Source organism: Electrophorus electricus, chromosome 5 (genome assembly GCF_041902795.1).
Source record: "Electrophorus electricus isolate QZ-2024a chromosome 5, ASM4190279v1, whole genome shotgun sequence".
Lineage (NCBI taxonomy): Eukaryota > Metazoa > Chordata > Actinopteri > Gymnotiformes > Gymnotidae > Electrophorus > Electrophorus electricus.
In genome coordinates this window covers 5,977,501-6,117,500 of record NC_137501.1, presented here as the reverse complement: position 1 = coordinate 6,117,500, position 140,000 = coordinate 5,977,501, and the positions used below count along the sequence as shown (strand labels likewise).

At 40.6% G+C, this 140,000-nt stretch overlaps 11 protein-coding genes and 2 long non-coding RNA genes across 27 annotated transcripts; 4 read left to right on the top strand and 9 right to left on the bottom strand.

Annotated features, from left to right (window-relative positions):
- The first annotated feature begins 7,980 nt into the window (after nt 1-7,980).
- Nucleotides 7,981-9,734, top strand: hs3st1l2 (heparan sulfate (glucosamine) 3-O-sulfotransferase 1-like 2). The gene has a single exon (XM_027023150.3). It carries the CDS (start codon nt 7,981-7,983, stop codon nt 8,899-8,901), a length of 921 nt encoding a protein of 306 aa, XP_026878951.2. The 3' UTR covers nt 8,902-9,734.
- A 2,953-nt stretch (nt 9,735-12,687) lies between these two features.
- Nucleotides 12,688-15,480, bottom strand: h2az2a (H2A.Z variant histone 2a). Its single transcript, XM_027023188.3, has 5 exons — nt 15,337-15,480; nt 13,865-13,942; nt 13,561-13,674; nt 13,283-13,412; nt 12,688-13,104 (listed from the first exon to the last, which is right to left on the bottom strand). Exons 1-5 carry the CDS (start codon nt 15,337-15,339, stop codon nt 13,043-13,045), a joined length of 387 nt encoding a protein of 128 aa, XP_026878989.1. The 5' UTR covers nt 15,340-15,480; the 3' UTR covers nt 12,688-13,042.
- A 728-nt stretch (nt 15,481-16,208) lies between these two features.
- On the top strand, nt 16,209-19,081 carry purba (purine-rich element binding protein Ba). The gene has a single exon (XM_027023160.3). The coding sequence runs from the start codon at nt 16,237-16,239 to the stop codon at nt 17,158-17,160; it is 924 nt and encodes a 307-aa protein (XP_026878961.1). The 5' UTR covers nt 16,209-16,236; the 3' UTR covers nt 17,161-19,081.
- A 9,556-nt stretch (nt 19,082-28,637) lies between these two features.
- On the bottom strand, nt 28,638-31,814 carry LOC118241980 (uncharacterized). Its single transcript, XR_004776472.2, has 4 exons — nt 31,658-31,814; nt 31,266-31,418; nt 30,544-30,677; nt 28,638-30,282 (listed from the first exon to the last, which is right to left on the bottom strand). It is a non-coding gene; the product is annotated as an uncharacterized LOC118241980 (long non-coding RNA).
- Nucleotides 31,815-35,475: 3,661 nt separating this feature from the next.
- Nucleotides 35,476-49,656, bottom strand: ckap2l (cytoskeleton associated protein 2-like). 4 transcript variants are annotated; one of them, XM_081713937.1, is made up of 9 exons: nt 49,478-49,656; nt 47,886-47,952; nt 47,737-47,800; nt 46,579-47,639; nt 46,244-46,439; nt 41,617-41,772; nt 37,586-37,643; nt 37,318-37,441; nt 35,476-36,881 (listed from the first exon to the last, which is right to left on the bottom strand). In XM_081713937.1, exons 1-9 carry the CDS (start codon nt 49,524-49,526, stop codon nt 36,581-36,583), a joined length of 2,076 nt encoding a protein of 691 aa, XP_081570063.1. In that variant the 5' UTR covers nt 49,527-49,656; the 3' UTR covers nt 35,476-36,580. The 4 variants fall into 4 exon arrangements, with proteins under 4 accessions (XP_081570063.1, XP_081570062.1, XP_026878948.3 ...); XM_081713936.1 differs by having other exon boundaries at nt 35,477-36,881; nt 37,318-37,462; XM_027023147.3 differs by having other exon boundaries at nt 35,480-36,881; nt 37,318-37,462; nt 47,764-47,800.
- Nucleotides 49,657-51,718: 2,062 nt separating this feature from the next.
- cnnm4b (cyclin and CBS domain divalent metal cation transport mediator 4b) lies at nt 51,719-70,726 on the bottom strand. 3 transcript variants are annotated; one of them, XM_027023173.3, is made up of 8 exons: nt 68,881-70,722; nt 61,476-61,619; nt 61,031-61,165; nt 60,268-60,437; nt 55,387-55,483; nt 54,818-54,880; nt 53,130-53,305; nt 51,719-52,904 (listed from the first exon to the last, which is right to left on the bottom strand). In XM_027023173.3, exons 1-8 carry the CDS (start codon nt 70,274-70,276, stop codon nt 52,638-52,640), a joined length of 2,448 nt encoding a protein of 815 aa, XP_026878974.2. In that variant the 5' UTR covers nt 70,277-70,722; the 3' UTR covers nt 51,719-52,637. The 3 variants fall into 3 exon arrangements, with proteins under 3 accessions (XP_026878974.2, XP_026878975.2, XP_081570061.1); XM_027023174.3 differs by lacking the exon at nt 54,818-54,880 and having other exon boundaries at nt 68,881-70,721; XM_081713935.1 differs by lacking the exons at nt 61,031-61,165; nt 61,476-61,619 and having other exon boundaries at nt 68,881-70,726.
- Nucleotides 70,727-71,014: 288 nt separating this feature from the next.
- Nucleotides 71,015-84,160, bottom strand: sec14l8 (SEC14-like lipid binding 8). 2 transcript variants are annotated; one of them, XM_027023156.3, is made up of 12 exons: nt 83,952-84,160; nt 83,269-83,344; nt 81,117-81,160; nt 79,467-79,529; nt 78,401-78,589; nt 77,873-77,968; nt 77,606-77,666; nt 77,283-77,366; nt 76,271-76,377; nt 73,107-73,246; nt 72,754-72,923; nt 71,015-72,621 (listed from the first exon to the last, which is right to left on the bottom strand). In XM_027023156.3, the coding sequence occupies exons 1-12, from the start codon at nt 84,003-84,005 to the stop codon at nt 72,476-72,478; spliced, it is 1,230 nt and encodes a 409-aa protein (XP_026878957.3). In that variant the 5' UTR covers nt 84,006-84,160; the 3' UTR covers nt 71,015-72,475. The 2 variants fall into 2 exon arrangements, with proteins under 2 accessions (XP_026878957.3, XP_026878958.3); XM_027023157.3 differs by lacking the exon at nt 77,283-77,366.
- Nucleotides 84,161-84,189: 29 nt separating this feature from the next.
- On the bottom strand, nt 84,190-92,528 carry tctn2 (tectonic family member 2). Of its 6 annotated transcripts, none has more exons than XM_027023152.3 (18): nt 92,391-92,522; nt 91,007-91,120; nt 90,834-90,907; nt 90,002-90,194; nt 89,814-89,914; nt 89,396-89,595; nt 89,114-89,234; nt 88,869-89,007; nt 88,481-88,561; nt 88,230-88,370; nt 87,987-88,061; nt 87,780-87,869; nt 87,374-87,491; nt 87,024-87,127; nt 86,468-86,615; nt 85,911-86,054; nt 85,136-85,224; nt 84,190-84,849 (listed from the first exon to the last, which is right to left on the bottom strand). In XM_027023152.3, exons 1-18 carry the CDS (start codon nt 92,482-92,484, stop codon nt 84,728-84,730), a joined length of 2,148 nt encoding a protein of 715 aa, XP_026878953.2. In that variant the 5' UTR covers nt 92,485-92,522; the 3' UTR covers nt 84,190-84,727. The 6 variants fall into 6 exon arrangements, with proteins under 6 accessions (XP_026878953.2, XP_026878954.2, XP_026878955.2 ...); XM_027023153.3 differs by having other exon boundaries at nt 88,230-88,367; XM_027023154.3 differs by having other exon boundaries at nt 91,007-91,083.
- A 167-nt stretch (nt 92,529-92,695) lies between these two features.
- On the bottom strand, nt 92,696-96,357 carry ccl19a.1 (chemokine (C-C motif) ligand 19a, tandem duplicate 1). Of its 2 annotated transcripts, XM_027023159.3 has the most exons (5): nt 96,172-96,357; nt 94,591-94,714; nt 94,201-94,309; nt 93,820-93,885; nt 92,696-93,352 (listed from the first exon to the last, which is right to left on the bottom strand). In XM_027023159.3, the coding sequence occupies exons 1-4, from the start codon at nt 96,248-96,250 to the stop codon at nt 93,847-93,849; spliced, it is 351 nt and encodes a 116-aa protein (XP_026878960.1). In that variant the 5' UTR covers nt 96,251-96,357; the 3' UTR covers nt 92,696-93,352; nt 93,820-93,846. The 2 variants fall into 2 exon arrangements, with proteins under 2 accessions (XP_026878960.1, XP_026878959.1); XM_027023158.3 differs by having other exon boundaries at nt 92,696-93,885.
- Nucleotides 96,358-106,874: 10,517 nt separating this feature from the next.
- Nucleotides 106,875-111,998, top strand: ube2l3b (ubiquitin-conjugating enzyme E2L 3b). Of its 2 annotated transcripts, XM_027023166.3 has the most exons (6): nt 106,875-106,981; nt 107,813-107,875; nt 109,408-109,503; nt 110,084-110,270; nt 110,620-110,787; nt 111,443-111,998. In XM_027023166.3, exons 2-5 carry the CDS (start codon nt 107,849-107,851, stop codon nt 110,772-110,774), a joined length of 465 nt encoding a protein of 154 aa, XP_026878967.1. In that variant the 5' UTR covers nt 106,875-106,981; nt 107,813-107,848; the 3' UTR covers nt 110,775-110,787; nt 111,443-111,998. The 2 variants fall into 2 exon arrangements, with proteins under 2 accessions (XP_026878967.1, XP_035385889.1); XM_035529996.2 differs by lacking the exon at nt 106,875-106,981 and having other exon boundaries at nt 107,796-107,875.
- A 1,089-nt stretch (nt 111,999-113,087) lies between these two features.
- Nucleotides 113,088-117,290, bottom strand: ydjc (YdjC chitooligosaccharide deacetylase homolog). Of its 2 annotated transcripts, none has more exons than XM_035529995.2 (6): nt 117,138-117,290; nt 116,357-116,535; nt 115,872-116,028; nt 115,019-115,118; nt 114,608-114,785; nt 113,088-114,065 (listed from the first exon to the last, which is right to left on the bottom strand). In XM_035529995.2, exons 2-6 carry the CDS (start codon nt 116,518-116,520, stop codon nt 113,729-113,731), a joined length of 936 nt encoding a protein of 311 aa, XP_035385888.1. In that variant the 5' UTR covers nt 116,521-116,535; nt 117,138-117,290; the 3' UTR covers nt 113,088-113,728. The 2 variants fall into 2 exon arrangements, with proteins under 2 accessions (XP_035385888.1, XP_026878969.2); XM_027023168.3 differs by having other exon boundaries at nt 116,357-116,538; nt 117,138-117,279.
- A 1,641-nt stretch (nt 117,291-118,931) lies between these two features.
- On the top strand, nt 118,932-121,491 carry sdf2l1 (stromal cell-derived factor 2-like 1). The gene is made up of 3 exons (XM_027023169.2): nt 118,932-119,190; nt 119,958-120,154; nt 120,739-121,491. Exons 1-3 carry the CDS (start codon nt 119,013-119,015, stop codon nt 121,015-121,017), a joined length of 654 nt encoding a protein of 217 aa, XP_026878970.1. The 5' UTR covers nt 118,932-119,012; the 3' UTR covers nt 121,018-121,491.
- A 2,034-nt stretch (nt 121,492-123,525) lies between these two features.
- Nucleotides 123,526-131,345, bottom strand: LOC145657839 (uncharacterized). Its single transcript, XR_014123713.1, has 2 exons — nt 131,135-131,345; nt 123,526-123,578 (listed from the first exon to the last, which is right to left on the bottom strand). It is a non-coding gene; the product is annotated as an uncharacterized LOC145657839 (long non-coding RNA).
- Between the last annotated feature and the right edge of the window lie 8,655 nt (nt 131,346-140,000).

The window sequence follows — 140,000 nt, the reverse complement described above, 5'->3', positions numbered from 1 at the left end:
TTAATGTCCCAATACAGCTCTATTGATGATGAGGGTAGTGGCTTTGGGGCGGGACAGAGGAGGCACGCCAGGGCACTGTGGTCATTATACTCGTCACAGGAGTATTTATGACAAATGACAGCTTCTGAAAAAAAAACCTGAACAAAAACAGAAACTCCCAAGGACCAAAACTGGACCTGTGGGTCCAGTACGTGTGTGTGTGTGTGCATGTTTGCATGTGTGTGGTAGTTTGTTGGGAGGTGCTTTTGCATTATTCAGTACAATAAACATGCAAATGTATGTTTCAGCCTGGCTGTGTGTGTGTGTGCGTGTGCGTGTGTGTGTGTGTAACAGGCTCATCTTTGGGGTCATTAGTGTTGAAAGTCTCAGTCTGTGGCTCTGGTCTCCTATAGACATGTATCCAGGCACAGCACAGCATGTCACACATTTACACAACAGAGCATAACATAACATGACTACACAGCACGGCACAGCAGAACAACACAACAAAGCATGACACATCATAGTACAACATATGCCTAACATAACACAAAAGCAGTGCAGCACCACACAATACAAAATCAGTCTAATCAGACAGAGTACAGAACAATATAAATCAGACTAATCAGACACAGTACAGAAAAATACAAAATCAGACTAATCAGACACAATACATCAAATTACAGAGCAGATTCTCTCTCAGAATAATACAATCTAATGCAAAAGCCCCTATAGCATACAGTAGTACAAAACAAAAGTCAAAGTAGAATACAGTACAAAGTGATACACACTAACACATATTACAACACAAAATCATAAAAGCACACCATAACACTGACCACACAACCCGCAGAGCAGACCACACTGCACAGACAACATAACACAACTACCAACTCTCACATCTAGCTGCCGTGAAACAAAACAGCATTACACTGCAACAGCACACACTTTAACTCACAAAGCCCCACTCAACAAGACATACAGCATTGACTGAGTCAGACAGTGGTTTGCTGGTGAGATAACAAAGCACTTCTGTATGTCATTTTGGACAAAGGCACCTAGATGCTAGATGCTGTAAATGCTAAACGTACATGTTCCTGAATGGCTGAGGAATTTAGCACTGCATCATCTTCATTTCAGACTGAAGAAAGCAAACAGACATGAATGACAACCTCAGCTAGTGCTTTTTTAAAGGCTAAGAAGCCAGTAAGTCATTTTTTTTCCTATTGTCAAACAATGACAAATATCAAAGGCAGACACCAAGCAAGGAAAACACGGAGCCAGAAAGTGTAACCAAAGACGGTACCTCAAAGATTACAAAGCTACTGAGAGACACTCACACAGACAGACGTGGGTGGGCAAACACACACCCACACCCCCTCCCCCTCACACACACACACACACAATGCATGGCACCTGCTCCCAGACTGACAGCAGTATTCATTTCTCTTGTAGACAACTCTTTCTCTCCTCACCACTAATTGGCAGGAGGAGGCTGTGATGTGCCCGCTTGCTGTCCGGCTTCTCTCCCCAGCCAACTGTTGTCTTCATCAGATCAGTTTTACTCCTGTCTGTTTATTTTGTGTCTAAGATCTTCAGCAGGGAAGAGGAGCAGAAGAAAACCTTACTCATTTGTTTTTGTAAAAGATTACAAAGATAGATTTTTTTTTATTATTATTATTTTTTTACTATTTTCTACATTTTAAAAAATAGGGAAGGCATTAAAACAAAGAAATAACACGTGTGCCTAACAAAGAACAAACAAAGAACCAAATTAATTAAGCATAATTCATTCTATTAAAATACCTTTATTACTATTAAAAAAAAATATTCATTCAGTCAGGTGTATCAAAACATTTGACTGATACTGTATACACACAGGCACACACACACACACACACACACACACACACTGTTCTGTAGTTTAGTGAACATTTTAGTTCCACAGCTGAATAAGGACCTCTGTCTGAAGCATCCTACATTTTACATTTCCACCCTGGTTCTACATATTTCTTTAAAAAAAAAAACACAACAACAAGAAAGCAAACCAGCCAAGAACCAGCTTTAGTGGTTGTCTGCTTTCTCTGCCAAACTCTGCACAGTTATCAGTCTTGCTGTCCAGCACGTCATCACATGCTGGAAACGCACGCCAGAAATGCATACAGGCATAACACATACTACCTGGAGTATTTTCCACACATTGCAAAGTGTTTCACTTCCATGTGTGCTGGCATGGCTGATACTGACAGACTCTGCAATCACCCTCACCCCAGCTTTCCTTGGTTGTAATGCAGCACAAATTGTGACATCGTCTGCAGATACGTTGTTCCGAGAAGATTTACATCATCTCTGTGGAAACAGCCTGAACTCTGCATTCTTTTAATGAATGGTCACAAAACATGTTCTAGAATGGCAACGGCTAACTGATTAACTTAAACAGAACAGTTAGAGTGAGCGGTATATTCTCAAGGGTTAATTAACATTCTATAGCGATACTGAATTATAGGGAACACGTAGATTCTGTATTCCAGTTCCACATCTTACGAAACAACAAATCAATTCTTGATAATAATTCCAAGCCAAACAACATTCCATTTGGGTTCTTTTCACTTCAGTGTTCTGTGAAACTTCAGAGAACTGTGAAAGAGCCATATCTGTCCAAAACAAAAAGCTAGCTTTACATATTCCAAGTTCCTCACAATCCAACACCTTGGCAATGGCCAGAATTCTCTCTAGAATCCAGGCACTGTATCAACAAGTCCTAATGTTGCCACCCTTGTATTTCCTTCTCCAAGCAGCAAGCAGCTATTCCCTAAAGACCAGAAACTCAGATCTTGTTCCTTGTTTGGTTCCTGTACATTTTCCACCTTCTCTTTACCCAGGAGTCAAAATAGAGAAGTGGCACTGCGGCAAATGACTACTGTCTGAATTTACTGCTCGGTGCTTGCAGAATCCTGTATGGGATTTGGATTTAAGGGACGGGGTTGAGTATTGACACCTTACAGCACACTGTATATCAGGTCACCATTCACCTCTCTTGAGCTTACAGCAGTGAGTCAGAGGGACTCAGTATTGCCTGGTCATACCAACTAGATCAGCCTAACCTACGTGATCTGGGACCTCTACCACGAGGCAGATTACAACAGAATATCTACTCTGTAGATGTCTACTCTCATCTACACAGTGTTGAAACTGCCCTCCTGGCACAGTTCCATAGACCCACTCACACTACCCATTCTGGAATTAAAAAAAAAAAAAAAAAGACTCGAGTTCATGCACACAAACACAGGGCTAAATATACTCTTGCACACTCCATCACTCTAATATTCTTTGTCTCTCTCTCTCTCTCTCTCTCTCTCTCTCTCTCTCTCTCTCTCTCTCTCTCTCTCTCTCTCTCTCGCTCTCTCTCTCTCTCTCTCTCACACACACACACACACACACACAAAAACACACACAAGTAAGCAAAAGGAAAAACCACAGACAAAGTACTTGGAACCAAAAGTGCTCCCTGTACTTGCTACCAAATTGCAATGACTGGTGTGTTTCCAGGTGTGAAAAAGACAGTTTGATAGCCGCAGGCTCTTTGGCTGTCTGCGGTGATCCTGGAGTGGGGTGAAAGTATGCAGCAGTGTGACGGATGGTGACGTCGGCTTTCTGAGTTCAGCCTTGGTCGAAGAGACTGTAAAACACATGCACACACGCACATCCTTTTGGTCATGGACTAAACTCCTTCATGCCAGATAGAACGAATAATGCAATTGGCCCAAAACGCACGACAGACAAATCCAAGCTCAGTCCACAGGAGCCAAGAAAGAGAAAGATTAGGTGGAGGGGGGCTAGGATGAATAAAATGACCATCTCTGTCACACTCACTCACTCATTCTCACACTCACTCACTCATTCTCACACTCATCGCTCCCACACTTTACACTATTTGTCCTTCTTCTCTCTCTCTCTCTCTCTCTCTCTCTCTCTGTCTCTCTATTTGTCTCCTCCTAAATCAGCTCATTAAGTGGACACTGAGTGGCTGATAACACGCACCAGACAGACAGGCATGTTCACAAGATGCAGGAAGCTTTTGCCAACAGTACCACCATGCTCTTCATGCCAACAACCACATTAATTAGAGCATACCCCCAACACACATTCACTCTCACACACACACATACACCCACCCATGCACACACACACACACATACACACACACAATCCCCTGCCACCAGATACTCCTCCCCCAAGCCTAATGTACTCCAGACGCTCAGACAACCCACCCCATAAATACACGCATGCATACATACATTTCTCATTACCAGTGCAAGGAACATCCAAAGGGGATTTCTGAGCACTTGATACAATTGACCCAGATCTTTAAGAGTGAGTGAACAAGAGAATGAGGGAGACAGGCAGAGAGAGAGATAGAGTAAATAAAGAGAGATGGGTAGAGAGGTGTGGGAGGGGCGACATGATAAAGGGAGAGAGAGGAAGAGTAAGAGAAAGAGAGGGAGAAGTGAGTGGCACTTCATACAGAGACCAATTTGAAACCCAGCTGGATGTCCTTGTGTAAAAGGCCACACAGATCCGGCCCCGGTCAGCATCTGCGACTGAAGGAGACCTTTCAGAGGCCGTAAGAGAGGAGACATCGCCACCTCCCTAGCCTCCTTCTCCCTTTCTCTTCTCTTCGCTTCTCTCTGCATCTACCCCTCGCTGTTTCAGTCATAAAACAGTGATATGGGAACACCAACTTTAAGAACAAGGAATCAGATCCTCGCACATCCGCCACGATCCATTCATTCGGCGCTAGCTCTCCAGGACAGGAGAAGGCGTTAGGCTTGGTGATAGAGTCTTGGATGTGTGTCAGTGTTTCTGTGTGTGTGTGTGTGTGTGTGTGTGTGTGTGTGTGTGTGTGCAGGTGTGTGGGTTTTAGTTCAGCTCTCTAGGGAGATGGAGGAGGCTTATCATCTTACGAGCTCCAGCATTAATAAACACATGCATCCACAATTATGTTCCCCCAAGTGTTGATCTGAGGCCAGCGCATAATGCCATTATTCAAATCTGAAATGTACAGAACCAACTGCTCTCAAGTAATTCTGCTGTACTTCTCTGGATATGCTGAGACTAGTTGCCTAGTCTCAATGGCATAAATACAAGAGGATTTTTTGGAATAAGAGTCTAACAAATCAAAACCACTTTAGGTTTTCTGGATTTCTTCTCTTGTGCCCAATTTTGCAACAAGAAAGGAAAAAATACTAAATATTATATATTATATATTTGTACACACACACGCTCTCTCTATAGTTACTGGACAGAGGAGATGCATAGTCCACAGCAGAGCGGCTGGAGTGTTGACTATGTTTATGTGTGCATGTGTGAGTGTGTGATCACAGTTCTTTCAGTAAGCAGTGGTATTCATTGAAGAGGATTAAGCTACACAGTGTGAGATGGTAGTATATCAGAATACACTTTGTGTCCTTGGCAGGGAAGTGTGTGTGTGTGTGTGTGTGTGTGTGTGTGTGTGTGTGTGTGTGTGTGTGTGTGTGTGTAAAACATAAAAATCTGACATTGTGGGGACATCTGTCTGGAATCTTTGTGTCTTTCTTCTAGTCAAAAAAATGCAACTTTTACTTTAAAAAAGACAAAAGTCAAAGGATTTCTGATGTTACAGTTTAGGTGTATGTATAGTATTATTCTATAACACTTCTATACGTGTTAGTGAATATATGCAATAAAGATAATATAAGTAATATAAGTGTGGTTGGCGGAGTACCTGTGTATGTGTGTGTGTGTGTGTGTGTGTGTATGTGTGTGTGTGTGTGTTTGGAATTCACTAACACTAGGATTGTGGGTATCTGATAAAGCCAAAGACACACACACACCCACCATATATAAACCCACCCCCCATGATACACAGGGAGCAACCAACACAGAATGAAAGAAACTAGAGGATTTACAAACAGAGACAAAGCACAAATCGACTCTTTCATTTTGTAACAACTCTAACGCAACGCAGCGGTGCCTCTGACGAGTTCCACCTTCTGTGCAGCATAAGGGCCAATATGGCAAGTGCATGCGTCACTGACGGCCTCTGGTTTTGTATGATTCACTGTTGATTTTTTTCAAGCTTATTAAGCTCCCTGGCAGACCGAAGCCCTCAGAGATGCTCTGGCAGGAAAAGGGGAAAAAGTCTGCCACATTCCTTTCAAGGTTCATTTACCAGAGGAGCTGAGCTTTCTTCCATCTGCAAACCATTAAACCCATTCAGAACGTTTACGACTTTAATACAATTATAGAGGCAATCGGCTTTTTGTTTCACGCCGGAGGATGAAGGCGAGGGCCTTTTCTGTTTACTTGTTTAGACAGACAGCGTAATCCAGCTGCGTAGCCTGAAGGACCCTTAGGCTTTTAGAAGATGATGCAAATTGACTGGTGTCATGTGTCAGTGGGAGTCAAGTAAGGGGAGTTACTGTACATGTTAATGAGGGAAAAGGGTAAGGATGAGGAAATATGCTGTCATAGCAAAAGCCGCATGGGAATCACCTGCACCACACTTAACACACGCACACACACACACGCAAACAACAGCAGGCTTATGCCTTATGCACAGCCTAGTTTTCTGCTGTCAAGGCTGAGGAACATCACACATAGTGGTAGTCTATTTTCATCTTTTTGGTTGTTTAATCCTTTATCCTTCTTAAGGACCGTGAGAGGGACATGGTGATTTAAGAGCACACCGCAACCTTCACACATCCTTAACATCTCCCCCTCCAGTTCTCTCCACCCAGTTCTCACCCATTACAGCAGAAATATTCTGTCGCTACGTGTCACATAGACCGAAATCCACCGTGCGTCACAAACGGCTTTAACCGCCGATCAAGAGTGCGAAACGATGCTCCCGACGTCTCCAGTCACTGCGCGACGTACACAGAGGCCAGGCTCATGGCCTGTAATGTCGTGTGATAACAGCTGTCTGACTGGGGAATAAAGTGAGGCATTATGTGGACACTTGGATGGTAATGGAGTTGATGATGCTTGTACTGGTAATGATGATGATGAGTTTCGGGCACCATAGGATTAGTGGACTGAGCGTGTGGGTGTCGTGAGGCTGTGGGGCTTAACACTGACTCCCAAAGGTGCAATTAGACAGCACGTGTAGGAACAGCAGCGCTTGTTTACATGGGTCTTCAGCTCCAAACCGGCAGACGAGCAAATTAATAACCCCGACTCAACAGGGAGGCAAGTATACTATCATGCATGAAAAGATTTTTAAATATTACTTTTTATGCTGGACACCGCTCTGACAGTGAAAACATGTATGACAATGTATGTGTAAAGCCTGTGTTGGATCAATGTGTCAACACAGGTAAGGCGTCCACGGTAGTTTTATTATTTACCACTAGTGGGCGACAAAGGTTCGAGCGACCGGTCCCGTGCCGTTGGGATTTCTGCATTTGCAATTGTCGCTTCAGCATGAATGTTTAATGCGCTTCCATTGGCGTGCGTTTTAATAAAAGCATTAATTAAATCACACAAAGAGAACCACACAGACATATTTCTCTTAGCAATTATAATGTTTGGCGTATAATATAATAAAGCATAATATCAATTATAAAGCAAAACGGGAGTCATTTGCTGCGAACATATCTTAGTCCTCAGCGCGTTTATCAGTACTTCTCTTAACAAACTTTACAAATTCCACCGTAAATCTTTAATCTATTATGACACTCAGATTCAATAACACTTCAAAAAATGATCTGAAATATGCTATATATTTTATCACATAAGAAGCATATAATTAATTTTAAAGATTTGCCTATTCAAAACCTTTTCCTGGTTATTTTTTCTCTACAGATATTTGGAGGAAGGACCTGAAGCAGGGACGATCGACAGCTGTTGTTTTTCAGCGTGTGCTTGCCCACTAGCTGGGTTCGTGTCCTTTCCCTGCTGTGTGTGCTTTTGCGTTTACGTGTCTTTGCTACCCTTGACCTGACTGACTGAAGTATCACCATGTTGTGGACTCTTCTGTTGGCTCTTGTCCTGTTGCTGGTACTGCAGACACAGTTATGTGTCTGCCTGCAAGAGCTCAGATCCTCCACAACCTCCGGGAGCTCCGGGAGCTCCGCGACCCCTGCTCAGATCCCGGACGCTGCCGTCTCTCGACGCCTGCCAGGGGCCATCATCATCGGGGTACGCAAGGGTGGCACCAGGGCCCTCCTGGAGATGCTCAATCTCCACCCAGAAGTGGAGGTGGCCAAGGCTGAGATCCATTACTTCAACCTGGATGAAAACTTCCGCAGGGGATTGGACTGGTACCGCGCCCAGATGCCACTCACCCTCCCCGGGCAGGTGACCGTCGAGAAGACCCCTGGCTACTTCACGGCACCACTGGCTCCAACCAGGATGTGGTCGGCAAATCCCGCAGTGAAGCTCCTCCTGATTGTCCGCGACCCCGCCGAGAGACTCGTGTCAGACTACACACAAGTCCTGCACAACCGCCTGCAGCAGAACAAGCCATACCAGCCACTGGTGGAGCTGCTCTTGCATCGAGGCCGCATTAACCCAAGCTACAAGGCTCTCCAAAGGAGCCTCTACCATCACCACCTGGCTAGGTGGCTGGAACTTTTCCCCAGGGAGCAAATCCACATCGTGGATGGAGAGGCACTGATCCAGGATCCATTCCCCGAGCTCCAGAAAGCAGAGAGGTTCCTGGAGCTTCCGCCACGGATAACACCAGAAAACTTCTACTTCAACACAACTAAAGGGTTTTACTGCTTGCTGACAGCAGGGCATGACAAGTGTTTGGATGACTCAAAAGGGAGACCCCATGCTCCCCTCAGTAACAAGGCATTCCAGAAGCTCTGTAAATACCTCAGGGAGCCCAATCAGATCTTCTTTAACATGGTTGGCCAGACCTTTGATTGGTGCTAATGAAAGGTGATCTGCTGCGGAAGGTCTTGTCTGTTCAAAATTCTGCACACTATTTGCCGTTTGACTGAAGTAACATCTACACGGTGGTATGCTTTTCAAATCTTTTAAAAATCGTGAGCTGAACTGAAAAAGTGCAAGAGCGCTAATATGAGCAACTGAATGTCATTCTGGACCAGGGCTCCCTCTGGTGCTGGTTGTGTGAAACTGCAAAAGACTGATTTGTAGATTCAGATGCAGTGCTGGGCACATGCTGTTGATTGCAAGTTTGAAATGTAAATAGAAGTAGCTATAGAACACAGGATGCAAATGTACTTCCTGCTGCTCTTTGTAAAAAAAAAGTTGTAAAAAGTATGACTGTAAATCATGATCATTAAAGTTCAATTGTTTTTCATCTTTCCTATTCATAACGCTAATAATGTGTAATAATTTGAAAAGTTCTTTGAATCATTTTAATAGAAACTTTTCTATATTTTCTATATTTTTCTTAATTGTCTCCTACAATGGATATTTTATGATGACTGTATGCACTATAGAAGTTTTTTTTTATCCATAAATGAATGTACACAAACCTCCAACAAAATATTAAGAAACGCAAAATTTCAAATGCCGTCAAATATTCTCACTGTGACATTGGTCAATAAATCTGTGGAGAGAATATTACATCAAAACATGTAAGTGTAAATCAGAATGCAATTTACCATGCTTAAACTATAACAAACAGCCTACCGTTTAAACAATGGAAGAACCAATGTGCTTTGCATTTCAATACAGATACTTTTTAAACTGCAACTCTTCCTGACTCATAACAGTCAGGTCACCTCTCTTTCCCAACCCCCCCCCCCCCCCCCCCCCCCCCCCCAGATATCTAGGTGACCTGGCAACGTGAAAAAGGAGCGTTTATATGCTATGCACAGCCGATGACGGATCTCTGTCCGAAACGTCCTGTTACTCTGGAAACCTTGTGTAGTTCACTACAATTTTAAGTATCTTTACACCTCTTACTTCAGCACACTGCAGTTACTCACCTTGGATCGTCTTCGTTCAGCGGTTCAACAGTCCTCTTATTCTAAAGGACTAAGAACTAGCAAAGATGTGGAGGGTGAAAGCACGAGGGGCTGTAACCCGCAGATTGTACATTTGGATGCTATGAGATAGATGTTCGCTCTGGGGCCAAAGCCGTGCTGTGCCGAATTCGACACCCCCACGCTATTTTGGGCGATCTTAGTGCCGAACATCCAGTGCGCGCGTGTTTTGGAACGTCCCACGCGGACTACAATAGGACCTGATGTGGGCTGTTCTGCAGTTCGAAAAAATAACCAAACGAACAGTAACTTGTTACAGGTCGTCAGATATACCTAATAGCCACTTCAGAAGGGAATACTACTCCTGATCCTTACCCACGCCACTCACTTTAGTTCTTATGCAGAAGACACATTATCTGTACTCTTTACACTATAATCTGCTTAAGACACCTTGAAACATCTAACTTTATATTAAAAACAGCGTTCTTTCATCTTTATGTTTATTGTCCTGCATAGCTTGTTTGAATAATGTATTGCGTAATTTGGTGTATCGCCTGTACTGAATCATTGGGTCATTTACCGTTCCATATTCACTTCAAAGCCCTGTAATTCAGTGTACAGTCGATATCGCGTATACAGACGTCATTGCGTGTACAGGCGAAATTACTGCAGGGGTTACATCAATTTCTACATAAGTCATGAAAACTGCTTCATCGAAATCGACACCTTAATACACCTGTTCGAATGTTAATCGCAAAATTTTTACCTGCGTCCTTAGTGTCGATGTGCGTATTCCAGTTTGTTAACGGTGCTCTTAAGTCACCTTTATCCTCTAAAGTATAACATTCCTTTAAAAAAAAAAAAAAAAAAAAAAAAAAAAAAAAAAAGATTATCCTCTCTCAGACATTTTGGCACAAAGTTACCTTTATACATCATCATGCAGAAAATATACATTTTGTGGGGTTTTTTGTTTGTTTGTTTCTCTTGACAGCTGGGCAATTGGACAGTTCTTTTGTATGCTAACATGGTCAGACTGATCTGTAACGCTGAGCTAACTGAGTAAAAGTTAACAAGTTTTTTAAAAATGTGTTGGTTTTTTTTCTGATTTGCTAACTTTTTTTGAACAGTTTACTTCCACGTCATTGATAGTTTTCAGCATAGATTTATGAGCTATTAAAAGCATTCACAAACATAAGTGACCTATAACATGTTTCCATTTCTCTGCTGCTCTCTGACAATCAGCCAGCCAGCACGCAACAGTTGATGCGTAAACCTTCGTTTCAGCTTACTGCATAGTGATACAATGTTATTCACTACTCCCAGCACAGTTTGAAGCTCAAATCAAATAAAATCACGTTTTGTTGTCACACCGTATACAGACAGGTTCAAGGTTTGGGGTCGATTATGATCCTCAGACAGCATTTGGTGTACAGCTCCAGGAGTGATGTGAGTTCAACCCCGATGTAGGGCTGTCCTCCTAAAATTAATGTCTGATGTTGACTGAGCAGCGTGCTAAAGTTGTAATGTACCAGGATAGTTAACGTTAGCTATCTCGTTAAAAGTAACAAAAAGTGCTAAAGCGTTAAGCTTCGTCAGAGGATCAGTTCTGCCTGAAGGTAAACTGTAAGGGATCCACGGTTGCAGCAAGTGAGGTTCTCTAACAAGCCTTTTAAAGCACTTGCTTTGAGGGTGTAAGTCACTCAGAAAAAATGGTGTCTATAGCGTTTATCTTGCAACACTTTGGAACCACAGACGGAGGAAAGATTGAAAATGTCAGTAAATACTCTTAACTGATCTGTGCACTCTTTAAGCACACATCTGCGAACGCCATATGGTGGCTTTGCATGTGCTTAAAGGAGCTGTGCACATCAGCCTTCAGCATAATCAACCCCAATACATGTGGAAAAGGTGTTTAGCTCCTCCAGCAGTGATATGGTGGTGGTAGTCATGTGGTGCATTTTTCCACAAGAAACCTTCTTTCTGAACATGTCCATTCACTGTGGTTTGGAACCTTCCTTAAAATGGACTAATTCTTTAAGGGTTGAAATAGTTTTAAAGTAGCAATAATTTTCCAGTGATTCTTCATATTATGAAACAGTCATTACACCGTCATCTAGTGGCCTGCAAATTTTAGTGATTCTCAGCAGGATCTGTTTTATCAACCCCCTTAGAAGGTTCATTTGTGCAGATACTGCTGACCCATGATAAACTAGCAACTCATCCTATGCAGTAATTGCATCATACAAACGATCTGTTGTTTAGTGTATTTTCTTCTAATATCCTTTTAGAGAGTCTGCATCTTTACTGAATTAATATCATTTTGCAAACTAATTTAAAAAAGACAGTATAGTAGTTTATGATGTGTACTAGAACATTTAGCTGATAAGACCTTTTCTGCATAGAAATTAGACTAGATTATCTGGTTAATATTTTGTCTTAGAAGTATGATTCATATGGGGCAAAAGAAATTCAGAATTGTAGTAGTATAAGAGATTTCGTCTCTATATGCTGCTACAAAGTACAGAAACTTAAAAATTGTAACTTTTACTTTCAGACCTAAATATTCACATCTTAACGGCTACTGACTGTAGGTTGCCCTTCTTCAGGCAGCACCTTAGAATGTATTGTGCCAAATACATTATGCTGCCAATCATGGATGAGGTCATTGCAATCAGTAAACACACTACTGAATTGAGCCCATCAATACTGCTGCCATACTGATAAGTGAGACTTTCATTGCACAGAGAAATCAAGTGTGGAGAAATTTTTTTTAAAAAAATGTTTGTTTTTTTAATCGATTCCATTTTTCAGTATAAAACACTTCCATAACTCTGGCCAATCAAGCAAACAAATTCACTTTCACAACAGGACAAAAATCACAAATCCTGCACGTCTCTCTAAAATAGCTTTTTTGGGGGGGTGGGGGTGGGGCTCTTTTTAAACTAATTTTGGTAGATAACACCACAACCTAACAAATCACTTGTGTTAGCTAATACAACATTAACATTAATTTAAAATAAAAGGAAAAATAAAAATAAAACGGATAAACAAATGAACGCAAGCAATCTGGTGGTCACAGTCCAAGCGTGAGTGAGTCCAGGTTACCACAGCAACAATGATTACGCAGTCTTCTGTTGGCCCTTCTTTCCAATCAGGGACTTGTGGATATGGGGGATAACACCTGCAAAAAAGAACATATGTCCACAGTCATATTTGGCCCATGCGAAAACTAGCCACTCTCTTACACATCAATCAAGACACCACCAGTTCTAAAATCATAAAAAGTACGATTTTTTCAGTCCAAACCAAACATGTTCAGCATAATGTCAGAAACAAGCAGTTAAAAGGTGTCAACTCACCTCCACCAGCAATGGTGGCCTTGATGAGAGAGTCCAACTCCTCATCTCCACGGATGGCCAGCTGTAGATGGCGGGGGGTGATACGCTTCACCTTCAGGTCTTTGGAGGCATTTCCTGCTAACTCCAGCACCTAAAATGAGCCAGCCACTGATTCATTTGGAAAAACGTGCAGCACAGCAATTTGGGCCTCATCATTAACAATTCTACTGCTTTATGTCTATTGAGAGGCAAAAGGACATCGCAATCTAATGTTCTTTGTGGATTGAGAAAGTGTTTACCTCAGCTGTGAGATATTCGAGAATGGCAGCGCTGTACACAGCCGCTGTAGCTCCCACGCGGCCATGGCTAGTGGTGCGGGTCTTCAAGTGCCTGTGGATACGACCCACAGGGAACTACAAACGATTGAAAAGAGACAAATGAATTAGCTACTGCTGTGCAAAATCCAGAGCTACTGAATCTAACTAATGACAATTTCAAGTTCAAAACTACACTGCTGGAAATGGATATGGTGAATACACAATTGTTGTAAAGGAGAACAATGTTATTTTTCCCTGGTACTTTTAAATGAATATTAAATCTTACCTGAAGCCCAGCCCTTTGTGAGCGAGACACTGCTTTCGCCTTGGCTTTTCCACTATCTTTTCCAGCCTTTCCACCGGCCTGGTATACAGATTGAATATTCTCAAGTCAAAACCACACAATTTTAACACCAGAGTGATCAATAAGCAATTTTAAAAATGTACTTGCACTACTCACAAATGCGCCTAATTAGTATAAACTGACACCACTGGGTCAGATAAAGGATAACTTGGATAGCTGATTTGGACAAAGATAGATCACCCCCATCTACGCTCCTGTCAGTCAGGCAAGTTAAGAGCCAGCTAGCTAAATCAAACGCCGCCTGCAGCGAAAAGTTGGCAGCAACAGCATGTCATATCTTCTTTACCAGCTAGCTAGTTATCATAAAAGTCCCAACGCGCCAGTAAGACAATCCAACTGCATCTCATGTTATGTTTAAATAAACGCCTTATTATTATTATTATTATTGTAAGCAAAGTTCAGACAGCTTCAGCTTACTCATAACATTTCCCCCCAGGTTTCTCAGGGATCACCGTTTCCCGCCGAGCGAATTTCGACCAGCTAGCTAACGTTAGCTAGCTACCTGGACAACCGCATCTTATAACTAGCTAGCTAGTTAGCCATCTAGCTAACGTTAACTATATGGCTAGCTATAGCAGTTTACATGTTTGAACCGCCAGCTACAAATTTGTTTCCTTTATATCAGGTACACTGCATGCATACTGTTTAACATGTATACAAAACTAGATTAAAATCCAATCAGATAACTAGCCTCCCAGATCCTAAGGAATGAAATGACTAGCTAGCTAGGTTATCTTGCTCGCTAGCAAAACGTCCAACTCCCGCTCATAAAGCTAACTAACTAGTATTTCAAACACCCTAAACGAAAGGAAAGTTTAAATGGCTTGTATTATTCGCTAACAAGTCTTAGCAAACCGATGTTATGCTTAAAAAAACTCCAATAGCAACCATCACGATAACCTGGTGAACCACAAAGCAAGATTTATGCATGTGTAGCTCGTTACAAAAATGACATCTAGAACTCGCTAGCTGTAACGCTACAGCGGCCAAGGAAGCTAGCGTTAGCTAGCCAGCTAACAAGACAAGCTAATCTTACGCAGTGGCAATCAGTTTCGCTACTTTAGCGAACTAACCTAGCTAACTAACCACAAGATTAATTCAACCTGGTTGTTTGGCTCATTCATTACTACATAAGGACGATCGACAATGAATAGGTTTTGCAAAAAGTTGCAAGCCACCTAAAAACTACTCAAATAACCAAACTGTGTTTTCCGTAGCTGTTAGCGCGCGGGTAGACAGCGATGAATTTAGCAGTGATAGGACTAGCAAGCTAGCTAACCGACTCATTCAAACATCTAATAACACAGAAAATATCCACAAAGAAATAGAACATTCGATGAACTACAAGAAAAGTAGATAAATGCGAAAAACAAACTGGGGGGGAAAAAACGCACCATTTCAACGGTTGCTTGTTTTAGACGTGAAAACGAGCGGTCTTGGTAAATGAATTTCGCCTCAAACACAGAGGAACAATAAACCCTCTTTAGGAGAGAACACTCAAGGCATACCGAGCAGGGGCATTAACCAACGACAACTGATGTTGTTGGTTCGAGCAAGGGCATTAACCAATCACAATTGATGTTATTGGTTCGAATTTTCTGGGGACCAATTAAATTACACATTGGAAACGCTCGTTACCATCCCCCACCGTTGAATGGCATCTGCACAAAAACAGCACGTAGGCGGGTCATTGTACAACTACCAAATGTACTCAAAACTACAAAAACTTATTTTGGGCGTGCAATAACCATATCTATATTCAGTGCATTACCATAACACCTGGAATCTATATTCGTTCTGCAGTCAAATATCTGTGCTATAACTGTGTAGGTTCTTTTTCCACCGTGGACCACTAAAACTATGAATGCATTTCCTAAGTTTCAATGCATTCATAAACAAGCACCAACGCTTGGTCAAGTAGCGCGATGTTCAATTCCAGGATTTATAACGCATTATAGTGTTCAGTTAGCTAGCTAGCTGTGTTCTGCAATGACGACTTTTACGTTACCAGAACCCACCCTTTACTATAATTACATTTAAACTTGTTGTCACAGCATTTTACATCAGTATCGACAGAATGGCAAGCCAATCGCCTTGTCAACAAATTTGATACTACAGTAAGGCGGGACTAATAGGCTGATCGGCATTACAAATACACCAATGAGGGGTAAGTTTTCTATTTACTCTCTTAACAGACAGCTGCTGATCCAATGGAATATTGGGAATCTGTTCTCACTTGCGTCCGCGAAGGGGAGAGCGCTAAAGCTACGCAGGACGTAGAGCAGCTCCTGGTGATGGTGAAGATGGCGGATGGGGACAGTGGGAGTGAGCGCGGTGGAAGCAGCGGTGGTGGAGGGGGTGGAGGCAGTGGATTCCAGCATTTCCAGAGAGATCAAGAGACCCAGGAGCTGGCTTCCAAACGCCTCGACATACAAAACAAGCGATTCTATTTGGATGTAAAGCAGAACTCGAAGGGCAGGTTCATCAAGATCGCCGAGGTCGGGGCTGGTGGCTCCAAAAGTCGGCTTACACTTTCTATGTCAGTCGCCGCGGAGTTTCGTGACTACCTGGGAGATTTCATAGAGCACTATGCCCAACTCGGGCCCAGTACCCCGGAGCAAATCGCCCAGTCCTCGGGCGGTGATGACGGTGGGCCTAGACGGGCCTTGAAGAGCGAGTTCCTGGTGAGGGAAAATAGAAAATACTACCTCGATCTGAAGGAGAATCAGCGGGGGAGGTTCCTCCGGATTCGTCAGACCGTCAACCGTGGGCCCGGGTTCGGGGTTGGAGGAGGAGGTGTTCCCGGCGGAGGTATGCAGTCTGGACAAACAATTGCCCTTCCTGCTCAGGGACTAATAGAGTTCCGCGATGCATTGGCCAAGTTGATAGATGATTATGGCGGTGATGATGAAGAGTTGGTCGGGGGTGGTTGCGCCGGGGGCTATGGGGAACTTCCAGAGGGCACGTCGATTACGGTGGACTCCAAACGCTTCTTCTTCGACGTCGGATCTAACAAGTACGGAGTGTTTCTGAGAGTGAGCGAGGTGAAACCCAGCTACAGAAACTCGATTACTATACCGTTTAAGGCCTGGAGCAAGTTTGGCGGCGCTTTCTGCCGCTATGCCGAAGAGATGAAAGAGATACAAGAAAAGCAAAGAGATAAAATGTTTGAAAGGAGAGGGGAAGAGTCGGAGGGGGACGACGTTGACGATGACTGACCCAGTCAGGTGGTCTGTTTGACAGCTTCGCGAGGCAAGATAGAAAGATTAAAATGTGCATGACGAATCGAACTTTAATGCTAAAACTATGGTGAATAAAGTTGTATGACTGAGAAACACTGTCGTAAATAAAAGAATATTGTTTAAAGCAGTATAGATGATATAGCTAGCTAAATAACTTCTAGCTAGCTGCAGTAGGCCTAGTTATCTGGAAGTTCCTTTTGGTGCAACCCGGTTTTAAATGTCATGGAAAAAAGAAACTCCCTTTCCCATTAAGCCTAAAAACTGTTCTTGGTGTGCTTAAGAGCTCACATGTGCGCGCAGTATTACGTTTAAAAGGATGAGCGATTATTCACTGTAGCCTATTTGTGCTTGTGGTGCATTACCATAATGGACAGAAAACCAGCATCGATTTAATGACATGTGAATTCCATAGCAGGCTTATTCGGGAAGTTTGTTCTGCTATTCTATTTGTCACCTCTGGATCAAATTACTGAATTCGAAGTTGTAAATTCAACTCCTGGGCGCAGTTCAAACAGCATTCATACAACAAACATGAAGGTGCTATGAAACATCACTTCTCTTAAGCATCAGCAGTTTTATGTTATTTTATTTCATTTTATTTTCTTGTCAGGAAAGAACAAGTAAAATATAAAACTCGTTAATAGGATGACTGTACATACTAAATTATTCCAGAATGTGCTTATGAAAATGGAGGGGGGTTGACAAAGCACACAACCTGCAGGTGGGCTACAGCCTATGCTGATTTGAAAGACACTGATACCACTTTGCTCCTAAATGGCAAGGTTTAGTATGGATATTAGGTGTCATTGTGTTAAAAGACAAAGACATCAGCCTGATTTGGATCAGTGCTTTGGGTATTTACACACAAAACACTGATCGTTCAATATCAGTCTGAGTACTTGTCAAATCAGACATTTATGAATTGAATATACTGAGGGCTTTCTTGCATTAACTGGAAAAGTGATGAGATTAAACGTAAAACCACCCAGCAGAAGTAAAGACTTATTTTTAAAAAATGATATACAGAAATTACAAATATATATATATATATATATATATATATATATATATATATATATATATATATATATATATATAAAAAATATATATATCTATATCTAAATATATTTATATATAGGAATTATAGAACCAATTATAAATGCTTCCTGAACAGGCTTATTTAAACAAATCTCGGATGCAATTCTATGGTAGGATGTTTCTTGCTATCTTTTTCCCTGTCTTTCCTTAACTTTTACTATGTTCCTTAAGGATGGAAGACCATAAGATAAACAGCAAATTATAGAAACCTAATTTAATATGCTTTCATTTTATTTTGTTTCTAGTATCTTGCAGTCAGATTAACTTCACACAAACATACTTTTTAAAAAAAAATTCCCTCCATATTTCTTTTCTTGTTTCACAAACAGCCAGAAGATGCTTCTGACCTCCCAGAACAGCCCTTTATCATCAAACCACTGCTCTTTTCCATGATATTTTAAAGTGCATGCCTGTTACAGTTTATAACCCCCTCTTTTCCTTTTATACCTGATTAATGTACAATGTGTTATCAAATGTTTTACGTTCTCAAGAGAAAAAGGAACGAAGTGTTACCTGATTTTCAAATTGTGACATTTGTTGCACTTGTCAGACTTGATGTGTGAACCCTTCCTATTTCTTTTGGTTTTTGGTTTTAAGCCCTTGAAACAGCAAAGAGTTTGTCATACTACACACCACCTGGGAGCAATAGTAATTTTCTACATTTAAAATCTGTTTGAGTTTTGACTTATGACTTTTCTGTACTGTGTCCTGTGACAAAGGCAGCTGTTCAGTCGAGATTGTTCTGCTGTAATTCTCCACAGACTTCCTTTCAACAATAAAAAATTCTTTGCTGAGGAAATGGCTTTCATTTGGAAGGGAGTGGGGGCTAAATACATTTTCAAGTAACGTTGGAAGAACAGTAGCTCTGTCAGTTTTGTTCTGTGCATAGATCTGCACTATATTTTATAGCAGCATTTTATTTCTTTTTAAATGAAGGTCAACTGAATCCCTAATTAACAAATGTGACACAATCATCTCCGTGATTATTATTAGTACAATAATGTGACAAAGTATATAGTTAAACTCAGTAATTTGGATCAACATAATGTAAAACAGCTTTAGATGGACAGCATTTAGGTTGCCATGCTACTGAATACCCAAATGGTATCAGTTGTCATAGCATTAGTGCACCCATCCCTGTGGAGATGACACAAAGCCTGGAATATTACCTGTAATGACACTCACTGTTAGCTGGGAGTAATTAATCTCTATGCTGTTTTACACACTAAACAAATATAAAGCAAATGTACTGTTAAATAGAAGGAAACAGTATTTAATCTGAGCTGAAAACCTGGCCAAATAAGAACATTTTTAATTTGGATTTAAAAACATCTAGTGTCAGTACTCTTCTAATATTGTCTGACAGTTGCTTCCATTTAAAAGCAGCATAATGGCTCTCAATGCCTAAATTCTGCCTCTCTATACTTAGTGTTCACCTTAGATAGGACTAACTGAGTTGTTCCTAATGATCTGAGAATAGCATATCTATTTCAGAACTTTCAGATCATTAGGATCTGATATGGGAATATTCTTGGAACAAAATCTGTAATAACATTTGTAATAACATCCATAAAAAAGTGGGAAAAAACAAGCAAAAAATGAATAAAACAGTTTGTGGTCAATATGTCTGAGCAGCACCACTGGCACAGGAGTTGCAAGTGATACAATTTCTCACCTATGACCCTTTTGTTTGTCCATTAAGAGCTAATTAATCTGTAGTACATTTGTTTTTCCAGTTAAAAAATACATACTGAATTTAACCTATTAGTACCGTTTCTAATAAGGAAGCCACCATTTTTTGAACTCTTCCTTTGAGTTAACAGAAATGGACAAGATCATCTCAGACTAGCAGTTTTCTGGAATATTGACATTTTGCATATAGATAATATCTAATCTACTATACAAATCTAATCTAACATTAAATATCTAATCTATATCAGTCTCAGGAACATTTTAATTAGGTTGTGGCTTGAGAAAAAAAAAGTCTACTACTGGTTCTGGAAATAGGTTAAAGGACACAACAAATAATCCAGTTAATTCAGAAGCCACACTAGTGTCTTGTTCTTTGGTTATTGTGATTGTCAAGGGATCATGCACTTTGATTTTACTTCACTTCTGTGCCTGCTTAACCTTGTAAATCACTACTTGCTAATATAAGGGCATTTAAGAATTTGACTTCACCGTGCACATGGTCTCAGAATGACAATGAAAAATGTAATTGGAGCAAAGGCTCAGGGCACCAACCACACCCAGTCTCGAACATGTGCTCTGACTACCATACCAAAGAGCATCTCTCTGGCACAGCAGCAAAAACATGTTTTACCTTCCTGAGGGGAAGGTCTACATCACATTACCTTCTCTTTCAGGGTGATGGTCTCCATCACATTGACCTATAATGTGAAGTGAATATACAGTCTCCTCCACAATTGTTGGTAAAAATTAGTAAAAGGGGTTATAAGAAATTTACCTTACAGTGAAGTATCTTAATCTCACTTTAACTGAAGGTAAGTTATTCTTAGAAGAAATTCCTCATCAGGAAATAATTTTTACAAAACCACAGGATTATCGGTACTCTTGCATTTAATACTTTACACAACCTCCCTTTGCCAATAAAACAGCACTTAGTCTTCTCCTATAGTATCCTATAAAAACACAGAGCAGGGAATTGTAGACCGTTCCTCTATACAGAATCTCTCCACATTGTCCAGGGTCCTCGGTCCTCTCTTGTGCACTTTCATCTTCAACTCACCCCACAGATATTCTATGGGGTTTAGATCAAAGGACTGAGATGGCCATGGCTGATTGTGTTCAGTAAATCATTCTTGTGCTGTACTATATATATATAAGAGACCACTCCAATTTTTTCTTAAATCAGCATCTCCACATGTACAGCAGCCATTCCATTCAAGTGTTGAATTCCTTTACAGACACACCTCATTCTTCTTAATGAGATGCTGAATAGGTGATCACCTTAACAAAATCCTATTCTAACGAGCAACAGTATAAATACCACTGCTGCTGTCATCACTATTCTCTTGTTATAGAACCAGTTGGATGGAAAAAAACAGTGCTAGGACTACCCAAAAAGTAAGTGTAGTCAAAATACATCTACAGACCCTGCCAAAAGAGTTGAAAATAAAGGTTCAATTGTAGCTTTACTGGCAGAGGGATACAGTGAGCATCAGGTTGCTTCCATCTTGAAAATTTCAAAAACTGCGGTTCTTAAGAACAAGGTCAAGCAGCAAACACATGGGACAACAGCTACAGACTGGCCGAGGTCGAAAACGACTCTCTACTGACCGTGATGTTCGCCATCTCATTCGAATGTCAAAAGTTTGCGAAAGACCATAAGGTTTGGACTATAGAGGACTGGATTAAGGTCATCTTCTCTGATGAGTGTAATTTTCAGCTTTGTCCAACACCTGGTCATGTAATGGTTAAATGGAGACCTGGAGAGGCCTACAAGCCAGAGTGTCTCGCACCCAATGTGAAATATTTGTTTTGTTTGTTTTTTGTTTTTTTTCTGGAAGATTGAACCACATTGATCTTCTGGAAGATCCAGTGACAACCTATTATTAAAACAGCATTTTCACAGAACCTCCGAGCCTCAGGTTCTTTTCAGTATAATCATCCTGCATCAAAACCAGATACATGAAATCTTGGGTCAGGGTTTATGCCTCATCCTAATACAGATACAGCACTGATTAAAGTAGTTAATGTCTTCCTACCAGGGTTATGTCTCTCTGTTTATATTGCTTAGTGCAGCATTTGACTCCATAAATCACAACATTTTCCTAGATAGACTGGAAAATGTTGTTGGTATTAGGAGAACCATTTCCTGGTTTAAATCTTACTTAGTTCTGGAATTACCAGTCTGCTGTTCAGAAGGCTGATTTCATCTCATCTCACCCACCCCACTCACTTCCTGGCTCTGACAGAGGCTTGGATCACCCTTGAGTCAGCAACTCCAGATGACCTGTCCTCTGCCTTTAAATTGCTACATTCTCTGTGGTGTCTTAGCAGGGGTGGTGGAACAAGTTTACTGTCTTAAAAGTGGCGTTTCACTCCACTTTTCTACTCTGCTGTTTCAATCTGTTCTTTCAAATTTTATGCTATTGCATTGTCTTTCCCCACTAAACATCACATCATTGTCATCTACTGCCCTCCAAGTTCCATTGATAACTTCATCGATGATCTTGACACCCTCTTGAGTCAATTCCCCATCAAAAGAAAGACTTCAACCTTCCATCAGATAAAATGCATTATTCCTACATCTTATCACTTTTGGCATTTCACCTCACCCTCAACCAGTTTCCTCTGACTCACAGAACAAGCAATCTTCTGAACCTGATTTTCACCACTACCGCACCACCCATTATACTCACCCCTCTCCATATCTCAGACCATAAAATTCTAACCTTCTCTCTCTTCCTTCCTACTCTTTCTCCTTCTTATGTCACAATGTCCTCCATCACTCCCTTGCTCCTATTATATTATATTATTCCTCACTCTGACTCTCCTTCTTCTGTCTTCCTTGATACAGTTACTAATACTTTCTTTTTTACCTTCTTTGAGGAGAAAGTTCCAGCAATCTTCAACTCCTGACTTCCTGCAATCCAACTACATGCCACTGGGTTCCATTCCTTCCACTCTGTCCCAGATCATTTCGAGAGATTTGCTTCTAGTCATCTCTGCCATCATCAACTCATTATCCTCTGGAGATGTACCTACTGCAGTCGAGACTGCCAATCATAAAGAAGGCCACACTCAACAGCTCCAACATAATCGATTACAGATCAGATTCACTTCCTTATTCCTCTCAAAAGTTGGTGAAAGAGCAGTTTACAATCAAATAATTCTTTTCCTTACCCAGAACGAGTTCCACAATCCCAATCAGTCTGGTCACAAACCAGACAGAAACAACCCTCGAAGTGGTGTCAGAGAAACTTCCTGCTGCAAAAGCTGCCAAAAGAGCTGTCTTGATTCTTCTGGACCTTTCTGCAGCCTAGTAAATCATAGTAAGCAACCTCCTCCTCTCTGTTTTCTCCAGCCTCATTGTGACTGGCACCATATAGAAATGGTTACAGTCCTACCTGGAAAGCTGGTCCTATCAGGGAACATGGAGAGGATACACATCCAATCCATGTAGAGTCTCCACTGGTGTCTTCCAGTTTATTTCAAGAACTCTCTGGTATCACCATCTGAACCTGCTTGTTACCTAGGCATAACTTTGGGCAATCAGTTGTCGTTCTCAACTCTTGTTCAAACCTGACCCAGTCTTGCAGATTTCTCCTTTGTAACATACAAAGGATTTGGCCCTTTCTCTCACAGGAAGCTACCCAGGTGCTTGTGCAGTCACTTTTATCTCTAAGACTACTGCAACGCTATGCAACCTGCTGGACTTCCTCTATGGGCCATCAGACCTCTACAACTGATCCAGAATGAAGCAACTGTATTACTGAGTCGGCACCACCAAACCTAAACTTTATAAATGTCTCTCAAACCAGTGGGAAAGGTTCAGTTGCTCTATTTAATAGATCATTCTATTGCAAGCAGTTATCATTTGGTTACTTTGCATCCTGAGTATCTGTGTGCAGTTCTGACAGGGATGCAAAATATAACTAGTAATGTTGTATAGGCCTCCAAAGTACGATGCAGATTTTACCGAAGAATTAACAGATATGCTGGGGATTTTAACATACACACTGACAATTCCAAGGACAGTTATGATAAGGAACTCTGAACTATTTTTTGTGTCTCTCAGCATGTGACTGGGAGTACACATTGTCATGGTCACACTCTGGATTTGGTTATTGCAGAAGCTCTCAGCATATCAGCCTCTGTTAAGGATATAGCTTTATTAGATCATTACTGTGTGTTCCATGATATGTGGGCTTCACCAGAACACAAGACCCAACATGCCAGTTTTAAGATTTATAAATGACCAGCACTGCTATACTTTTTATTAGGAAAATGAGCATGGCGCCATACAAACCATTCAGGTCTGTTGATGCCTTGTTTACCAGCTTCAACTGAAAAATTGTTAGTGTTATGGAAGAAATTGCTCCAGTTAAAGCTAAAACTATTTCAGGTAAACAGTTTACCTGAAATAGTTTTAGCTTTAACTACTGCTACTGCAGTTCTAAGTCAGAAGAGAATGGTGGAAAACAATACTTCAGGTTTGCAAAGAGATCTACAAATTTTATGCAAAACAAGACCAACCATTTTTACAAGCATTATCAACAAGAACATTAACAATAACAAATTACTCTTCACAATGGTGAACAAATTAACACATTTGCAAACAAAAATGGCCCCTGAATTAATATCAACAGAATTATGTAATGAATTTGCATCCTTTTTTAATACTAAAACAAGATATTGGTGTATCTCTAGTCACCAGCAAGCCTGTGACTGGGCCATCATCATGTAAAATTACCATGAAAATGTCCCAATTTAGCAACACAAACATTTACAATTTATTCAACACAGTGAGGCACTTTAAATCATCTACATGCAGTCTTGACACCTTACCTACCAGCTTTTTAAAGAATGTGTTTCACTCAAAAGCCGACAACATGCCAGATAGAAAACACCTCAGTGTTATCGGGTGTTTTTCCTAATGCACTAAAAACTGCAGTGCTGAAGCTTGAAGACAAATTTCAGTCGGGATTTCATCCTACTCCCAGTACTGAAACAGCTTTAATCAAGGTAAAAAAATGGCATTCATTTAAACACAGATTCAGGGAAGCTCTACTTCTGCTTGATCTTAGTGCAGCCTTTGATATTGTAGTCCATAACATTCTTAAAGGTAGACTTGAGAAGTTCACCTGTCACTCCACCTGTCACCTGTCACTCAATTCTTTTTACTGGCTTCCGGTAGCTGCCGTCATCAGATTTAAAACCCTGATGCTTGTCTACAAAGCCAAAAGCTGATGAGCTGATCCCTACCTGATGACAATGGTCAAAGCCCAATCCATCTGTCTCAGGTGCTGTGTCCTCCCACCACCCCCTAATGCCCCCCTGCTGTGGTCCCCTACCCAGCCATCCACTTTTCCAACACCAGGAACCACTTGTGCCAGATGGATTTCAGACACACATACAATCATCCAATCCAGACTAGGACGTCTAGAAACCCGGAGTAGACTTCCATTGTTTATTTGCTCTCATTAGTTATTTTGTCTTTTGTTTATTTTGGTGCTATTGTGCTCTGGAGTTGACCAGAAGAGGATGGTCCCTCACTTTGAGTCTTGGTTCCTCTCAAGGTTTCTTCCTTGTGCTCTAAGGGAGTTTTTCCTTGCCACTGTCGCCTTTGACTTGTCCACTGGGGGCTTGGACTTGGACATCTCTAAAGCTGCTTTGTGACAACATTTTTTGTAAAAAAACCAAACACTATACAAATAAATTTGCATTGACTTTAGTCATCCTTCTTTTTATGCCAAACTCACCTTGAGTGTTTGTTGCCAAGATGCTCAATTTTCATTTCATCTGACTATAGAACGTGATGAAAGTCCCATTAGTGCTTAACAAACTCTAGGTGATTATTTTTGTGGATTGATGGCAGGAAAGGCTTTTTTTTTCCTTTTTATGTTAAAAATAATTATTTCATGATGAGGGAAATTATTTCATGATTTTTTTGAACACAGTGACACGTTGATTTACACACATAACACAACAAAGACAGTACACAGGCTAACATACGGTCAAACACCTACAACTAAATAAGACCTTATATACACGCACAGTAATGACATAAAACGAGCAACAGGTGTGACACACAGGGAGGGAGTGGCCATATAAATTAACACACACACACACACACACAGGGATAAGTCTAGGAGGAGGGGGCCGTACTGTAACGAATAAATTTACTTCAGTTGGATCTTTCTCATTTATTCAGTGTAAAATTAAGCTTGACCAAAAGGTGTATTTCTTATAACCCTTTTTACTCATCTGTTACTACTTTTACTCATTGTGGAGGGGACTGTTTTATAGATAACTGATATTTAACCAAATAACGGGAACATTCAAAAGGCAGAATTCTACACACAAAAATATTGTGTAATCCTCTCTTCTGATATGCTCTTGTGCTCAGAGGAGGTTGTGCATACACCCACACAAAGCACGCCACCTCCTCTGCCGTAGAGGCTATAGGGGAGAGGACAGACACCGAGCCAGGCACGGTGCCAATAGGGGCAGATTATTTCACATTCTATGGCCTCCTGCTTAGATGAGGATAAGACACTGTCCATCACTGCTGTCACTCATGCTTTCATTCAGTGATAGAAACAGATGTTTACACTGTACAGAGTCCCTACAACTGTCCCTAGACCACAGGCTTATGTTATTCTGTGGTGGTCCTGTACTGACCCAAGATCAGATTTATGTGCCCAAACCGTAAACATTGTATCGACAATTTAAAACTAACCTGCTGTTCATTATCTATATGCTGGCCCTTGGGGAGATTATCCACAAGCATGGGCTTCATTTCCATTGTTATGCTGATGACACTCAGATCTATATTAACACCAACGCTAACACCACCCTACCACCTCCTGTTTTACTCTCCTGTATGCAAGATCTCTAGCAATGCATGAGCATAACTTCTTAAAACTAAACTCTGATAAAACAGAATTTCTACTTATTGGCCCGAAGTCCAAAATCTCAAATTCTCCAATTTTAAATTAAATCTGGACGGTGTCTTGATCAGTTCCTCATCCACGGTTAGGAACCTTGGAGTAGTTTTTGACTCCTCACTTTCTTTTGAACCCCACGTCCAGTCACTGGTCAAAAATGCCTTTTTTTCACCTAATATCTCAATATCCCATGCTCTCCAAACACGACGTTGAGACCCTGGTTCACACCTTCGTCACCTCCCGTCTTGACTACTGTAACTTTCTCTTCACTGGCATCCCAAACAAAACCATCCGCTCACTTCAATATGTCCAAAACTCAGCCGTGAGAATCCTCCTTCCTATAAGGAAATCAGCCCACATCACCCCTAATCTACATCAGCTACACTAATCCCTGTGTGTATTCCCTGAATGCATTCGGTTTTAAATTCTCCTCCTTACATTCAAAGCTCTGCACGGTCTGCCACCTCCCTACCTGGCTGAACTCCTACATTCCTCCAGCCCTGCCTGTACACGTCAGTGCTCTGATGCAGATCTCCTCTCCATCCCCAAGTTTAGACTGGTCTCTGTAGGAGGCAAATCCTTTCCTGTCATGGCCCCAAAATTATGGAACACTACCTCAATCCCTTTGTCTCTGCTCTTCACTTTCCTCTTTCAAATCACAACTTAAAACACACCTCTTTTCTCAACACTTCTCATAACTTCTCTTCCTATTCAAATTTGTTAATTAATGTGTTGGTTGTGTCAATTAATTTCTTTTTTTCTCTCCATCTTTGTCATTGTAAAGCAACCTTAAATCTGTGAAAGGTGTTATATGAATTAAACTGATTATTATTATTATTAGTGCAAAAATAATATCTAAACTAAGCTGGAATACATGTGCCCTCTGGCAGATTTCACAACCTTCAGATGATCTATAATATAGGGGTGTAATGTATTTAGTCATGTGTTAATCAGATTTTAAAGTCAGTTTTAATTACATTTTAATTTGATACTATTGGGACAATTTGATACATGTACTGAATATGTACTATTATGGACTGACTGCTATGATGTTAAAATGTTTCTCAGCATCAGTGAAACAAGACAGAATCAGGGATACATAAACCAGGGATACTTGTTTCTTGTTGCTTCTCACAGGTTGCACAGCTCAGTGACATAATCTGACATGTGCTGTCAATTTGTTGATGTGTGTATGTTCCTCCAAATTACAGCACCTACATTAATAAATCTACATTCTGGCCCAAATGAGAGAGAGAGAGAGAGAGAGAGAGAGAGAGAGAGAGAGAGAGAAAGAGAGCAAGATTATAAGGACTGAGAAAAACACATGTGGCTCAAGAATAGTTGGCCGTGACAAATTAGAGCAAAGGAGAGGCAAGTAAAGCGTGTAAAACAGTAACAGCGAGAGGGTGAGATAATGAATGAGGGGACGCTAGAGGGTGATTTGCACTGCAGACAGCTCTGATTCATAGCAAAGGGAGTCTTCTGTGTGCTCTGGGTTTCCAGCTTTAGTGCTGCCATGAGATGCTAAAGACGGCCTCGAGCATTCATAGGACGGAGTAAGAAGTCGACAGAATACACTGCAACTGTTTAAATAAATGGACAAAATCACAAGAAAAGAGTATGTGCGTGTACATTCACAAGAGCATTTATAAAGCACACGTAGACTAACCAGTGTATCAGCAAGTCATGCAACTAAGAACTTCAAAAATACATTCCTCATTGCCATATTTAAAATAACCTTTATTTCACTATACACATGAATGCAGAAAGGCATCTTAGAGTACCCTCTTTGCCTTGCTTATATGTAATAAAAATACATTCCCTAACATAAGTTTTTTTAAGTTAGTAATGGCAAGTCAGGAACCACAGGAGTTTTTCATACATTCCATACCCATGACAAGCCCATCATTCCAAGTAGTGCCTACACATTTATTCAGTGAAGTAACACAACCTTTGACAAACAAAAGGTCAATTAGACTGTACAACCTGCTGCAATTACAGAACACACAGTTTGCCAAACCTTGTCATAAATTGTACATAGAATTTTTTTTTATTTTTTATCAAAGTTTGAGAAAATTAAGCCTCTTCTGGGAATTTCAATAAATTGAAGTGAACTGGTTTAGTACTCATGGACTTCTGAATATTTTTAAATTATTTCTTTAAATCTATTTTCCAATTGTCTTTCCAGTAGTTCAGTTTTACACAGCTCTCATAGTAGCACAGGTCTCTTCACTAATGGTACAAGAGACTTTAAAAGACACTGCAGAGCCCATTATACAACTATCCTGCTGTATATGAAGAGTGCCACTGTATTTTCTCAAGTGAAAGTTCACTACAGAGCATTTCCCTAGTAGGTGTGGTTGGTGGACTTGCTATGAACTCAGGCACTATCACAGCTGGGCTTAGTCACATCCTGAATACATCAAGAACCAAATATGGGGCACTGAATATATGAGAGCAGAAAACATCAGAAGCAGTCCTGGCAATGAAGACTACAGAGATTTACTTCCTGGCTTTAAATTGTCATTCTCAAGGTCACCTATTTAATAGCACAAATAATTGAATATGTACATATGGATTATATTAATAAAGAAAATATTGCTATATGACTTAAATTGTATAAGGTATCAGTATTGACAAGGTTAGACAACTGTTGCTTGACAAAATATGTAATACAAAGTAAAATGAGTGTATACTATGTAATACAAATAAAGTATTTGGTTAAGGGCTAGTCTACTAATGAGTTACACTGTATTAAAAGAAAACAGCAGTGTAGGAATATGAAAAGTGCCTTCACAGAGATTCACCTGCCGTGGCTGATGATAAACAAACTAAGACATCAGAAGCATTATTTTGCTGCATACTGCTCTTAGTGATTAAGTCAATGAATAAAGCAAAGTATCCCATCTAGTCTGGTTTGGCTCCAGTGGCCATGCATAACTTTATTTTATACATTGGCATGGCCATATAATAGTTATTAGGGCAAAGTTGCATTTGCAGAGTATGATTTTTTTTACCTATAAAATAATGGGTATATAATACAGAGAAGCTTAATACTCTGAACAATGAAAAACTGCTTACTTCAAGAATGTCTAAATATTGGGATGTTAACCTTATCTATAGAGCATCTACATGGATGAAAAATTAATCTAGTTCACAATATTGGGAAGTCATGCTGTGGGATTATTCGGAAACAACTGTGTGGTTTGGAACTGAGGACTACCCGGTTGCCAGACACACTCAAGTATTTACTGGGTTCTGCCACAGAGACCAGAGTTCCCCAGGCGTCATTCCCCCCTCCCCACTTAAAAAGGTACATGTCGTCGAAAACAATTTCGGATGGTTCGCCACTTATCTTCCGGACCTGTTGAAGTGGAGGGGAAATGAGGCATGTACATTTAGAACCAAAACATTTCTTTTATAAGACGGAACGAGCAATATATTAGTGACTAGAAAGTATTCATAAATCTAATAGACTCTTCCGTTGAATTTATTGTTCAACTGTCTATACAGATGCAAAGAGGCTCTGCAATATTAGCATTTTCACTTATTCAGACGTTCTACACCTCAGTAAAGGTATTTTCATGTGCATATCTAAAAAGCAATACAGACACAGCTATATTACCTGAAATTGAATCTCTTCCTTATTTGATTTGTCCTTTGCCCTTTGTACGACAGGAAAATACTTCGCATTACTCCGTTCAAAGCAGAGCGCAAAGGAGACGCTGTTATCGTCTAGCATCCTCGAATAGACAGTAACTGCGTCGAAAATGTTACATTTAAATCTCATTGAAATCAGAACTGCAGGTTAAAACATCAGTTATGTATTATACATGCACATGGCAAGCCCCTTAAATCACAATAACGTTTTAGTGCGGTATTTAATCGATATAACGGTGGATATTCGCTAGACATTCGTCAACACTGAATTTTAATTGGTCCCGAAAGGTCGTCCTGCTTACATATAATGACTTATGATTTATTGTCCGTACTGTCATCGTTTAGAATTCGCTGAGTTTAATGCTTTATGTGTGCTGCTTTCGCGACTTCGGTATCATCGCAGAAACGCACAGAAACCTGTGCTGACCTGCATATTCTTTTAAAATTATGGGAAATAAACAATGTGCGTTGCTCTTCTTCCTATTATTTTCATTCTATTAAAACGTAGGTAAGCAGACCGACCAGTTAAGGAGGAGGAGCTATTTAAGTTCAACGTTGGCATATATTTAGCGAATATCAAATGTCAAACATCAAGCTTAATTTAGCTATATTTAATATTAGTTCCAAGTTAACAGATATTAGACACGTTTACAGAAACGGAAAAAAATAGATTAACGGTTTCCTTACCATTTCGCTTTGTCTTCTGCAACAGTTTGAAAACTATTTGGTGTGTCTCGGACCTGCCTCTCCATATCTCGACTGTGGCGCACTTACCACCACTGATTTCCAGTCGAGCCCCGAGCTTCGGTTCTGTATATGTTGCCGACATGTTTCAGTGAGCTGCACGCACACACGCGCACACACACAAACGCGCACACGACGTAAATGACACAGCAGGATTGTCTTTCTCGGTCAATTTGTTAATACAATTGTTAAAAGCAATTTTAAGGAGTCAGCGTGCAGGCTTTTAGCAAATTCATCAGCTGTTTATCAACTTTATCAACTTTAGCGCGTCTGCAGAATCTAGGCTATTTAGTAGTCGAAATGCACTAAATGAATACCCAGTAAGGCAGACTGACCTGATTACTCTTTCACAGCGTAGCTGCAACGCCAAAGAACGTGACTGCAGATGCTAATAGGTGAGAGGCCAATGGAATGAAAGAGCGAAGCGACAACCCCAGTTAGGCCTTAAATACCCCCGGATAGCCTATAATGTGGGTCAGCTTTTCGTCAACTTCACATCAGTTTGTCACACACCCACTCACAAAAAAAAAAAAAAAAAGGTTCTTGTAAAAATGACTTATTTTGTTCTGCGCGTTATGAATTTATGTGGTAATTCTTTGATCACATTTTGATCACGTTGATTACTTACATTTTTTGCTTCTACTTAAAAAATCCCTTAGTTTAGAAGTTTAAATATCAGCAGAATTGGTACATACAGTGTCCGTGAATTTGTAGCTCAGCTGGAAGCATGCATGTTTGAGCATACACTCTATTAGAGGACATTCATAAGTGCTGATGTTTTTAGGTACATCTACATTACAGCTGTACTGTGTCCTGTGACAAAGGCAGCTGTTCAGTCGAGATTGTTCTGCTGTAATTCTCCACAGACTTCCTTTCAACAATAAATAAAAATTCTTTGCTGAGGAAATGGCTTTCATTTGGAAGGGAGTGGGGGCTAAATACATTTTCAAGTAACGTTGGAAGAACAGTAGCTCTGTCAGTTTTGTTCTGTGCATAGATCTGCACTATATTTTATAGCAGCATTTTATTTCTTTTTAAATGAAGGTCAACTGAATCCCTAATTAACAAATGTGACACAATCATCTCCGTGATTATTATTAGTACAATAATGTGACAAAGTATATAGTTAAACTCAGTAATTTGGATCAACATAATTGAAAACAGCTTTAGATGGACAGCATTTAGGTTGCCATGCTACTGAATACCCAAATGGTATCAGTTGTCATAGCATTAGTGCACCCATCCCTGTGGAGATGACACAAAGCCTGGAATATTACCTGTAATGACACTCACTGTTAGCTGGGAGTAATTAATCTCTATGCTGTTTTACACACTAAACAAGTATAAAGCAAATGTACTGTTAAATAGAAGGAAACAGTATTTAATCTGAGCTGAAAACCTGGCCAAATAAGAACATTTTTAATTTGGATTTAAAAACATCTAGTGTCAGTACTCTTCTAATATTGTCTGACAGTTGCTTCCATTTAAAAGCAGCATAATAGCTCTCAATGCCTAAATTCTGCCTCTCTATACTTAGTGTTCACCTTAGATAGGACTAACTGAGTTGTTCCTAATGATCTGAGAATAGCATATCTATTTCAGAACTTTCAGATCATTAGGATCTGATATGGGAATATTCTTGGAACAAAATCTGTAATAACATTTGTAATAACATCCATAAAAAAGTGGGAAAAAACAAGCAAAAAATGAATAAAACAGTTTGTGGTCAATATGTCTGAGCAGCACCACTGGCACAGGAGTTGCAAGTGATACAATTTCTCACCTATGACCATTTTGTTTGTCCATTAAGAGCTAATTAATCTGTGGTACATTTGTTTTTACAGTTAAAAAATACATACTGAATTTAACCTATTAGTACCGTTTCTAATAAGGAAGCCACGATTTTTTGAAGTCTTCCTTTAAGTTAACAGAAATGGACAAGATCATCTCAGACTAGCGGTTTTCTGGAATATGGACATTTTGCACATAGATAATATCTAATCTACTATACAAATCTAATCTAACATTAAATATCTAATCTATATCAGTCTCAGGAACATTTTAATTAGGTTGTGGCTTGAGGGAAAAAAAAAAGTCTACTACTGGTTCTGGAAATAGGTTAAAGGACACAACAAATAATCCACTTAATTCAGAAGGCACACTAGTGTCTTGTTCTTTGGTTATTGTGATTGTCAAGGGATCATGCACTTTGATTTTACTTCACTTCTGTGCCTGCTTAACCTTGTAAATCACTACTTGCTAATATAAGGGCATTTAAGAATTTGACTTCACTGTGCATATGGTCTCAGAATGACAATGAAAAATGTAATTGGAGCAAAGGCTCAGGGCACCAACCACACCCAGTCTCGAACATGTGCTCTGACTACCATACCAAAGAGCATCTCTCTGGCACAGCAGCAAAAACATGTTTTACCTTCCTGAGGGGAAGGTCTACATCACATTACCTTCTCTTTCAGGGTGATGGTCTCCATCACATTGACCTATATGTGAAGTGAATATACAGTCTCCTCCACAATTGTTGGTAAAAATTAGCAAAAGAGGTTATAAGAAATTTACCTTACAGTGAAGTATGTTAATCTCACTTTAACTGAAGGCAAGTTATTCTTAGAAGAAATTCTTCATCAGGAAATAATTTTTACAAAACCACAGGATTGTCGGCACTCTTGCACACAACCTCCATTTGCCAATAAAACAGCACTTAGTCTTCTCCTATCGCATCCTATAAAAACACAGAGCAGGGAATTGTAGACCGTTCCTCTATACAGAATCTCTCCACATTGTCCAGGGTCCTCGGTCCTTTATTGTGCACTTTCATCTTCAACTCACCCCACAGATATTCTAAGGGGTTTAGATCAGGGGGCTGAGAGGGCCATGGCCCTGCCAGTTTTTAATGGGTTATTGATCTGTATTTAATACTCAGGTAAGGACGTCACCACAATATCCAGATATGCTCAAAATGTCCTCCCCAATACACCGAGGGGAAAAAAAAAACTAAACAAAAAAATTCTGCTCACTAGTTTTGCACAATATTAGAACCCATCAGTGCTCTCATCTGTTGTTGAGACACTTATTATTTCAACACCCACCTCTGCTGACTAGGTAACCTCTCTGATTTGCAGGGAGAAGTAACATGAACGTCAATACATCATTTTGCGCAGAAACTGTAATTGCAGATATAAATAGTATTTTTTTTTTAAAGTGTTAGTAATTGTGGTGAAAACGGGCCAATTTGCGAATGTAACTCAATCAACAAATCTCTACTGACGTTAGCTAGCAACCAAAGCTAAGTTCTAGGAAAGCTAATTAGCCACACATTCATGTAGCATCCAACAATTATGTCGGGCATATTCAGCTCACGTTAATGTCTTTATATTTCGTTATATTTGTTAGAAATCCCACATGAAGCCTCAGTAAAATGTCGATCATTTTAGTGATACATGTGTACATGTAGAGAGTAGCACCTTTAATGTGTTTATTGCATATTTGTGTAGTGCCCCATGTAGCTGTACTTGCTAATGTCATGTTATGCATTAGTGTTTGATTAAAGTTAAAAGTTTTTTATTAGTCACCTTTCATTCACAGTCATAAGCAATGGGAAGGGTAGCAATGACATTCAGCACCTTTCTTGAGTGTTTCCTGAAACAATAATTACCAGTCGTGACATATGCTGATAATAAGAAATACCAATTGTTTACTGATATTTTTCATGTTAAATCTGGTTCATTCAGAGAGAGGGAGAGCATGAGGATGCTGATAGGTCAGGGAGAGCAGGTGACGGAGTGAGCGAGAAAAGGAGCAAATGTTGATAATGAAGACAATAATAAAGCCAACCCACATTGTCATCCTAATGTAGACTCCCGATAGCCTTCATATATACTTCTCGCTGTTATGCCTATATAAACATCAACATCATAGAGAGAAGTTGAGAGGTGAAAATGAGAGCAGAGCAGATGTACTGATATCTACTTGTAAATAAATTTAAAAATCTATTTCCTCTAACAATGACATCTCAGGAGTTAGTGAATTTCCTGTGCCCTGGGTAGATCCCCCCCCCCCCCACTTCTGTTCATAGCTATGGCCTTGTACTCAGGTTATTGGGAATGAGGAAGGTGCAAGGGGTGTGGACCTTAGGCTGGGTGCCTGGCGGACCATGACAATAAGTTAACAGTCAACTAACTTGTGGCTATATAGGATTGATTTTAAAAGCCTTGACAGCCTATTATGTACAGCTGTAACGTAGGTGTACCTAATATCATTCAGTATCACAAATTCAAACCTATTGCAATAGGATGAATACCTACATTTGTCCATTTACAGACTAGGGTCCAACCCTCCATATATTTGAAACTGGGATTACTTAGACATTTTAAACAAGTAAAGAAGAAATGTAGAATTTACCTTAGGACTTTTTTTGTTTAATGAAATAGATATACTGCTCTGCTAAACAGCCTTAAACATATGTTTCTTGGGTTGCATAAGACCTTTACATAGTACTGTATAGTCACGAGATATCCAGACATCACCTGCCGTTTTAAAAAATTGTCTGGTGCGGCTGTACAAAGAACCATCGGTGCACTCTAATACATAAAACTGACCAGGAAAGGATCAGTACCCTCCAAGCACATCTATAGGGAAGGTGTATCTCAAAGTGATCACTCATTTTATTGCATTTATTAAACATTATTGAATAACTGATACAAAATACCATCTGGTTTTCTCAAACAATACAATTACCACAAATAATGTATTTATCTTACTGTCCAAATATCCCTTGCTCTTCACACACAGAGCAGTCAATGGGACCCAAAATGTGGGCTACATTTTTGGTCTTACCTAGCTCCCAGTATGCTTGTATTAGGTGTTCAGTGCTCTTATGGGCTTGTGGAAAGCGTGCTGAGAGTTGGGACAGAGCAAAATGTGGACCACCTTGGGGTACCAAGCACTTACATGAAAACACTGTACAGAATTGGAGTCATTCCTAAATCAATGTTCTCTGATATCAGAATAGCTGCTCCCATGAAAAGTAAAAAAAAAAATAAAAATTTCTTATTCCATTGTTTGCATTTGACAGTCCAGATAATAGTTACACTGGATAAGTTGTGACAAATCCCCATGACCTTTCTGTTATGTGACATAAATATGAGTTACTTCCAGTAAAGGTTATGAAAGTTGATGCTTGAGACACAATGTTGGGTAAAAATAACCTCCCCCTGATAATGTTCTGTTTAGTTTAGTTGTCAGGCTACTGCCTCATCATAAGTCAACCTGACATGCACTTGCTCCTTCAGGGCCTCATTTTCTCTGTACACATACAAGGGAGAATCTCCTGCTTCTGTCAGATGGGTGCTATCGCCCTCACTTTCTCCCTGTGTCAGAAGCTCTCGGAGAGATGTTACGCAGGGGTCGTGCTCCTGTAGGGCTGCTGGGAAGTGGGGCGCTGTTCTCTCAATGCGTAGCGAGCGGCGTACCGGAGTGAAGAAACGGATTTCGTGGCCACCGATTTGACCCGGTTTCACCTTCTTCTGACCGATTTTCCCACTGAATGACAAGCAGCGGATTAGACATGCGTGGAGATGCACTCCTAATATGATTGAGATTATTTATACTATTAATACTGAAATCAGGATCAGTAGGTTCTTAACCCCTATATCATATATGAAAGTGTTTACATCAGTGTTCAATAATTCTCTTAGCAAGATCAACTGAACCAAAACATAAATGCCAAATAGGATGATGGAAATAAGTCACTACACACATCATGAAATATGTTGCTATATTGTTGAACATATCTAAGGGAGGTAGAAAAAATATTCTGTTTATATGCCATTTTTGGATTTTGCTAAATGTTTATGCATATCTTATGCACAACATATGCCACACTGATAAAATGTCCCTGAAAGTAGCATCATTTTTAAATCTAGGGCTACAACAGGAGGGCTTAATTAAGCATCAAGTAAAAATGTAAGGAATATACCTTGGTGTAGCTGTGATTTTATATTTTATTACAGATGACTCTCCCTTTTCCCCATGAATCCACACAGCAACAGGTTTTGGGGTGCACAGGGAATTATAATGTTCCTCCTTTTCACCTTCTTCATCTATCTGAATGGAAGACGAGCCTGAAATGAAGTGTTACTGAGGCTGTAACGTGGTAGGAATAGCTAACGTTTTTTTAACATTTCAGCTTTTAAGTAAGAAACTACAGCCATGTCTTGAAGGTATCCTTTTCACAACCTCTTTACCTTTTGCTTCTTTTCTTTTCAGGATCTCAAAAACCACAGAGCGCAGTTCATCCACAGACTGTAAAAGAAAGTAATTATTCATGAATTCAATAACACTTCATTTCTAGGGATGCACAGAATAAAAAGCAAGGCCATCTATGTACAAATTAAGAGCTTTTAAAATCCAAGAGTAGGCACCAAAGGTGACTGCCACACACATCTACTCTAAGTGTTTGCACTTGTGTAGCATGTCGTCTGTTGCACTGTTGTTTTTATGTTGCACCATGGTCCTGGAGGAACATTGTCTTGTTTTTGTTGTGTACTTGTATATAGCTGAAATGACGATAAAACCTCTTGAACTTGAAAGAAACAAATACCATACGACTGATTTCAGTGCTTTGGTATAATGTGAAAGCATTACATTTCATTTGTTGTTTTAATAAATTTCCCCTTAAAATGTAGCTGTTTATGGACATCAACTATATGGACTGCACAAGCCACTGGGCTGATTCATGGACAAACGTCATTGTGACATTACACAGAAATGTGACTAATTGACTGCCTTTCTTTGGTTCATTTCTGCTGCTTTTTTTTTGTATTTAACTCACTGTGCCAAATGCTTATGCACATTTGTGGCATTAAAGCAATATTCCAGTGGTAAACCTCAATTTTTAATATATATATAATAATATATATATTATATATACACACACACACACACATTTTTTTTAAACACATTTAAGGTAATTTAAATGGGATAACAGTGAAAATGACCTCCCACAGACTTTCAAAAAGCCAAAACTTCAGGATCGCAAAATATTTTTAGAAACCCTTATAGTAGCATTATATGAATGACAATATAAGAGGATATTACTCATGTAATACACTTTATTAGTGCTCATATTTAATATGTGTTAAGTATTACGGTGAGTTCATGCACTGGCCGTGTATGGAAGGGCTTCGGTTCCAGCCTTTGCAAGCAGAAACTCCCCAATATGATTCAGTGACTGTCGCTATGCTTAGTGTTCTTGTGGCTCACCTAGTAGAGCAGGTAGAGCAAGGTGCTAGCAACAAGGTCATGGTGTTTCAACATAGATCTTATTATGCTTTTAAGAGCACCTGGGGTCACTGGGTGTTTTCACCCACCAGACATCCTTGCTCATGTGACCCAACGAGAGTTGATCAAATACCCAAGCAGCTTGTCACAGATGGACCCTAGGCATTTGTGAGGTCCAGCCACAGCAATTCCGGGTCTCATTTCCATTCACATGCTTCTCTTATCAGATATGTTAATAGCCCTGTGTTCCACACACCAAGGTACGCCTGGTATTCATCTGTTTTGTACCAAGGTGTCAATGTACTTGTTCTTAAGATGATACTCTGTTAGGCAATGACACTAAAAAATATCTTGCTTTCAACGTTTAGCAGTGTGATGCTTTTCCTCCGCTCATCCAGGTAACCCTTAGGTTCTATAGACGGTGCAGGAGCTTGGGACACCTCTTGTACACAGAGTACAGGGCTCCACTAGGACCAGAGGCTAAGCTAGATTTAGCAGCTCTGATGACTTGTTTCTCCTGCCAATTTGGCTCTCAGATGTTAAAGATGACAATGGGGCTTGGCAGATCAATCAAGGATTGGAACTGGCCCAGATTACAATCTCTTGACAGGTAACCATAGGTATTACTGTAGGAGATACTGGTAAATCTGTTCTCTAGAGCAAGAGGGCTGGCCTCTACATTTCTGTCCTAGCCGTTTCTTGACAAGGGTTTTGCAATGAAGGCAGCCCATTTCTTGGCTCTTTCCTTCTCTGCGGCTCTTCTGAACTGCTCAGTAACTGCCCTACAGATCTTATTGTAGGCAAGCTTTGTAGATGTCCTTGTCATAGTTCCAAGCCTCTGCTGCCAGGCTGGTGGTGGTGATCGTCATTAAGGAGATGCAGACATGATGCTCCACATGCCGGATACTGTCCACATTTACGGCATTTGCCAGATACTCACATCCACAGCAACTTAAAAGTGCTTTGTCATTTACTCGTAGAATGTAGCCTAGACAGTACAGTATGTTAGAGTTCAAGATACTATTGAACTAGAATAGGTGTTGAAATACAGGGATCAATGCTGATGCCTAAAAGTGCAAAAACATAAGATCCATCTGGGACAACAATAAGTGCAATAAACAATACCCTACAATAAGCATTAGAGTTTCAGTTTCTTGACATAGGTGCAGGATCAATGGTCATTTAAACATTCCACAAATAGGTGTCTTCAGTCTGCATTTGAAGACTGCAAAGAACTCTACTGTTTGGACAGCCAGGGGAAGTTGTTCCACCATCTGGGAGCCAGTACAGAGAATAGCTTCGATGTTTATCTTCCATGAGACTTGAAAAATGGTGTTTCAAGCTGAGCCGTACTTGAGCCAGATATAGATCTAGAGCGTTGGATGTGGGAGAATGAGAGATTGGAACAGGAATAGGATTGGTGGATTGCTGCAACCTTAGCAAAGAAGGTTATGAAATCCTCAGGAGTGAGAGATGCGGGAGAAGGAGAAAGAGTTCAAATGTTGCCAGATCGTATCCTTATTGGCTGGAGGCAACTTGAGCTGGCACTGCTCTGATGTCTTGCTTGGGGCTGGAACATGTAGGTTCTGGGAACTGTGGGGTGACTTTAGGCCTGGGTTCCTGGGCACTGTTCAATAGGCTCATTCAACAAACAATTCATTCTTGTCTGATGCATCATGATACTTGTTCTTACAGATCTTGACACACAAACATTGCTCACTCTTCACTGATGTCCAGCTGTCCACTTCACATCCCTCCTTTGGGCACCCAAGGTGGTGGTGTTCCGATTACGCACTGTGGTAGTGAGACTTATATTGTTCTACTCATATATTACACTTTCTTTGCATTCATGCTTTGGGTGTGGGCGTGTGTATGGGTAGGGACACATCAAACTGACACTAAAGAACTAATAGCACCTGCAAGAAACTGATGTTCGGCTTCCTTCTGCTCACCATCACCCCTTGTCATCTGCCTGTATTTACACTCGAACACATCAGAAAGACTACAGCTGGACAACAAATCTTAAATTTCACTAAGACTTTGTCTTTTAAACTAGATCAAGGCTAAAAGAACACTAATATCCACTACATTCTCTGCGACTCTCTGTAGCTTGGTTGGGTTTTTCCTCTCAGATTTAAACTGCGTTGCTAGATAGCCCTGCCCTGTTTGCCATCTGTCTGAGATGTCTAGTTGTCTCCACCCTACTATCTGACTACTCAGATATAAGGTTCCCTGGAACACAGTTAGAAAAATATCCCTTACTGGATCATTTGTGCAATAATGACCTCTAAAAATTCACATTAAGATGCAGCAGATGTCTGAAACAGAGCCCCTCACTTATTTATTATTTCCCTAAAACAGGGAAATAACATCTTCTAAAAGTTAAAATAAGCCACAGGATTTACATCATCCACACTGTACTTTTCTAATTAAACTTCTGAATGACAAAATTTGCAATAGATGTCAGGTTGGTCTTGTAGATATTCATATTTTGGCCATGTTCATTTGTGAATACTGGGGTTGTATGTGGTATGTCAACATATTGATCCATCAACATTCCCTTATCCCCAAGCTTACTTGGGGATAGCCAGGTGCCAAAATGCCAAGACAGCAATAATTCTTTTTTTACCCTCCTTTTGTGAAACATTAATAAAGATTATTAGCAAATAAATCAATGAAATAAAAAAAGAAGAGATATTTATTGCAACACTTTGTTTACTGCTGATTTACAAATTTGCTCAGCATGTGAAGTACACCCAGCTCCAAGATGTTGTACAGCTGTTTTTATTTATTTGTAATTCTGAGCGGAAGAAGGGTAGAGGGCTATTACCGAAAGTCTTATGCTAAAGTGAGTTGGTTAAAGGTTCAGATGTTAAAACATTAATGATGTGCATGTGAGAGGGGCTGTTTGTGACATACACACACGAGAAAGGGGGGGAGAGAGAGAGAGAGAGAGAGAGAGAGAGAACATAAAAGGAAATGAAAGACCATTTACCTCTCTGACAATACGAACAGCTTCCTCAAATGTGGGCAGGACATCAAAGTTTCCCTCTCTCTCCATTAGTCTGACTTGGCAAATCCAGTACTTGGCAAATTTCTCTGCCATTGGCACCCGAGACAGAACATCTCTTACTTGGTCTACTGGGCAGCCCTGTTGTAAAGGAGGAAGTAAGACACACAGAAAAAAGTTCTAACAGTGTAAAGAAACTGTTATATTGTACATTACATTATTTTACCAAAATGTTGTTACACAGTGTACCATATTGAAGTTTAAATGAACCTGAATATTTTTGTTATGCCAGTGCACTTAATTTAATTGTGTCTTCACATTCTGCAGCAATAATCGTAGTTTTCTGCTTCAGGGATGATTGGGTCAAGCACGCACGCACACAAAAACAACAAGAAGCCAAAATAATTTTGGTAATATTGGAAGGGTTTCAAATACAAGTGCCTTTGGGCATGTACTTGCACACAAATGCTTGCATTTTTAATGTGCAATAAAAAAGGATACAATCAGTAAACAAGCAGGGAGAAAAATAAATGGAATTTTGAAGAGCTTTTATAAACTTTTCATCTCACTCGAACTTTTCAACTCAGTTGAAATTCACTGAGTGAACTTCAGCTTGGCCAAATAAGTCAAAGAAATATATACTAGGCAAAGACCTACATGGTTATTCTTCAACAGAAAATCATTTACAATACAATAGGTGCCAAAGATACTGGCTTCCATGAACCCTTGTATGAACATTGTCTATTCCAAGCAAATTCTGTTCATTCTGTAGGCATGTGAGTTCATGTTGATCAAACAACCTTCCCATATTCAGCATGAGCAGCTTTAGATTTGCAGTTTCTGTTAATAAATATCACTGTTAATATCACTGTTAATAAATGCAAATAAAAAAAGACCAACAAGCAGTGACGATGATGTTGGACAGGGTCCGACAAGGGAGGCGAGGCAGGATGCAGGGACAAACTGTGTTGCACACACAGAGGTTTATTTGTAACATTTGTAACAAAATGAGCACAACGAAGCACACAGCTTACGTGGGGTCGATCACCGACAAACACCAATGGCTAAACAGGACTTTATATACATACATGGTAACATAAAACATGGAATAGGTACACAGGAAAGGTGTAGCCATGCATACGAACACAGACACACAGAGGCACACAGGGAGGCGTCTCAGAGGAGGCGGCCGTGCCGTGACACAGTAGACATGGCTTCTAGTTACTTCTAATAATTTTCATATCTTGACATTAAAAATATAGAGTAATAACAGCACCGAGACTTTGAACTATCCATGCATCAATCCTGCTTTTCAGGTGTGTTTTATTAACCATAGATAGTGATTTATCTTAGACTGTAACAACCTTTGCTGTTAACTCATCAGACAACGCATTGCATTATTTTAATGGTTGCACAATTAATGTAAACATACAGATAAAGGTGTGATATAAAGTTGGAATTATTTGTATTGTCAGAGCCAAATAGATTCAGTACTTAGTACATAGCTAGATACATTTCAATCAGGATTGCTTAATAGTGTAGAGATAGCATATCTATCTGATATGATGAAGCACTATGCGCCATTCAGAACACTCAGATCATTAGGAACTAGTTAGTTAGTCCTGCTCAAGGTTAAAAACTAGGGATAGAGAGGCCGCGTTTAGCCATTATGCTGTTTTTAAATGGAACCAGCTATCAAATGATATTAGAAGAGCCAGGACACTACACAAAAACAAACAAACAGTCTTTATTTGGCTTTCAGCTCAGGGAAAACACTGTTCCCTCAAATCACTTTTAACTTTTAAGCACTACAGCCATTTTTTTTGGTTTTACTTCTTAGTCTATACTTTATATGTTTCATTTGATTTTATGCACTTTTTATTCTTCATATTTTTATTAATCATATTTCTTTAAATTTAGGTTTTATCTATTTAATCTTTAATTTATTTCAATTGAATGTAGTCCAATTTAACTTTGTGAAGCACTTTGAAGGGCTAATGTGCATGAAACGTGCTATACAAATAAACCTGCCTTGCCTTGTATAGAGCTTTTTGATTTGTTGTCCACTTTCTGCATAGCAAATGCTTTTTCCTGATTTTTCCTCAAAGGAAACGAAAGGTGGAATGCTCAGAACATTCATATGCATGCATACACACTAACAAACAGTACTTTGTATTGCTACTGGTTGTCAGTAAATTGGCACTGCATAGATGCAGCATACCAACTACCTAGCAAGACCATAGCAACTACCTAGCAATACCAACTGGCACTCCATAATCAGAATTTCCTACAATGCAGCTTCCTTTTCTGTTAACAGTCTATCCTTTAACCAGTAGCTACAATCATCAAATAGGGAATTTTTCAATACACACAGCAACCGGTTAGTAACCACCTAGTAAAAGCATAGCAACCAACTAGCAAGAACAACATAGCAACCACTTAGTACCACTTTAGCATCAACAAGTTGTGATCTTATACTGAATATCAACCGTGTGTGACCCGAAGAGTAATTTGAAGGCCGGATACATTTTGGGGTCATGTCTTTCAAACATCCTAGATTGCAGGGCAAGTTGGACAAGCCTCTTAAATTGTTGAGACCAGATGGAGCACAGTCATTGATACTTTGGATTGTGTGTAACAGTAGAATGATCACTTTATATCTGTACTCACTACCACCAACATGACAAGTGTGGAAGGATCAGTACCAGTATACAACAGTCAAACTAGTCACTAGTTTTGAGACTAGCACAAATTTTGGTTTTCACAAAGTTTGCTGCTTCAGTTTTTATGGTGGCAATTTGCATTAACTCTAGATTGTGAAGAGTGATCAGATGAATCGCAATTAAATGCAAAGTCATTCCTTGCCATGAAAATTAACTTAATCACAAAATTCTAGCCCTGCCAAAAAATGGCCTGCTAACATCATATCAGTGATCTTGTTAGCTCAGGAGAAAGTGTTATTGAGCACAAGGCAGCTGATATCACTCTGTCATGCTGATTAGAAGAGCAGACTGGTTGCTTTAAAAGGGTGGCGGCGGATGAAGTTTTCTCTGTTAACCATGGTTACCTCCAAGGAAACATGACTGCACATCATTGCGTTGCATCAAAAGGGCTTCACATGCAAGGACATTGCTGCTGGTAAGATATCACCTAAATCAACTATTTATTGAATCATCAAGAACTTCAAGGAGAGAGGTTCAATTGCCGTGAAGAAGGCTTCAGGGCGCCCAAGAAAGCACCAGGAGCCTCTCCTAAAGAGGATGCAGCTACAGGATCAGGTCACCCCAGTGCAGAGCTTGCTCATGAATGGCAGAACGCAGGTGTGAGTGCATCTGCACATACAGTGAAGCAAAGGATTTTGGAGGATGGCTTGGTGTCAAAAAGGGCAGCAAAGAAGCCACTTTTCTACAAGAAAAACATGAAGGACAGACTGACATTCTGCAGGAGGTATAGGGATTGGACTGCAGAGGACTGGAGTAAAGTTATTTTCTTTAATGAAACCCCCTTCAACCTGTTTGGGACATCTGGACAAATGATTGTCCAGAGAAGAAATGGGGAGCGCTACCATCAGTCCTGTGTCATGCCAACAGTGAGGCATCCCGAGACCATTCATGTGTGGGGTTGCTTCTCATCCAAGGCAGTGGGTTTGCTTAATTTTGCCTAAGAGCACTGCCATGAATAAGAAATGGTATCAAAACATCCTCGATGAGCAGCACTAGTTTGCTCTTGGGAGAAGTTGAACAATGCTTTTTCTAGCATGACGGCGCACCACGTCACAAGGCAAAAGTGCTAACGAAGTGAACAAAACACTGAAATCTTGGGTCCATGGCCAGGAAACTCAGCAAATCTCAATACAATTGAGAACCTGTGGTCAATCCTCAAAAAGAGGGTGGACAAACAAAAACACACTGGGGTCAACTCCAAGCACTGAATGGGCATGAATGGGTTGCCATTAGTCAAGATTTTGCCCAGAAGCTGATATCCAGCATGCCAAGGCGAATTGCAGAAGTCTTAAAAAAGGGTCAATACTGTAAATATTGTCTTTTCTTAAACTGGACGTCAATAAAAAGTAAAGTGTAAAAAACAACAACAAAAAAAACCTTATGAAATGCTTATAATTGTACTTCACTTTACCATACAAACATCTATTAAAAGAATCTTTAAAAAAAATGAGGCAATAAACTTTTTTGAAAACCAAAATTTGCATCAGTCTCAACTTTTGGCCACAACTGTACACTTCCTGGTGTTATTTCTTATTATTTTAATAAAATATAACTAACATGTGAAACAGGGTTTACCCCATTATTAGTTTTGCCCTAGTTCATAAAGCCTATGAGACACTGCTCAGCAGTGTCACTAGAGCCAGAGCTGTTGCAGCTGTATTTCCCACAGAGGAAGTTGTGTCAACAATTAGTAATTCCCTCCCAGTTAATTCAGATGTTCTACAGGGTGACAATATCATAAGTCAATATAAAAGTTTGAAAAGGCAAAAACCAAGCTAGTGCAGATGTTTATTTTGAGCCTGATAAATGCAAACACTAAGGCCAACTCTTGGTATGAGTCATTGGACTTCTGCAGCTGCAGCCAAAGTTTTAATGTTTTAAAGTGTTACCTGCTGTATAAGTTTGATGCAATCATTCAGTGACTGGTCCACAGCACAAACAAAGCCATGGACCTCATCTTCCTGTTCCATAGTAGTCCAGTAATTCTGAGGAGGAGCGGAAGTCCTTTTCCTCACTGACTGAACAGGCATTGGAGGGCGTTTGTACGTGATGCCTTTTGCCTCTCGCCACTCCTGGAGTTTACGCCTGTTCAAGACAGTTGAGATTTATGTCATGTTCTTACATGCAGCATTATTGTTTGGTAAAATACATGTGCATAAAAATCCACACAGAAAAGTGAAACTATTGCTTGGTTCAAAACTCTGCACAATAGTGATAAACTCACAGTCTCTCCTCCTGAGCAGCTGTCAGTTTATTCCTGCCATCCTGGGGGACAGTCCTGACACCCTGAGTCCCAGAATTAAATGCAGATTTGGGGGTCTTTGGTGGCATTGTGCCCCTGGCCTGGCTGGAGCTCTTGGAGTTGCATGGAGCAGTGTGTGGCACTGCAGCTTGGACAGTAGGATTAGTGGAGAGTTGAACTGTGGTTCGCTGCTGCTGGGGGACTGCATTTTTAACACCTGCCACCCTCACAGTTGTTGGTCTGGTAACCTTTGTAGTTTTAGAGGAAGCTGAAGAAAGAGTGGGGTTTGTCTTGTCTGAGCTATAAGCTGCTTGCGTAGTAGGACCTGGCTTATTTAATTGTGTCCCTTGCAAAAGAGACTTATTCCGAAAAAGTTGGGTTCTGACTGGTTTTGCCTGCGATTTACACATCAAAGGTTCCTTGAACTGAACAGAGCCACTGGATCTTTTGCCCTGACCATGACTAACTCTGGGCTTTTGTCCTGGTCTTGTTACACTAGCCTTAGTGCCATTCTGTGCAAGTCTGATTTGTGTCCTAGTAAATTGTTTGGCTTCAACATTCTTTTGGACAGTATTTGATGGCTGCTTTGCTACTGTGTAACATTTGAGCAACGATATGGATGTTGTGTTATGTAATGCAGATTCCTTTCCTTTTCTTGAGAAATTTGTCTCGGCACCATTTCCATGTGCTTTGAGAGAAGAGGACCCAAATGGGGTGCGTGTATGAATCTTAGCAGTGTTAGACTGTTGAACCCCGACACATTTTTGGGGAGCAACTTTAGATGGTAACTGTTTGAGAGAGGCATTTCTAGCAAAGGTTGTTCCATTCATATTCTGTGTTCCATAATACTGGCGGGCAGTCTGAGACATACTTGGTTTGAAGTGCAGAGGTATGCTAATGGCAGAAGGGGCCTTGGATATGGTTCTCAACTCCAATTTTGAAGTGGTGAAGTTTTTGTTCTTCGTAAATGTTTTTTCAGTCTTTGCATCTTTTTTTGCACCCATAGCACTGGGGAGGACATGGTTCTCCTTTCCTTCACCTGACTAAAAATAAATAAATAAATAAAATCAAAAGGTCAGACAAACAAACAATCTACCTGTATATGAATCAAAACAAGAAAGAACAAGTCTATAAACTTACAACCAGAGACATCTGGCTAGCACTTACATTCTTCTTTAGAACTGCACTGTCCTTGAGGTAAGGTCTTTAAGAAAAAATGACATGCAATAATTAGTGTTTTGCCACCTTCACGTCAAAATGTCACAAAAGGTTTTAAATTAGGGACCTACTTGGGGTTTGGTGGCTTCAATCTGCCTTTCATTGCCAAATACTCTGCAAGTTTCTGCTTACGCAGTTCTGTAAATTAAAAGGCAATTTGCTCATGCATCATGTCAGTTGGCCCTGCCAGTGTAATTAATAATTGTAAAAGTTCCACAAAGTGCATCACAGTCCAGTCTAAACAAAAATGACACTGAAGAAGAAATGAGTGGTGATGAATAATGGTTAACAATATGCTTGTTGAGCAATGAACAACAATGAGGAATGGGCATGCATTCGCTACTTAATAGCATTACTGTTCAAAAACAGTAATGTACTAAAACAAAGATCATCTTTTTGACAAGAGACAGTGTGTAGGACCAGTCAGGTGTGAGAGAAATGTGGGGTTTTAGAACATCAATCTATGCTAAGCTTTTTAGAATGCCCCCATCATTTATTTACTGATACTGGGCCACATCATACCACATTTTGCAGTGCGATATTAACAAGCCCACTGGGTATAAATCTGTGGTGCTATAGTGTAAACCAGCAAGTAATATTACATTTTGTTATTCCTTATTGTGAATTATGATGATGTGTCCTCAACCACATACTGCCAATATTACACGTCAGGTCTTCATTTTCTAAAGCTTAAAACATCACAAGCTAACACAGAGAAATTAAACATGGCTTGAACTGAGAAGGCTGATTTGTTACAGTTCTGTTTTTTTGTGCCAGTGTTTAAGATTGAGTCAGGAATGCACAAAATTTTGTGTTTTTAAGTTTGTAAGGCTTTTAGAAAACCTGTATTTAACTACACATTTTAACATGCTTTAAGCATTATCTGATATGTGAAAAACATCACGAATAGTTTCGTATGTTTGTTTAGATAATATAGTTCTACTCCCAGTACCATGTAAAGTAATATGTTATTTCAATGAGGAGACCAAAGAATTGAAACTTCAGTATAACTTCGTGGTCATAGTAGCGATAGGGTGAGCAAAGGGAACCAGCCTCTGGTCCTACCTTCTGCATCCAGCACGTGAAACGTTAGTTAACACAAATGTTCTGTTTACAAGAACACGCCAAAGCCTCGCTGTTTTGCACCTAGCGCACCAATGAATGAGTGACTGCAACATTTCACCAATCGTCAACCTGGCATATGTCATGGCAGTAGAAGCCATCAAATAGCCTACGCCAATCTCCATTTCCTAAATAAAGTTGAACCTTTCTTCATATATATTGGTGGCATTTCCATTGGAAGCTAGGTAGCTAACGTTTCTAAGTCAAAACCCGCATATTTCACGTTGAAAAGCATCAGCAGACCAAATTAGATTATAGCATTGAGCGATACTCGAATTTCCAGTGTTATCTTTATCCAGCATGACATCACCTAGGGCAGCTAGCTAGCTACCAAACATAACGGTATCGATTTTCTCGAAAATGGTGTTAGCTAAATTGATGTCTTCTAACAGATGGCTATCTAAGTAAATGTCGTAATCTGGTCTACTAAGCACAGTGAATATCTTATCTTACTAGGAGACTAGGTTATCAACTTAGAGACTCCACAAAATAAACGACTTAGTTAGCCAGCTAGCTATATTGACCCTTTAAGTTATGTTACCTGTTCTGGATAGTTTAGACATATCTTCATCTCTTAATGTTTCCATCATTCTATTGAGTTCTCTGTGGTTGTAGTTTTAATCTTTTAAACCATCCACATATTGAACTTCCTCGCCAGCTAAGCTAGCTCGTAGGTTAACATTCAGGAGCCCAAAACAGGACCCACGACACTTGAACACTGCGAGTTTAACGTCCCCTTCTCCCTCATTGGTCCGTTCAAACATTTGAAAAAAACAGTCGTTTCCGTCAACGGCTAGTGACGCCACGACGTACCTACGCCTTTATAATAAAGCAGGTTTTTAAAGTAATTTTAAGTTTGAATTTGGTGACACTGAATATTAGGCGATTTGAGTAATTCTTTTTACGTTACATCTGACAAATACTGAACCCTACAGATTTTGTGTCACTGTGAACATATGGGCTGTCTGAAAATTTTAATGTCATTTCATAAAATGGGTCAATTAACTTCTGGTTTTACATTTTTTTGCATATTTTTTTTGCACATTTTAACTAACGTTTTGCACATTTCCAAGCAAAGCTATTGACCTTATAAAAGAACAGCAGGGGAAAGACGTTCTGCCTGTACTGTAATAAATTAGGCATACCATGGATAGGGACCAGATAGGATTTTAGAGATGTACCTGATGACCATTTACAATAATAAAAATAGATCCATATCAAAATAACACACACACACACACACACACTCTCACTCAGTCACTCACTCACTCACTCACTCACTCACTCTCTCTCTCTCTCTCTCTCTCTCTCTCTCTCTCTCTCTCTCTCTCTCTCTCTCTCTCTCTCTCTCTCTCTCATACACACACAGAGAGAGGGAGAGATGTTATGATGTGATTCTTCTTCACATTATGAAACAGCCATAGTACTGACATCAAGTGGCCTGGATGTTGATGAGATTTTGTAGTAAATCCATTTTAAACATGGTCAACTCCATGTGGGTGCCAGTGGTTTATTTGAGGAGTACAAAACAATTTGGATTCCTCATCTCATGTGCACCTAACTTTTTTATTTATCTATTTGTATATTTACATTTCTTCTATAATCGCTTTCATAAATATTTCTTGCTACCTTTTGGTGGGATAAATGGCTTATAATTCCTTTAAGTCCTTTAATTCCTTGATTTTTTTTTTATTAAGAATGTAGATCCAATAATTTAATGGACCCCACCCCCAAAGAGATATCCAATAAAAATCAACCAAGACAAAACCCAAAACCCTAGCAACATTTCTCTCCATAAATTTATTTCTCTCGTGCTCATGCACAGACACACCACCCTCACTTTCTTTTAAACTTTTAAGGTAAACTTATCTTTTCTAACAGACATTACAGATTACATAAAAGGGACTTCCCATTGCTTATTTGGCTAAACCTGCAATATGGCTGACTTAAAAAGAGTTTTGGTGTGGGTGGGTGTGCTCATTGAAACACTTTTCAGCTGCATACTGTTTGTTTTCCAGATTTGGTATAAAGCAAAATAAAAACCTCACAGTGAAAACAGCAGAGAAAACACAGCACTATTAAACAATTTAAATCCTTCCAGGACTCCATAATGCAGTTCACAGGACCCCAAACCCTACTTTACATAAGTAAAGATTTTTGGCTTTGATGAAACTACAGATTGTCTTCAAGATGGAGTAGATATTTACGCATACATTAATCAGTACCAAGACAGTGCTTAAATTCTCTGAACAAAGCTTTAACCATGAAACATAAGAAATTATAAAACAGATTAAAAAGTTAATTTTGGGATAAAAACAAGACAAAACAAAAATATACACATAGAATCTTATGCAAAATAAATACACCTATATATATATTTTATATATATATATATATATATATATATATATATATATATATATATATATATGTATATGTGTGTGTGTATATGTGTGTGTGTGTGTATTCTTATATATTCTTCTGGTTTGTTCGCTGCAAGTCCAAAACATCTTTGAACCATAAAAAAGTTTTAAAGCTCGTTCACGCACAAGCAAACATCATCTTCCAGAGCAGAGTGTTCCACTTCCACAGAGCCTGACTCACTGGAAAAGTTTTTTCAGTTTGGGATAAAAAAAAGTAAACTAAAATAAAAGTCCCTATGTAACAATAGCTACACATACATAGACACCGATTCAAACGAGCAGGACAGATGATCAAAATCCATCAGTTAGTTGACTTGCAATAATACATGGAATCAACATGCGACATTTCTCAGTGTCTCTATAGTTGAAAATTAGCATAAACTGTACAACAACATGCTTATGGGTTTTTTTTGGGGGGGGGGAGATATTGGATCAAGTTGTATGTTTATAAACAGAGAAAGGTCAAAGGTCATTTTTAACATGTTTGTTGTATGTGGTGCTTAGTCACTCCCTGAGATGCTTCATGGTGTTAAGGACTAGATGCAACTAATGTGTTGATTAGTTGAGCCCATGTTTCTTAATTTTATTACCTGTGCTTTCTTTCTCACTTACCCTCAATTGCCTCAATTTTGTCTCACTACCCCCCCCAACATACATGTACACACACAAATACACACAAATGTTACTACACAAGTAAAGTGTAGATTAAGAGAACTAAAATGACTCCCATATCTCAGCCTGTCTCAGTGATTCACAGTATTCACACCGACACTGTGAGCAGGCGTCCTTTAAAATAAGAAAATAAAATAATCTTTGTTTAGTTTATTATTAAGACTTCCTTCCCTCCCAGACACCATGACCCTGTGTACAATCTTTAAAATGCCTCTTAGTGTTATGTTTGGAGAGGGCACTCTCTAATTCCAGAAAAACACTGGCTGCTCCAGGGGTAATCGAGAAAACAGAATCCAGAAGACTCCTCCATAAATTTACTCACACACCCCCCAAACACACAAAGACACATCTCCACATAGTTGTAGACAACTGTTTTGACAGATTTAAGGTTTATGATGATAGCCATGACTATATGATTATAAAATCAGAGTGTTAATTGTGCTGTGGGGCGTGTGTATGCATGCCTTTATGTCAGACATCCTGGATCCTCCTGGATTTATTTGTCAGGTTGCAGACAGTGTGTGTGTGTGTGTGTGAATGTCAGCTAATGGTGTTAATGGTGGTTTCTATGAGTCTGTTCCAAACAGGTATATGCATGAGTGGGCGTCAGAATGCGCTCTCGCCGTGTGTGCTGTGATTGGTGTGGCGAGTGTTGTTGCAGTTCTGCTCGTTGAGGAGGGAGGTGTGCTCGTCTGGCGGAGTGTCTGTGAGGGGCAGTGTGAGCGTGTTTTCTGAGGGAGATGGGGGTACTGCCGGCGTGGTGTTCTCCACAAACGTCTTCTGGTCAGCACGCGTGTGCCCGCTGTCTGGAGACTGGGGTGAGCTGTCCAACCGAGATGCCATGAGACCATTCTGATACTGTGATCGAGTGATCTGAGAGACAGTGAAGTAGGAACAGTTTATCAGATTGAACCGTTATGATTTTTGCAACTGTACCTCAGTTCCAACAAAAGTCTGTACACGTCAAACTTTTTTAGGAGCTTGAAATGAAAATCAGACATCCAGGTTTTAGGAAATTAGTGTCTTTTATGACAGGAATCACTAAACAAAAGTTTTTATTTGCATTGTGTGGGCCAAACAACAATGCTATGATCTCACCTTGACAATCTGGAGGTCTGTCAGTGCACGAACATTGAAGTCAGGGATGTACTGTGGCAAGGGGGCACTGTTGAGATGCATGTTACTGCCACTGATTGACTGAGACTCAACACGATCTGTGTGGCTCAGAGACGCTGAACGGTTCAAACCACTGAGGTGAGATGGAGAGCGGAACTCTAACGGACATGTGCACACAGACACACGCACACACATGCGCGCAAACACATGCACCCAAGAGCAGGACTATGTGAGGCAGGAATACACAAAAGCTACATACAGAAATTCACATTTTAGTCTGATATCCACACACATCGCAAGCTCAACAAACATGATATGCACTGAAGTATGAGTGCATAGGATATGCATACTCCTTTAAAACACACAAACCTAAAAATACCAAGCCATGTCAAAACTTTAAAAGAGTCTGAAAGAGACACAGACACAGAGACTGGAAAAGAAACAAAATCTTTACTTCACTTTCTAATCTTAGGAATGAGGGTCAAAGATATCAGTTAAAACTACACAATACAGAAATAACATAAAACAGAAATAAATAGAAACCCTTCAAAAACTAAATCTGGAAAGTTACAAAAAGCAGGCAAAACGTTGTTGTTGCATATATATGTTTGGAACTTGTGTATAGCAACAGATGAAGAGCTGAAAATAAAATAATGCCTTCGGTGTACATGCAGAGCAATACTGAGACAGAACAGAGCAAATGCCTCCAAACACAGGTGTACTTTTAGCCACCAGAAGTACTGGGTACAATCGTGTAGATAATTGGAGTGTGGCCAGGGTTGGTTAAAGTTTATAAATGATAACCTACAGCTGGGCATAATGCAGTTCTACACATTCAGTCGCTTGTAAATTGTAACTGCTGACTCCACTGTTGTACTCTGTTGACTGAGTGTACTGTAATCTGTGCAAGTTGCATCAACTTTAATGAGTAACAAGCTTTGACCAAACAGTGGATTTACACTGGTCATTCATGAAAGAGGCCATTGGAAACATCGCTGAACTGTGCCGAGAAGAAAACAAGCTGCCATCAGTCTGGTAACTTCTTGTAGCTCTTTTGGTAGCCAAAAGATACCAACAATTTATGCGTTTTGTGACCCTGACACTCCAGTAATCAAGTAGCTCCCCCTATTGGCAGAATAGGGGGAAACAAGCATCTGCTGCCAGCTAAGGCTTCATCTGACCAAAACAAAAATATAATTAATAGGGGATCAGCAGGGGTGTGTGTGTGGCATTTAGACGAGATGGACCGTTCCATTGTAATAGGGGAGTAAGGTTCAAACATTTCCCTCCAATCTATAGTTACAGTGGCCTCTCCAGCTTCTCCTCACCCCAGGAGTATAACAAATAAAGGAGAGGACGTTCTAAAAATAAAATCACTTCTCAAATAAACACAAGCTGAAAAAAAAAAAAAAAAAAAGAAGCAAGTCTGGTAGAAGCCAGACTTTACATGAATATATCAATACGTAGTGCAATCTTAGTAGTGGAGTCATTCTACATTTTAATTTGCCTGAATTCACTGCTGATCTAAGATCAGCTTCATCAACCTTGCTTCTAACTTTAGACATCAGGGCAACACTACTGCAGTTAATGCAAGTGTCATTTCTCCCAACAGTACAGTTAATGTGTCCATCCTGGCTTGGGTTAGAGCAGCCCGACATGCCAACAGTTACCTGAGCAACGGGAGAAGAGAGAACGCCTCTTTAGAGAGGTGTGTCTGGGGCGAGACGCGCTCACTGAGAGGTTAGGGGGAGAGGGAGAGAATTAACATGAGAAACAGAGGAACTGAAAGAAAAGGTTTGGGTGTGACAGAGGACTAAAGGGAAGAAGACAGAGAGAGAACAGCAGAAAACACTGCAGAACAACAAGAACAACAGACCTGCATCTGAAGAAAGAATGGATAATAGGTTGTAATGCTCAACTACAACCACTAGGTTGCAGTAATATAACACGCAAGAATCACAAATGTTTCCAGTGCCATTGTTTCTTCCCATGGTTGTAAGATGGGTGGCCCTTTGAATGGATTACACATGGATTACGACATGAAATTACTGTTGTAGGTTTTTCTTGGTGGTACCATCATGGGCTTTATCGCCTACATAAAAAAAATATATATATATATATATAAAAAAAAAAAAATCCCCTTCTGATGTTCTCTTAGTTGCTGAAAATTGAGTGTTGCGTGGGTTCACAGCCCTGTTAATTACTGATGGGGATGTGTACGTGCGTCTGTTGGTCTTACCTAGCGTGGGAGCAGTAAGCGCCATAACACCATAGAAAGAAAAGGGCCCAGTCTCGAACTTCATATTCTCGTTGCCAGCCTCCACCTCCACGCGACCCTGTGGACCACACGCACCACACACGCGCACGCAGCAAACCACAGAATTATATCTCAACATTTTAAGTGCTGGGCTATGATATAATAAAGAGGAAAACATCCTAAAAACATCTTTTTAAAAAGGTCATTTTTTCCCCCAGTGTAAATATGGGGACAAAAGGACAGGATGTGCGTGTTGGATTCAGTCCGTTATGCGTGCACGTGCGTGTTGGATTCAGTCCGTTATGCGTGCACGTGCGTGTTGGATTCAGTCCGTTATGCGAGCACGTGCGTGTTGGATTCAGTCCGTTATGCGTGCACGTGCGTGTTGGATTCAGTCCGTTATGCGAGCACGTGCGTGTTGGATTCAGTCCGTTATGCGAGCACGTGCGTGTTGGATTCAGTCCGTTATGCGAGCACGTGCGTGTTGGATTCAGTCCGTTATGCGAGCACGTGCGTGTTGGATTCAGTCCGTTATGCGAGCACGTGCGTGTTGGATTCAGTCCGTTATGCGTGCACGTGCGTGTTGGATTCAGTCCGTTATGCGAGCACGTGCGTGTTGGATTCAGTCCGTTATGCGAGCACGTGCGTGTTGGATTCAGTCCGTTATGCGAGCACGTGCGTGTTGGATTCAGTCCGTTATGCGAGCACGTGCGTGTTGGATTCAGTCCGTTATGCGTGCACGTGCGTGTTGGATTCAGTCCGTTATGCGAGCACGTGCGTGTTGGATTCAGTCCGTTATGCGAGCACGTGCGTGTTGGATTCAGTCCGTTATGCGAGCACGTGCGTGTTGGATTCAGTCCGTTATGCGAGCACGTGCGTGTTGGATTCAGTCCGTTATGCGAGCACGTGCGTGTTGGATTCAGTCCGTTATGCGAGCACGTGCGTGTTGGATTCAGTCCGTTATGCGAGCACGTGCGTGTTGGATTCAGTCCGTTATGCGAGCACGTGCGTGTTGGATTCAGTCCGTTATGCGAGCACGTGCGTGTTGGATTCAGTCCGTTATGCGTGCACGTGCGTGTTGGATTCAGTCCGTTATGTGAGCACGTGCGTGTTGGATTCAGTCCGTTATGCGTGTATGTGTGTGTTGGATTCAGTCCGTTATGCGTGTATGTGTGTGTTGGATTCAGTGAGAAGGGAATGTGAGAACTGCAGCATTAACATAGCAGAGTTAATCTTTACTGAGACAACACTGAAAGCGCGTGCGCGCACACACACACCCACACACACACCCACCCACAAACATGCCCGCACACACGTGCACAAACCCATGCACTCACAGAGAAAGTTAGAATTTACAGAAGATGTGAAATACTGAAATAGAAAAAAAAAAAACTGACTAAGAGAAAACGATTTAGATTTCTTAAAAAAATGGTACAACTTTTGTTGAACAGGTGAACAAATAACAGGTACAACTCTTATCTCTTTCAAAACAAAAGCACACACAAAAACAGTCACACTTGCAGCACACTCGCTGTATAGCAGAAGGCCAAAGATCATTCTTGTCAATGATAAGCATACAAAGTAATATACTTACAAATAGTTAAACACATACTAACTGACCTGCCTTTCATTCACTCCATTACACACACAGAGCAACTGCTCAACAATGCTGAAGAAGTACAAAACCACTTCAACTGAAAGCTGAAGTACAATCCAGTTTGTGTGTACATGTGTGTGCAGGTGTGTGTCCCCTTCTGATCTTTGGCACGTCACCTCAGTCAGTGTGCCCCAAAGTTACAACATGACATCAGCAAGACATACAACTGGGGAACACACCAGTGCTGGAGATGCACAGGGCACGTGCGCTTCTTGTTTTTAACACTACACAAGCTTTTATATAAAAGTAGCATATCTATGATATTACTGCATTAATTGGCCGATAAGCGCAACCTGTAGAGCTGGTGTAAGAGTCTCTCCCTCTCTCTACCACCCCCTCATCTCTCTCTCTCCCTGAATGCCAGTAAAGGTCAGTGGGAGATGTTATTAAAACTTGTGAGAAGTGCTGCTGTGAGCTACTGTTGCTAAGCTCCTCAACTCTCCACTACTTCCTCCTGCTCTCCCTCTCCTTTCATCCTGCACCTCCCCCGCTCCCCCCCCCCCCCGTTCATGAGGTCATTCTTCCATTTTTTTTTTGGTCTCCCCTCACACCTTCATTTGGTCGCCCACTGCTATTATCTCACTCGCAATTTAAAATTAGGTAACCCGTCTGTTACGTTCCCCTTAACATAATCCGAGCCAAGCGGCTCAGGGGCAGGGCAGGGGAGTATGCTTCAGAAAAGTGATTCAGGACAGGGGTATCGCTGCCGCGTCCGTCTGTGGGATTTGTCCAGGCGCACGTTCTCCTTCAGCGCAGAGCGAAGGCGTTGGGCGTAGGGAGGGTTAAACCAGTGCAGCCCAAAATAATCGTCGCCAGGATCGATCCCCACCCCCACAAAAAAAACAACCCACTATAAATCCCGTCTGCCTGCGGGTAGGGGGCTCGGGGGACGCGGCGTGGCCAGAGCATGGTTGGAAACCGGGCGATACGAGCGCCACGCTTCGCCAGGGGCACGGCTCGTAAACGCCAGCCGCTCTGTGATGGCTTCCGAAGAGGGATTGACGTAGCTCTGCTTCAGCTTCGAAAACATCTCCAAACCCGGATTAATCTTTCATGAAGGTCACTCTGCTCTCAGCAAGAAAACAGCAAGTGGGCTCGCTAATTGTCCTCCTCCAAGCCCCCTGAGAGAAGAAAATCGTACACGAATACATAACAGGAATTACAATAATTATGCCAATAGCTATATGAAGCCATTACTCAAATAAGTCTCAACGAGAGCTGTCACCACTCAGCACGCCTATTAAGTCTATTTATGCAGTACGTAATGCCAAACTTGTTATTGTACCCCTGAAGAGAGGAGCGACAGGGGGAGAATCGAGAGTCACATTGGGGTGTCATCTTCTAGCTCAACAATGGCTTCATTCTGAAGAGTACATAGTCACCATGGAGCAGAAGCTCAAGGTAGACATTAACTGGGACATCTGGACCATCAACAGTGAAGCTCTCATTTGGCGTAGGAGTTCGTCAGCCTTTAGGGCAGCTATACCTCATGATTTCTGGCTCTTTTGTTACGTCACACGACTTCATACTTCTGCTAAGGTCACCATGGTATTTTTCTGATGTGGGGCAGGTCCGGATTGCGTTTACATGTAAATAACTCAGTTAGCACGGACCACTCCGTGTGTGAGCGCTATAATTTGCCCCAAGCTAAGATGAGACCACTAAGACCACTTGGGGGAGGATGGGGTATTTCTGGCTAATAACTATTTATAGACTAGTATTGACATAACAACAGATGGTAGAATGTTTCTTTGTTTGTTTGTGTGTATGCACAAGAGAAAGAAAGAGACAAGGTGAAGTGAGGGGTTTACATTAGGCTGAAAGCTCATATTCACACACGTACACACAAGATACAAGGAAACGCGCACGCACGCATGCACATTATAGCCGCCATTCTGAACTTGGTATAAACTTGACCAGCTGCAGTTTGCAGGACCAAATGAGAGAAACAATCATTCCAATCTTTGATGTAGGGCGGGACTTAACCGTACAACCACTGTTAATTGACAGCAGAGAGAGCCACTGCGTGAGAGGGCTTAATCGTGAAGGCACAGTGGTCATAGGCAATGATGAAATTGCTCTGCAATCAACTCTTGTAGGCCACATCTGCTCCACGCCTAGCAAGGGGCACTAGATGAGGAAATGCCCTCCTGTGCACTGCCCATACAGTGTGGGGCTCAGGAAGAGAGCGCAACACAGACCAGCCCGTCCCTCCAGCATCTGCATGTGCACTAATTATTTTTGTAAGGGTCATCTATTTGGATTTGGACTTAAGTGAAGCTCAGCCTCCACTGCCCCCAAAGCCAACCCACAAACAAATAAACAGGAGAGGGCAGGCTTGAACCTCGTAACAGAGCCAAACGTAATTACAGACGGCAGGTCCAAAGAACTGCAGCAGGGAAACTCAATCTACACTGTTTCATCTATAGGACAATCTGCTGCTTAAGAGGAGGTTAAGTGCCCAGGCCTTCCCTCTGATGTCTGAGCTCAACGGTCTTGTTAACCCTTTTTAATTGGCTCCAGGCCTGCTTCCTAAACCCGCCTGATTGGCTCCGAGAGCCCTTCAACCTCCACCTTCGCGAGCTTTTTACCTGACGCTATGGCGACTATTCGTCATGGAGGGATTGCATAAATTCAGAGGGAAAAAAACGTCCTTGATTGTATTCTATAAGTCTATATTTACAACTCTGGCATGTAGAGTTCTTTGGTCATCCTGCATGCATTTGTCACCAGTTTTGGCTACAGGACCACTGCCAATATTATTTTGGAGACTAACCATTCACCACACAGCATTAACGCTGACATATCAGGGGTGTGGATGTGTGGGTGTTGAGTCGCTACAGGTTTACCAGACACTATCACATCAGCAGTTGGGTTCTTACACAGATTGTTGCGCGTGTTGGGTTGAGAGTTGTCCACCACCTTGAAATAACCATCTAGCTGCAGTTATGAGGTCAGATACGGATCTAGAGGTTCTAGATAGATAAAGCAAACTGTGCATGGCAGCAGATGGGTGATATTAGCTAAGAGAACACCTACAAGGTGACTGGTAAGTGCACATATCAGCCCAGTTGCTCATAAAAACTATCGTGGGTCCAGCCAGCCATTGCAAACCCTGAAACTGATCCGATCACGGAGATCCATCCAAAGTAGATAGGGGCTGAGCCAGGAGCACGCGAGCATAGCATGTGCGTGTGAACGGTTACCTGCAATATGAGGACGAAATAGTCGACAGCTTTGCCGCGCTGGTAGATGTAGTGCAAGGGTGAACGCTTGTCGTTCTCGTTGAATTTGATCTCCTGGATCACGTAGGGGTATTTGAGGATCCGCAGTAGGATCTTATCTGAAATCTGTGATGGACTGAACAAATTCACCTCTGCAGAGAGAGAGAGAGAGAGAGAGAGAGAGATGCATGTGGGAAAATTAACGTTGGCATGATCACGAGTTATCAGTCTCAGACATGTACACACTGATATAACAGACATACTTGCACATTCTCTCCCGCACACACACACACAGATTTGCGCTTTTTATGAATAATGTCCTGTGCTTTCCCTGTGCTATGTGAGAGACGATGACTTCACCCTCCAGACTACAGTGAGCCTCCCACCTGCCCCAATCCAAAAACAGAAGGGTTTGTTACCACCAGCAACCCACAAACTAGCCAGCCCTCAGCAGGAGGACAGCACTGCATGGGATCTCATAAGCAGGGGCCATAAACACCATGCAAACACCACAGCACCACTGAGTTTAAGTGGCTACCTCTGAGCTCCCATATTTCCCCCAGTTGCCAAAATGCTCATTTGCTCCATAAATGGCTCTAAAATGCACTTCCCTGTGGAGATTAAGATTCTTTAACATATTATTTTCTGGAAACAGATAAGACTCCGAGACTCCTCAAAACCCACCCCCTGCTTCCAATATCTGTGGTGTCCAAGTTGTTCAAATGAGACGCAATCGGCTGCGCACCTGTGGCAAGGAAGCGGTGGGCAGCCAATAGCAGCTGAGGAGAGATCTTCACTTTCGATTCGCTCTCATGTTTGAATGCGGAGAAGTCACGCTTGTTCTTATTGTGGGCCACCCTCTTCCTGTTACGGTTGTCAGCTGGAATGACATATGAGCAGGAAATATCACTAAAAACTGATATTGCCAACCAACAATAAATAGAGACATAAACAGCACTGTAAACTAACAGTACCCAGTAACAAAGTGAATGAATAGGCATTTGTTTCAGGATATCAAAATTAACAGCTATTGGTCATTCTGTGGGACTGGTCATGTGCAAGTAGTAATAGTTCATGACTAAGTAAATCAAAAAGCGTGTTACTCTGCCTCACAAGCTAATGTGCGAGTAAAACTGGTTGTGCGTTTTGGTGTCTGCACATCTGATCATTGGTTCTCAACAGTTACTCACTGTAAAGGTCAGACTCATCCAGAATCTCCGATTTGATGATCTCTTCAATGACATCCTCTAAGGTGACCAATCCCAACACCTCGTAGAATGGATCCCCCTCCCCTTCGTTGTTCACTTTCTGCACAATGGCCAGGTGAGACTTCCCTGTGTGAAAACAATTCGGTCAAACAGATCGACAGATGTAGGGTTCCCCCAGTGGACCACAGTGCAGAAGCCCCTCCTCCAACTAAGAGGTTCCAGCTTGCTATTAAACTGAAAATAGTGCTCACGTGAAGTATTAGTACTTAGGTAGTTGACTGGGGCGGCTAAGCCACACCCAACTATTACTCATTACTGAAAGTTCTGTAATGATGTTTGGGCACCGTATAGTGCAGGTTTGCCAACTTTCTTTAAAGTCCCTTTGATGCATGTTGTGTGACATCAATAAGCATTTAGATACAATTACAGAAACCTTTGGTTACTTGAACGTGTTTGGTAGTTATAGCAATGTTTGTGGTTTATCGAGGACCATGAACACCATGAAAATGTGCAAGGAAGAAACAGGAATGTTTTTTTTAAAAGAGGAAAAAACAGGAACTTAATATGACACCTTGACTAGTGTTTATTTAACCATGCACAGCGATTTTTCAAAGACATTTATACCATAGTCATCGTCTTCATCTCATGTGATGTCTGATGCACAGACGGGACCAATGCATGTGCACATGCTCACAAATGTATACATGTGCGCGCACACGCACACACACACACAATTCTGTCTCTTATGTAGGTCAGAAAAAGACAAGAGTATCCTCTTTCTAAAATTAGAATGGGGAAAAAGGTAGAAATAGACCCCTCGCACTGGCAGGCCTTTTCGTATTGTTAACACTCTGGGAAGGTGGTCGGTGTTGCTTCCATCTTTGAGAGGACAACTCGTGTAAGCAAAAAGAAGAACTCAAACCAGAGGGACCAAGGAGATGACTATTAACAGGAGACAGAAAGACAGAAGAGAAAACGTGGCATCGTTAAGAGCAGGGCAAGGTTTGCAGTTCATTTACCAAATGACTGATTGCTCCTTGAACAAGTCCTTTGGTCCACAACATATTAAAATATTAACAAGAGGACAGGTGTCACTACTAGTCTAATTCTACTGCATACTAATGTGTAGTCACTGCTCTATTAGTCTGACACTACAATAGTTACTTCTGTATTAGTGTAATACTGCAGCTGATTAAGGTGTATATTTACTGTATTAGTCTAGTATGCTAGTGTGTATAGTTACTGCTGTATTAATATAGTACTACACCACACAAACATGTAGTTACTTCTGTATTAGTGTAATAACTCATCAGATTAATGTGTGTAGTTACTGCTGTATTAGTCTAGTATTACAGCAGGTTAATGTATAGTTAATGTATGAGATCAGATACCCTTGAGTATATTCTTACTCAGTTTCAAAACACCAGGCACTTGAAAATCATGACAGCAGTCAAGTCCACAAGGAAAATATGAATTCGTCTGACAGTTGAAAATAAAGTTTAATTACCCAAATTCATGTTGTTATGAGATATGGACAAAATGACAAGATGCAATGATCATATATGCCTTTGATGTAATATTTTTATTCTATACGTTAAAACATCTAATTCTGATTCCTCAGGTCATAGGACACTTTTCCACTTCACCTCAGTCTGCCCTAAATGAGCTCTGGCCCAGAGCAGATGGTAGCATTTGTGGATCTTGTTTATATATGGTTTCTTCTTTGCATGGTAGTGTTTTAACTTGTATTTATGGATGCAGTGATGAACTGGGTTCACAGGAGTTGCTGAGCCCATGCGGAGATTTCCCCACACAGAATCGGCTCTGTTTTTACTGCAATGCCAACTGAGGGCCCAAAGATCACACTCCTCCAATATTGACTTTCAGCCTTGTTCCTTACACACAGAGAGGTTTCCCTGATTCTCTGAATCTTTTAATTATATGTACCATAGATGATTAAAAGACAATTTAAACATAATGTTCCTCAATGTAAAATTTTCTAAGAATATGGGGTCTTATAGAGAGGAGGTCACCACATCACCTTCTGAAAGACTCCTTCTCTCTGGTTTGTTCTTTTATACCAATCACATTACTGAGCTGTTGTCAATTAACCTTGTAATGGTCACCCATTATATAAACGTTTATGAATTGCTAAGAATTGTTAGCATTATAAATCTTTTGTGGCCCTGTTAACTTTCTTGAAGCGTGTTGCTAGCATCAAATCCAAAATGGCCATATACTTCTTAGTTTCAAAATCTGATATGTTGTCTTTGTAGCATTTTAAATTAAATATATGGTGAAAATTATTTCCACATCATTGCTTTTTTTTTTTTTTAATTTATTTATTTACATTTATTTATTTACACAGCCTTCCAAACATTTTTGGGAACAGGGTTCTTTCTGTTTCTATATATTTGCAGTTCTGACATATGCAACAATTAGGCCATGCCATCACAAGCCTTGTACTTACATGCCTACTTGATAGAATAAGAGTACAGACAGACAGACAGACAGACAGAGAGAGACAGAGACAGACAGACAGAGAGAGAGAGAGACAGAGAGGTATGAAGAGTCAGAAACAAACAGAATAAAGAGAGCAATTAAATCTACACCCCACATGCCTTATATGTGGAACATCAGGGATCTGATCATTGATTGTAGAACACATTTGAATTCTAGATTTGTGAAAACTGCCCCAGGCCGACTGCATGCTACATGACTCTGAACGAGGCAATGGCAGCGAAGCACTGCTGACACGCACAGTATCCCTGCCTTTAGCCGCTGCACACCGAAATCAGTCTCTTGAGGGCATAATTCATCTGAGCAGCACTTCTGTAGAACGGGTAAGACTCTGCCTTCTACAAGACATGGCAGATATGGTCTGATGTGAAGACGTGCATTCTCTCTCTCTCTCTCTCTCACACACACACACACACACACACACACACACACACACACACACACACACACACCAGTTCTCGCTGACTCATTGGTCCCTCTGGTTAATATAAATGTTGCTCTTTCCTCCTCGCTCCCTCCTTCCCAACATACTTCTGTCCCCTCGAGCCCTAAAGCCATTTGTACTGCACCCTAACTGCACACCACCACACCAGCACCAAGGACCGTATTAAGTTCATTTGGTCAAACGTCCTCCACCACAACTGCGGCAGCTAAATTCCTCCCACACAGACAAAACCCAAACAGGTTTGAGACTAAAGGTGAAGTAAAAATCTGTGTGTGGGACAATCCCCCTACCCCAGGAACTGTTTTAGCACCTCAACGTGTAAGCAAATGGATTTCTCTCGACAAAGAGGATCCAATACGCAAACACAACATGCAACACCTAATTTGACTGTAAACAGATGGGTTAAAGTTTTGCCAGCAAAGAGCTTGAGGTAGGGAGTTCAACTGCCGGACCTGCTGATCCGGTTTCCTAGCAGCCGCGACGGCAGAACAAATCACTGCAATTTAGCGTCAGTAAATAAAAAGGTAGCGTTACATAAAGATACACCACCAAGCAGGTTACTACCAAAATAACAGGGGATCAAATATTCCTTGTGAATATTTTTATGGTTTTATTTTTACACAAAATCAGACTAAATTATTAAAACGGGACTGAGTAACTTAATTTAAAGGTTCACACAGTATCAGCAGACTCTCCAAATTACATTGCAGTCATTTTCTAATTACTTTTATTTAAAAATCACATATTAAAATTTAATACCGAGAGGGCTAGAGAGCTAGAGAGGGGCCTAAAATTCATTCTGACAAAAACAATTCTTAATCAAGCTCTTCCTACCACTGCTTTTAATGACCAATGTTTTCTTGTATATAAAAAAGTGCAGGCTTGTGCAAGGAAGAAGGGTTCATTGGGCAAGAAACTGTTTGTGGGGAACAGGAAGGGCTGAGGAACAGGAAGCGCCCTCCGGTGTTGTGACAGGCCACGTGGAAGCACACGTGATCTGCAGTATCAGTTAAACATGACTTATGAGCGAAGGGGCAAAAACATTACTTATGGACCTTTAATACTCTATACCGCCGTCTCTGTGCTGCTTTAATGAGACGACGCAAGCCATTCACAGCAGCGACATAAATGCAACGCTAATAAGTAGCTTAAAGTGGTTAACAAACAGCATGTTAATCCAACAAAGCCTTCATAATTCTTCCTACTAAAGTCCAGTATCGGGTCATTAGTATGTTCTTTGCTCTTTTACTAAGATTGCTTATGTATTACAGACAGTGGAAAGATGAGTGGCATACCGCAAATCACGCGCGTCTGTTGTCAGCATGCTAACAAGTGTGCGCGCGTGTGTGTGTGTGTGTGTGTGTGTGGGGGGGGGGGGGGGGGGGGGGATAGACGAAACAGCGAGAAGGCATACAGAGACCACGCCTGGGCTTTCCCTGTGCTCTGTCGTTAGAAACCTCTCCATCATTACACCTCTTCCTCTGTCCATCCATCCATCTGTCTCTCCCTCCCTCTGAACATGCACACTCAGCACAGGAAGAGAGAAAAAGGAAGAGCACGTTTAAGAGGACAGTGCCATTGGACTGATACTAAACTCACACAGAAACACTTGCAGACAAAGGGACACACAGCATGTTGATCTTGAATGTGGTGCAGGAGGAATCGACTTAGCACAACCAAAACAATCAACCAAACGACGTTTTGGCTAGAGCAGTGAGCCCTTCCATCTGCCAGAGAGCACCAACCGCCTGTCTGCTAGCTGCAGCCACTGAAACAGGCCTGTTTGCCTGGCTTCCCACAGAAGACGCCACAGTGACGTGAAAATGGGTTGTTTCTGATGACAAACACAAAAATGACCCAAATATCATGGGAACAAATTTAAAGGATGATCCTATAAAAAAAGAAAAACAGCCTGAACGCACAAAGAAAGATGTTTTGACATGCACTCTAATCTTGGCCCAAATATGATAAAAAAAACATTTCCTGATTTACATGTCTAACTCCAATACCCTCAAGTATACACATATTTGCACACTCTTTTTCCTTCACTCACACTCACACACACACAGTAGCAGTAAGTGTCACTCAACCCATTCCTGGGCGTGGGCGACAACCTGCCATGGGCAGGTAAGATAGGGCCGAAAGAGCAAAGGTGAAAGGGTATCGGAAAAAGGAAGCAGCAGATAATGGAGGCATTGCAGGGTAGGGACAGGAGGCCTACAGCTCAGAGACATTCAAAACCTACAAGGAGCATCAGGACTTTGGATGGCTTCTCTTCAGGGGGCTGCAATCAAGTTTTACATCCAAGGAAGAGAGCTGACCTGGGATCAGATTTCTCCTCATAATCAGTGTGCCGCTAAAGACAAGAAACTAACCCAGAAACAGCCCTTCAGTTCAAAAGATACTTTCCGAGCTTGTGGCGGGCTAAAAGGTGTAAAGTGACAGTACAGATTGTAGATCAGATAGAGCAGTCAAGTGTAGTGCTTTCACAAAGCAAACAGATCCCAAAGGGACAGAAATCATACCCATATGACCTCATGCTACAAATGTTAAATGTGGTGTTTATGTCCACAGAGATTTTATCATCATCATCATCAGATTTTAGCATTTATCAGATAACAGAAAGACTCTTCTCAGGCATTAACCTTACAGCAGGGTGATGGTCACGTCTCCACTGCCTTAAACACTTGCAAATACTCAGATTTTGCTAGTCACTGTGCATTATTTGGCAGATGATCTACAAGGAGAGGAAAAAGGAGCTGAACTCTTACGCAACACAAACACGCGCACAGACAGAGGGATGAGAAACGTGCCAAAGCAGCAATCTGAGATGGGCAAGCTCACAATAGCCTACACACAGCACAAGACAATCACGCAAATGATGAACAGGATAAACATGTTTGAACACTGATGCTGCAGAGAGCCTCCAACCACGACCGAAAGTGCCATTCGAACGGCTGACCACTGCGTCTACCGTTAGGGCAGTAGCGGTAATCCGTGACGGCCGAGAGGTTCAGCTATAACAATCTGGCCTTAAAGTTGTTTAAAACAATGACAAAGAACCCGACCTGGTTAAGGGCACCGTCAGGCGGGCTCGCAACCCCGGCGACATCCTGCCCAGCCTGACAAACACAGGACTGCACACCGCTCTGCCTGCCCCAGACTCCGGTTAATGCACCAAGGTCACCTTAGTCACCAAAAGCCAATAGACTCTGGCTGGGATGGGAACAGGGCGGCCAGATGCTGTGCGTGCAACCCCATGGAACGTATAAATGTAAACGTAAACCAGCCAAAACAGAGAGAAGTTAGTGATGCAGGCATACAATGCTGCTATACTGTGCAACAGTAGGTCTATATGAGTCAGTTATGTGCTAAATCAGAACTATATATCAGACATCTCAGGGCTGAGAATCGAGTGACGGACACCACCACCCCCCCACCCCCGAGCCTGCATTATGTATGGTTACGTACATTAACAACAGAAGCAATAGCAACAGTGAAGGTCCACGCCTTTTGAAATGGATTCAAACCTGCTTGCATTTGCCACAGCAGCCGTAATCACATGCTGACTGCAGTCTCGCGTCTTATTTACATCACTAATGCATCAGAAAATAAGAGCTAAATACAGATGGACGAGGGCACGAACTAAGCGAGCTAAAAGCATTCAGTGCAATATTTAAAAGGGATGAAGACCACAGATACTTAGGAGAGAGGGGCGATGCTGTTTATAGCCAACCTTGAGAGAGGTGAGACACAGAGCCAGCAGGTGAGTGTGTGTGTGTGTGTGTGTGTGTGTGTGTGTGTGTGTGTGTGGTTCAGCAATCAGCAAGAAGGGCAATAAGAATTAAATTAACAGATGGTTGTACAGAATAACTAAGCTACTTAAAACCAGCTGCAAGGTCATAGGTTTCTAGTTCATAGTTAGAAAGAAGGAAGGTGTGACTCTTGGACCATCACTGAAGAGCTCTGGCTGCTCTGATGGATGTCCACATGCTGTAATCTTGCAGGATTGTTTGTGTGAGTTAGGAAGAGGGAGCAGTCCAGGAGAGAAGGAGTGTTACTGACTATCACAAAGATCCACAAGTGTGAAGCATGCAAACTGATTTTAACTTCCTCAGCACGGACTCAGTATAAATATTTATATTTACTCACTCGTGCATATAAACGTTAAATGTTCAAATTCTAACACCCATGCAAGCTGTGCTTAAGAGAGCACCAGGTCTCAAAAGCTTCATGATAAGACCTCACACCTTCTCTCCATGATCCAGGAAAGTAAAAGACAGGCATCACCTACCTGAGGCATGTGTGTGAACACGCCTTGAATAGCCTCTCTGCTCGATGCCCAGATTAGAGAGAGCGTGTGAACGGTCACCCAATGCCGCCGGCTGACCAACCTGCGTGTACTCTGCGAAGCCAACTGACCTTTCTTAAACTCCTCCAACATGGAATCCAGCTTGGTGTCGTGGAAAACGAAGTGCACTGGGTGGTTGTAGAACTTGGTGATGGTCTTCAGCGTCGTACAGTCGTCTGGGTCCACGAAGGCGAGGTCTTTCACGAAGAGAACGTCAACAATGTTTGTGCGCTCGTCCTCGAACACAGGGATGCGCGTGTAGCCGCTCTCCATTATCTCGGACATGGTGTTGAAGTCCAAGACGGCGTCGCTGTGAATCATGAAGCAATTGCTCAGCGGCGTCATCACGTCCTCGACCGTCTTGGTCCTGAGTTCCAGTGCTCCCTGAATCATGTTCAGCTCCTCCTTCACCAAGTCGTTATACGGCTCGGTCACTTTTAGCATCTCCACGAGCTTCTCCCGGTTGTAAACCGTACCAATCTCCTGGCCTAAGATGCAGTCCAACAGTCGGCTGATGGGATAGGACAGGGGTAAGGTGAGCAACATGAAGAATTTTGTGAGCAGGATAGTATTGGCCCCCACAGCCAATCCATGGCGAGAACACAGAGCTTGAGGCACGATCTCGCCAAATATAACAATCCCGATAGTGGAAGCGACTACGGCACCCACACCTGACCCTATCAGATCATCTAGCAGAATAGTAAGAGTCGTGTTGACTAATACGTTGCCGAGAAGAAGCGAGCACAACAAGTAGTTTCCTTCCCTGCGGATAGGCTCGATTTTACGAGCATACTTTTTCTCCTTGTCCGTGCCGCAACTCTGCACGATGCGCAATTCCATGGGGTCCAAGGCCATGAGACCGAGATTGAGTCCACTGAACATACCTGACAGCAAGAGGAGACAAGAGATCAGGATCACCTGAAGCCACAGGGGAAGCAGGGACTTCTTCTCCTCAACGACACGTAAACTGCCGTCGTTCTCCCCTAATAGGTACCACTTGCCATCCTGGTCATTCCTGACGCACAAGCCATAATCCCTGTGCGTCTCGCTCTTTCGGAGAAGTTTGATTTTTAACCTCAGAACCCCGGAGGTGCCTTTGTTACTGACGGTCATGCCCGCCATAATAAATATGTCTTTGGTGAAATCAGCACAAGTCCTGTTAAACCTCCCACCGATGTGAGCGTCGCCATGGTCGTCCCCCAGTTCCACGAACTTGATCTGCGACCAGGTGTCATTGCTGATATGCAGCCCGTAGAACCTCAGGAAGATGTTGCTCTCTTCGGTTACCTGTATGACCCCGTCCTCGGTAGTCGTGGCGGGCTTGTCGCTTCCCTCCAGCCGCATCCCGAGGATACGGCTCTCGCTGCCGATCTCGACCACGGTTTCCGGCGCACTTGCACAAACCCCAGTCCAAAGGAAAAAGAAAAAAGCCAGCGTATTCCCCTGTCCACACCATCCTGTCGCCATGTTTGTTACACTCTCTGCGAGATGAGAGTTGACGTCAGCTACTCATTTCGCACTGCCCGCCCGTTACTAACATGACACCAATGAAACCCCTGGCTGCATACGAAACGTCATCTAATCAAATAAAGCGAGCCCCCTTCGCCGTGCGCTTTTAAGGAAGGTTGAGCCTGGTGTGTTTTTTAAGGTGGACTGTGGTCGTTCTGTCAAGTCACGGATTCAGGCGCCACGTTAACGTCTCTGGACAGGTGCAAGAGCCCGTTTAGCCAAGCGCGTTAATGCTACAGCATTGCCAGTTTGTATTCTTCTGTTTATATTTCAGCACATCTAAATGCCTTACTATATTTCTAGCTCGTATTCATTTCTTCACATATTGCACACTCGAAGATGTATTCACAGCTGTTAGTTGGCTTTTCAGTGCGACACTGCGTGCTCTATGTATAGTCAGAATATCGATATCCAGTCCGGATGTGGATACGGGGAAACAGTTCGCACCCTCTAGTGGTTCGCTCTGAGTAACGAAGGTCTACCTGTATTTGAGCTACATAGTCGCTAGGTGGCGACATCGGATAAGCAATTAAAACTGATACATCTTTTCCAACATTTTTCAAATCCTAACCTAAACACTGCACAATAAACAGCTAAACTGCTTTGTAAACAGCTCAGGCTATGCCTTATTATAACAACTTTTGTTTTTGTGAAAGATTAATGACAATGAAAAATGTAAAATAAATATACAGGCCCTTATTGGTTCATATCAGTTTAATTATTGAAGTAGTTGAAAATTAAGGCAATTTATGCATTACAAGAACACAACAATATGCACACCGGGCAGATTCCATCGCAGGCCACAGTCAGAGGTATACCAATTTTGCCTTAAAGGACAAGGAAGCACCTTGTGCACTTAATCATTAATAGAAAAAAAAAACAGCATGTAATGATAAGAACAGACACTTGGTGTCAAAGAAAACATGCCAACTTGAAATAGTCTCATCAACCAACAGAACAGTAATATTACAGTATGATGTACATAGCTGACAAACAAAGCACTGTTTTAAGAGAGGTCATTTTTAGTGCCACTCACGACTTGGACGGTAACACAATGGAAAGAAAAAAAAACAAGAAATTTGCTGTGGAACACACAGGATTATTAAGTTATTTGGCTTAGTTCCTCTCAAATTTGGAGCTTATGAATCAATGCTGATCAGACAAAAAGAAAATTACTTGCAGGCTATGCTAAACTTTGGTTTTAGTACACTGCTGTTATAATTGGCTACATGATTAAGTAATCTTTTTTAAAAGCTCATTCGACCACGCTGTGGTATTGTTCCAGGGCAAAGCTACTGAACACGAGGAGCAAGACTGGCTTCAGGAAACATCTCACTCTCGTCATTGAGTCAGGCTTCTTAATATTTCTCACAACTCCAGAAAAGCTGAAGACAAACAGCCTGGTTTTGTACATGCCAACAGTTATGTTATTATTCAGGCAACACTGTTTTATGTGCAGAGCTAAAACCTTTATAAGCTGGCACTTTTTGATACAGTAGTGCATATAAATTATTTGAAGAAAAGTTTAGTATTTTTAAGATAAATTACACTCATGAGCTCTACCATAGGTACCACATTAAAGTCTTATCCAGACTCCAGCATTCAGTCTCTGTTAAATGAGCGAGTACAGTCACAATGTACTATAGGAAATACCAAGAATGACTACAACGGTCAAGTGCTATTTAAAAGACTCTGTGTCTCTCTACTTATATTACCCTCAAAAAGTAATGTTTTTGTGTTTCTTTACATTCATTGATGTAGGTGAAGTAAACTCTCTTCTGGCCTGGACACTAAAATAAGCAGCTAATACAAGCACAGCTCCTATTAGCCCAGCTGTACAGAAAGGTCTCTAGCCAGAAGAAACATATAAAAACCTACGTTATCTGGAATGCATCGGTTGAAAACTGCTGCCATGTTTTGCAAGATGCTAAAGCACAAAAGTGCAAATATTTTTTTTCAAACAGGGTAATGAAGAAGTTACTCACTAAATTGACATACTTTCTTCCTGAGAGCAGCAGTTTTACTTCTTCATCCATTTGTCCACATTATAGCTTCACAACTTTCTGGAAAATACAGTGTACATAGATAAGCTACATAGGTAAGTGCTGGATTGCTCTCCAGGGACTGCCTCTAAATGGCCAGCTCCATAGTCGCATCCTATTGGCTGATGGGGGCCTTGTGGTTTGACGTTCTGCTCGTCTCAGGATGTGACTGACTGTCCCTACTGGGCAGGAGCACTTCCACTGAGAAGCTCACCCTTTTGGACTGGAAGATACTGTATGTGTTGTCAAATCGCAGCACATCTGGCAGCAAAAAAAAAGTCATATATGATCATAAATGTTTTTAAATGAAAACACCAAATTGAATTCTATTATGATAAGTTTTATTCTAAAATCCTTATCCATTTTTCTGTGCGCTTTCCTCGCTGCACTCACACACTCCTGCTTCTGTACAGGTGAGGGAACCATCCTCAGGCACCAGGTGGGCGTTGTAGCGCTGACTGGGCAGCACCTCCAGCATCTGTCCCGCCTTCATCCACTCACCCCGGTTCTTCTTTATGAAGATGCCGAACCCCACATCCCCACCCTCAGAGGTGAACTGCCACCTGACAAGTAAAGGGGGAGGAGGAGCGTGAAAGAGAGAGTATGTGTGCGAGAGAATCAGAGAAAATAGCAGGAAAATAGGGGTTGTGAAGTTGGGAAAAAAAGGTTTAATTTTCACTCATTTAAAAGAAGACACAGCCCGCTTTAAATATGACTCTGCAGTTGGTAGGTTTCGGTTGCCTCACCCGAGCACACAGCCCGGCACCAGGATCTCATACTCCAGCTGGTGGGAGGAGCCTCGTCCCACAGACACACACTGGTCATACTGGACCTTAATGAAGTCCCGTGCATAGTACCTCTTGGGCACCTGCCCGCCCTGGTTAATCTGTGTAGAGGTGGACAGGTTGGAACATTAACATGAGGATGCTCGGGCTCAGTGTAGGCCAAGATGACTCAGAGTGAATGCAAAGATGAAGAGAGAATGGAACTTACGCAGACGCCTGGGCAGTTAGGGGTTTGGTTAGTGTGATTGGGTTAAAAATCTCAGTTTATTTTTTACACAAACAGAAACACATTCATTACTAGGAATTAACTACACTACACAGAAGCCAGTAATTTTGCATAAAACATTTATGGCATTTAGCTGGCACTTTTATCCAAAGCGATTTACAATTATGTCTGAGTACAACTTGAGCAAATGAGGGTTAAGGTCTTGCTCAGGGGCCCAACAGTGGCAACTTGGCCATGGTGGGTCTTGAATTGCCAACCTTCCAATAATAAGTTGAGTATCTTAACCACTGAGCTTCCCCTGCCCTGGTAGCAACGCCTTCATACCAACTTACACATAACAGAATTTTATTTCTGTGATAAACACAATAAAAAACAAACAAAAATATAGACACCGTAACACAGGTTGAACACACAGGGCTCCAGTGGGCCTTGGGTTTACACTCCTACTGGCTAAATAGCATTCCTCTACAGTCAGCTCTACAGCTTCCACTACCATGGAAACCATTATGCACAAGTATTTCATTCTGAAATGTTTTAAAAGAGGAATTCTCTCACTTTGTACTATTTTAAGATAAGAAATGTAATTACATGTCAATGAAGTTGAAAGAGCTGAAAGCTTTTCTGAGGAAAACAGAAGGCACAATTAAATGCTTACCCACAAGTTAATTTGAAGCTGTTCTCAGGATTATGACCGATTTCCACAATATGCAAAATTATACAATATTACTAATTTATTTATTCATGCTAATTTTCTTATGTATATATTGGCACCCCCCCCCCACCCACACACACACACTTATAAAAAAAAAAAAAAAAAACCTGACCCTGCTGATTTCATACAAATATACAATAATATTTTATTATTATAAATCAAAACTAGGTTAGGCTGCATCTTATCAAGTTGTTAATAATATTTTTACATAAACAACTATTTAAAAGAAAAGTAATATCACAACATAAGGTTGTGCTGGTACACTCCCATCACGTGCATGCCAGTAATCCGAGCTCTCTAACACTAATTAATACAGCAGATGACAGGAGCTGCTGCCCTAAGCCCAAGACAGTGAGTCAACAGTGAATTCACATGTGGCTCACTCATGCCCAAGGCCAGTGTTTATGGCCAGGGGACACACAAACATCCTGTAGGTCTCATGCTCAGTTACACACCCCGAAAGAGAGGGCTTCCATTCTATAGCTCTCACAAAGCTAAACACACAATGTCCACAAAATGCTCACACCTAACACTCCCCCCCCCGCCCCCCAGCACATGCACAACCATTCTTATAGATGTTGAATTTTAAGTTTAAACATTCACTGTAAAAGCCAAATATGTCTTCACTAACTACAACAAACATTGGTGGTCTGTCTTATCTAACTTCCAACAGCCTGTGGCCATGACAGACATACAGAAGACTCTGTTGAAGATTGTCGGATTACTGGCTGATCAGCCATGGAAACATTCAATATCTTGTACAAATAAAAAGAGGCTCACAGAAAGACATGGTATCACTTGTTTCTGTCCATTCATACTACACATCCATTCATACTATACGGTTTACTCTGAGAAATTGGAGAGAAGAAACCTGAATCTACAACCAACAGGTTAGAAATATCTACAGCACTTTGCAGATGTGCTTGTTTGTAACTTGTCCAAAAAGAGTTTGATACTCCATTAAATCATCCCCTGAAACCTCAGTTCAGTCCAAACTGGTAATTCCAAAAAGCGGTGTGTCAGGCTGGGCTTCACACAGACCACTCCTCCAGTCCTGAAGGGGTCCGCATCTTTACCTACGCAGCTATATACAAACAACAGGTCACATCAGATTAAATCTGTTCAGATCTAGGCCATAAAAGGGTGCTACTTTTCTAATGCCGCGGCATGGCATAGCTAATAAGATGCACTACTGGCTACTGCAGAAAGCTTCAGAAGCCACACAGAAGCTACGACCGTCTGTAACCTTTCTCTTGAGCAAGTTTGTGCAAGCACCTACAAATCTGTTGGCACAAAACACAGATAATAAAGGAGATTAACCTCACAGGGGCTAGATGATCCAATCCCATGTCAACTTTTTGTGCCTCCATAAGACATTCAAATAAGCAACCTGTGTAATCCAATCAAAGCTCTTGATCAGGCTGAAAGTGAAATGGGGTTGTATTACACTGGCCACTGCTTCACGATCATTGCGCATCCTCTAAATGTGCTAACGTGCTTACATATTTACTCAGTCACCACCTATTAAAATGCCCCACCCTTTTCTATCCAACACAACAATCTGGATACAACCAGAAAATGTGCTCAGAAAAGCCTAGAACACTTAATGACATTAAATGCGTCACACAGAGGCTGGGGAGAGAATCAGACATGCCCAGAAGACAAAGCTATGACTGTCAACACTAATACCTGAAAAAATATGCTTTATGGCTGCAGTGCATCAGTGCAAACCATAACGTGTAAAACAGGATTTGTTCCCAAAGCCGCCACAATGTTTTAAATCTCACTGCCTCTATCCAGATAAGAACCTTGTGCAATAAAACAAATCACAATATTCCTGGATGCTGTTAGTGGTGTGCGTGTAAATCAGCTCGTCTGGGAAACACATGTGTGCTACTGAGCTGCTGTACAGTATAGCAACTAGCAATGACCTCTGAATGACTAAGCATTATTACATTTGCCAGGGGAGAGGTCTGCGTGGAGGATGTGTCTAGCTTAGTTTTACTAAAACAACCCAGGCCGAAAGCAGAGCATCCCTTCAACCCGTCCAAATTTAAAAACATGACATCACTAGTTTCTTCTTTTTAATCTAGGTCACAGGGAACTGGGGGTGTTTAGCATGTACTCGTGACAGCATGACTACATCTCTATGTATTAGCTCACAGCAGCGCTTTGACCTCCACTCACCCTGGTCCTGCAGCAGGGGTCACCGTCAGGGTCGGTCAGCTCCCCCCCGTAAACGGCTGGGAGATGCTCGGGGTCGATGTGGTTTCGGAGCACTTCCTGCCAATTCGCTGCAAAGGTAGAAACAGACAAAATCAAGCAGAAATTTTGAAAAATCACATTCCATGCTCAAACCGTGTGCAGACTTTAGCAATGGAACTTGCGGAGGTTCCAGACATAGTTGAGAACAGTGTGGCTCCGTGTACTGCTCTGACACATCTAACTAAGCCTTCAGTTTATTTATGCATTGAGACTCTGATGAGCATACCAGGGTGTGTTGGAGCATGAGACACTGAACATGTCAGTGAGTCTTCAGCCCTCTCAAGAGGCACAACCGGGCAAGCTATGGAGCTAATGACCTCCTGACCACGGCCATCGTAGGCAGAGAGCACATGTCTGGCCCTGCTCTCTGCCTGGGAGGCATGGGTCTGTTTCTCTCTGTCCACTATGATGTCAGCCAATTGTAGGCATCCTTTATAGGTCAAAGTTACCACTTGGCTCCAAGTGAAGTCAGTTGCTGGTTCAAGCCCCACCACTGCCAAGTTACCACTGTTGGGCCCCTGAGCAAGGCCCTTAACCTTCAATTGCACAAGTTGTACTCAGTCATAATTGTAGGTAGCTTTGGATAAAAGCATCAGCTAAATGCCATAAATGTAAATCATCTGTCCTACAGCGCTAAGTGGCACCTTGAAAACACATGGTCTTGGAATGTGTGTATTAATCTTCATTCACCAAGCCCCCACCCCAACCACCTCTTGGGTGCTGTCACGTGACAGGGAAGCTTAACTGTCAACTGAGTAAACCCACGCCCCTCCCCAAAAAAAGTCTTCAATGTTCTGATCATAAACAGCCTACTTTAACATGTTTCTATAAAACCGAAGATAATTCAATTATGTTTGCATACTTGCATAATTCTGCTTACTAAAGGGGGTTATTTGTTAGCCGGGGAGGGCAGTGTGTGTTTTTTACATCTTACACCCCAGAACCATGATCTTGCGCCGAGTGTCTTCACTCAGAAAGTGCTTCACCAGATTATAGGCTACAGGAAACAGTTTTGGTGCTGCAAGAAAACAAAAAAACAAACAAAAAAAAACACCAAACATTGCAGAGTCTTATCTGTGGTGTCATCAAGACACAAACTCTATTAATAGTTGCAGCCCAAAGTGTGCTTATGGTATTTATTCATTTGTTTTTAGTAATAAACGTGATGTGTCGGTGTTTATGTTTTATACAATAGCTACGTGTGATGTTCCAATTTTCAAGTTTTATTTAATTTTACTGAATTAAAGTCCAACTCACCTTTTATCACAAATAATCGCTTGAGTCCTTCAGGATAATTGTCTTCAAACATAGTCAGGACCTAGAAGAGCACAAGCCAGCCAATTCTGCTTTCTAAATGTCTTTATTCTTTTTTTCTTTTTTTATAAGCCATACTGAACGAGGGGTCCTGTCATGTTACTATTTACATATTTCAGTTGTCAATAGAAGCTTTTCCAATGCAAAGCAAAGGGAGAGGCTACACAGTGTAAACACAGGGCAGTTGAACATAACTGATGAAAGCCTTACCTCTCCATACGTTTCTATCGCCGGCTTCCACAGATGCTTCAGGCCCAAACCTTCGCAGTCGTAGATCATTGTGATGGACTCCACATGTTTACCCAGCTGAAACAAGAGAGGGAACGAGAGAGAACATAAAGAGAAAAGGGCAGAGGGAAAGGGAGACAGAAGAAAGTAATAGATACCTTCTCAGTTTGTGCCCAAGAAATCCGTACACATGGACCTCTGTTCTATATTTGTTGCGCTAAACCAATTCACACACTCACAAGCACTAGCACATGCTTGTGTTCATGTCCAACTCTGCTCACTATCACACTGATGATTGCTTATACAACATGCTTATACATGTTGTATACTTATACAAAGGCCTTCATGGAAAACATGACCTCCTAACAGCACTAGCAAAAGAGGCTATAAGACTCTACCTGCTCTGGGCAGTCGGCCACACCCGCAATAGTCAGCCACACCCCTGAACCTCCGGGTCACACCCCCAGGACCTCCAGGCCACACCCCTGAGTCAGCAACTTGCCCACGTACCCGTTGGCTCTGTAGGTCACACTCTTTCTGCAGCATCTCACAATCGCGAACTTTGCACTTGACGAAGTCCTGCTTGGAGGCGGACAGCAGGAGGCCTTTGGGATCCACGGGCCCAATGACGTCGTACCATACGGGGCTGCCCTCACGGTCATATCCGCACATGCCCCCCGGGAGGTACATCTCCAGAACCTGGCCAAAGGAACACAATGACAATGAGTGGCAGGAAAGGACTACAGGTCCACATTTCAACTAAACCTACAGTCATAAAAATCGCTCTAGTTTTGCTTAAAAAATGCAAAGAAACACAGGCTGCTCATTAGTATTTTGTAGCTCACATTGTGCTGATATTATTTCACATTTGTCTTTAATTGTCAAAAGGTTCTACTCCACATGCACTGTACACCTCTCCTCGCTTTATTTCTCCTCTTCATACTCCTCTATATGCAACCAACTACAACTGCAATTTCTTTTTCGGACAACGCAGAGATTTTTAACACTGATCTTTTGAGCCTTAATTTTAGGATCTGAACCCAGTTTGTTACAGGTCTTACGCTTCCACTAAACCATGAATCAGTTTTCACACACCAACACTGCACATAGACTAACACCTGGATGTCCCCACCACAGTGTGGACTTCAGAAACTTAATCAATTCTCAGTCCTCATAAAGCTGACGAGTTGCAACGGGTGGAATCGAGACCCGAAGCCAGACTAGCTTTCTGCAGAGCAGACTGGAGATAACAGCTACCAAGCACATTGCTCCGATGCAATCAACAGTCTCTAGCAAACAAACTGCTAACAAATAGAGGGAGTGAACCAATCAAAAAGTGCATCTGAGCAATCCTTTTGTGACTGCCAGTGTATGAGATTACCTGTAAAATGAGTAGATCTAATCTCAGCTCTCAGGAGTGGTAGTGGACCACAAACAGTACCTGTCTTTTTCTCAATAATTAAACAAGCATCTCTGTGAAGCATAAATGTATAGGTTGTTATCCTTATTTTCACAGTGCCTGTGCATATGTGTGTGTGTGTGTGTGTGTGTGTGTGTGTGTGTGTGTGTGTGGTACCTCAGGGGGCTTCCAATCTGTTGCAATAGTGTCAGCTTTCATGTGTTTCCGGAACTCCAAATGCTAAAAAGTAAAGGAGATGACTTAGAAGATCTATTTCTCAGGAATCAGTACTCAGGAGTTCAGCAGTTCTGCAGCTTTGCTGTGGTGGTGCATGAAACATTCATCATCAGGACTAAGTAGCATTTCCATTTCCATTAAAGTTTATGTAAAGAGAAGAGAAAAAGGAAAATGTCACTGTCTTGGACTAGTCATCTTACATTTTGAAAAATACATCTATTTTCTGCAGTGCTTGGATAGACGCTATTCCTATGACAAACCATGGGACCAGCTAGATAACATCTATCAGCACAATAAAAGCATAGATTTTCCTAGCAAAAAGGCCCTTTGGTTTAGCAATACTGCTCCAATCAGTATTCAATTTCAATTGTGTATAATTAGCTATAATTATCTTACCCTCTGAGCTACACTCAGTAGAAAATAGTTGAAAAAGGACTAAATGGTATGTATGTCATACTCTTCCTTTTAATCTGTCTAGAATGTTTATTAAAATTTTGTTTTTTATGGCTGTCCTGTGTGCATTTATTCTGTCGAGACGTTTGCAAACACGGGTATCACCAACGCTAATGGCTTCAGATCGTTCTTCGTAGTTTTAGTCATAGTCAGCCAATACTCATTCTCATGTAAAGAAAGTCTCTCATGATCCACCAGACTTTTTTCATGAGATTGGTGAGGCGGCTGCGTCAGTCTGACTGATATCAAAAGAAGAGAGAACTAAAAGAGGTGACAATATCTAGAGATTATTACACCCAACAATCTTAGACACATCAGATATTCTTTAGTCATCAGAGTTCAGTCAGGAAGAGGGTTAAGAGTGCTGCTGAGTTGACTGATGATTGGCTGACTCATTCCTGACTCATCAGACTAAGCAGGCTGCATGAATCTCAACCCACATTTTAGTTCTCACCCCACCTCAATGTCATATACTACAAGAGGTATTCATACCACTCAGACAAAGACCTAAAGGGCCAGTCAGATTTTTCTGTATACTGTTCTTACCAATTAATTCAGAGCAGCTAAGAAAACAGCTAATTTTTGACAAATATCTAATGTATGAATTATTTATGTAAACAAATAAAAGTTATTAATATTTCAGCAACCATCCAACAATAACCATTGGTCTTCTGGTTAGTAATATTTTATTACTATGGAACTGAGGCAAGTAGTAAAGTATAATTTCACCACCAACAATAAGCCTAAGAATCTTCAAAATCTGTTGCAAAGGCTAATCACAATAATATTCCACAGGCAGATATACCATTTAACTGTTGGAGGGGCCAATGAACCAAAAGACCTCTCAAGAGCAAAAGGAGTTCTAAAGGAGCTCCTAAAAACCACTGTGAGGCATATGGGGAGGGGGGGAGGGGGTCCAATCTTTCAAAACTGAAAAATGAACTGTTTTGCATCTATTATTTGCACAAATTCCTTCAATGCATATTACTATATAATTAAAATGAATATAGTTATGTTCACAATGAAATATTGGAAAGAACAACAATGTTTTTCCTGGGTGGGGGGAAGTCTTTGCTTGTATAAGGGAAGCTGTTGGTGAGCATGAAACAGGAAATGAAAGTGACAAAGGGAAGGTACCTTTCGCAGCATTGCTTCAGCTTTCTGCACGCTGAAATTTCTGGCTAAAAAGAAGAATGAAAAATGAGCTGGGCAGTGATACAGTGCACGTCAAACCCAAAAATATGTCAAAACTTGACGTCTTATCTCCGACACAGCTGATGCCTTGAGTTACTAGAGCAACATCAGCACCATACAATGGGAAGGCTAAAGGTGAAGTCATTCAGCGATGCTTTCAGTAACACATTAACCTGCCATTTGCACTGAGCTGGAGAGTTGACTCAATCCCTGCATGAGTGCAGAACCAATAAGAAAGTTGTACAATAACTGTTGATCTTATGACAGCAAAAGCTTGGCACGAATATCACCATACTCTTTTGGTGTCACTGATACTGCATGAAATCACTGACATTAGGGTCAGTGCTGCACATTTATCCCAGAACAGTCTGCCTTCTCAGTTAGATCGCTGCAGTTCTGATGAGTGAACTATTCTGAAGTAGTGTCTGACTGAAATGCTTGAGGTTGTAAGGAGTGTGACTTGTCACAGGCTCTCAAAACATGTGCAATAGCAGTAACATGGCTAAGCCTACCTTTGGCAAATGCTAAAGCGAAGTTTAAAGGGCCTTCTCGTTACCAGCATCAGCTGCACTGGGTCTCAGTTTCTGCACCTGTTTCACCCAGTGTCATACGTGACACACAGTCACCATGTTATATGTAATTCTTGTAAAGGGGTTTATATGTTTACAGCGCTCTCCAGTTTAGAACAAACACCTGCCTTCTTCTAATCTGTGTCTCACAGGGTCCCAGGACATGCCTACAGAGGAGCAGTTCATACAGCCAGGCTGGACTAGTTCTCTTTCTGGAAGAACTGTCCAATCCATACAGCTGGAGTGGACTAGTTCTTTTTTATTTTAAATTATCATTGGTTTAAATGTTTAAATGCTTTGGTGCTTTGAATGTCATTCCAAAGGAGAGAAAATCTGCAACAAAAACAGACCACAAAATTGGCATCAAATGTTCACTAACAAGCTTGGTCATGTCTTCAACAGGGAGACCAGTTGATCCATAATAACCCAAAGATGTCATATCTTAGCAACCCTGGGCAGGGTTCCCATAATGTGAAGATAATCTTAACTATCAGAATATTTTAAGATTTGAAGATGTGTTATTTGCCTAGGTGAATATGGCTTATGTCATATCAAGAGAAGCGTTTGGTGAGTGTTCATGTATAAAATTAATACTCTCACATGTGACCTGATTTCCAGTTTTTTCTCATTAGTTACCTTCCCATTTTAGGGAGAGTATATAAAACTAGCACATATGATTCAAGTTATCCAGGTAACCATCTAATCAATATTTTCCAATAATTGTAACTGCATACACCCTTTCTGAACTTTGGTCTATTGCATACAATTACAACAGAAGATCTTTGGAATAATCCGTGCCATGCAATTCAGATATAGTCTGAGATCATGTTAACTTTGCTCTCCCGTAACAGCAGAACATAATTAGAGCCTTTCAGGGCCACTGGCCCCGAACACAAACGGGCTTTGTCATCTATCCAAGCCCTCTGTGTTTTGTTTTTTGGTTTGGTTTTTTTTTAATGAAAATAACCAAACTGCCTTTGCATAAACAATCCCCGCCCCAACCAAATTCACTTGACGTGGAACTAAACTAATCTAGCGAAAGTTTATTTCTGATCAAATTTGGGCACAATTTTAGCCATTACGTAAGAAACTGCAACGCCTGACAGGAGGACTAATAACGAATTGCAGTTCTGACAGCCATACTGGAGATGTACTTGATGCACTGATATGATACGATTTGTTTTACAGTTCTAATCGGATTACAGATGAGATTAAGAAAGTTCTTTGTACTTGCTGCGTTGTCAGGACTGAACAACATTTCAATTGCCGGAATTTCACTGTAGGAGTGGATGTGAAAATGGGCTTCAGTTATGCGAAGTTTAACACCGTGACTATGTTACGACTCCACGTTTGCAATATTAGTCAGTGTTGTAGCATATTAATACAACATTGGTCACGACACTATTATCTTCCACCCAAGGAGCTAGCTAGCCAAGTTACTTCAAGTTGTATCCCATTATTTTATTTAACGCTATGAATACGAATAATACCATAGTCAGCTAATAATTTAAATGCCCAATTTTCACCTCTAAGCCAGCGCAGCAGGAAGTGGTCGCTCTGAGATGGAAACTGAGGTAGAACATCTTCGACCTTCTCGCGAAACTGTCAAATGAAAAAGTAAACAAAGACAGGTTAGCTAAGATAGCTAGCTAGTTAGTTAACGGTCCCCAAGAAAACAACTTTCCAGAGTTGATAGCGGAATGAAAAAATGCTTCAAACACTGATGCTAGCTAACCTAGGTTATAAAACTATCCATGACATGCTCTATTTTGACAGCAGCTTGAACCCATCAGGCTAGCTGGCTACGTCCACCTGCGTGAAGATGTAGGGACAGTTGTTAGCTGTTAAGTAAAATTGCAATTAATTTCAGGCTCAACGGTAGCCGTCACTGAATAGCAAACCCCTAAAAGGCCACTATATACACAAAGTCTGAATTCAGTTTGACCTTTTCTACAGAACAGAGGAAAACAGTGGTGTAATACGGAGCCGATGGCTAGTCTGCAAATTTAACTCCAGCTAAGCTAACGGCTACATATCCTTACGATTTAATATGAATTCTGCGCAAGGCGATGGAGAAGTCCGATGTACACTTTAAACTAACATGGGAACGGCAGCCTAAGATACTCTGATGTACAGCCAGCTTCTACAAGACATGAAAGCCTGCATTCATAAACATCATACTGAAAAACTAAAATAATAACAGACTCACCTGAGACAAAGCCTCGGCTTGTTTCGGGCTAAGATCTCCGAGTCTACCGCTCATCTCGCCTAAACGCTCTCCGGATAACAGACTGAAATAAACGGGAGTCGGAGATAGCGACCCAAGGAACGAATGTTTGCTTCTCCCACCCACTAGTTGCGTGGCAGCAGGGTTGTCCTCTCACCAGAGGCTGTCTGTCCAAAGTTACACGGTATCTAATAAACACTGAACTTACACAGCCAGTCCGTAAGATTTAAGTAAAAATGTATTGCGTAACAATTAAAAAGAAAAAGTCACAATAAATAATATTAACATACAACTATCTATTATGTCTCATACCATCCAAATAAGTTTTAAAAAGTAAAAAAAAAAATCCGTTTAAAAAAAAAAATTAAACACGATTATTCCATACAGCTGACAGATTGGTTCAAACATTACAGTTTATAGGAAGCCAGGTAGCAGCTAACACTGTAATCGAAACACATTCGAAGAGAAAATAATCTCAATTTGTACTGTGCACTTTGCACTGTGAAATACAGCAAGTCGATGCGATCAATCATTTAAGACAAGTAGATTAGTGAGCTGGTTCAGACGACAATTTTTTTTTTTTTTTTTAAATCCCACTCTCACCCACACTCACACTTAGTCATCATTCACAAAGACAGTTTAAGTACATTCTCGCTAAAACTTTTTATACACACACAATTACAGCACATTCTCACAAAAAACCTAATGTCTATTTCTCTCTGTCTTCTCTCCCTCACACACACACACACACAAAGCTGTCAGAGTTGGATGCTGCCCCATGCTTGTCTGATTTGTCTCCACGGCGTTCCGAGCACAGAGGCGGCGATGAAGAAGAACACAAGGATGAGTCCTTTAGCCAGAGCCTGGGAGTGAGGCTCGCCTGCCGACACATGCAGATGCTCTGTTCATCAGCCAATCCACTCTTTTATATAACCCATCTATTGAGCTAATTAAACTTTAATCCAAAGTAAATATATTTCAAGGTATACATTCTACTACACTACTGCATTACTTGTTTCATAAATATTTTAATAGAAGTTAAAAATGGCACACAATACTTAGCAGTTACCCCCCCCCCCCCCAAAAAAAGTGTCCAGTCTCATATAGATCTGATTCTCTCTCTTTCTCCCTTTTTGCATACACAGCTCAGAAGCATGTGGTGTCACCTTTGTAGTAGGTTGTGAGAGGGAACACAAGCTCAGGCCAGCACACATCATTCCTCTCACAGTCAAACTCTGTGAAGTTAATGCGGAATCTGCAAACAGTGCAAAAAACAACAAAGTACAGATTTGCAGGACGTCTGCTGTGTATATCATGATTAATACTGGGAAATTATTTGCTATTGTCTCTTAACCTGAACGCATTCCCCAAAGTGAGAAATTATAGCAAAGTTACTTAAGAAGGTTTGGCCAGGTCATATTGAGAAGTTATATAAAGAATAAAATATTTGATGTAGGTTCCTCGGTGTAGTAGAATGATTGTGATGTACATTTTATGGCATTTAGCTGACGCTTTTATGCAAAGTGACTTACAATTATGTCTAAGTACAACTTCAGCAACTGAGGGTTAAGGGTCTTGCTCAGGGGCCCAACAGTGGCAACTTAGCAGTGGTGGGGCTTGTACAGACAACCTTCTGATTACTAGTCGAGTACCTTAACCACTGAGCTACCACTGCTCTTTGTGCAGACTGATTGTGAGGTAGACTCTGTGCCAAACTGTGGCTGTGGCAGTGTGCGGCTAATGCTTCAACAACAACAAATACACACACAGGGAACAATTTAAAGTCAGTTCAGGCTGCAGAAATTCCATGTATTGACATAAACCAGTAAGCAGTTTCTCAGTTATGGGTAACTGTAACCAGTTTATTTGAGGGAAATCTATTAAACCCCAGCAAGTGTAGGAAAGGACGATGTTAATGGCCCACTTGGTGTTTGGGCTCACCTGGTCTTAGGGACTTCCAAGCTGATGGGTGCCACAGTAAAGGTCACAGAAGAGGTTATAGAGAAAGACTGCATCAAGTCAGGAGTCACACAGGGGTTACTCCCAGATGTATCACACTCTACACTCCATGTAGTCTCTTTAAAACTGAAAGTGTCAAAGGGAAAAAAAAAAAAAAAATGCATTCATGGTTTTGTAATAGGAGCACAAAAACACAATTTTGTTTGTTACCATAGATAAATAGGCTCTATCTATGGCAGTGGTAGCTCAGTGGTTAAGGTACTCGACCTGTAATCGGAAGGTTGCTGGTTCAAGCCTCAAGTTGCAACTGTTGGGCCCCTGAGTAAGACCCTTAACTTTCAACTGCTTAAGTTGTACTCAGTCATAATTGTAAATCGCTTTGCATAAAAGTGTGAACTAAATGCCATAAATGATCTGTACTCATATTCAGAGATTCTTTATGTATACTGATGCATTAGAATTAATATTTCATACATGTTGTTGAACGGGAGATAAAACAATTAAGATAACGTAAAGAATAACGTTAACGTAGGTGCTACCTTAACTCTACTGCCTCGATCATGTTCTGTGGCACACCTTCCACCGTTCCCATGATGGCACTCCTGATGTGAATGTGCAGATGAGTTGGAACTCCAGAACATACACCACTGCTGACCCCTGCTGGCTGACTGGAGTTCTGCACCACAGCTATGAGGAAAAGGGACAAATCATAGTTATATATAGAGGGGGAAAAAAAAGTGATCTACATTCTTGTAACTTTAGAACCCCATGGACACACACACATATATATATAAAGACGTGCATGTTATGTCGATTGGGTCTCTAAATTGGCTTAGCATGGAAGTGTGTGTATGTTAGTTACCGCCTTGCACTGTATGTTGCTAGAACAGGTATCAGCTCTTCGTGACGCCTGAACTAGAATTATGCAGTTTAGAATATGAATGATTGAATTTTAAGATATGTTCCTGCATGATGTTCAACTATTTTGCACTTGCATTCGGGCCAAGTAGAGAAGAATTTAACACCTATGACTCGAAAAAGAGCTGTTTGAGAATAGTCCTGCTATGTGGTGCGAGTTTTGGATAGATTACTCACTGGTAACACGAGTCCAGTTGGCCAGTGTGGAAAAGTCTGGCTTTCCTGTCCTGGACACCAATGTAGCAGGAACCAATGCAGCCAAAGCTGTCCAGACTGTTTCTCTATGACAAAACATGATTAGGCCACAGCATGATTAAGTCACAATAACAAGTAACAGTACCGTATGCACAAAGCACCATAACTTACTGAGTTTTCAAAGCTTACTACAGTCAAACTGGTGTGAGAGATATAGTGCATTTCAACCAGCCTGTTTCTACCATGAATATCCTTAACCGAAGATGTTCCTGCAGGCCATTTCATAATGCATTACTGGTATTTAAGGACAATGTGTAGCAAGCGGTCCTCACCTGAACTGGCTGCACTGCGTGAGGTTCAGCAGGCTTACGGACACCAGACAGCCTGATGTGGAGTTCAACCCATAAAGGACTGGTCTCAGGTCAGCAGTCGAGCACTGGCCATTTCCCACTAAATAGAGGTACAATAGGGTATATAAATGTCCACATCTGAAGCTGCAGAAGACATAGGTGCTTTTTGGGAATGTATGCAGAGCAAGACTGAGGCTACAGCGATTTGCTTCTGCCATGTAACTGAATTTTGATTTTCACTACCTAGGTACTTATCTGTAGGGAACAAGGAGTAGAAACAATTCTTCTGCAGATTTGGAGCAGATACACAGACATGCTTGATCCTCTTGACATACATGGATGCAATGTTATGCCATTACTGTGACAACTGCGTTGATTAGACACTTACCTGCTTGCCAGAGGCTGATTGGAGCTCTTCGTATAGCTCCAGTTGTAGAATCCAAAAATCCACCAATCACAGGCCTTCCTACCTGATAACCTTAAAAGAACCCAGCAGATCAGTAAAAGGGGATTTCATATGGGCATCTAATTAATGGTGGCTGCTGCACCATGTGCAAGATGTAATATGACACAATATGTTCATATGTGGTCAGACCTGGGTTACCCGAGTTGTGCTGAGCGGTTACATTTCCATTCACAAACAGTGCAGAGTATCTGTTGGTTAGAGACACTAAGAAACAGAATGGAGAAAAGAGTGTCAATTATGCAGTGAAATAGTAACTGCAAGTGAAAGAGAAATGAATGAGAGAGAATGCCATTTTAATTGTCTATTAAAATCTTTCTTGGTGTTATACCAAGAGAAGCAGACAGACAGAGCGTGTGCTACACGCCAGCTCACCTCCGGGGTTGAAAGTGACGTTTCCAATGCGGCGGGTAACACTGATGGCAGAGAGACCATTGCTCTTCCAGTACATGGTGTAGCTCAATGCAAGAACCACACTGACGCACAGCTGTTTCCCAGATGCCTGCGCTGGGCCTGCTAAGCCAGCAAACACACATGGCGTAGTCAACACAAAAGGGAGCAAATGTTACGCCAAGAGGAAACACTGAGGTTAAACAGGATGAAATGTTGGTTTGAAATTTGCTGACCAGAATCAACTTTTGCAGGATTTGAAAGGAATGAGCTGGGGTCTGTGATCACTTCATCCACAACACTGACTGTGACGACTCCTAGAATGCATGTGCCAACACAAACACACCCCCACATGAGCGCAAACATACACATACAAAAACTTAAAATATTATTTGAAAATTACAATTTGAATAAACTATTTATTTATTTATTTAATATTTGGCTACTGCTAGATATCCATTGCTTTTTTCCTTTCCTTGAAAGGCTCAGAAACGTTCTTTGAAAATCGGAAATACATCCGTTAATGCATTACACCCATCGCATTCTGTGTGTGTGTGTGTGTGTGTGTGTGTGTCTGTGTGCGCGTGTGTCTGTGTGAGCAGCAGTAGCCCCATAGGAACCCACCTCCCAGCCCGTCTCTCACTGCCACGCCCAGCTCAGCTGCCGGTCCTGGGCACTCCTGCAGGACACTCACACACGCGGCCTCAAAGTCCTGCAGGAAGGCCACCGGGGCCTTCTCCAAACACCGCCCCAGCACGGCCATCTGTACCCGGAGACGCGGGACACAGGCAGGACACAGCAACTGTCAAGCAGCATGCCACAAGGAGGAGAGCGGGGTAAGAGCTTTAACAGCCTCGGTGCAGTAGAACCTGTGGGATGGTGAAGTACTGGTCGTCCATCCTGAAGATGGGGTCCCCCTGGCGGTAGCTTGTGGGAGGTGCAGGAGGCGTTACCTGCTTAGTCTGAAAAGATGGAGCAGGCTTTGGGGTACTGGAGGAACATTTGGAGACAGAGAGGTATTCAGCACAGATTCAAAAATAATAAACCAGTCTTTTTTTTTTTACGGTAAACATAAATGTATATATATATTACATATAAAAAAAATAAAATGCTGGGGAAAAAAATATTAGAATATTAACATAGGGACTTACACTGTCTTCCCCTGGTAGAAGAGTCCTAGTAAAGGGTTGTTTTCAGAGGGAGAGGTCACGCAGAGAAAAGGGAACCAATCAGGAGCATTTTCAGCAGACTGGGCGGAGCAGCTGTAGTCTGGAGCAGGAGTGACATGCCCTCCAAATGGTCCAGGAAGACACTGACCAGCAAAAAGCGACAGCAGTTCTGGAGTACAGTCCTGTAGAAATGAAAACACACATGCACAAACACACACAACCGCACAAACGATTATTCCATACAGCTGACCGACTGGTTCAAATTTTGCATACATATAAAATAATAATCCATTTAAAAGATTTATTTTCAATAAAATAAAAAGCACTAAATACTGAATCAGTGTGGCCACTAGCAAAGTTAGTGGAAATAAGTGTGGACGTTTTGTGACATTAAATGTACTTGGTCACAGCAGCACCGTATGTCACATTCTCCTGGCAACAGGTCACATGGGCAACGTCCCAGGGGCTGGAACACCTGGTTAGGGATCACCGTCTTATTTCCTACAGGACAGAGAGGATCAAAATGTAGTCTACACTGTTGCTGAAATCAATAAAAGGAATAGCTTACAGCAACTGGAGGATGCTGACCTGACACATGGCCAGCAGAGGGCAGAAGAGCATAGATCTCAGCCTGCACAGTGAGAGATGTTAGGAGAGTGTTGCCTTGACATGCAGACACTCGCAAGGTCTCCCTGACACACAGTGGCCGAGCACAGCACTCCGTCTCATTCCCACACAGCTGCAGGCTCCGGTTAAGACTGACACGCACCAGGAGGCCACTCTGAGACAAGACCAAATATGTTGCTTAATACAGTAACAGGGCTCTAATGACAGGGCAGTCTTTAATACAGTTACTGGACCCTAATGACAGAGGCCATTTTTTAATACCACCTATAGGCCTTAATGACAGAAGCCGGGTTTTAATATGGTCACCGTATCCTAACGGCAGAAGCCAGTCTTTAATATAGTCGCTGTAACCTATAAACAGAGGCCAGTCTTTAATATAGTCACTGCAGCCTGAAGGTAGAAGTCACTCTCTAATGCAGTTACTGAGGCCCTGAAGGCAGACGTTGCTCCTTAATGAACTCAATGTACCATATAGGAAAGCCTGCTCTTTTACAAAGGCAGAGGCAGGAAGTCAGTCACAAATTGTGGAGGCACTGTCATGCCAGCATAGTATAACGGAGGGCAATAGTTCTGTCCCAAGCAGTTTACAAACCGTATGCACACTTTTTTTATTTTCAGAAAGTTCTGAAGACAGAAAAGCTGACAAGCTCAACTCAGGGGGAAAACATTGAGTGCTCTCACGCCACATGCTAAGTTTTAAGAGTGATGCAGCAACACATCAGCACACGCTGATGTAGATGTTGAGCGCAGTGTGTGCAGCCCTGACCAGGCCTTAGCAGGAGCAGGTACTCACCCTTCCCATAAGCTCCTGAGACAGAGTCCACTGAACAGAAGAGGATGGAGCACAGGAGGGTGGAGGGAGGCCTCCTATTAAACAAAGAAGCAATTAAAGCATCACTGAAGCCTTTTAAAAGCTGATAAGGACAGTAAGGAAGAAGTGTGTACGACACAATCTGCTGGTCATACCTGTGGTGTTGGAGGGCGAGACATTGCTGATGGTCAGAGATATGTCCGACACATTCCCGACCAAAAAGGCAGATGCACTTGGGCCAGACACAACAAGAGATGATGGTTGAAAAACTGAAATTTCCCAAAGAGGTCCAAGGTTAAGGGGTCTTGCTCGCAAGCTGAACCACAAGCAGGTGTCAGGCAAGTTAATCCAATCCCTCACGAGCTGCATATCATGTTTACACTAAAACAGCCCAACCAGGCAAAGGCTTAGAACACATTTTGTTGCGACCCAACTTTCATCAAAGCTAAATACCTCTATTATAAAGAGATCTATTGAAACTCACAGTAAAGCTCTGAAATTAACATGTCGTCTGTGCTGTATGCCTTACGTGTGCCGCTATGAACTTGGACCACCTTGATATCAGTTATTAAGTCTTAACATCCCAGCTGTCTGAAGTACTGAGAACATGTTGGGATATGCTGCATGTGGCTGACAGAACTATAATCTTTCATTAATCCTAAAATAAACATGAAATCTTCCCCAAAGCAGCTGAGCTCTGGTGTAAAGATCCACAGTGAGCTGAATTCTGGAAAAGTGGTTATTGAAAAGGCTGTGTTTAGGTTTTTGGGCTGTGATTGTTGTTTTTGACAGGTGTCAAACAGCAGCATATTTCTTTTTTTCTTTTTTTTTGCCACTTCAAAGGGGTTGTCTTGATGCCAACTTCTTTTAAGGACTTTTTAAACCTTTGACAGCCACTATATCTGCGGGGCATGCTGACTTTTGGAAGAAAGTGATGACTGATGAATCAAAGGAATAGCCTGCTTGTTAGGGTTTTCAAATGAGAAGAACATGATTCATAGGACAAATCTATTAATTTATCCATCTACTATCCCAAACAACGAATTTGACCAATTAATAACTATAAACGAACATGGGTTTTAATAGATTGTCATAACTGTTTATTATGATTTCATTATTTCCAAAGACATTAAATGGTGTTCACTCTGCTGGTGGGATGTCTCTTATCCTGCTATGCACTGGTAATTCACAATCTAGCAGCTGCTGCCTTCTGCTTAACGGCTGTTCTTTACATTCAGATCACTGCTTTTATTGAATCGGCTAAAGCACCGTCGTTCGTTTGGCATCAAAGTTAAAGGTGACGTGAAACAAGAGCAATCTAAACAAAAAAGAACATATGTTTAACTGCAATAAAGAAAATAAAGTAGCTAGATACCGATAAAGCTGAAGACTAGCAAAGACTTCCAGCGTTCCTAAGCAACGAGAGATATTTGCTATTAGCTCGCTAGCGTTAGCTATCCAGCCAGCAATAATCCTCACAAAAAAATAAGTGCTATTCTAATCACATAGATTTCCCTTCAGCCTAATAAAATAGCTTACCAACACTGCATGTAGCATCTTCTTTCAAAAGCATCACAACTAGCAACATCTGAGACACAAGATTCAAACAGACATCTGATGGCGTTTTTGGCATTGTTAGCTAAATGAAGCTGTTTGGTGGTTTTCCTTCCTCTTCGGAAACGTCGAAAGCAGATGACATAACCACTGCTGCATTACCGCCACCTTGTGGTTCATATTAACACAACCCTGATCGTAGAAATTGGATATTTATGCTATTTAAATGAGGTGACTAAGACAATTAAAGTTAAAACCAAGTAGTTAAAGAAAAAATCAGAACACAGAGAAACTGTGATCTGCCCTTTAATTTAATCATTTACTAATTTGCATAATTTTACGTCACAAAAAACAATAGTAACAGGAGACCTTTGGGATGAAAACAAAACATTTTAAATCATGAAAACTGAATGGTATATCAAAGTGGTCTAGTTAAAAAATGTTGGTTTGTAGTATATAAATTTTAAATGTAATGAAATATTAAATACATTTTAGCAGAGCACAAAACATTTTTAAAAGCATATCACTAAAGAAAAGACTCAAGGAAACTTTACATATGAGAGAAAATGAAAACATGACAGGAGTTATGAGAAGAGAATAACACAGTAAAACACAAGAATAATAAAATTACAATGCCATCAGGAAATAAAGGAAAACCAAATTACAGACATAGTAGGTGTTACAGTAAGAGAATGGCGGGACAAAACACAACTATGATGAAATAAAAAGCCACGAGGCAATAAGAAGAAAAGCGGTCTAAAAGAGAATCATTTTTAAAGCTTTTTGAAGGTGGACAGTGATGGGCAGAGATGGAGACGTGAGGGGAAGGAGTTCCACAGCTTTGGGCTGCAACACTAAAAGCTCCATCACAACAAATGTGTCATTTGACAGGTGGAACAGCGAGCAAATGAGCATCGGCAGACCAGAGCCAGCATGAGGGATTGTGTCTGGATGACAGAGCAGAAAGGGTATCAGGAGCTAAACCGTGTAAAGATTTAAAAACCAGGAGTAAGATTTTACACTGTGTGCAATAATTAACCAGGATCCAGTATTGGTTTTCTAACTTGGTGCTTGTGTATTCCCGTGATCTGGTGTGAGTGAGAATTCTTTCTGCCAAATTCTGCACATATCTTGAGTAGACTAGCAGGGAGCCAGACCTGAACTCTGAGTTGCAGTAATCCAGTCTGGATGTAATTAAAGCATGAATTAGAGTTTCAGTAACAGAATCAGGGAGTGAGGGACACAGTCTGGTGGTATTTTTAATGTGGAAGGAGTGAATTTTGGTGATGTTATTAATCTAGGCCTCAAGAGCTTGTCCATGATAGCACTGAGGTTACGGACCTCAGTCACAGAGGAGTTGATCATTTAGTTGTATAGCTGCCATAATCCCTAGAGTATTAACCTCTAGTATTACCCTCTGCTTGCAGGCATGTGCGTTCTCTCAAGCAGACTTGGGTTTCATGCGTTGACAATGTTTCTTCTGCAAAAAGAATTAGAAGAGAATGAGTGATTGACAGAAATGTTATGGTTTGTGGTCTGTGGTTTACAGTTGAAGTGTACACTGATTTCTGTGTGAAAGATGGTGACTTAGATTAAAACCAAGGGAAAAATAGACAATTCAGAAAAACACAATGTAGCAATTGATTATCTGAACTCTAGACATCAGAACTCTGAGGAAGTATGTTATTGTCTGTGTTTTTCTCGACTAATTAATTTTACAACAATCATAAAAATGTATTATCACAATCTTAAAATAAAATAAAAAAGAATGGGAAAAGGAAAGTGTTTATTTAACCTTGTTCTTAAGGCATCTCTTCGATCTTACATCCAAAAAAACCTTCAGTTCCTTGGCCCAGTCATCTTGAGGTGGAGCACACAGATGTATGCCTCTCTTGGTTTGGAACCTAGGGAGTGCAGACAATCACACATTACTGCCATGTCTGACTGCACATGGAGTAGCACTCAGATTAAAGATGCCAACAAACACAAAACCACAAAACAAGTACAAAACAAAGGTCCTTGAGTATCTGCTGCCTTTGATTTTAGGGCTATTTTCTGCTCACTACAATCTTGATTATGTTAGTTAGCGTCATAGATTATGTCATAGATTGTCATATTATGTCATAGATTTGACTTTGCAGCAAAGATGGTAATTATTGGATATATTCTGCTCCACGATACTCACACAATGGCATTGATTGAGCATCCATCATCTTTCAGTTGCTCACGGTAACTGGAGACAATTGCTTTTGGAATTGGTTTAGGGTTAACCGTCAAACAGCAGTCGAGTGCATGGTTTCCAAGGGATACTGAGACACACACAGAAAGAAGGAGAGGGAGAGAGGGAGAGAGAGAGAGAATTTAACTTTGAGATTTAGAGAGCACTTTGGATCAGGCTCTAAAAATCTTTCTGTTTAGTCTTGGCGAGTTGAAGATGTTGGCTGTGATTGTTAAGCCTGAAGGTAAGACACCCTGTCCAAAAACAAAAATAATTAGCTTTCTTTCCACTGGCTTCTGAAATCCTGAGGAGGTGTAGGTGTGTGTGTGTGTGTGTGTGTGTGTGTGTGTGTGTGTGTGTGTGTGTGTGTGTGTGTGTGTGTGTGTGTTAATTAAACATAGTGCTGACTCATGACTTCTCTGTGCCATTAGAACATTGCAGCTCTTTCAGGAGAAGTGACCAGACTGCACCAGAAGTGTTACGTCTACAGTGCATAATGGATCACTATCAGCCAGCATGATTAAACAGCATCTTCCATGACTTCCAGTACTTCTACATTCACACAGAAAACCTGTTTATGTTTGACCAAATATAACACTCACTACTCCAATATAATTGGATTTCCTCCGTAGTGTTTCAGACAGCAAAGTGCTTTGCAGTTTAAGATGATGTGAACAAAATAGTTTTTCTAGAGAATATTTTCCAAACACAAGTTAAGTCCAGTCTAAACTGTACTATCAGGGGAGACATGACAAAAATATTTTCTTGCCTAGAACTGCGCAATAGAGTGTTTGTAATTACATAAATTATGTAATAATGTCAGAAACTGACACTGAAACCAATACATGAAGTAACAATTATAGAGAGGAAATTAACATAATTATTTTTATTTGGACTGTCTATATATAACATTGAAACTGAGGATGCACCTTTTTCATAGGGCAGTTCTTTTTAACACTGTATTAGCTTGTCAGAATTATATCCCTAAAATACCCAGTTACTTCTATTGGCTGTAAATTCTCTTATGGCTAGCTACTTCCCAAATGCTTACTTGAATAATCCTGTAACAAACTCTTTAAAGGGATCTCGTGTAAATGCTGCAAATCGCTCTTTAATGCTTTCGGCACCATGATTCTTAACTTTGTTGCTCCCGTTAAAACCAGCCAAAGTGGGTTTCAGTTCCAGCCTTGGCTCAGTTCAGGCTGTTAGACAGGAGAGCACAGTCGAGCTGAACGAAAATGCAGAAAAAAGACCAATGACTGGTTTCTTTTTGATACCTTAAAAAATCATCCAGCTGATTTCCACAATGTACAAGTTGTTAGGTAGTGATACTTCTCCGGACTCTAAAAATCACCATTCACTATAGACATTTCATTCATTCATTCATTCAATATAATCCACTCAGTACTAACTGCACCTGTCCCGCTAGTCTTGTTGCATTACCTAAAATTTACGAGTATTCTTGCTTTTTTTTGGCACACCATACTGAAGTGTTGGGACAAACTCCACATGGGTGTTACGACACATTACTCCCTACAATGAACTCACCTTCCAGGTTAGAGCTGAGAAGCAGAGCAGCCAGCCAGAGAGCCACACCACGGCAGGGAGTCCATTGCAGGCAGTCCATTGCAGGCAGGGACGGAGGGAGGAGATTCTGGGTCAGTGTTCAGATGCACTTGAGATGTGAGTGGTGCAGTCTCCTTCACACAAGGGCTGAGATTTCCCTCTCTATTGACCCTTTCCCTTTTATATGAGCACCGTAAGTTTCGTTTCAAGCTGTCCTGTATTTCAGTCTGAAATGTTTCACATGGCTCTTTCATGAGAATATTTAGTGGAAATCCCCAGTTCAGCTGGAATAAAGGTTAAGTGTTTAAGATGCTGTGTCACCCAAGTGCATGTGTGCAAATACACATGTGTGCAAATACACATGTGGACACAAACAACCATATTGCACACACACACACACACACACAATCAATGTTAACAGTGAACAATGCTCTAGATTAGTCACTATGTTAAGAAATGCAGAGTTGCGTTCAAGTATCCAAGCACAGTGATAAGCCAAGCAAATATAACTGATGCCAATGTATAACCTAAAACAAAATCAAAGGTTTTTTTCTTCAGTTTCTGGCTTGTTCAATTTTCCAGTTTCTTGCAAGTTTCAAATGTAATCATGTCCAGAGCTACTGGTGATGGGACAACGTGTGCATTTTAACATAATGGTCATGTTGCGCAAACACTGTACAAACAGCACATTTTCTTCAGCCTCTTAAGATAATTGAATATAAAGAACACTTTCGATTTCTCCTAAATGACTCCTACAGCGCTGGAGACCATTGTGCAGATATTGAGTTCCTGTCTGCAATAACCAGTTCCAGGCTTGATGTCAGTGTAGGTTTAGGGCAACTACATAATCTGGCACCTCTTATTTCTGGCAACTTATATAATTAATGTTACATCATTCACTTTGATGGAATTTGATTTGCTTTGTTTATTTGATTTCATGCATGTTTTACATTGTCATATATAATTCATAAAAAACTAATAATCACAATTCATCAGCAGCACTAAGATATATAGAAAAGTTAACATATACATTTCTGTGTTTACAGTAAGGATGCTTGTATCATTTCTAAAATGCACTGAAAGAAAATCTGGAAATTGAAAAACCATTTTGGCAAATGTCTTTTTCTATAATACAAATTTTGAAATGATGTAGATTCACATATGGCCCAGAGAAGAGAAACTGGAGACAGTGGTCTGAAAGTCTTTAGCTGGCTCACTTGCATTCATCATCCCATGTTTACTGCGGTAAAGCTACAACAAAAACAGACACTGTCAAATTCACCTTTGTGATCATCAACATGACTGATTGAACAGACATAGTTATAGAGATTCTTAGAGATATTTAGAGCTTTTAGCTTGCAGCTTTGCTGTGATATTGTGTTTGTCTCCATTTTTACCATTAAGATTGTCCAGGTGTGTGATAAGTTTCTTCACCCAGGGATATCGTGCATCCTCTAAGGGAGGAGAACAGATTTTCTTGTTCTTCCTTGTGATGAAGCTAAACAGGAGAGGCAGGTAGACAGCGAGAAGGTGAGTAGTGGTATGCTAATGAGAGTGGCGAGTGGGTGTGGATGGAGGTGTGGCTGAAGGCATCCCAGCCGGTGCACTGGCCGCAAACACTTACACAGTCGCCGGAATGCGGCAAGCACTCTTCTCTTGCATTGTGTATGACACTGCAATGTGCCGAGGAAGGAATTGTCCTGTGGTGGTCAGACAGCAGTCAATGGCATGATCAGTGAAACCTAGAGAGGAGAGAGATAATAACGTAGCATAAATGATCAAGATACTGGCATCAGTGAAGGTATATGTGATGCAGTTCCTTTGCTGTTTTAAACTGATCAAAAATGAACAAATGAGGTAAAACTCATGATTTGATGAATGCAACCCTGCAGTAGAGACATTTGCTTCCTGTTGCTTCTTGGAGGTCAGCACTATGTGGGTGACTTACAGGAAATCAAACAGAAAGGCCCACAGATAGCCCCCTGAGAACTCAGCCAAGGTCATGACATAGCAGTGCCATTGACCTTAATAGCCGACATAGATGCATTGTGCAAAGTTCATACTGTGCACAATAGTACTTCAGTACAAAACCCAGCAGTGAGCAGCTAGCCACTTGTGCAGGGTCCTTCGAACCAAGATGGTCTCAACTTCAACAATTAGCATCCCAATTCCCTACCACTAGTCACAGCGAAGTAGGAATGGCCTACCAGCTTCTTTTCAGTGTTTTCAAGTGTGTGTGTGTATGTGTGTGTTTGCATTTGCATGCGCGCGTGTGTGCACGTATATGCTGATCTTACCGTCCGCGCTGCACCAGAACAGTGCCGTAGAGAGGATAAAAGCAGTGCTAGCAGTCAGCATGTCTGTCTGTGATCCGCAAGTCTCTGACTATCAGACGTTAAGTGTGAGGTGCAGGACGATGCCGATGCCCAGGTACGCGCCAGTCCGTTCTATTTATACACCTGCAGTGCCTCTTTATGGCATTTCCGATTTGGCTTTCCTTATCTCGGATAGGCATCAGCTCTGGAGGCATCTTCACACTCCACCTCTCCAGTAGCACACTTCCCGTCACATCTCCTCCCCTCTATCCCATCCTTTGGATGCGGTCCCATCTCATTGGAGGTTGTCATTACTGGGCATGAACTTGTCTTTTCATAAGCACCTCAAAGAAAAGGTTTTAAAAAAATGCTTATGGCAGGTTAAGTGCTACAGTACAAAGGCATGCCTTGTCATGGCTGTTCGCACTACCACTAAGACAAAAAAAAACCAAAACAAAACACATTTCCAACTCTAGCAAACATATTTCAAACTCTAGTATGATATAAAGCATTGCTTTTTTAATCCCACTGATGTCATGCAATGGGCCTGTTCAACTTAATAGAGCCTTCTGGTCTCTATAATTATTCATTCTCAAAGGCTCATCTGCCTGCTGCACCATTAACGGGCCTAAACATGAGAACAAGAACCATCATGTTCTAAGGAAGCAGCAGTCCGTTCCTGAGAATCTCAGCCATGTTCCTGTTCCATTCTGCACTACTAAGCACAGCAGCAATTTTTTCATTTTCTTTCACATGTTAGAACTTCCAACTTCTTGTTATCTGTTTGTCTGCTCTGTGTCAGTTGTGTGATACCAGAACTAGGTTTCTATTTCTAAGGAATACAAATGGCATGCCTGCTAATGGACCTGAGGATGTGCTCTCCTGAAAAACAAATTCTTCTCAGTACTTTGACAATGAGCAAGCCCGGGGATCAGTTAAGGGGTGTGTGTTTCTATGAGCATTGTTCTAGAAGTCCAAGATGGCCCTTTTTATAAACAAAAATGATGTCCCTTTTTGGGACATCATTTGAGCATTGACTGCCCATTTCACAAATAGACGTATATCGAACTACTGTTACTCTCATATAGCTCTTTTAATCAAGTAGAGACCGAGTAACCAGTGAACAGCTAACTACACATACAATCATTAAAACTGATTTTAGTGTATTGTATGGTAGTTTGTTTGTGTGTGTGTGTGTGTGTGTGTGTGTGTGTGTGTGTGTGCGTGCGCAAGGTGCAGTGCCTGCAATTACTGTAACTCAGTTGTACAAACAACATTTAATATTTCAAACTGCTGCATGTTTACTTTGGCAGGAGTGGCCTGGTCTTATTTATCTGTCATTTACACTAATAAACTGAGAACAAAAGAAAGAATACTTTAGAATGAGAACTGGTTCTGAAAGCACTTGTTTTCAGCTGGTCTCCACAGAAGTGGACAGAAGAGGAACTAGAAAAACCCCCTTTACATTCAGTTCGGTGAAACCCCTTAGTCTCAAAAGATCACAAGTAGTATTTTTACTGCATTAAGCACATAACCAAAACATGGGGTACTGAAATTTAAACTGCTATATTGTGTGTACACACAATGCAGCAAAGGAACAAAGGCAGAGGTTTGGCTGGCAAGGCCCTGGACAGTTTTGATGACACAGCAGTTCGTTTTAGAGGTGAACCCTAACCGGTCTTATCAGTTCCGTTACTCTACCTGGAACTGTAGGTGACTTGAACTTGGGTCAAATGGAGAATTGAAAATACATTTGGTTGCGCTTTTCCGTCAGTGTACCTGCGATGGACTAAACAAAGGAATCAAAAGCCACAGTGAAGCAGAGACCTGCACAAGAGGTCTGCATCTGGGGTTATGAGCAGGTAATGTGGTAAATCTGCAATGCAGTCATCACACTGACATTACCGTATTAACCTCCAATTGAAGGCATTATGCCATATCGGTGACATGGGATAAGCATTATGTGGAAAGTGTTGGTGAAAAAACACCCCCTGGGGGGATAACAAAACACAGTTGGCTGTAGATAGACTAAGCAGATGCCAAACGTTGGCCTGAGTTATTCTGTCCATTCCGTCTCGGCTGGTCTACGCAGTGGAGAACTGTAAAACCTCATTGCTTCATGGGAGATGATTCTGTCTCGTTTTGAGCTGCCGTTAATGTATTTACCAAAAATGTACTGGGCTGTGGCCATATCTAGGAAAAGGCAGCTGTCAGGAATGATGTATGCATTGGTAAATGTTCAACACATGATTACATTTTATTCCAGAAACAAGGAGCATTGTTTATTTATCGCCTCAAATGATTATGCAATACTGGTCTCATGTTAGCAAGCTGCTTTTTCTTTTGCCAACTGAAAACACTAAGAATCCTATCCAGGGAGGCAGGGTTTCACTCCCTTTCTGTTATGATTACTGTAAGTCTTAGTGTGGGGACTTTCACTGCAGAGTTGAATTTCTTGTTCTGAGTATCAGGGCAGCTGTGGTAAACCAATAAATAAGAGCTGTGGCCTTTGGCATTGGTTCTAATAGAAAAGATGGAGGTTCCTGGAAGGGTGATGTGGGTCCAAAGACACATTATTTGTTGGATCCAACAAATTTGTTGGATTGTGCAGAAATTGCATAAGTGAAAGCACTCAAAGAGACATTTGAGGCAAGTATAATTTATTCCACCATATGCAACTGAGTTTATATTACAAGAGATTAAGCATACAAAGTCCTCATACATAGCTGAAGACAAAAAAGATATTAATTAGCAATGACAAAAATGTTAGAGTCTCTGTGGTTCTCTAACTTGGGTCACTTGTGAATTGTTTATATCAGTGTAACCAAAGGCTATATACAGGAGAAGGAAGATGGTTTATATGGAACGAATAACGTTCCTCTCACCAGGAAACACATACAGATGTGCACATGCACAGCTGGAGCAAAATCAGCCATTCGAAACTTAATCACAAATTCCCAAAGTCTCTGAATCAGAAACTTTCTAGTCAGTCTGCACCAAGATATGCACGTTCATGTAGTTATGCTGGTGTGCAGGTGTACTGGTGTAATGCACAGTTTGACATGCCATGCATACAGGGGTAGAGTCATGTTATAATTTGTACTTCATGGTATGAGAGAAAGAGCCAAACCCTCACGCATAGCAAAATGAAGCCATTCTGCAATGGACACTTAACATGCAGGTATACTGACCATAAATCAGCTAGACACATTGGATGGGCATGATTTAAGATTTATGATTTAAGGTTCCTATAGGCTAAATACCTCGGCTATGGACTGCACCCATTTTTTTTCAATACTTTAATCACTGTGAATTTCTTTTTAAAACACTGACTATATAACTGTTGTGCATTTATTTCTTTTTTGCTGTTGTTGCTTTTGCATTTTATTGATTTATTATTTTGTTGTTCTTTGTTCCTTTATTCTGCTGTATTTGAAGCACTTTGAATTACCTTTGCAGATTAAATGTGTTTTGCACATAAACCCACCCTGCCAGCGCTCTCTGTACTTACAGTTATGTGCAAAATAATAGCAGTGTGTTTAAAAAACTGAGAAAAAGCTCAGTCCTCATAATACCATTTATTTCCATATACACAAAGGCACTGGGGGCACTGCACATTCAATTCCAAATGAAAACATGAACGAAATATCAATTTTAAACTGAAAATGAAGAAAAAAGAATAACGGGCTGTTCAAAAATAGCAGTGTCTTCATTTTCATTTACAAACTCGAATATTTACGGTATAAACTGAAAGTTGCTTACAGATTTAGCTTTTCTGTTGATCACTGAACTAATATTTAGTTGTATAACCTTTATTTCTGATAAATGCTTTACATCTGTGTGGCATGGAGTCAACCAACATCTGACATCTGCGAACAGATATTCCAGCCCAAGATGACCGGTCTGCATTCCATAGTTCTTCTGCATTCTTTTTGCATCAAAAACAGCATTTTTGATGTCACTCCGCAAATTCTCTATCAGATTGAGGTCTGGGGATTGGCCTGGCCACTTCATAACATCAGTCTTGTTATTCAGGAATCAGGATGTTGCCCGCTTGCTGGTGTGTTTGGGGTCATTGTCCTTCTGAAACACCCATTTCAAGGGCATTTCTTCTTCAGCATAAGGCAACACGGCCTCTTCCAGTATTCTGATATATTCAAACTGGTGCCTGGTATGCGATAAACAGGACCAACTCCAAATATGAGAAACATCCCCAAACCATTATGCTTGCACCTCCATGTTTTACAATCTTCACAGTGTACTGTGGCTTGAATTCAATGTTTATGGATCATCTCACAAACTGTCTTTGGCCTTTAGACCCAATAAGAACAATCTTGCTCTCATCTGTTCATAGAATGTTGCATCTTCTCTTTAGGCCAGGCAGTGTGTTCTTTGGCACACTGTAACCTTTTCAATACTTCTTTTTTTCAGCAATGGTACTTTACGAGGGTTTCTTGCAAATAGAAGGCATCTTCTGATTGTTGCAGTACTCACAGGTAACTGAAGATCTTCTTTGATTTCCCTGGAGCTGATCATTGGATGCTTCTTTGCCATTCTTGTTATTCTAAGAGCTACGTGGATGGTAGTATTTCTTTTCCTACCATGTGTTTCGGGTTTTGTTTGCCATTTTAAAGCATTTGAGATAATTTTAGTTGAGCAGCCAATTATTTTTTGCACTTCTTTGTGTTTTCTCCTCTCCAATCAACTGCTTGATCAAAGTTCTTTCTCCTTCAGTACAATGTCTGGAATGACCCATTTTACTCAATGAGCAAGGGCTAAAACCAGCAGGTACAACATTTGCTGCCCTCCTTCTTTAAATAAGTGCCATAATTGACACCTGTTTCTTCACAGAATGAATGAGCTCACTAATTGAACTCCACACTGCTATTAATTTGAACAATGAATAAATTACACCCAATTAGCAGCGTGCATGTCACGACTGTTTATTCTGTTGGTTGCCCATTACTCAGCTACACCTAGTCATGAATTTTTCCCCATGTTGTATTATCTTTTCTGCCAAAATCAGTAATTAAATACATTAGTGATGTTAAGAGTGCTATTATTTTGCACATAGCTATATATAAATTTTTCAGGCATTCTAGCAGCCTGGCCTATCTGACAAATTCATCAAAGTATGCAGTAGTTTATTCTGAATCAAATATCACTGAAATATCATGAAACTGCCATGATCATGTGGGCTCATACACTTGCTTGCAAGAGGTCCAGCTTGCATTACCAACAATTAGTGTAGGAGGTGAGGAACAGAGTGCTCCTCCTCTCTCCTGCAAGGACATACTTGATTGTCATTGTCAAAGCTTAAATGGATGAGGTAAGGACAATGTTTTACAGTCTGATAATTGCAGGAATCTGAACCTGCAGATGAGTTCCTTTCCTCAGTGATGCAGAAGAAGCCTGTATCTCAGTGAACTCTGTATGTTTAATGTCTGGTGTGGGTGGGACTGTCCATGATGACTAACAGCCCGAGCAGTAGTGTCCTCTCCACAACCTTCTCAGACAGGATCCCATGCCTCAGTATGTCTTGCCACGGAACTGAAAAACACAGGCCTCTTGCAGTAGCACTTGTTATTAACCCTTGAGCACCCCCTGATGATTCTAACCTATGAAATCAGTCTGGCTCTGATGTAAAGGACTTCTTGTAACACAGCCCTGAAGAGATCAACTGTAGTCTTGTGTGGCCTTGGGCTCAGTGTGAGGCATTGCTCTGTGTGGGAACGAAACATTTCACAGGCCTGTTCTGAGTTTTATTGATGGGGGTTTCCCCCAAGTACAGGAATGCACACTATAAGCCATAATCCTGCAGCAGCACACAATGATGGGCTCCACATCTGGACTGAGACCAAGCACTAGAACTAAGGCACTATAGTAGTTATTACTTACAGTACAGTAACTAGTAGAAACTTACAGTTAGTTATCCATCAGACACTAGAGATCCTAGCTCACAAATCCACCTTAGCAGAAATCATGTGAGGACCTTACATTATAAGGTATGATATACAGTGTATGTACATCATACATAATAGCAGGTACTCACAAACGTATAGGATACTGTGGTGTAGTGGTGGGTAGTGAGCAGTTAAAGAGGTGCATGGTTCACTACACGTGGACTTCAGACAGGAAACCAGACATCCTCACAGATACAGCTGATGCCATTACTCTGTGCAAAATTAGAATTAGAATTAGAATTAGTCACTGTGCACTTGCACATGCACAAAAACAAACAAACAAACAAAAACCTTAATTGCCCCCTCTAGTTTGTTTTTTCCTGCTTAAGTTATGATTTTAGCCTGGTAGCATTCTTGATAGCTAGCATGAGGATATGTTTTGGACTACAAAGCACTTCTGTAAGTCGCTATGGACAAGGGAATCTTTCAAATGCTAAAGACCTAAGTGTTTATCACACTGAATATGTCTTCAATGACTATAAGGCTGCAGAACCTAGCCAGTACTGACCTCTGAGGACTGATTTCCTCTATGCTTAACTACAATTTGGACCAAAATTATACCCAATGATTTGAATTGTGCCTAAGCAAAGGGAAACCTGTGAATGCATAAACATCCTTTGACTGGAACTGTTATTATATCCGATTAACTTAAGGAAATCGATGTTAAAAAAAATCATTGCATTCCATGTGCCTACACACACAATTATGCCATTCTATTGCCTACGCATGCATGTGCACACATGCATGCACACACACAAACTCACACACATACACACAAAACCTTAGAACAAAATTTGTATGAAATAATCTGCTTGCTTATTGTTGCAAAACTTGATTTTTCAATTGTTAACTTTTTTTATAATATATTTTCTAACTCAGGATGGCTTAATATATATATTTTTATTTGAAAAAACTTTAACAAATAAGCTTTTAACAAATATACTTTTGCCATTATTTACTTAACCAAATAATTGTATTTAAACAAAATTTAAGTGCAATAAACTGCTCCTGGTTTAGTAATCACTTGTGGTTCACCATTATTGTAGAGAAAATTAGTTCAAATCACAGCCCTTGAGGTCCAAGAACTAGTGATTTATCAGTAAAATCAGTTACATTAACTGATCACTTATTTAATAGTGATTTATCAGTTATATCAGTTACATTAACTGATCACTTATTTAATAGTAATTTATCAGTTACATTAACTGTTCACTTAAGTACCAGTGATTACAAAATTCAGATCAAGATCTAATAATTTTAATCCTTAAAATAAATAAAATGTAATGGATTTAGCAAAATGTTAAATCAGCTATTTACATAAAGGCAGGAATATTTTTAAATGGTATAGAGGCATTGAAATGCTGTAACATAATCAGCAAAAACACTGAGCAATTTCCATCCAATAAATTTGTAGCACAATACCTAGAAGAAGAGTGTATGCGAGTCTATTCATGTTGTTTCAGTCACAAGGTTTAAGGGAAAACTGAAAGTTAGTGAGTGTGAGTTTCAGAGAAAGAGAGAGAGAACATTTTTCTGTGTGTGTGTGTGTGTGTGTGTGTGTGTGTGTGTGTGTGTGTGTGTGTGTGTGTGTGTGTGTGTAAGAGGCACAATAAATACAGGGAGAATCATGCATGCATATTCAAATAATCTTCTACATATCTCTCTGCAGATCCTTGTATGAGCAGGTTTCTGTTTCATCACTACTGACACAAGATGATACTGTTATCATCTAGATAACTAGATGCTTATCCTTCCAGGGTAGCCTAGCACAGTTCATACATTTTGTCTAAAGAATGCAAATGGTGGTGGGAAATGACAGTCAGGTATGATGGACAGTGGATAAAATGCAGCATATGGCAATACCAATATTTTGTATTCACTATTAGGGTTACAGATACAAAAAAAAAAAGACTTCTGTAATTTTGCTATGAAATTAACAGAACACAAAACAATTGTTCTGTGAAAAGTAATAGTTTTACTGAATTAAAGGGTCAATAGATTAAATATATCTATTAAAGAGTTTAATACTAATTTTCTGAAAAAAATTTGCTTCAAGTAAAAGTACTGAAAAAAATCTGCAGTCACAATCATGTTCTCATAACTGATTGCAACTTTGCTAACTTGGTTAATCTCATATAAATCACCTTTTAAGATGAATAAGGATTCATGCTAAATTCATCTCTTTGTTTGAAAGATTTGAAAGGGTTGGGATATCTTCTGGGTTGACTGATTCCTCTCTGTGGTTTGGATGAAAGGGTTACTGCTTTCGGCTCGTCTAATAAGGATTTGTTTCTGACACTGGAGTGACATCTTTTGGTCACACAATAGAACAACTCAGATTACTGTAGCCAACAAAAAAAACCCAGGACGGTGCTATGACACTACACACAAAATGAAAACCAATAACTGAGCTAACAGCTGACCAAGTCGACCTAGAAATCTGTAATATAAAGTAATGCTTTACCAAACATAGCACCCATTTGCAGCATTTAAGTCTAACACGGTATACAGAAGGTAAGAAATGAATCTTTCCCACTATTGTAAAGGAAACCATATGCTGACCACTAAAAACTGAAGTCGTTTTTCTTTCTGGTATTTACACACCGTTGCAAACGTACTGACTTTCTGCGGTTGGCGGGTAGGTAAGGTACAAGTCGATCTATTAAAACCAGTGAAATACAAGGTATTTGCTTTGACGCGTATGTCACCCAGTGTAACGCTATAATAATACTGCTTAATGGAAAGTAACTATCAGTTCATTTCAGAAGGATGACATAGGTATCCGTCCAGGAGAACAGGGAGCTGAAAACCCGTACTGTCCGGCCTAAAGCCAGACGTCTGTCCAACCTAACTCAGCTCTAATACGTTATAGAGTCAATGAGAGCTATTCCAAGGTCGAAGCGTCCATTTTTTGCTAAAACTGCTATATAACAAAACTGTTGTAAAACTTTCAGTGAGGTTTAGCAAATGGTTTATATCGTATTAACACCTGTGGTGTAGGATAGGTACTTGCGGTATACTACGCCTACAGCCTTCAATTTTATGATGTAGATCTTTGCTTATGGGTCATCAGAGGTGTTCATACCACGATATCACAATTGCTTTTTTATATAACTAAATACTGTTCGATGAATAACAAACTCTTGTGGAGAGTCGATAGCCAAATTATCTTAAACAAATAGCAAGGATTACATTTTTTATCCCATTCGTAATGGAAAGTACCCACGATGGCATACCTGGGATCAGGCTTCCACATCCCAGGTTCGCGTCTTGCAGTTCTTCGAGATAATAAAATCTGATCTCAGTTCAGTTTTTACTCACCAAACAGTTTGAGTTGCCTTTCAGCCGCTGTGTACTCTGGGAACAGTTGAACGATTCAAGATGGCGGCGAGCAGGCGACTGCACAAGGTAGAATTCTTTACCTTGTTCTTTCTATGTCACTAATTGTAATTAAGGACAATGTACGCTTTCGTATTACATCAAATATGAGCTCAACTTAATCAGCCAACGGATAATTAATTCGTTTGTTGTTTACTGCCGTTCAAAGTAATGTTTCGTTCAGACGGCGACTCTCGGTTAGCTTTGTAAGCTAACGTTAAACAGTTGCAAACAGAGGAAGAGAGAGAGGCACCGGCAGAGGCCGGGGAAAGAAGCCGGGTGTGGGGTGAACAGGCACGAAACATGTCACACAACAAACGGGTTTTCCCGTGCTTGGTGTGTTAAGAACTGGGGAGATAACTAGCTAATAAACTTATACTATAACTAGGGGACTGTAGGTTAAGTCTCCTTAGATGATGACCGTCGCCCGGGTGTAACCTTAAACGCTGCTCGTTGGTACGCAGAGGGCCAAAAGACGCTTCATCTTCCCCTACTTAACTTAACGCCACTGCTCGTAACGTTAGCTAGTTAACCCACTAGTTGGTAATAGTTTGAAGGAATTAAATCTCCAGTGTTTTATTATCGGGAAAATGCGGATGTGATGGTTCAGAATCGAAAGCGAGCAAAGCAACAGTTAACCTAGCTATGGTCAATCGTAGCGACAATTAAAAATGTCATCGCAGCCAGCTAGCTGGTTAACTTGGTGGCTGTTTAGTTTAAAAAAAAAAACCATCCTTGTACTGGGAGTGAAATATCTTAGCAAGACAGTTTTGTTATATAGCTAGTTAGCTTTAGCAAGGTGTCTATCTACGCCCTTAAGAAAAACGAAACTGTTCTTGGTCAAAAAGGTTTCGTTTTATAATCATAGAGCATATGTGATTTTCATTCGTCAGCCACCCACAGCCACTAGAGCTGTCAGTCTGGGTTCGCAAATGATTCATTCATTCGTCAAACGTAAAAATGTCCGCCGGGCAGAGTAGATATTATTGGTGATCATACGAACGGCGTTTTGTCCAGACTCGACAGAATCGGCGTAGACGAAATGAGCTGATTAAACTGTTTTCCGTGGTTACCTCGGCACACGGTGTCTCAAAATGGGCTTGCAATGAAAACACTTCCTCATCTGATAAGAGAAGCTTCAACTGCTCAGTTAGCCTAGGTCCCTGTAGAGGATTTTTTTAATCCCAAAAAGTAACCTTGTAGGAAGATATATAATGAGCGAGAGAGATAGAGACACGACATATTCAATACTATTGTTCTTTTTACATTTTTAATGAATGACTCGCGGATGTGCAAATATCGTATCTAAATTTGGATTGACGGTGTAGTTAACAAGTTGGAATATTTCTGGAAATGATTTGAGTCTAGTTTGAGGGAGTTCTCAGATAAAAAAAAAAATCCTTTTGATCTGACTGGAAATCCCCATATGAAATGCGTTCATTGTATATTAAAATCTTTGTTTAGGTTTATATTGTAATCCAGAAAATGAACCATAAAGGGCTATCATAAAATGGCAAAAGCGGTACCCTGTTAAAAACCTTTATACCTGTTCACCTTCTTAGGAGCTTGAAGAAATCCGCAAGTCTGGGATGAAAAATTTCCGTAACATTCAAGTTGACGAATCTAATATATTGACATGGCAGGGCCTCATCGTCCCAGTAAGTAACTTCCATGTGCTGAATCATATTGCTTGTTGTGCTTTTCATTTTGTACATTACTGACAGTTATATATATGCTGCTCGGTATGTTTGCACATACATTTTGTGGTTTTGAGTTTCATATTCAGTCAGTTACGTACTAAGACACTGAGTTATTGTTAGTGAGGTTTTACTTTTCTCCTCTCTTGCTGCACTTCTCAATGTTTTTTAAACATTGATATTAAACATTGATATTTACGCCATCTTGTTCCCATCAGCCATATAGATGCTTGCAGGTTTTCACTACATCTTTTTACAAAGAATGCATCAATGGCATTTTGTACTATTATGTAGAAATTTTTTTTGAATAATTTTTAAAGTCCATAATACTGGCCATTATACATATGCACCACCCTATCTATATGTACAGTGTATTGCATATCTTATACTTACCCATGCATGCATCATTTTGTTATTTAACTCACAAATATTGATTCATTTCTGTTATTTTATTGCGTTGTGTGCCTGTATCGTGCTGCTGTACCACCAAAATGTCTTGCAAAGATTTAATAGTGTTCTCGACCCTGACCCTGTTCCCTAGGATAACCCTCCATATGATAAAGGGGCATTCAGGATTGAGATCATCTTCCCTGCAGAATACCCCTTTAAACCTCCTAAGATCACATTCAAGACAAAAATCTACCACCCCAACATTGACGAGAAGGGACAGGTCTGCCTGCCCGTCATTAGTGCAGAGAACTGGAAACCAGCCACCAAAACCGACCAAGGTGAGTGCGCATGCATCGGGTCAGGTGCGGCGCTAAAGACACGCTGGGCGTAGTTGTGGTTTTCATGCCAGTGAAGTGTTGTATCAAGGCAGTCAGATGCAGTGTTATGCTTTGTCAAGCAAGTGTTGTGTCAAAGTAATGGAATTCAGTGTTATCTCTTTCGTGTGATTTGTTTTATTTGTTAGTGTGAAATACGATTACAAGCTGGAAAACTGACAAACCACTTACACAATGTGTACTATAGATCAACAGACACCTTTTTTTAAAGCGGAAATTAAGCTGAAACTGGCTCCAGGCATATTTGTAACGCTCCTGTCTGAAGTTGTGGTTTTGGCTGCTTGTTTTTCAGTCATTCAGTCCCTCATCGCCCTGGTGAATGACCCACAGCCAGAACACCCCCTGAGGGCCGATCTAGCCGAAGAATACTCAAAGGACCGTAAAAAATTCTTTAAGAATGCAGAAGAGTTTACAAAGAAACACGGTGAAAAGCGGCCAGTGGACTAATGACACCTGACAAGTGTGTAGCCCCTCTCCTCCTCCCAACCATAACTGCTCCTCTGCTGTCCTCGACTCCTCTCCCCCCCTGACTCCCCCCTCCCCCTTCCCTGCTCCCCTGTACACACATCATTGTAGTTGAGCTGGAGAATTGCGCCACAACTGCAACCTCCTGTTTTAAAGCAGGACTTTGTCTGGATATCTCACCAGTTTCTCTGCCTGGTGTTAGCTTGAGGCCCTTACTAACTTTCTACTGTTTTATGGTTTGTTTGTTTTTTGGTGTTTGTTTGTTTGTTTGTCTTTTGTTGTTTGTTTTTAGTTTAAAATGGCAGAAGAATTGAATGGGGAAAATTTAAGACTGGAAAGCTGGTAAAACAATTAGAAATCGTGTTAGGGTATATCTGTTGAGTGCTGTCTGACTCTGTTATTAGTGAAATCATCACTGCATCAGTATGCACTTGTTTTGATTTAGGAAGAATGGAAAGAAAATGTAATTTATCATGTATAATACTTTTTTGCTCCATATTTTCACATTTATTCTCTGTAATTTCAAAGAGAGAGGAAAAAAAAATGTTTGATGATTGCATGTGGATGAGGTGATGGTGGCTGCACATCTTGATACTGGCGGAATAAGTAATTGGCAGTAATTTTTCCATGTGATCTTTTTACTTTCACAGCGCTTTTGATGCACTGTATTCTGTGGGAAGGGCTTGGCTCTGCCCCTCCCCTCCTCCGGAACGTTGGATTGGCAGATTCACTGAGTAGTCAACAGCAGAGACAGCCTAGGAACCAATATTGTTACTAAATACTTTGTGTCGCAAAGGGGGGGGGAGGATGAACACAATCTTTGCGTGAGTGAACGTGCTTTTATGGTGATGATTACTAATTTTAAAAACACCCTTTATTTTAACGTTTCACAGGAAGATCTTGTATTGTGTCCATTCTTTCAAGTTAGGGTGTAAAAAATCGTGCCTCTAGTTGTACAGATAAGTTACTGAGGCTCAGAAAGATCACTGTTGCCCATCCTTCCTGTGACAGAATAAACAGTAGCTGGTGACAGACCTTTTTAGAATATACTCTTGCAATTATTTTCATGTATTCAATCAGAATTCTATCAGACTCTCATGCTCTATTATTTTAACTGTTTTAGCCAAGACATTTTACTTGATGCGCAATAGATATTAAGGTGAAGTGTGAATTGACACTTAATAAATAGAGGCCTGTAAGGAGAAATCTTGGTTGATGCTGTATTTAAAAATGTAGTCACACTTGCCCCTCTCAGCTCCCTTCCCATATTAGCACATCTTCAATCTAGGGTTCACTTACTTAAAATTACATTCATTTTTACATCCATTGCACATATTTTGTGTGTTTAAAAAAAAAAGAAAGAAAAAAAAAAGCAAAACCTGATGTACAGTCATGGGAATGACGTTATATACTCAGCAGCGGCTGACTCTGATTGGTCACTCTGAGTGTGCTGACTCTGATTGGTCAAGGATTTCCTAATAAAGCCAGCTAACCAACAATACTATTTGTCTGGGATTCTCCAGTCAAAAAGCTTTGAACCAATGTACTGAAACTTCAAATGTCATTCATTCAATATAAAAAACAGCTTACAAGGCATAGTATTTTCTCCCCACAAATGCATATTTCAGGTATATATTTTAGTTATTTATATATAGATGTAACTTCACATTAGCACTGGTTATTTTTTCAAACTGATTGAGTAGAGAATCATTCTTTCTGTGTTCTGTGGCACGACACAAGGTGGCAGCATTCCACAGAAACTGCTGGATCTCGCACAGATTATAAACTAACCAAATTACTTGTGGAAATGAGTCCTACATGTCATTGCTTGAGGGACCTGGTCTGGATCTGATCAGTTTTGACCTACACAGCTCTAAAGAATACTAGTGCAGTACTCCTAGATCGACACTAACTATTAATCATAAGTGCCACTTCCACATATTTATGTATTTACGCGAGTGTCTTTTTATTGAACACAAGTGGCAAGCTCAGCATCTTATAGCTATGCCTTGAAGGGTTCCTGACTTTCATTACCACAGTGCTTGTTAATGATCAGCTATTATGCTATGGCTGTGTATAAGTGATGTAAAGTTCTGAGAAAGCTGTGGCAGTAGATTGTCTGTACTCTTCTATATAAAGGCTTCAGTGTTCAACTGGTCCTGACTCAAAGGGTGACTTGGGTTTTTTGTGGTTTTAGAAGTGTTTGCAAAGGTAATTCCCACCAATTCAGTCTACCAAAATCCCTTCTTCTATTTCTTGTCTATATCTAGAGAAATTAAAGATTTCTAACATCTGTGAAATAAAAGAATTGTGATTTTAATTCAAATGATATTACATTAAAATATCAAATACATTTAATATATATAAGAAAAATATACATACAGGTTTTTAAAATATGGTGTTTCTACATGGTCAGTCGGGCTGAAATCTTCATGCGCAACACAGTCATAAATCAGACAACATCTAAAACAGTCCTGTTTGATTAAAATTGCATTAAAGGATTCTCCAGACATCTGTAGTATTTAAGAAAACAATATTCTCTAGAGTGCTTTGCATTTGGTGATGTACTGAGGCAGATTTCTAAAAACACCTTCATGTCACAATGAAGAGAACTTTTGGAAGCAAGACCACTGTCAGAAGTTACCTGTCAAAGTGAACAATCTGGCTCATATCTTCTAATAACTGGCATTAATATTTGGTTTTCTGACACTGATCCAAAGGCTATGTTTGGGATCAACCTTGCCCTTCAACATGGGGGGATGCACATCACCTTTACCTGCTCTAGCCACACCTTGTGCCACCTGACAATTCCAATAATTTATCCCTTGAGGATTGTGAGATAAGCTTGTTAACCGAGTCAGGTGTTACACTCTGTCTGCTGCAAACCCCTTGAGACGCTGCGAATTTGAGGTCCTCATTAAGTGGCCTTGGAGTATTTACAGATCACTGAAGGCACAGAGGAGGATCCCCTGCTGCTTATAGTAACTGTGCAGTACCGGATCCCTCAGCATGTTGAGCTCATGCAGACGATCAGAGGACTGGGAGAAGTCGTCTGGGCCTTCACCACAGCCACCCTGGAGAGGATGGCTTGGGTACCCAGGATGCACCATCAGCTCCACCGTGATTGGCTGACACAAGCCGGGACCACACAGGTCCCCGGCTTGTGCTGCGATGGACGTCCGAGCCTGCAGAGCGAAGCTCAGGGCTCTTTGGAGGTTGGAGATGGACATGTTTTGCCCCATTGTGCTGAGGCCCAAGTAGACATCTGGCCATCTGTACAAACCATGCAATGAGAACAGGACAATGAGACTAGAGCAGGCAGAACTATCATGCAACGTCACTTGAAGGTTTATGCACTACACATTTAGAAGGGTCGAAGGTTTATGTAAGTTACGTATCTATAAATATTTAATAATAGTAACATTTTTTTTTATTTTGGCTTCATTTGGGCCTTGCTGTTTGGAACCACACACCCTAAAATATTTATTTTGGCGATTTCATACAGCATCTTTCTAAATGTGCTTGGTTTTTTGTTTTTTTTTTCTTTTGAAATTAAATCCTAATAACTAAACTCCTTGAGTAAAATGCAAAGGATTAAAAAATACCTCCACTTCAAACAGAGGTTTAAAAACAACTCTGGTCACGATGCCACATAAAATAAAATAATAATTACTTATTTTTTATACAGCAATAGCTAGCCATGGTATCAATGTTTCATTAATCCTTCATTTTACTTCATCATAGATCAAGCTTGTTTCCTACTTTTAATCCTTAATTAAATGGCAATTTTGATACTTCATGCACTGTTTACACACCTGATACCGTATCGATGGAAGACCTCCACAGACTGGAGGGCATCCTTCTCAACCTGCAGGTAGAAGTCTCGGAGATGGGGAGGTAGGAAGGTGCAGGAATGAAGGCCAGGCTCCACTGGGACCCGAGTGCATGAGATCCCGAAATCAGAGAGGACTTGTGCAAACACTTCTCGCACCTCTGAAAACACAAAGCATAAAAGACTACACTAAAGTGTGTCAACTATTAACAGGCATCTATATGTTTTGAGTTACACACTAAGGTCACATAATATTTAACCAAATAAAATACAGCCAGATATGTAGAACTTAACAATGGGTGTGGGGGAGGGGAGTGAGCCACACAAAACAAACAATCTATGAAAGGTAACATCCATGGCAGATGTTCACATGCACCTTGGCTGCTGTTGTTACCTGGCAACACGTGTACATGCTGGTGGCCATCCATGTGACTGGGAAGGCGACCAGTGAGCTCACAAAAACGCTTAATCTGGGCCCTAAGTTCAGCCTCCACCTGTCAATTACAGAAAATGAGGCAGCTTGACATTTGATCAAATTATTATGATCATCATGATGATATAATTAAATATTTGACTAGTGTCTAAAGTATACACTTTGAATTTTATAAATACTTTTCCAATGTCTCCAACAATTTTGTCCTGGTGTACTACTATTCATGAATGAAAAATAAAAGGGTTGAGAAAGTAGACAAATAGCAATCGTGAACAACACACTAGAACAATATTTATATAATGCATGACGTAGTCTCACACCACTACAGAAAAAAAAAAAAATCTCACTGCATTGCAATATATTGCAGTTATAAAATGTAACCCTATACCATCTTAAGAACAGGGAAGGCTTTTTTATAGTGGCTATACCAAGACAGCATCACTTGCAATTTTCCTACGTCTATGTCTCTTAATTGCCTATTCAATCTTTTGAACTTTTTGTGCTGTAGAACGTCTTCACCCTCTAACAGTCCTAATGTATTTGTGAGACTGCACACAATCCATAATGGCATTATATTGCATCATATTCATATTGGTGTAGATATTCAGCAGAAATGTAACATGACCATTATTCTGCTCCAGATGCCCTCAGCCCAGTGCTCAGGACACATCAGATGGTGCATATTTTTGCTCTATCCCACCTCCCAGCATGCCTGTACTGAGTCATTGGGAGCTGGGTTGAAGCCAAAATGTGCTTCCAAAAGGACAGTAAACCACAGCTCGGCATAGGTGTATGTGTCAGGGTGTGTGTGTACCTCTGCCATGTTCATTTGGCCACTCTGTAGAACTTGCCGGAAACCCATCTTGCCATGAAAGAAGCCATCTTTATTGAGAAGACTAGATGTCTTCAGCTCCTGGCACACCGGGGCACCTTCCGAGAGGTTTGCATGGAGTCCAATAGGTATGCGATGTCTGAAGTTTAAAGCAAACAGCAAAAGAACCAAAAAGTACATATAGATTAAAATTACTGTGTTAAACGGAACCGGGTGGCTAAGTCTTAATTCTAACCTACTGTATTTGGATATATTCTATGAGTAAATGACAAAGCACTTTTGTAAGTCGCTCTGGATAAGAGCGTCTGCTAAATGCCGTAAATGTAAATGTAAATAAAGCTACAAACACTGTATGAGAACAAGAAAAAACTGCTTTTAATTCAATACGATTAGCTTCACATTATAGACCGATTGCAATGCATCCGGTCAGTGACGATGAAACACTACGACGCAGGTGCGCGGTTTACCTTTTCGCCAGTTCGGCCGCGTTCTCCGCTGACGCGGCGTTAACCAGCAGTGACACATTGGAGATTCCGCCCGCCTGGAAACAATCCACAATTCCTCGATTCCTTCTGTCGCAGTAGCCAAAATCGTCTCCGGTGATGACCAACTTGACTTTGAGCTGAGGCATTTTCACTCCGTGTCGCTGCTGATGCAAACGTCAAATGTTTTTCATCGGCATATTTGATGTATAGCGACGACTGTTTTCTTATAGGCTGGGTCGGGAAAATCCCCTTCATCATATGTCGTCATCCACATTACTTCATATCCTTATGTTTTACGTGGTCAAATTAAGCGATGTGAGGAGGAAACAGCACTAACCGGACTAAACTCCGGCCGTGCGGCCTGTTTCCAGATATAATTCCAGCTGCACGGTTTAACACGGATAGAGGAAATTATTTGCCGCGACTACTGAGCAAATCCATATATAATCAGCGAATTCAGGATGTTCCGTCTAGGTTACCAACTATTCCAGGAACTAGCCAAATCAAACATATCAAAAGAATGGTTCACCGAAACATCTTCCACAATGAACAAATATTCATTCTTTTGTCAGTCTGCCTGCAAACTATTCTTATTTATATCTCGTTAAGCAAACACCATTACTGTTTTCATCTAATTATAGCCATTTATTCCAAGACTGGTAGCGGCCTTTGTCGTTTTCTCTCAACAGTTTTGCCGGACCACATGCTAAAACAAGTAATTTATTTATACGTATATGACTGAAGAGATTAAATAGCCACTCACCCATTTTATTGCAAGATTTGTGCCATTAGCGTCCTTGTCGAGTACAGTGGCTACAGAGTCCTCCCGTGTTCGGACTGAGCACCCTTCATAAACGAGCGAGCCTACTTCCTTTTCCGGGGTTTGGGCGCCCTCTACTGGGGACAAGTGAGATGCATCCTATGAGTAAGATTTATGAACTTACAAAAAGGTTTAAGTGCGTCTCTTCGAGTGAACAGCTGCCCGCGTTTTGCAATGAATTGATGAGGTTATACAGAATACAGTGAGATGCAAAAAAATGTGTATTTGAGAAGTTACATGTGAAATTCAGCTAATTCAGCGTATTGATCAAATCTGGGTTTAATCGGTTTTCACATTACCGAATGAAAAATACGCGTGCATTTGTCTTGTCCCGCGTGGGAACCTCACACGTCCTTGCGTCAATTGGAGTACCGAAATCACCTATTAGATCGCATATTACTTTCTTTTCCTGGTTTTAAAACACATATGTGCGGTCAGATTGAATTGTATACTCATAATACACATTTTCTCGAAGCTTTCTGTATTTATGACACTCTAAGTTAAGAACATTCAAAATAACGTTGAAACGCTACACAGAACAGGATTGAGAGAAATGAGGCATTCGGTTATTGACAAGCCTAGGCGTTTACCAGCAAAGCACCTGTATGAGTGTTGCCACCTGTCAGGTTGAGCCCATCTGGGTAATGGCCGTGAATATCGGCGGCAAAGTGACGCCACCGACGTTGGGTATGATAGGACCTTATAGTAACGAACGAGCAAGATTGTATCGACTCTGGTGAAACTAAAGTTCATTATCTGGTGAAACAAAAGTTCATAACTTTAAGACATTCATGGACACTCTTGTAGGTGTCGGAAGTCCAGCATTTGCCCTAAATTCTCTTTGTCCTAAATTCGGAAAGGAGTTAAATCTGGAGATAAGAGGTAATGATGTCAGTAAAGAAGAGACCTTAACACTAACAGCTGAACTAAACAAAGTGCCAGTGGACCAGAGTGGTCACCTCTGTCCGCTGGTTATCATTCGTCACAAATCCCACCTCACACCAGGACTCGGTGGAGGCAGCCAAAGAACAAAGAAATGAACGATATCAGCACCAGTGGTCGTTGAGCAGACTGCAGACCGCTTGAAAAACTCTGTAGGCTATCTTCGGCATGTATCTTAAAGAGGCGTTTTTAAGTCTTAACGAAGAAACCAGTTCAACCATTATAGTCGAATTCTAGTCATATTCTTATTTACTTATTATGAGCATAAGTAGACGTGATCATTTTGTCATATAATGCTAAATTTGGTCAAATTCGTAGGACTTTTTTTTATTATCAAATGTTACTTTTTATTATCTTATATATAGAATATATTAAGCCGTTCATCGCACTTAACACAATACAGAGGACGCCAGCGGCCGGACTGGATCCTTCGTTAGCGCTCCCGAGTTTAAACCGCAAGATCCGAAAGGAGCCGGAACTCTCTTAAAAACCCCAGTGGGTTTGACAGACTAAGTCAAATTTCAACATCCTTTCACCATTCACTGAAAGTAAAAGTAATAATCAAATGTCACGGTAACTGACACGATGTAAGAACAATGTCATTTCCTTGTATTTCCATATTGCATTTCCAAGTGTAGCCTATGAGCGATGGTAAACGTGTAATTGATACAGTCACGCCGTCATTTTGGCGCAGGAGTAGCAAAGTGTCAATGTACTACATTGTTACCTCATTACGACCTCGACCAATCACTGATCTCCGTGTGTGTGCGCGCACTACTTCCTTGTTTTCGGACTTGTCATGCGGCGATTGGTTAGCAGTAGCTCCGGCGTTTAAATAACACTATCACAGTGATGTAGGAACAAACGGGCCGCATAATGCATCTGTTGAAGGCTATCCGCATCTACTTAGATTTCGTTTTATTGTTTTTCATTTTTGCGAAATGCCAGGGTCGAGACCCAGACACGAGTTATGTTACATGTGGATCCTTAGTAAAATTGCTGAATACAAGGCACAACGTTAGGCTACACTCGCATGATGTTAAATACGGCTCAGGTAAACCAACTACAGGAAATACATTCAGCTAACACGGATCTTAAAATGTAAAAATGTGGAGCATAAATAGGGATTAATAATACAGATTTATGTTTAACAATGATAAATTTGTGTTCAAATCTTACAGGCGTTAATGTATGTCAAGCCGGTTAGCTTGTTAGCCGCTAAGCTAATGACGGCCAACAATGGTCAAATAGTATCATATTTCCTCTCAACTCATTCAGTGGTAACGATAATCTGTTGTCTGCAAACTGGTAATAATAACACCGCCACCGGGAAACAAACATACTCCGTACGCTACTACATAATTTGTGAAGTTTCCCAGGAAAAAAGGTTTTCATTGACACCCATCGTATGGGACACGTTCTCGTTGCTGAGCACCTCAGCCGAGGAAGTGTGCTTCAGTTACGTAGTTATGTAGGTTGTATTAGGCCTAAAATTTATGACCAACAATTTAATTCTAGGTAAAGGCAAATCTTGCCTTAAATTGCTTTAGGCAATTTAAATCCATTTTATGTAATCTCTCAAGACAACTCTGGCATTTGGTAAAAAAATAAATACATTTTAAAAAATGGATATAGATAGACAGGGAAATGGAGAGATGTTAGACTGAAACAAGGTCTTCCTCTTGCATATCATTTATCTCCATCAGATAACTTGTGTGTTGTCTTGCAGTAGTATCCTAACATATGGGACTTGATTTCCACATTAATGTCAACCATAACTTGGTGTTTTATTTTGTGGTATATTGTAATTCAAACCTACAGGTAGTGGTCAGCAGTCAGTTACAGGTGTGGATGCCGCAGATGATGCAAACAGTTACTGGCGTATCCGTGGGAAACCAAATGAGACATGCCAGCGAGGTTTACCCGTAAAGTGTGGGCAGGCTGTCCGTTTCACACACATGAAAACAGGACGCAACCTTCACACTCACCATTTCAGCTCTCCCCTGTCCAATAACCAGGTAATTCATCCAATATTCTCTTTCCCATTAACACAAACATATAATAAAATCCCCAGAAGTTGAAAAAAATGAGTTAAACTTTAATGGCCAAGTCTGGCAGAAGTTACCAAGAAGTATAAAATCAGTTTTTTTCTCTACGTCTTCAGTGCTTATGTGTCTCTAGAATGGAAGTGAGACTGAGGAGTCTCCTCATCCCTTCACCCCCTATACTCTAGATCAGTGATAGTTAGATCAGTTGTGAGACTTAAAAAGCAGAAAGGGTAGCTGGTGGCTGCTTCATGTGCTAGAGGATTGCAGCGTTGTGGGGTCTTATGGCTCTCTTAGTACTTGCTGCTGAGCAAGGCACTAAGCCAAGTCTCTCATTTTCTCAGTGGAACAGCAAACTAGCATGATCAAATTGCAAAACTGGTAAAAAAAAAACAAAAAAAAACAGCAAGTTGTGTTACTCCAGACTTGAGTCACTCTGAAGTGCTTAAAAAAACATACGTGGTGACTCTTGGAATGCTTCTCAGTTGTTGCAGTCTTGTTCCCGCTCTCTGTGTGTGTGTGTGTGTGTGTGTGTGTGTGTGTGTGTGTGTGTGCAGGAGGTGAGTGCGTTTGGAGAGAACGGAGAGGGTGACGATTTGGATGTCTGGATGGTCCAGTGTAGCGGCACGTATTGGGAGCGGGATGACACGGTCCGGTTCAAGCATGCTGGCACCAGCGTCTTCCTCAGCGTGACAGGAGAGCAGTATGGTCATCCAATCCGAGGCCAGCGAGAGGTCCATGGAATGCCCTCGCCAAATCAGAACAATTACTGGAAAGTGATGGAGGGAGTTTTCATCCAACCCAGCAACGATCCTCTGCACCATGACGAGCTCTAAAGTCCCGGAGAGCAATGTGCTCCCTGCCAATCAAGACTGTGCTGCAATATTCTGTTCTGCAAACTTAGTCATTCAAACTGTTAGGTGACCATCCAGCTTTTTTTCCATTTTCCCCTGATGTTATTTGTTCAGTTTTTCTGCCTGCCATATGTGTTTTATTAAAATCACATACACAGAATAAATTATAGATAAAAATGTATATCTCTGTATTGTACTGAATGATATTAGATTGTGTTCCTTGTTAAATACAATGTATCCCCATATTTGCTGATGACCTAGAAGTTTAATATTTAGAAATAGTGGTGGTTTATTTAACTGTGTTATGGCAGAGGAATGACTAGCTATTTGAAGGGGTAGAGGGAAGAATTGTACTGTAACAAAATACATTTTTCATAATATAAAAATAAAGCATTGGACATTACATCAGAGGAAGGTTTGTTTATCTGTTAAATAAAGTTTTGTTACTTTGGTCAATCTAATTCTTTTTTTGTTTCAAAACTAGCCTATTAGTGTGCTGTTGACTGATAGTAAATCAGTCAATTCGATGTGATTAAAATTTGATATGAACGGAATTACTAGTTTAGCGACATGCAGAGTAAACGTGCAGTAAGACAACTTGCTTTCGTTGGAGAAATAAGTACGTAAATTTGAACTGTGGAAAGAAGGAATCGAGCAAAAATTTGTGATGAAAACGTACCTCGATCTCCAGATTGGAATATGGGCTATATAAAAATAATAACCCCACGTATTTCATCTTAAAATATTACAAATCACAAATTTGTTTTTATAAGCGGAAGAGAACATTTCCTGGACGTTGTTTAGTCTTATAAATGTGTTATTAAGCATATAATGCAGGCTGTAGAAATAAAATGGTTAGTAAATCCGTTAGCGATATAATGAAGAGGGAAAAAACGAGTTTTCATAAATTTCTTCGTCCCAACAACTAATTGCCATTACAGAAAAGTTTAATTCTCCGATTTTGAGTGACCAACCTCCACTGCATAAATGCATATAAACTGAGAACAGAACAGTAACCGAAAGTGTGAATCCATTGTAACCTTGAAAGACATTCACGCCTGCGATCAGTAAAGCAGAGCGATCATTGCCTCGTGCAAGCGTTTTCGACCAGAAGATGGCGCAATACCATTGTGCTCAAGCTTTGGCCATTAGGCAATAACTGCAGATCCTCCATGTTGTGATTCAATATGACCCGTGTCACTTCTAAAATAAAGTTTGATTAGTTAATTGCTGACTGAAAAAAATGTCGTCCTATAAAATTGCCACAAAAAAAGAGAAAACTTAGCACTCAATTTCGATTTCTGTCTTGATTGAGCAGACAGTCCAAATAACCCAATTCATCATGGCGCCCAAAGTTCTAAGATAGAACAAATAAATTTGGTTTGCTTTACATATATATAAACGTTATTCTGAAACGAATTAGTTAAAGCTTCAAAGTTTGACATGATGTTATATTTTGTAGACTAGCACTGAGATAAATTCAATGGATTTCATTTTATGTCTATTTTATTCTTAAAGAAAGCATTCGATAGTCTCAATATAGGGTATATGTATATCTCGACGGGTAAACGCAAGCGCAACCATTTTAAACCTCCACGTCCTGTTGTAACTTCACAGGGTATAACGTAGACTATCGTAACTGCGGTACTAGGTGTATGGTAATCTAAACGATAAACTTAATTATTTAATTGACGATTTCCCACGTTATTCCTATATGAGCTAAACAATCTTCTTTTACGTAGTCTCATTTGCCTGAGATAGGTTCATCTCTAAAAACCTATTGACGACACCATGCTAAGATGTCATTTCTGCCTGTTGCTGACAACCCAAAGTTAAACGACTTAAACCATTTTGTTCTTATTTCTATGTCTCTCTCTTGCAGATATGATTAAAGCATTAACCATGATATGTGCAACATGTCCACATGAATTAGTTTGCAAAATGCACTTAAATAGAAAACAAACAGCGGACAACAAACAATAATCCCAATGTTTTTTACAGACAGTTCTCACTGAATGAGAAATAGCTTTCACTTGTACATTTGCAGATATTTATACTCAGGGTAAAACTACATCATCATCAATATGTATTTACTTTTGACCCATAAAGTAACTGAAAATTATATGGAATATGAAATGTTGTATATGTAAGAAGTAAGGATCATCAGAGATGTCAAGTGGAAGGGACTTTAATCCAGATAACTCTTGCACTGTACTCAGAATTAATAGTTAGTTTTTACACCATAATTTATTTTTTATGAAAACAATTAGAAAGTGTATAATAGCTCAATTACATTGTATTATTCTTCCGACTGTACTTAATTTCAACAAATGCCACATCCAGTTTGTGATGAAACTGATAGTGTTTAGATGTCTTTGGAACTTTTTTCTTTGAAGCTTAAGTCAAGTTCTTTAACTGTTGTCAAAAGTCTGCATTCAGCATGAGATCCACAAGTCAAATGGACACAACAAAACAGAACACAATACATGCTGAAAAAAATCTTCCCAACTTTTATTGAGATGAGCAGTTTTTCCTGCATAACACTGAAACAAAACAGAAACACCTGGTTAAATTGGTGGGTGTTAGCTCAGCCTGTTAGCCAGCTACATCAGTAAAACACGCACTTTGCGGAAGACCAGATGGATAGATATATGTGTGTGTTGTCTAGTGGACTGATGCCCTTTCATTATTGCACTGCTTGCTGCATCACCCACAGTAGTGCAACAGAGAAAGAGTGTCAGGCAACAGACAAATACCAACCAGTGGCTATCCCTCTCCACCCCTCCCCCCCCCCCACCACACACACACACACACACACACACACACACACACACTTCTTTGCATTCTTTGCCTTTTTGTTGTCAGAAAGCCATTCAAAAAAGATATTACTCAATTACCCATTTTCCTTTACCATTTTCCTATACTATTTGCAACTTTTATTTATAGACTGCATAAGGTTTAAAGTGCCCATTAATCTCACTGTGTGAACAAACTTTTTATAAAGCAGGTTGCCAGCAAAATCATTAACTATATCTCAAACTAAAGTAAAAATGCCCAAAAAGCTTAGATGTCTAAAGCTTTATTCAAATGCAGCCTTTGAGTAGCATGTACTTGAGCTCTGATTTACACAACATAACTGTGCACTCATTGATCATTTATATTTCCATGTTTTCGTGTAAGATGGGACTTCAACTCAGCACAACACAACATGTGGCTAAATTAATGCATCATACCATCACGCCATTGAATGAGGCTGATAAAATCACCGAAATGGCAGTATATGAACATAGTAAATCTCAGGCTCAATATTTTTCATAGTTTTCCCCATAAATTGCTTGAGAACTACATATAAAATCAAGCAAACCTGGCAAGAATTTAGCAATAGTGACAGTAATATTAACCGAAGGGCTTACTTTGCTGTCTGCCTTTATAAGGTTGCACCAGTAATAATCTTTAGGGATCAATTAAGCATAACCATGCTTTTATAAACAAACCCCAACTGACAATCCTTGAAGATTTACTTCCATCAAAGAACTGTATCTAAATCTTTCAAATTCTCTAAATAAATTACTATTAATATATAATCCCAGTAATGTCAAAAATGTAAAAAAAACAAACTGACTAAAAAAGAATAACTAAAAAAAGAATAACTATCCCTTATCACCCAAAACTTTAAATACTGTGGTTTAATTTTATCAGTTTACCAGTTACTTGTTTGTTTTTAAATGTGAATTTATCACATAGTCGTAGGATTCAAAAGATAACTTGCAGCTGCCAGTGCATATCCCCAATAAGGGTTAGAAATTAATCTTTGCATAATGAAACCTCTAAAGGTTTATTTCTATAACTCATGCTAAAACCATGCAGGACGCACAAAAATTCAAGCATCATACTGACTCGTACTGATTTCCACCTATGATAGGAAGAGCTTGCTGGTTTCAGGGTGTCACCCCTCAAAAGCCATAGAAATCATCAACGTGTAAAAACTTTAACCCCCTTACAAAGTGTACTAGAATGTTTTCATGCAAGTCAGTTTCTCAACAAAACACATGTAGCATGACATGACAGAAGGAAGAATCCAGGGCCTTGCCATGCATTTTTACACCAACACTGAAAAGCAACACCAAAGTATCAGAAAGTGTGAATATTTGATACTGCAGATATCCCTTGAAGTCAAGACCCTATAAGCAATATTGCACTACTCCAGTTACAGTCAAAAAAGCAGAGGCAATATTGATAGGGTCTCACCTGCAAGGTGAACTGTACAATGTGAAGGTATGAAACAATGTAAACGCATGTATAATTAAAAATAAAAAGCAAAAAGACACAGTATGCCTCTTAGGGACTGCCCATGTGTTTTTAACCGTTACCTGTCTAAAGCCACGCCCTCTTTAACGTCACCCATCATCTAGCTCGCTCCAGCATAGAACACAGCCACTGAATGCAACCTGCCATATTTTTCACCACCAGTCCGAGCAAATACATTACTACAAAGCTTTTTTATAGGATAAATAATACATTAAAAATATGCGAATTCAGGTAAACCTGACCAGGTGAACCATCCCATCCCGATCTTTAAGGTTCACTGGATCATAGCCTACTCATATATTGTGAAAGTATATAAAACTACTTCGACTTTTCCCAACCACACTTTGGAACACCAAAGGTGGCTCCAGTGTTTAAATGCAGGTCTCCATGATGCAGGCCTACGGTAAGAGACGCAGTATGGGGAAAAATAAAAGAGTTTACAGAAAGTGTAAATGCTGCCAGCATAATTTAAGGGTAAGGCTGCACGTATAATCTAATTTACGAAGAACTGACAACCCAAATAATATATTTTGATCCAAATAAATAAATGCACACGGGTTATTTTAATTACACAGTGAATACAGACAAAGGGCTTAATATGGAATGTAATCGTGCACTCTTTTCAAAAGCCCAAAGTGTAAGACAAGTCCTCGTATCAATTTATTATTAAGGCAAAAGGGTATGTCCTGTTGGCAGCTTTTTAGTGTACCTTAAATTAAGCGAACCATTTCTAATCACGAAGTATCAAACAAAATATATAACGTGCTAATATGGCTTGATACATGGATCCTGTCTGTGAAGGTCCTTTAGTTTCAATATTCGCTCAACATATGGACAACGTGGGCCAAAACACAGAAGCTCTGACTGACTCTCTCTAAGCGTCAGCCTCCTGTAAACTGTAATTCCTCGCATACCAGCTTGTCCCTGCGAGCAAACTACATGTTCCAACAGAGATTTCTTCTTTGGGGTTTTTACCATTAAGTAACATGCATGATCGTACTTGTCTCTAACTTGCTGACGAACAGACTACTTAAAAATCGACGCTTTCTGAACATTAAAGCCGTATTAAATGACGATGAAGCTGCGGAAACGGAAGCTGAACCCTTTACATTAATGGCTCTGCTCAACTCGTCAGAACAGCGAATTCGAACACAGACTCGTGATATATCTGTGGTGGTAAATTCCAATTGCCTGACCATAAGGTTAGTATCACGGCCTGTCTCCTAAGATATGGTCGGTGTACCATATCACCGACCATACCATGTAACCCCCAAAATGCCAAACCAGTCTTAAAGATAGGAAAAAAAAATCCGCTGATTAGGAATTTGACAAGAAACTGCATGCACCGATTGACTGTTGTATGGAGCTATTAATTCATAGTTGACACAGAACAATAAAAAAAAAAATATCACAGTACAAATGACCTTTTACACTTACCACTAGGCCTGTTACTAAAGATGAGCCTTGATCACGCGGAGCAAAAAAGGTGTAGGCCCCTGCGTGTTTCCAGTAGGCCCATGTGAGTGTGCCGCACATGCGCGTTTGCCCATACAGGCAACACAGCGCTGTCATTTCTAACATGGATATACGTGTTCCTGCGGTGCTGTGCGGCCATGTAACACCCCAAGACCACCGCGTGCGTACACGTGTGTGTGTGTGTGTGGGGGGGGTGGGGGGTGGGGGGGGGGCTCTGCTGTTGCCAGGATACGTGGAAGAGAAACCATAGCCAGCCAAATATATAGACTACGCTCACACCTATGCGCATAACAGGCTTCTTGGCGCATGCGATTCCCAATTCCTTTTAAAAGCGTAGGCGGGTATGCGCACTCTGAGTATGCTCACATTAAGACGTGACGAAGTAGAAGTTCCACTTCCTTAACCTTGGACACTGAGAGGGAAAATGTCACTCTGGGATGTCCCTTCTCTCTTTCCCTCCCTTCCTCCCCTAGCAGAACGAGACCTGCCCTCTGCATTCCTTACAAATAGTCCCATCCCCCACCGACCTGCCTCAAATAGGAAATTCATCCCGCCTCCTCTCTTCTTACCATATAAACGTCCAAAATATAGTTTTGCTCATTTTAAGCTCTGCGTATCCACATGTGTAGCTCAAGAAAACAATGGCAGAAGAAATCAATTATCTCTAAAATAGGGGGGGGGGGGGGTGTATCCTACCTGTACAGCTCCACGAGCTAATTGGGTACACGATATGTTTCGTAAACGGAGCATTCACAAGACGAAATTAATGTTTTGTGTTTAAGGCTCAGCTGTTAGGTCCTCCCCCAAACTCTGATTTTAAAAAGTACCAATTGACACAGCGGCAAGGGCGGTGGGACAAGTCTTCTTACAAAGACGAGCTTTAAAGCTTAACATTACCATAAACATCTCGAGTGTTAATTAAAATGGTTTTTTTGGTTGTTGTTTTTTTTTTTTTAAACGTCACTGTAAGATGTCAGTACTTTACTCAGAACTCACAACAGAAAATAGGGGTCAATAAGTGCGTAATTTATTTAGAAACATAGGATTGGGAGAAGTATAAAAAAAATAATTAAGGTTAATATTCTTTTTAGACCTAAAAAGTAACAAAGATGTGGTGCGTCTAGAAATACTATATAGAATTTGATTTATGGAACATCTCGTGCACCGAAATATTAAAGATGAAGAACTAAAAGACTACCAAGCATTTACATTTATGTGGCACGTAACTTATTACAAGAACCAAAAGACGTACAAGTGGTATAAATTTTGTGTCACGTTATTAGTCTTCTAAAACCCATAGTCGTGACGTATGGTATGTTAGGCCTAAGATATATGTTAGGTTAGAGAATTTCCTCAAACGTGCGTAAACTTCAGAAACTCACTTCAAAGCATTGTTCAAATGTTACTTAATCTAACACGTGGTTTTCAGTGCAAACGAAGACGACCTCTGAAGTTCTGTCGAACAAAATGTTCTTTCTGAGGAGGCGTGGTCTCGAGGCCTTTGCCGCCATGGGGGATAGAGCGTTGTACTATAGATGTCCTATAGCACATGGCGTATAGTCTGTGACACAAGGACTCCAAGTATGGCCTTGGCTTTACTTACTACACTAAAGGTATGCTTTAGACGTCCGGAGTCAGTGTAAAGTAGAACATCATTAAGGCCCTATTCTGTCACGAAAAAAAAAATCCCCTGAACGTTTAAAGTAAGCTTATAGAACGATAAACAGCACATCATTTCGGCCCTAACTAAATTGTCTGTCCATAAAATATCATTTGAGTTTGCGAAAGCCGAATGCAATGACAATACTATTGCACTGCTTGATTAGATGGTTCAGTAGTGCAACATCGTCAAAGCAAAAGACTTTAGCACATTCTAATCAGTATCGTAAGAACACAGACTACGGCTAAGTGCACCACGTTCTATACATTATTCCCTTCTTAAATCGCTAACTATAATTTTCAGGCTAGTTAAACTAGACGTTGTGAAGCAAGTTATCTGTATAGCAGTGAAAAGATGGGACATGATTCACCTAAAATGCCTTTCTTTGGTGAATTTTACTGCATCATAATTTAGTTTCTATACAGGTGCTACATATACACTAATATACACACGACTTACGTGTTGGAACTAAATTATATAATCCTCCGTTTCTGTGCCACCACAAAGGAGAGATTGTGCATGAATTGATGGAATGATTTTATATACAATTTAATTGTGCTAGAGTCAATAAGCGTTCAAAACACGCTCATAAAAGATACACACAATCTAATTTTTTTAAATAAAAAAAGCTCAATTTAATCGCCTAATAGTAAACTACGAACATGACAATGACCAAATAAAAATTACGATAACCAGTAAATAATACATATTAAGAATCACAATAATTTTGAACAAGAGGTTGGACATTCTAAATCTGAAGGGGAGGGGTGGTGGATGTTTTGTCGTCCAATGCCCTTTTAATATTGCACTGCTCAGCTGATTCCACAGTAGTACAACAGAAAAAGGGCCCTGGTCAACAATATAAGAGGAGCCCACTAGAAGATGACAGTTACAGTCCACTGTTGTGGACTAATTTATCATTTCACCGCCAACATAATGTATTTGCTTTGAATCAAATGAGCAAGGCAAACTCAGGATTTCATCGTGAAACATATAGGCCTAGTAGAAATAATCGTTTTAATTACGCCACAGACCACCAAGAGGAGTAAAACGCACATATTAAAATACCAGAACATTGTTAATTATAATTTCATAATTTCCATGTTTACAGTAAAAATAGTGGAGAAAGCTTAGATCATTAGAGCTATTTGAGGATCAATATAAAGAGTTTAGCTATTTATGAAAAGTAAATTGGACTTTAAAAAGCAAAATTCCAAAACATAACTAGCTCTTAATTTAAGTCCGTAAACTAAATCAGATCAACTCTTAGAAATAAGCTTTAAATAACAAATTACATTATTTCCAAAGGATAGGACCAATATCGTTTGTGAAATTAGTGTGAGATTAAACATTGCAAAAGCATCGTTCTAAAAGCCATGAACTTGGTCTCTCCAAGTGAAACAAGGGGAAATAATTGGGGCAAAGATTACATTCCGCGATACAACACCAGAATGCTTGATTTAATATGTACTATTCTTACCCCTTTGGCCAAAGTGGCCATTTGAAACCCCCTCCTAGTTGGGGGACGAGGTGAAGGGGCGGGGGCTACCGTAGGTTGTTATTTTCAGTGTCTAGTAGTATAGATCACTTGTGAAGCTAGTGAACGCCATTAATATGGCCTAAGCCTGGTAGGCCCTTATTTGATTAGAATAACCACAAGCATTTGAGTTAAATATCTACTGCAAAATCGTTAACGCTTTCCACGCGCTCTCTCACACGAAGCATGCGCGCGCGCGCGCGCTCGCTGGCACGCACGCAAGCAAGCAAACACAAATAAATGTCAGAGAAAGCTTTAAAGATGTTTCAAATGTTACTTTTCCCGTTTGTTTGTTTGCTTGTTTTTTATTTTTATTTTTGCCAGCAGTTCCGTAGACTGCACAAGTACTCACGATACCCTTATTCGTCGTGGCCGACAGATTTTGCCTTCAGACATAACGAAAAACCTCAACTTCCACCTCTCGGGGAAAGATGATAATAATGGCACGATGGAATTCGTGTTTACTACTATAACGTTCGAACATGCCAGATCTAATCACACTTCTGCTTGAAACTAAGACATGTGAAAAATAGCAATTTCTCCTCCACCCAAGCAAGTGCCCCGTCTAACTCCAACAGGCAGGCCTTGTTTAGTGTGTCTGGGGCCGAAAGATCCGTTAGGCCAATTAAACCTTTCCCAGAAATAAATCTTTGTATGTAACTGGCCTACGTAAAATAAGCAGGCTACACTACATGTAGGTTAACATTTGCATGCAGATTATTGGTTTACAGACCTATAGTGTAGTTTAATTATTTACCTGGGTACTTTAGACTAATTGGACCAACAGTTCAGGTATCTCCAGAAGTATGATTTTAGATACTCAAGGAAGAAGCGAGACCGAGCTTATTGACTGACAAAGTCTTCTCCTGAAAAGGCTACCATGTACACCGCCGCGAGCGCAAGCGAACGCAATGCCCTCCTGCTCTATAACTGGTGGGCTCCGAACATCTGAACCTACAGCCATGTTCAGGGCTTCCAGCTAGCACCCTGCTCGAAGCTTTCCCCACCCAAAGCGAGAAGATATTGTCGTTGTCCTTTCAGCTCCCGCCATTTCCGAGAAATCACCCGGATGCTACTCACAAACATAAAGAGGACCCCCCAAATTTCATGAATGGTACCTGGCCAAGGGAGGGACAATCCTTGAAAGCAGAAGAAACGACAAAAAGAGAAAAGTTGGACCAAACGATTTCAAGGCAAAAAGCCACAAATATTTCCAACCCGTTCCTTCGCATTCATCCAGTTTAACACTATGCCATCTTGTCATCCTGGCTCATTCTTTCTTCGCATTGTCTAGGTAACGAAAATTGTAATTTATCCATGGCCAGCCTGACGGCCTCTCTGCTCCAGACTCCATCTTTGACTAGTTGACATTCAGCTCTTGCTGAAGCAAATTCCTTATTTGCATGCATGTTTCTGATTGGTCCGTTTCTGCGCTAGTCTTTGCCGCTTGAAGAGTCATTGGTCGTCGTCTGAGGCATTTAACTGTCTTATCACCAACGTGATTGGTCGCATTCCGCGAAGCGTCATCGTATAGTTTTAGTTTAACAATGAACACTCAAATTCCGCTCTCCATTCACAAATTTCTCATTATCCACCGTTTGCGCGCAACGAGACTATTTAGAGATTGGTTTTCTTATGTAGCCACATACAGATGAAATAATAAAGAAAACTGAACAGTACCCAACTGTTATTTATACCATGTGTACAGTGGATAAAATTTGACAAAAGAGCAAGGAAAATAGTTTGACATTTGGGTACAGAAGGATACTCGCATAGGTGCTACGGAAAAATACAAAAGGTGCTTAAATATTAATTACACTGTCTTTAACATCACATACAAAATAACTCGTTTGCAAAATATATAAAATCGCTTGTCCTTCCGTACAATTTCAATGTAAACATGTAACAGTGTTGCATAGCTAATACTGTGAAAATTCGTATATCCCACACCTAAAATCGTAAAGTTGAAAGTTGTAGATTTTTAGTTCTTCTCCTTTATTATTATTACGGCACTTACAACTTTGAAACTATAATAAAATCCCGTGTAGACTACTAGCTTCTGGATCGTCTAAAAAGAGGCCATACTGACAAGATGGCCTAGAGAAGGAACCGTGGAATGCGCAGAGAAGGCATTCTATAGGTCGCTGTGATGGATATTCTGGTCGAGGGAAAGATGATGGTGGTTTGAGGGGGGAACCGGAGGCGGACGCTCACTGGAGGCGCTTAGGCTGACGCTTGGAGGAGGGCAGCGGCCTGTAAAATCCAGCATTCCTGACCAATGGAGCTGAAATAATGGCATTGTCCAGCGGAAAGGAGCACGCCTCTCGCTACCTCGCACTCCCGCGTTTACTGCGGGGACCTGATTGTGTGGCTAATCGGTATAGACCGTTTGATCTAAAGCAGAGCGTGAATTCGGTATGCTGCGGACACACCGAGGGACACGCAGAATCTGAAAGTCTCTCTCTGCTTCTCTCTCTATATCACTCTCCATGGAGCGTGCCCACACATCCATGCACATTTTTGCCAAACAAATAGCTATTGATATCTGCAATGTACTGCATATGTAAAGAAGTGTGTGTGTGTGTGTGTGTGTATGCGTGTGTGTGTGTGTGTGTGTGTGTGTGTGTGTGTGTGTATGCGTGTGTGTGTGTGCTCGTCTTGTATGTCTTTCTCTCTCTTAGTATATTATATATATATATATATATATATATATATATATATATATATATATATATATATATATATATATATATATATAGTTCAAGGGAGGAGTGGAAAGGGTAAATCACAAGCAAGGGTTTGTTGCAATAGGAGAAGGTTGCTGTACAAATGTCTATTTAAAGACATGACTTAAGATACATCCACTCTGTATGCTACATTACATAAAAGTCGTGATTCCCCAAAATCAGCTTTTCCTTTTTTTCATATTTCCTTTTTCACAAAACAGTATATAAGATGCATTTTTTTTCGCTTACTGCATAAGAAGACTATAACCCCTCGTCTCATGTGCCCGTATAAACTGGTTAATGTTTAAGTTATTGGGCAACAGTTTTCGTTTGCAAATTCACCTGCTCCCTCTGCAAAATGTTGCACGCTTAGATTTCGCTCACACACTCACACACACACTCACACACTCACACACTCGCGCGCGCGCGCGCACACACACACACACACACACAAACAGTCTATACCCCACCCATCCGTTATCCCTGTTTTTATATATTTAATCAACATATCGATATATGTATGATTGATGCCCTTATTTTAAAGACAGGAACAGATACGTGCACAAACATACATACTATATTCACAGGCCTACAAGTACTAGCACAGTAAGAGGAAGAGAAACCGAATTAATTTTCCCACCCAATCCCCGCCCTACCTCCGCCCCTATCTTGGCACGTGACGAGCGTACTACAGTTCACCGCACCCTCGGTAGCAGTAGCTCCTGTCGCGGCTTGAAAAACTTCTGCAGCGATTTGCTTCGCAGAACTACGATGCCATTTGCATGTTTACCAGTTCATAGACATAGGAATGAATTTTCTCTTGCGTCAGAGTTGTGTGTTACACAATGTATGTCAAAATACGTGTGGACAAATTGTTTAAACTTATCTACTGTTCTTATTGCAAGATATTTATGGAATACAAAATGTATTCTAATATATAGGCTTGATCTTACGTGCACTTAAGATACTTAATCCTTTTTTTCCTCACCGTTCCGTATAGTGAACCATTTGGTGGTGTTTCGTTAACTAATTCAACAAATATTTAAAGATTCATCCGATGCATAATCTAATCGACAAATGTTACATTTATGATGACCAATTCATGTGACAGAATTAGTTAGGACCGTTTTTTAATGGATAACCAATTATTCATGAATGTAAGCATCTATAATCTAAATTATTGAAAGTAAAAATACAATGTCCTTTCTTTCTCCAGCTTTATTGTTAGTTTTACTTTAGATATGATTTTGATGTAATATGTCGCCATAGGAAGCAAATGAACATGTTTGATTTGGGTGTTCTTGTGATAAAGAGAAAATATGGCTCTCAAATATGCATTTTTATATACAACCTTGGCTGCAAAGGAAATAAACTTGGAACTTGCTAATATTCTACATGAAATCTGCATCATCTCAGTGCTGTTGAGCTACTTGACAGCCACAGCACTTAAAGGTTTCTCTTTTTCTACAGTGAGTCATGGGCTTCCTTCCGCTCACAAATGGTGCATGTGGCTTCCCCTCTCCCTCCCCCTTTCTCTCTTTTTCTCAGTCACACACACACACACACACACACACACACACACACACACACACACACACACACACACACACACACACACACACACACGCTCTCTCTCTCTTTCTCTCTTTTTCTCTCCTTCCATGAAATGAAGCCTCTATCCTTCACCTCTTCTTTCATATCCAACCCATAAGTGAAGTCCTCCCCCCCCCTTTGACTCTTTACGCAGGCTGCAACCTCCTCTTCCTACCCCCAGCCCCAGCCCCGCCCTCTGACCCCGCCCCCTGACCCCGCCCCCAGTCCCTGCTGCAGTCTCCCTTCATTGCATGCATGACATTCCAGCTGAGTGGGTGGCATGAAGCCTCCCACTGCTGAGGCAGGAGAGGCTGTAGAGACAGTACACTGATTCACACTGTAAAGTATGCCTATTGATACTGTCTGTTTCACACACACACACACACACACACACACACACACACACACTCACACACATATGCCTGAATAAACAGACAAAGAGTTACACACACACAAGTCAGATGCGTACACTTAAAAGCAAAACTTCTGATATGGTCTGTCCTACACTCTTGACACATCATATTTGCACCAGAATAAACATACACATTAGTATGAAACATGACAATATTCAAAATAACTACTTGTAATAAAAACTACAAATCAGATTTTTAGATTTAAATTTAGATTTTTTATTTTATATAAATATCTTTATCAAAATCACTTTTATGAAAGTAAAGAATTCAAGTCCATAATTAGCATGATCCTCGCTGTTCTGGATACATTTGTATATTTATTGAATAATACATATTAATACATTTATTAATGATTTATCTCCCTCTGTTTTCTTTAAAATGAAGATGAAAAAAATCCTCATGCTACTAGTAACCATGTATTCGGTTAAACATATAAGCTATCAGAACCAGTATAATCACACCTGCACCCTGCACTTAACTGAAAAAAAAAAGAAACAAACAAATAAGACCAAGGCTGTGTTCACACACAAGCCTGATTCATGAATTAGATTAGGTTTCTTCTGGTGTTCAGTAGCAACAAATCACGAATAAGAGGGGATTATAAAACATATCTTTAATAACACCCCAAGACAAGGTGACAGCATTAACGCCAGGCGTTCCCCTCTGTGGCCCTTCTTTACAGCATCATGAAGCTGAGCTTAGAGTGGGGGGTCTCGAGGCTACCCTATTCATAATAGGTATAGCACATAAACATTTCCATAGGGGCTTTTCCTTTTCCTACCTCCCCATACTAACCCCTTTGATTTCTGCTCTCTCTCTCTTACACACACACACACACACACACACACACACACACACACACACACACACACACACACACACACACACACAGCATACCTTACACATCTTTTAACCTCGGCACAGGAAATGCTTCCATGAATGGAAATGTAAATAATAGAAATTCACCATGATTGCCAGATGTGGATTAGGATGCCATCAACATTTTTTCTTTCTCATTATGGTAGAGTCTCTCTCTCCCTCTCTCTGTTTCTCTTTCTTTTCTCTATCCCTCTTTCCACCCCCTCCTCCCTCCTGAAAGAGGAAACTATGGGACCTCCTGCTGACCTTTGACCCAGCGAGGTCAGCATCCACAGAATTCCCAGATGTCAGAGTTCGGAGCTGCTGGTTAGAGGCTCAGGTTACGGGTGGGTCTGAGTGGCGCCAGGACATTTGTCTCTTGCACACCAGGTTTGGCCCACACGTGCGACCCAGTCTGAAGCTTCCATCTCTACACCGGTCTGCAGCCAGACCTCTCAGACTACTGGCACAGTCCCTGAGCTTCTAGAATGTTCACAAGGTTACCATTTTAGTCACCCCATGATGTCACAATGGAACTGATTAGTCATTGTTACATCATATGCTTGGAATACAATTAGAACCCATTTGGTTTGTAATAATGTTTCTGTTTCTATGCTGTACCTTTAGATTCTACCACAAAAGATTTTTCATGACAGATATTTTGTGTTTATGCCATTTCTGCAGTTCCTCAGCCCAGAAATTTAAATCTTCTCAGAATACATGACTGCAACTAAAACCAAAAGACAACCAGTAAGATGATGGAACCTTTTTAATTTGGATAGGTTCTAATTACACAATACACAGAGCTCAATAATCATACCTCCAGAAATGGAAAACTTGCATGCTTTTAGGAACAAAATTTGGATCAATTCAGTTATCTGAATCTATACTACCTAAAAATATCCTTTTAGGGCACTAGAGATTTTACACAGCATACTGCTCGGATCATAATGGTATCTGTTTTAAATGTAAGCAAGAATCACAGAAGTCATTCACTTATTATAACAGCAACCATGCAGAGAAACCATATTATTCAAAGCTTCTTTGGCTAACCTCACCAACCCCCACTCACAACCCTGCAGTCACTACTATGCCTATGGTTTCAGGCAACACTGATTCAGAAAAAAACTGATCTATTACAGCAAGTTTGAATACTGTTTTCCAGTGTTATTAGAACTTTTTTTTTTTAATCTAACATGTAAAATAGAAATCCAGAGTGATGCTTCAGCAGTTAAAATTCAAATATGTAGTCTCTGAGTTTGCAATACATCTTCATGGAATATTTCCTATTTAAAAATATTCGAAACCGATCTGGAATTCGTTTTTAAACTAAATTTTCGAAGTTATAGTTGTAGTTATAAATGTAACTGACTCATTGTGAACATAAGGATGGTTGTTCATACTTTTCAGACGTCAAGTTTTAATTGTACATGAATCTTCTCGCCTTTACGGGAAATGTTATGCCAAAGAGTTTCTGCTTTGGTTATTTGAACATAAATAAACGTCCAATAAATAACTGGAACGCCATAGTGGGTGAGTAAGCGTTCAAAAGAGGCGTGTCTGTGCGGGTAAGCGTATGTCGTCAGACTTCGCCTCTCAGGAAAAAAGTGCACCAGATCTATTTATTATACATCACAGCCTACTTACTCTATTTCTTATCGATTTTTTCTTTAGTATTTCGTTCATTTGGGATATTTTGTCGTTTTTGGAACTTATTTAAACGGCGGCATTACAGTCTTAATGGAATAAATTCGCTAAAGAAAATTAAATTCCTGACGGAAAAAAGACGGAAGTTCATAAAAGCGAATTAAAAGATAGCATTTCTCATGGGTTTTGCAAGAGAACCTCATTCATCAACACTGCCAAGTTGTTTATTCCCTTGAATAAACGGATATCTTGTGTCTGTCTTCAGTAGACGACAATTTATGAATCTATTTACGCAAGATAATTAATTCCACATTAATTTGGTAAATAAATAAACACCAAACGAATAATGACTTTTAATACACTCGACAGGAACAGTTTTAACGAATCAATGCTTGCAAGACACAATTAAGAGATGAATTTGTACCAAACTAATAAAAAAGACACATATGGGAAAAATCACAAAAAGTTTCCCCCATTTTTATTAAACAAAAATATTTTATGCAAGAAATCTTTAATTAAATAATTTAGCTCTTTTCCCCATAACTACCTCCATTTCAAGAATTTCAGTTTTCCATTTATGATTAACATTTTGAAACTTTTTAATGAAAATGCAATGGGATTTAAACTGAATATTTATTTGAGACAAGTAGCTTAGCATTTTGATAACTATGGGGGTGTTTTGTTCTGTTTTTGCACAAAGTCTAATGCCAGCTAAAGATGATTCCTGTGTCATGGTGCTTTTTGGAAGAATCAAATGTGACATTCACATACTTGACATAGTTTAAATGTTGTGTACTGTACAGATTTTTGTTTACAATATTTACCACAAATCCTGCAAGAAACAGGTGACAAAGATATTTCAACATTATTATATGATCATTTACACAAAAGAAACAGAATATGCTTGAAACAAACATTGAAACTTACCTTTTTCCTAAAATTTGAGAAACACCCCCAGAAACATTTGAAAACCTCTTAAAAAAAAAAAAAAAATCCTATTAATGACTAATAGACAGCTCATATCTTCTGTCACAAATGAAAACTCCCATGTTATTTCAGGGTGGCCATTGCTTACAGCAGAAAACTGCAGCATATTCTTGATCTACAGAGTTTCTGGGGTCTTCATCATTATTGTAATTTCTTTGTCCTGTCTCGCATGCAGATGTGAACTAAACGGAGACTTCTCCTCTTGTCTACCTCTCATCTCCAAACATCATTCCTCTCCGGCAGTGAGGAAGAATCTCACTGACAATAGAATGGGTGAAATGATGCAGCAGCCTGAATGATTGATTACTTCTGTTATTGATCATCTCTGTGATTGATTGGTTTTCACTGGGGGAGCACGGAGCATGTGCTCTGTGTGAGATGTGGTCCACTTCAGACTACCGGGATTGGACAGGGTCTGTGGTTTCACAAGGGAACATTTTTTGATGAGAGAGTGTTCTGACGGGGAAAGGTGGAGGTAGATTTGATAGCATGCCTGTTTGCTTGAGGTCTTACAGTATGCAAGTTGAAGAATTACTCTGTTTCTGTGTGTGTGTGTGTGTGTGTGTGTGTAGGTTCGGGGTATGCATGTGTTGGGTTCTGAACATGTTTTTTCAGTGTCTCTTCTGGCCTCACAGTGGTTTTCCATGTTCTGTGTGTGCATAAATACCCAGGTTCCACTTCAGACGAATTCCAGGCCTTTGAGGTCTCAGCACGCATACCTAATGCAACAGGGGTCAAAGGGCAATAGCCCCCAGCTAAAGGCACAGCCATGACGAGAGGACCCTGTTCAAACATTGAAATTCCAGGTTCCCAGCTCGGAAAGACAGAGAGGGGAGAAGTGACAGGAGGAAGGGGAGGGACAAAAAACACAAGTAAAGAGCAGTAATGAAGAGGGGAGTGAAGAGGAGAAATGAAGAGGGGAGTAAAAGAGGTGAGAAGGGGAGAGAAGAAAGGATTACAGGAGTATAGAGAGGAGAGGAGAGGAGCATCCACAAACAATGAGGGGGTTTAGGACAGAGATTCTTCACCTTTTCTCTCTGCTGTGTAAAATAAATAAATAAATAAAAATAAAAAAAAATAAATAAAAAACCACAGCTTGAACTGTCAGGAAGATGAAGAACATCCTCAGTTATGTCCAGAACATGAGAAAGAGAAATAAACAACGGCAGAGAGAGCAAGAGGAGAGAGAGAAATACACGGGAAGAGAGAGGCTGTCCCTCTATGCCTTTTCAATAACCTCCCAAAGAAAAGAAAACAGGCAACTGGAGCAGGGAGCGCTGGACCTGGGAGAGCGCGTTCTGGAAGCAGCCGAGCGCTTTGCAACACTTATAGCGTTTTAGGATGCATTCTTCTCTTTTTGGCTAAGCAGACAGCTGCAAGATTCAGCAGGTTCAGCAAAAGCACTCTGAACTCCATTATCATTAGTGCTTTTTATAAATGAACACCATGGTAAATAGGTTTCTACTCAGCCTCCAGTTTTGCTCATTTAAATGATAACAGGAATTGTTAAAGGATATAAGAACAAAAACATATAAATATTAGACTGATGGAGCCAAAGCTCTTTAGCTTTTTAACCCAAATCTTTGTATTCAGAAGGTGCAGTGACGACATGTAAGGACTAGAGAGACTGTAGGCCTCCATGTACAGGCAAGCTCATTCAGAATTCATTAGAAATCATTCATTCCTATTCTGTTTTTCAGCTATATTTTATCTTTGGTCCGATCTGTGTATACACAAAATGAAGACATATAGATCAGACA

Bases quoted from the DNA above. Each gene is read 5' to 3' on its own strand.
- hs3st1l2 (XM_027023150.3), top strand. From the start codon at position 7,981: ATGTTGTGGACTCTTCTGTTGGCTCTTGTCCTGTTGCTGGTACTGCAG.
- h2az2a (XM_027023188.3), bottom strand. The intron at 13,413-13,560 runs GTAAACACTTTC...GGCTCATTTTAG, and splicing joins TCGAATATCTCACAGCTGAG to GTGCTGGAGTTAGCAGGAAA. The intron at 13,105-13,282 runs GTGAGTTGACAC...TCTTTTTTGCAG, and splicing joins GGCCACCATTGCTGGTGGAG to GTGTTATCCCCCATATCCAC.
- purba (XM_027023160.3), top strand. From the start codon at position 16,237: ATGGTGAAGATGGCGGATGGGGACAGTGGGAGTGAGCGCGGTGGAAGC.
- ckap2l (XM_081713936.1), bottom strand. From the start codon at position 49,526: ATGATGGAAACATTAAGAGATGAAGATATGTCTAAACTATCCAGAACA. The intron at 47,640-47,736 runs GTAAGTTTATAG...ATTTATTTTTAG, and splicing joins CTAGCCAGATGTCTCTGGTT to TCAGGTGAAGGAAAGGAGAA. The intron at 46,440-46,578 runs GTGAGTTTATCA...TGTCTTGAACAG, and splicing joins GCTGCTCAGGAGGAGAGACT to GCGTAAACTCCAGGAGTGGC.
- cnnm4b (XM_027023173.3), bottom strand. From the start codon at position 70,276: ATGGCGACAGGATGGTGTGGACAGGGGAATACGCTGGCTTTTTTCTTT. The intron at 61,620-68,880 runs GTCAGTTGGCTT...GTTTTCACACAG, and splicing joins GTTGGAGGAGTTTAAGAAAG to GGAAGTCTCACCTGGCCATT. The intron at 55,484-60,267 runs GTAACCGTTCAC...TGTGGTCCACAG, and splicing joins ATTTCGTCCTCATATTGCAG to GGTCGCGTGGAGGTGGAGGC.
- sec14l8 (XM_027023156.3), bottom strand. From the start codon at position 84,005: ATGAGCGGTAGACTCGGAGATCTTAGCCCGAAACAAGCCGAGGCTTTG. The intron at 83,345-83,951 runs GTGAGTCTGTTA...TTCATTTGACAG, and splicing joins AAGCCGAGGCTTTGTCTCAG to TTTCGCGAGAAGGTCGAAGA. The intron at 77,367-77,605 runs GTGAGTTGGACT...GTTTTCTTGCAG, and splicing joins GCGATTATTTGTGATAAAAG to CACCAAAACTGTTTCCTGTA.
- tctn2 (XM_027023152.3), bottom strand. From the start codon at position 92,484: ATGCCAAAAACGCCATCAGATGTCTGTTTGAATCTTGTGTCTCAGATG. The intron at 89,915-90,001 runs GTCAGCATCCTC...TCTGTCCTGTAG, and splicing joins CTCTGCTGGCCATGTGTCAG to GAAATAAGACGGTGATCCCT. The intron at 84,850-85,135 runs GTGACACCACAT...ATGTGTCGGCAG, and splicing joins TCTCACAACCTACTACAAAG to GCGAGCCTCACTCCCAGGCT.
- ccl19a.1 (XM_027023158.3), bottom strand. From the start codon at position 96,250: ATGGACTGCCTGCAATGGACTCCCTGCCGTGGTGTGGCTCTCTGGCTG. The intron at 94,715-96,171 runs GTGAGTTCATTG...TGTGTGTCTCAG, and splicing joins TCTCAGCTCTAACCTGGAAG to TATCCCTTGGAAACCATGCA. The intron at 94,310-94,590 runs GTGAGTATCGTG...TGCACTCCCTAG, and splicing joins TGCTCAATCAATGCCATTGT to GTTCCAAACCAAGAGAGGCA.
- ube2l3b (XM_027023166.3), top strand. From the start codon at position 107,849: ATGGCGGCGAGCAGGCGACTGCACAAG. The intron at 107,876-109,407 runs GTAGAATTCTTT...TCACCTTCTTAG, and splicing joins CGAGCAGGCGACTGCACAAG to GAGCTTGAAGAAATCCGCAA. The intron at 109,504-110,083 runs GTAAGTAACTTC...CCTGTTCCCTAG, and splicing joins GGCAGGGCCTCATCGTCCCA to GATAACCCTCCATATGATAA.
- ydjc (XM_035529995.2), bottom strand. From the start codon at position 116,520: ATGCCTCAGCTCAAAGTCAAGTTGGTCATCACCGGAGACGATTTTGGC. The intron at 115,119-115,871 runs GTACACACACAC...TGTAATTGACAG, and splicing joins GCCAAATGAACATGGCAGAG to GTGGAGGCTGAACTTAGGGC. The intron at 114,066-114,607 runs GTGTGTAAACAG...TGGTTTGTACAG, and splicing joins TTCCATCGATACGGTATCAG to ATGGCCAGATGTCTACTTGG.
- sdf2l1 (XM_027023169.2), top strand. From the start codon at position 119,013: ATGCATCTGTTGAAGGCTATCCGCATCTACTTAGATTTCGTTTTATTG. The intron at 119,191-119,957 runs GTAAACCAACTA...TCAAACCTACAG, and splicing joins TGATGTTAAATACGGCTCAG to GTAGTGGTCAGCAGTCAGTT. The intron at 120,155-120,738 runs GTAATTCATCCA...GTGTGTGTGCAG, and splicing joins CTCCCCTGTCCAATAACCAG to GAGGTGAGTGCGTTTGGAGA.